The sequence below is a fragment of the Mobula birostris genome, chromosome 17 (assembly GCF_030028105.1).
Source record: "Mobula birostris isolate sMobBir1 chromosome 17, sMobBir1.hap1, whole genome shotgun sequence".
Lineage (NCBI taxonomy): Eukaryota > Metazoa > Chordata > Chondrichthyes > Myliobatiformes > Myliobatidae > Mobula > Mobula birostris.
The window spans coordinates 46263778-46385673 of record NC_092386.1 but is presented as its reverse complement, the minus strand read 5'-3'; the positions used below and the strand labels follow the sequence as shown (position 1 = coordinate 46385673).

The 121896-nt window shown below is 41.7% G+C and overlaps 2 protein-coding genes across 3 annotated transcripts; one reads left to right on the top strand and one right to left on the bottom strand.

Moving 5' to 3' along the window:
* Positions 1 to 669: 669 nt before the first annotated feature.
* LOC140211656 (intracellular hyaluronan-binding protein 4.S-like) lies at positions 670 to 57194 on the bottom strand. Of its 2 annotated transcripts, XM_072281655.1 has the most exons (8): positions 56626 to 57194; positions 45226 to 45376; positions 39234 to 39380; positions 20500 to 20571; positions 9038 to 9118; positions 7379 to 7553; positions 6847 to 7035; positions 670 to 1478 (listed from the first exon to the last, which is right to left on the bottom strand). In XM_072281655.1, exons 1-8 carry the CDS (start codon positions 57056 to 57058, stop codon positions 1422 to 1424), a joined length of 1305 nt encoding a protein of 434 aa, XP_072137756.1. In that variant the 5' UTR covers positions 57059 to 57194; the 3' UTR covers positions 670 to 1421. The 2 variants fall into 2 exon arrangements, with proteins under 2 accessions (XP_072137756.1, XP_072137757.1); XM_072281656.1 differs by lacking the exon at positions 20500 to 20571.
* Positions 57195 to 78887: 21693 nt separating this feature from the next.
* On the top strand, positions 78888 to 94395 carry znf367 (zinc finger protein 367). The gene is made up of 5 exons (XM_072281089.1): positions 78888 to 79237; positions 83954 to 84104; positions 88212 to 88331; positions 89056 to 89194; positions 90645 to 94395. Exons 1-5 carry the CDS (start codon positions 78974 to 78976, stop codon positions 90865 to 90867), a joined length of 897 nt encoding a protein of 298 aa, XP_072137190.1. The 5' UTR covers positions 78888 to 78973; the 3' UTR covers positions 90868 to 94395.
* The last annotated feature ends 27501 nt before the right edge of the window (positions 94396 to 121896 follow it).

The following is a 121896-nucleotide window of genomic DNA, read 5'->3' as shown; positions in this document are numbered from 1 at the left end:
TAAAAAAGTGTAGGCCAAAGACTGCCTTACACACAACTTAGATTGAAAGTATTTCCAGAACTATAAAGTTCACCAGCTTCAAATTATTGAAGCACATTACTAAAGCTGTCATCCCACCAGAGGCCCCAGCATAAAGTTGGTGCACAGAAAGTTCCATGAAAAGTATTTGTACAAGCACTGCTCACACAGAACTCAATAGTCACAGCTCATGCAAACACATGCTACTTATCGTCATTGCTGCCCCCCAATAGCCAGCATTCAATTAACAATGAAACTTGGAACAGCTTATAACCCGTCAATGTTTTTTTAAAAAAAGCAAGCTGAAGGGTCAGCATTACCATTTTGTTGCCTTGTACGTTTTAAGCAAACTTTTGCATGCCTGGTTTAAATATCTCACATTGCCCAGTTACCCAACACAAATGTACAAGTTCCATAAAACTGGAATAACCATCTGCAAAAATTAAAACCAGGTATTTTTATATAAAGTGACCAGCGCACCAAGTATAAACTTAGTATTTTTACATTCTTGTATAGTTAAACGAAGATTTGCAGTTTAGAGTGTACAATGTAGATCAACAATAACCTTATGAAACTATAATTAAGCACTACAACATAAAATGTACAATCTTTACTTTTTTTGCTACAGGATGAAATATTCAAGGAAAAAAATAGCTTTTCAACAAATCTGCATTTAATCCATCAAATTTCCACAATCATTTCCCAAAAAGGCAAGTTATGCCATCTTTCCCTTTACATAAGTTAGTTCAAACTCAACAAATGTAACATCCAGCTTCCAAAAACTGACACTAGGGATAAATAAAAATCAAAGCTTTTTTTTGGTTTTGTTTTTGTTTTAAATGTGATCTAATAAGCAACTTTTCAAGTTCAAGGACATGTGCACAGTGTTCAAAATGACTTCAAGGATGCAAATGCAGCTACTTCTACTGGGTAGGCACCAAAGTAGGCCATTTCTGTAACATGCCTGCAATAGTTCAAAATTTACAGTTAACCAAATGGTAGCATCATCTTGTCAGAATAAAGGCTGCATTCTCTTACCCGTGTGCTTTTTCAGGAAACCATTACAATTCAAGCAAACCATTCAATATTTTTTAATATATAGCATTTTAAACATCAAATATACCTCTTCAGCAGTTTAAGATATTTGCCAATATTACACAATTGAAGCACAAAGGAAGGTGCTGAAAACTCAGTAGTAATGTCACTCCATCCATCTTTCATCACAAACACTGAACAAGATCTATTCACACCCAGTAGTGAACAGAAAAGTCTAACTCACAAATCGTGAGCTAAAGTACCACTTCTTGTAGTCAGTGTTGCGACTGAAGCAAAGCGCCTCTCATCTTGATGTGCCGAAACTATTTTCTTCAAACCGATGCCAGCTACTACACTTCAATACTGCTTCAAGCAAGAGCTGGGAAATCCTCTGGGTCATCAGGATTGGGAGCACTGATCTGAATCTGGAGAGTGTTAAATTTTGAAAAGTTGACAATGATTAACAAGATTGGAGTTACTGCCTCAAGACTAGATAACAGATTAAAGAGATGACAAAATAAAACCTATGCCAATTTAAAACAATAAGTAGGTACAAGAGTAAGACTTTGTTTTTGCAATACTTGTCCTCATTTCCTTTTTTTAAGGTCACAACTGCAGAATTTGTTAGTTCTCCCATATATGTTTAAGAAAATGCTTGCTTTCAGAGCAATTCCACACATTTCAAATTGCTTCGTACAGCTTGTGCTATGGAGCAATTTTTACCCTAATGCATCCTCTACCATTTGAAACTGGCAAGACTTTATCTGACCAAATAGGAACAATTTTTAGCTGTATGATTCTACATTAACATTTCAAAATTGATGGGTCATAGTTTTAACATTTCCATTCACTCCAAGCATAAAAACTGCTTACTTTACATGTAGTCTTCCCCCCCACACACACACACATGAAGGCAAGCAAAGATTGCCTGTTGTGCAATTATCTTCAAATGATACTTAGATGTAAACAACATTTTTGAAGCATGGGATATATTTCCTAACATTTTTTAACCTTTTGTATACAAGTCAACCAATAGAGAACATTTAATACTGAAAAGTAGGAATTTTATCCAAAATGCGAAACTGATACAATCACAAAACTGATCGTAGATCAAAAGTACTTAATTGGCAATATAGCACTGTGGTGTCAAATGTGTAAATTCTTTTCAGAAACAGCTTGTTAATAATCAATTATCACATGTACTCAAAAGCCCTAATGCCACTTCATACAGGATTACTAATTATACTGAGCACCATCTACATGCAACTTATATTGCATCATTTAAGCTGGTGCAGTTTACTGGCGAATTGCAACACTCTTGCAGTCAAGGAGCCACGTTTACACAACACAGAAACACTCTTCCGCCCAACTCATTCATGTGCCTACCTGAGCTAGCCCTATTTGCATGCATTTGGCCCATATCCCTTGATACCCTTCTTATTCATGTGTCCATCCAAATGTCTTTTAAATATTGTGATAGAAGCATCTCTACCACTTCCTCAGCAGTTTGTCCATATACCCACTACTGAGAAAACTTGCTACTCAGTTCCCTTTCAATTTTTTCCTTCACAACTTAATCTGTACCTTCTACCCTTGAGGGGAAAAACAAAAACCTTATCTATGCCCCTCATGATTTTAAAATTCTCTACATCATTTCTTAGTCACTTTTGCTCTAGTGAGAAAGATCAGTCTACCAAGTGTCTCCTTATAACTGAGGCCCTCCAGCCCCACAACATCCTCGCTAATCTTTTGTCCATCTTAATTACATCCTTCCTATAGCATGGTAACTAGAACTGCACACAATACTCCAAGTGTTGTCTCAGCAACATCTTGTACAGCTGTAACATGACTTCAGCTCTTACATTCAGATCACTGATCAATGAACACAAGCATGCTATACATCTTCACCACTCTGTCATCACTTTCAGAGAACTAGGTCTGTTCTGCAACAGTCCTCAGGACCTTGCCATTGACTATGTACTCATTAACTTCCCAAAATAAACCACTTTATACTTACCTAAGCTAAATTCCATGTGTCATTTTTCCCACCTTCCCATTTGATCTAGATCCTGTTATAACCTCAAACAACTTTCATCACTGTCCACACCACCAATTTTGCCGTCATCCACAAATATACTAATCATGCCACTTAACTTCTCACTCAAATCATATGATAACCAGTATATTAATATTGCAAGAGTGCTGACAAGCATTCATATGTCTCTTTAAAAACAAACAGTTGAACCTTTCACTTCAGTTCAACTTGTCGATAAGACATAGGAACAGAATTAGGCTACTTGGCCATTGAGTTTGCTCCGCCATTCAATCATGGCTGATCCTTTTCTCCCCCTCCTCAGCCCACTCTTCGGCCTTCTCCCTATAACCTTTGATGCTGTGTCGGATCAAGAACTGTTCACGTTTTGCCTTAAATACACTCAACAACCTGGCCTCTACAGCTGCCTGTGGTAATAAATTCCACAAGTTCATCACCTTCTGGCTAAAAAAATTCTCTGCATCTGTTTTATATGGAATCCCCCTCTATCCTGAGGGTCTTAACCTAGACTCCTCCACCATGAGAAACATCCTTTCTACATCTACTCTTTCTAGGCCTTTCAACATTTGAAAGGTTTCACTGAGATCGCCCTCGTCCTTCTAAGTTCCAGCAAGTACAAACCCATAGCTATCAAACCCTTTCATTCCCGGAATCATCCTTGTGAATCTCCTCTGAACTGTCATCAGTGCAGCACATCTTTTCTTAGATGAGGAGCCCAAAACTGTTCACAATACTGAAGGTGAGGCCTCACCAGTGCCTTATAAAGCCTTAGCATCACATTCCTTGTCTTGTATTCTAGACAATGAAATGAATGCTAACATTGCATTTTCCTTAACCTTTAGGATGTTCTACACAAGAACTCCCAAGTCCCTCTGCACCTCTGATGTTTGAACCTTCTCCCCATTTAGACAATAGTCCATACTATTGTTCCTTCCACCAAACTGCATTATTGTATCTTTCCAAACACTGTATTCCATCTGCCACTTTTTTGTCCATTTTTCCAAGTCCTGCTGCAATTACATTGCTTCGTCAGTACTACCTACCCCACCACCTATCTTTGTATCATCTGCAAACTTGGAAACAAAACCATCTATTCTAACATCTAAATCATTGATATACAGCATAAAAAGCTGTCCCAATACTAATCTCTGTGGAAGACCACTAATCACAGGCAGCCAACCAGAAAAGGATCCTCTTATTCCCATCGCTGCCTCCTATCAGCCACTGCTATAACCATGCCAGTAACTTTCCTGTAATACCATGAGCTCTTTCTTCACTTGGTAAGCAGCCTCATGTGTGACACCTTGTCAAAGGCCTTTTGAAAGTCCAAATATACAACATCCACTGCATCCCTTTTATTTATCCTACTTGTAATCTCCTCAGAGAATTCCAACAGGATTATCAGGCAAGATTTTCCCTTAAGAAAACCATGCTGCCTTTGTCCAATCTTGTCCTATGTCACCAAGTACTCCATAAACTCAACCTTCAATTGACCCCAATATCTTACCAACCACTTAGGCAGGCTAACAGGTCTATATTTTTTTCTGCTGCCTTTCTCCTTTCTTAAAGAGTAGAGTAACATTTGCAATTTTCCAGTCCTCTGGCACCATGCCAGTCTAATGATTTTTGAAAGATCATTACTAATGCCTCCATAATCTCCAACGCTACCTCTTTCAGAACCTTAGGGTGTAGTTTATCTGGTCCGGGTGACTTGCGTACCCTTGCGTCTTTCAGCTTTTTTTGAGCACCTTCTCCCTTGTAATAGTCTCTTCCCTCACACCCTTCACATCTGGCACACTGCTAGTGTCTTCCACAATGAAGACTGATGCAAAATACTCAACTAGCTCATCTGCCACCATAGTCATAAATTGTCAGTTGTGAAATAGTTCAGCTTGCCTATTTTGATGCCTCTGGGCCTGTACTCAATGGACTTCAGAAGGCCAAGGAAGGGGATTTCAAGGCCTGAATATATTGGACATGGAGGGGATATTTCCATTAATAGGAGAGGAGGATTTTCTTCAACCAGAGGGTGATGGATCTGTAAAATTTGCTGTTACTATGGGCTGTGGAGGCAAACTTTGGATGCATTTAACAGAAGTTGATAGATTCTTGATTGGCAAGAAGTTATGGATTATAGGGAGAAGAAAGGCTTTGAGAGAAAAAAAAAATCAGCATGATTAGATGGCAGAGAAGACTCAATGGGCCAGTGGCCCAAACCTGCTCTTATATCTTATGGTCTGAGTTAATACTCTACAATTATTGTAGAATAAAGCAAATTGCATTCAGTATTTTTCCTTGAAATTCAATATTTACAGCATCCGCAAAACTTGTTTAGTCAAAGTGTGCTGTCCATATACATTTGATTTCCCAAAGTACAATACTTCATATTTGATCAAGTTAAACGCCACCTGCCATTTCTCCACCCATAGTTCTGTGACTCAAGATTAACATGATCACAATCCAGCTAAACAGCAACTAACTTTAGCTTTCTCTACTACCTCCCTCAAAAAAAAAATTACTCTCACTTTGAAATGACTCTCCAGCTACAGAAAGTTCATTTTAACCACATCACATTGGATGACAATAACTAAACCACTTGCTGAGTCAAAGTGGAATGGTTCTTTCCTTGCACCAGGAGGGCCATACTACCACGATGGTGTAAACATGTCGAAAGTATGTCACATTTGTGTGAAATTATTCAAAATGATCAATATTTAGAAAGTTGAAGAGTGAACTGGTCACAGCAAGTATCAGAAAAATGATTCATTGGAAAGTAGCTGAAAAGTGGGATGCTTTTCATTAATATTATGCAAGTTGCAAAGTATAGTTTTGGAGAAGACAAAGAACTTTGTCCATAGTTGAAATCAATTCATAAGAAGGGTTGTCACCAAATGTCCTTGTTTTCATTGCAGAACAGGCCAAACAGCTTAGTATTTCAAAAATGTTGTTTAAGTGGTGTGTAATGCCCTGGTTTACATGGTTAATATTTTTTCTCTGTTACGCATTTCTGTTCTCTGTGCAAGTTGCTTGTTTGAGTTACTGTTGAAGATAAGAGATAGGAGAAATGTGTGCCATCCAAATGGGATGAACGGATTCAGGGGAGGTTTCTCTGGTGAGGGACACTAAGGTTGGGCTTGGGGCTTTTTGAGGGGGGAAGCAGAGAGAAGATGCTGGAGAGAAAAGGTCGGAAGAGTCGACCCGGAGTGGAGCTGTGATTTGATAAAGCCTGGGGAGATCGAAGGAGGATCAGCGAAGGGGAAACTGTGAGCTCCAACTTCTGCACATTAGACTGTTACATTTAAAATGGGCTCTTTTCTTTTTTTTTGCTTCTCCTTTACTAACACTTTAGACAAATTAAGAATTATAAAGCTAAGTATTTTAATTGTATGTGGTGTACTATCTGTTATTTTATGGTACTTATTTGTAACAGGGTAACAAATCGCACAGCATCCACACAATCAGGGGGATTGGGGGGCAGGGGCTTGCACTTCAATCTCCCCTGCTTGGTGGGGCCAGAAGGTATCTTCCCTAGACTAAGCAGCTGACGGAACCAGAGGATTACAGGTGGAATCACTATTTCCCCAACTGAAATATCTAAAAAGTCAATAAAATAAAAGGTAATATAAAAGGCTGCATTTTGTTACCAACACAGGAATTCATTGCTGCACAATTGTTATTTGTACTCTTCACCCATTTGTGTGTTCTCACCTCCCTCCCTCACCAACATTAAGACCGCTTACTATTTCTGCAGCTGGTACTTCCGGCCTGGTTTCAGTTACTCGTTTGCCTCTTCCGCGACCTCTAGCACCACCCCGTCCTCGTCCAGGGCGTGTAAGACTGCCAAAGTTAATGTCCAGCTTAGAGGTGATGTCATTTACTGATCTTCTAAAGTAATGGTGATCCTCATCATCAGATTCTTCCTTCTGTTCCTAAGTAAGGAAGTAAAAATGTTTACCTTCAAGTCTTGATATGGAGAGGCTTATTGGTAACAAGACATAACATGCAATCCTACTTTTAGGTTATCCCCAACCTTTGGGCTCTGCAGCAGTCTGCTGAACAAGCCAGGCTGTCTATTTTGATTCTCTCCTTCCTTCCCCACTTGACATATATTGGACACCACTACCACATCAAAAATGTTTAAGATAGACTAGTTATGGAATTAATGAAGACATTCGGTGTTTAGCACCAGAGAGACCACCACACCTGCATCTAGGTTTTCTGAAATTTACCGAAAGCAATCCAAAGGAACAGTTGAACATTTAATACACTTACATCGCATTCATATCTAGACTTATGGATCACAACTGCCTTTGACAAAACACTGGAATCAGGTTTACGTATGTTGAATTCCTTCTTCGAGCGAGTCTGTTCTTGAAGTGCTTTCCATTCATCCAGAGTCATTTCATGGGGACCGTCATCCACTATTGTATCATGTTCTTCATTCACTCTATAACAGAAATTATAACAAAAATAGTGATTAGCCCCTAAGATCATCTTATGACAGTGACTGGCTGGTTGTGGCAGCTCTAGGAAATGCTTTATCATTCAATTGCATCCACTCAAACCTCTCACTTTAGTGGTATATTTATTAACAATTTTCTCTGGTCACCAACCAGAAATTTCATATAATTGGCCTTTCCAGTTGTGTTCTCTTAACATCTCAGTGTGGCCGTTATTTTGCTTCCCCTCTTTTCCAACATATATATTAAAAAAAATGATTGTTACAATTTCAATTGGAAGATGTCCAAGTTAAGCAGCTGTACATTTGTTAAAGAAAAACTCTCAGTATCATTACAAAGCAAATGAAACAGCTAATGCACAGCAAAAGTGAACATGAAAACAAAAGCTTTCCACTTAGTACCATTTTCTTTAATCATCCTTAACCACAATATGTCAACACATGGGTGTGAACATGAACTCAGCTTTAGGCAAATCACATACAAGCAGATATTCAAGACGTAAAAGAGCCAAATCTAGTATAAAGCTGTAGATAAATGGAAGTTTAGCAGCATTAGAAATGAGGCTAGAACTAAAGGCTACTGCAGCAGCAAAACTACAGTACTAGATACTCAACATACTATACCAAAAATATGTAGTATAAATGTAATAATTAAGCAGTATTCAGTAAAAATGTACAGAAAAAGAGAGCAGTCTATACCTGTGACAACTAGGAAGCGCAAATTGATCCCATGAGATACAGAATGCTAAATAATCAACTGTTCCACCTTTACCCGAAAAGAAAAACTAACAACTGGGCCATGCTTGCGACTCCACATCAGCCAAGGAAGACAGTTTGATCCACAAGAGAGAAAGGTGTACAAGAAATGATGTGTAGCAGGAAAATTATATTTAATGGGCAATCAACCATATATAAATTGGTTATAACCAATTAATTTATGGCTCAAGATCACAAAAGTGATTGATAATGACCCAGTATCAGTGTTACATGTATTCTGAGTGGTGTCAAAGTAACCTAGGATGAAGTTGAAAAAGACCTACCAGTCTTAGCAGACTTGACACTATGTCCAACCAATGCAGAGCCACAATCAACAAAGTAAATAGAGTGCTGACCTATTAACCAAAATAGCAGAGCACAAGTCAGATGAAGTCATGTGCAAACTATATAGTGCCGAACCAGTCCATACCTTGAGCACTGTCGATTCTGGCCCCTGACACATTCAATTAAAGAAATAGCAAGTCCAAATCAGATCAAGTCTTAAACTTCACAGCTACAAGGAAAGACTGGAAACTTGGGCTTTTTCACTTTTATGAAAGGCATTTTGTGGGGTGAAATTTGAAATATTAATCACAAGCTATTTCTGGATAGTATTGAGTAATTAAAACAAAAGGCTGCTTTCTAGATGGATGAACCATTGCTAGAATGGGGAAAGCATGTGTACAGTATTGTGGCAGGAAGAATAGTGAACTCACTTGTTTTCCACATCTCCTTCGTGCACTTCTTGAGGTTCCTCCATTTCAGTCATTTCTTCCACTGGAGTAGCCTCAGACTCCCTGCAATCGTGGGAAAAATAGCTGTGGTCAGTCTGACCCAGATGTAGTAACAATTTATTAAAGCATTCTACTTACTTTCGATAACATAGCCACTCTAAGTAATAACTTAAAATAATGCAATTTATGCTTTCAATAGCCAAAGGAAGTTTTCCTTATGTTAAATGTTTAAAATTTATGGTTGCTTACCGAAAGGTCAAAGAATCTGAGAGTCTCAGCAAAGAGATCTATTCAGTCAGCATATCTGTTCTTGTCTTTAAAAGGGATAGTTCTTTTTTAAGAAAGCCTCAATTTTCCACTTATAAGCCACACTTTTTAAATAGTGGAAAACTTCAGAATTTTTGTATATCGAATGTGCATATTAAAGTCACCTCATGCCTAAAATGTAATACAGAGTATGAGGGAATGATATACAGTGCCTATAAAAAAAGTATTCATCCCCTTGGAAGTTTTCATGTCTTAATGTTTTACAACTTTGAATCACAGTGGATTTAATTTGGCTTTTTCAACACTGATCAAAAGAAAAACTCTTTTGTATCAGAGTGAAAACAGATCTCTGAAAGTTAATTATAAATCTAAAACAAAAAAAAACTACATAAGTATTCACCCCCTTTAATATGACACACCAAATCATCACTGGTGCAGCTAAATGGTTTTAGAAGGAGATCACCTGTGCACAGTCAAGGTGTTTCAATTGATTGGATCTGGAAAGTCCAACTGCTGGTGAGTCAGTATCCTGGCAAAAACTACACCATGAAGACAAAAGAACACTCCAAGCAATTCTGTGAAAAGGTTGTTAAAAAGGACAAGTCAGGAGATAGGTACAAAAGAATTTCAACGTCACTGACGATCCCTTGGAGTACAATTAAGTCAATCATCAAGAAATGGAAAGAACATGGCACAGCTGTAAATCAACACACATCAAAGTTGCTGATGAACGCAGCAGGCCAGGCAGCATCTCTAGGAAGAGGTGCAGTCGACGTTTCAGGCCGAGACCCTTCGTCAGGACTGTAAATCTGCCTGGAGCAGGTCCTCCTCAAAAACTGAGTGACCGTGTAAGAAGGGGACTAGTGAGGGAGGCCACCAGGAGACTTATGACAACTCTGGAGGAGTTACAAGCTTCAGTGGCTGAGATGGGAGAGACTGCACATACAACAACTATTGCCCGGGTGTTTCACCTCAATAGGAGAGTGGGAAAGCAAAAGCCACTATTGGAAAAAACCTCACAAGAAATTTCAGCTAGAGTTTGCCAGAAAGCATGTGGGAGACTCTGAAGGCAGCTGGAAGGTTCAATGGTATAATGAAGCCAAAATGGAGCTTTTTGGCCATTAGACTAAACACTATATTTGGAATAAGCCAAACATTGCACATCAAAAACACACCATCCCTATTGTGAAGCATGGTGGTGGCTGCATCATGCTGTGGGGATGCTTCACTGCAGCAGGCCCTAGAAGGCTTGTGAAGGTTGAGGCCAAAATGAATACAACAAAATACAGGGAAATCCTGGAGGAGAACCTGAAGCAGTCTGCAAGAGAACTGCAACTTGAGAGAAGATTTGTTTTCCAGCAAGCATAAAGCCAAGGCCACACAGGAATGGCTTAAAAACAACACAGCTGATGTCCTGGAGTGGCCAATTCAGGAGTCAGATCTCAATCTAATTGAGAATTTGTGACTGGACTTGAAAAAGGTTGTCCACTCACAATCTCCATGCAATCTGACAGAGCTTGAGCAGTTTTGTAAAGAAGAATGGGGAAAAATTACGGTGTCCAGATGTGCAAAGCTATAAGAAACCTAACCACATAGACTCAAGGCTGCAATTGCTGTCAAAGGTGCATTTACTAAATACTGACATTGAAGGGGGTGAGTAATTATGCAATTATTTTGTATTCAATAATTGTAATAAATTTGTAGAAATCTATTTTCACTTTGACACAAAATTCTTTTCTGTTGATCAGTGACAAAAAAGCAAAAATAAATTCACTGTGATTAAATTTTTTTTATAGGCACTATATCCTCTAATATAAAACATAACCAGATCTCTAATGGCAGCATTCTAGATATTTTCATAATTTTGTTCTTGCCTTACGATATATAAGGCACCATTTTTTTTTTTGTAGAAATAAAAGGTTTAGAGAAATTCACATGCAATTCACCACCACTGGCCCAAATGCAAGACCTGAGGGTTAAAAACAGATCCTTTCTTCCGCTTCAACCACTGATATGATGGGAAAAAAAATGTGACAAGTTCAAGAGAACAACCATTTCTCCTTTACAAAACCCTTTAATGCAACATTGCCCTGGGGCACAAGGCAATATTTTCTTTTAGACATTACACAAGTGTTCATTGAGATACATGGGAGAAAAAAGTAAAGCAGAAGCAGATAATTTCCATTTAAAAAAAAATAAATCGATGGCTGGTGCAAATATTGCATCACATTAAATATAGCAGATCAGAAGGAGCAAGCAGTTCGGGAATGATGAGGTAATCGTGAACAGAACTGATCACTCACATAGGACAGCAAATAGAGCTGATGATGGCTGTTGAAAGAATGGCTTATTCGAGTAATCACTGGCATGAATGGTTTTCTCTCCTTGTAGAATTTAGTAGCAATTGGTTCAATAGGCCTTGCTCAGTCAGTCATAGAACACCACAACACGGAAATAGAACCTTTGGCCATTTAGTCCATGCTGGACAGGTTTTCTGTATAGCTCCATCTACCTGCACCTGGACCACAAGCCTTTCTTATCTTTCTCATCTATGTATCTATCCAAACCCGACTTTAATATTACAATTGAACCTGCTTCTACCTTTTCATTGGCCCCTCAATTCATATTCACGTCACCCTCTGACTGAAGTAGATCTCCCCCCCGCCAAGATTCTCAATTACTTCACCTTTAACCCCAAACATATGATCTCTAAATCTTGTCTCACAACCTGAAGAGAAAAAGCCCATCTATACCCCTCAGTTTTGTATAACTCCTTAAGAACTTCCCTAGTTTTCCTAAGGCTCCAGTGGATAAAGTCCATTGTATTATTGGAAAGATACTAACATAGATAGAAGATTGAGTGACTGACAGGAGGCAAAGAGTGGGAATAAAGGGCCCATATTCTGCTTGGCTGCCAGTGACTAGTGGTGTTCCGCAGGGGTTGGTATTGGAACTATTTTTCTTTACGTTATACGTCAACGATTTGGATGAAGGAAATGAAGGCTTTGTAGCCAAGTCTGAAGATGATACAAAGGTAGGTAGAGGAGTAGGTAGTGTTGAGGAAGCAGGGAGGCTGTAGAGGGACTTGGCAGATTAGGAGAATGGGCAAATAAGTTGCAGATGGAATACAGTGCAGGGAAGTGTACAGTCATGAAAATTGGTAGAAGGAATAAACAGATAGGCTATTTTCTAAATGGGTAGAAAATTTGCAGCAAAAAGTCTTGGAAGTCCTGCAGGATTTCCTAAAGGTTAACTTGCAGGGTAGGTCGGTAGTAAGGAAGGCAAATGCAATGTTAGCATTCATTTCAAGAAGGCTAGAATAGAAGAGCAAGGATGTGACACTGAGACTTTAAGGAATTGGTCAGACCGCATTTGAAATTCTGTGAGCACTTTTGGGCCCCTTATCTAAGAAAAGGTGTGCTGGCATTGGAGAGGGTCCAGAGGAGGTTCATGAGACTGATCCCAGGAATGAAAGGGTTAAGAGGAGTGTTTGATGGCTCTGAGCCTGTACTCGCTGGAGTTTAGGAGAATTTGAGGGAAATCGCATTGAGACCTATTGAATATTGAAAGGCTTACAGTGAATGTATAGACGGTGTTTCCTATAGTGGGTCAGTCTAGGATCAGAGGACACAGCCTCAGAATAGAGGAACATCCATTTAGAACAGAGATGAGGAGGGTTTTTTTTTAAAGAAACTAGAGTGTGGTGAATCTGTGGAATTCATTGCCACAGACTGCTGCACAGGTCAAGCTATTGAGTATATTTAAAATGGAGGTTGATAGGTTCTTGGTTAGTCAGGGTGTCAAAAGTTACAGGGAGAAAGCAGGAGAATAGGGTTCAGAGGGTTATATCAGTCGTGATAGAATGGCAAAGCAGACTCAATGGACTGAGTGGCCTAATTCTGCTCCTACATCTTATGGTCTTGTACTCTAAACTTGTTCTCACCAACATCTTATACAACATCAACATAACATCCCAACTCCTGTACTCAATGCCCTACCAAGTATAGTAACAATTGTGGTTAGCAATTAGTATTATTAAAAAATGTTATTTTTCTTTGGCACAAGTGACACCTCTCTAGATGGATGAACTAAATGGATTCAAGTATTTTCCGAACTATTGCAAAAAATACTCAAGATGCTGTTTTTTTTTAATAACCAGAAATGGTACATCAACCCAAGTTTAAATAATCTTGAAGGAACAAAGGTGGTGTTGATCAACTACTCCTTTCAAAGACAATCAGAATGTCTTCCTGGGCAGTAGCAGCTGGCTTAAGCCAACAAAAGCAGAAAACACCATCTCCCAGTAGGCTGTTAGGGATTATTCAGGGGTTATGGAATTATGTGACTATAATAAATATTAATTCAAACAAGAACCAGATAATTTTCAAGTTATAGAGATCAAATCAGCAAAGGATACAATGTTTACTGCATGAGCCAGCAAGGAAGGAGGCAACAAGCAAAATGTCATGAATGACAAAGCTGCATTTTAGAGACCAGCTGAATGCATCAAGAGGATAAAAGTCGTCAAGAAGAGGGGGTGGCTGTAGACTAGGAATATTTTATTTCCATTTCTGCTGGAGTCTTGCAGATGGCCAGTTAGGGATAATAGACAGTGCAGGTGTCGATCCACTTAGGGACATTGGTAGCTGAGTGATATGGGAGGGGATCCTAAATAGTGTATTTAATTAATTAGATCCTCAAAGTTTGGCCTTCCTGTAAAATATTTCTGTCCAGGATCCAAGAGGAGATACATTTGGGATTATTCACTAGCTATGCAATTACGTGAATACAACTGATATTAACTCAAACAAGAACCAGTCTTCAGCTCTTCATGCAAATTGCAAGTAGTATCAGTTTGAAGTTAAAAGGACAGATTTGCAAAGAAACAGCACTGTCTGCCAGATCAGGGTGTTAGTCTAGAGCAGGGGGCTGGCTACTAAGAGATATGGTTTGAAAAGTATTGACCATGAGACATTCTCATATGCATCAGCCAAACATTAGACAATGGAGTTATGTTAATTGTCCCGCATCAAACCAGGCTTAAATTACTTGCACCATTGTAACCAAGTTAAGGAAATTTTCACACCAGACTGATACTGTCACTTAGCACATTAAACATGATCATGGACATAGGTGATCCATCTATAGTCGGGATTTTGTGTCAGCATTAGAACACTAATCTTGGGTGCCTGGGTTCTCTCTCCTCAGAACCTTTTAGACCATCTGTGTAAATTAGTTGTCCCAGCAAAGGCGTCTGAACCTTCAGAGATGTCCTAGCAGTTAAAGTGTGCTTCTATTGTAAATGTATTTCAAAGGAACCGTTTGTCAGACACAAAATATTGAAGCAAGCAATGTCATTACAGCTTTTGCAATTGTATTGAATCACCTACTGTTACCATTGTCCTCAAGAGTATGAAATACTGATGTACTTTTGAGTTTTTAGAGATTCTACTAAGAGCCTCCAAAAGAATGTTTGCTTGTCGTAGTAAATGAAGACTTTCATATCAACCAACTTCTCCAGTTTCTCTAGTCACTTAGTCACAACACAGGCACATTGTTAAAAGATTGTTTTACATCCAAACTGCAATTTCTACTCTAGCCACTTGTTGCTTTGCCATCAGGGTACAATTCGAAGTCAATCTATCTTCAATCAGCATGACGGAATCCCTTGTTGACAGTGCGATTCAGAAGCACTTACTCACTAATAATCGGTTAACTGTGTCCAGTTCAGGTTTTGCCAGGATCATACAATTCCAGATTCCATTTGAGCTTTGGTCAAAACATAGATCAAAGTGCTGGATTCCAGGTAAGATGTTAATGACAGTTCTTGACATCATTGAGCTCCGGTGAAATTGAAGTCAAACACATCAAGAGGAAAGCACACCGATGAATGGCATCATATAACCATATAACAATTACAGCACGGAAACAGGCCATCTCCGCCCTTCCAGTCCGCGCCAAACTCTTACACTCACCTAATCTCATCCACCTGCACTCAGCCCATAACCCTCCATTCCTTTCCTGTCCATATATCTGTCCAATTTAACTTTAAATGACAACATCGAACCTGCCTCAACCACTTCTGCTGGAAGCTCGTTCCACACAGCTACCACTCTCTGAGTAAAGAAGTTCCCCCTCATGTTACCCCTAAACTTTTGTCCTTTAACTCTCAACTCACATCCTCTTGTTTGAATCTCCCCCACTCTCAATGGAAAAAGCCTATCCACGTCAACTCTATCAATCCCCCTCATAATTTTAAACACCTCTATCAAGTCCCCCCTCAACCTTCTACACTCCAAAGAATAAAGACCTAACTTGTTCAACCTTTCTCTGCAACTTAGGAGATGAAACCCAGGCAACATTTTAGTAAACCTCCTCTGTACACTCTCAATTTTATTGACATCTTTCCTATAATTCGGTGACCAGAACTGTACACAATACTCCAAACTTGGCCTTACCAATGCCCTATACAATTTCAACATTACATCCCAACTCCTAAACTCAATGCTCTGATTAATAAAGGCCAGCATACCAAAAGCTTTCTTCACCACCCTATCCATGAGATTTCACCTTCAGGGAACTACGCACCATTATTCCTAGATCCCTCTGTTCTACAGCATTCTTCAATGCCCTACCATTTACCATGTATGTCCTATTTTGATTAGTCCTACCAAAATGTAGCACCTCACATTTTTCAGTATTAAACTCCATCTGCCATCTTTCAGCCCACTCTTCTAACTGTCCTAAATCTCTCTGCAAGCTTTGAAAACCTACCTCATCATCCATAATGCCACCTATCTTAGTATCATCTGCGTACTTACTAATCCAATTTACCACTCCATCATCCAGATCATTAATATATAAACAACATTGGACCCAGTACAGATCCCTGAAGCACACTGCTACACACCGTCCTCCAATCTGACACACAGTTATCCACCACTACTCTCTGGCGTCTCCCATCTAGCCACTGCTGAATCCATTTCACTACTTCCATATTAATGCTTAACGATTGATCCTTCCTAACTAACCTTCCGCATGGAACTTTGTCAAAGGCCTTACTGAAGTCCATATAGACAACATCCACCACTTTACCCTCGTCAACTTTCTTAGTAACCTCATCAAAAAATTCAATAAGATTTGTCAAACATGACCTTCCACACACAAATCCATGTTGACTGTTCCTAATCAGACCTGGTCTATCCAGATAATTATATATACCATCTCTAAGAATACTTTCCATCAAATTACCCATCACTGATGTCAAACTCACAGACTGATAATTGCCAGGTTTACTCTTAGAACCCTTTTTAAACAATGGAACAACATGAGCAATACACCAATCCTCCGGCACCATCCCCGTTTCTAATGACATTTGAAATATTTCTATCACAGCCCCTGCTATTTCTACACTAACTTCTCTCTAGGTCTTGGGGAATATCTTGCCCGGACCCGGAGACTTATCCACTTTTATATTCCTTAAAAGCACCAGTACTTTCTCTTCTTTAATTGTCATACTTTCCATAACTACCCTTCTTGTTTCCTTTACCTTACACAATTCAATATCCTTCTCCGTAGTGAATACTGAAGAAAAGAAATTGTTCAAAATCTCCCCCACCTCTTTTGGCTCCGCATATAGCCGTACGCTCTGGTTCTCCAAGGGACCAATTTTATCCCTCACTATCCTTTTGCCACTAACATAACTGTAGAAACCCTTTGGATTTATTTTCATCTTACTTGCCAAAGCAGCCTCGTATCTTCTTTTAGCTTTTCTAATTTCTTTCTTAAGATTCTCTTTACATTCTTTATATACCTCGAGTACCTCATTTTCATTGACTACAGCTCTGTCTTTGATACCATCATTCCAAATAAACTGATTCCTAAGCTCCGGAACCTGGGCCTTAGCACTCAGATCTGCAGCTGGATCTTCAACTTCCTCACAGACAGGACCCAGGCTGTAAAAATAGGGGACAAGCTCTCCTCTACAATCACTCTGAGCACCAGCGCCCCACAAGGCTGTGCACTCAGCCCCCTGCTGTACTCACTGTACACCCATGATTGTGTAGCCAAGTTTCCATCAAACTCAATATATACGTTTGCTGATGACACAACAATTGTAGTCCATATCTCGGGTAATGATTAACAATTACTTATTAAACCTACTCTTACAATTCCTACCAAACACATGACTTCTATCATCGAGGATAAAGGACTTCAAAACGTGGAAACACCAGCACCTATGAATCACATCACATCTTCATTTAAAAATAGCTTGCTACTCTAACTCCAGGAACAACCTCCCTTACAGTATTAATGCAATACCCTTACCAGCAGGATGACAATAGATCAAGATGGCAAATAACCAACACCTTTTCAAGGCGGATTAGGAACTGGTAGTAAGACACTGGTCCAGGACAGTCCAAATACCAAAAGGTTTTAATAAACAAAATCTCATTTGTGAGAGCAGACACAAGCAATTACAAGAAAGGAGCTTTTGCTTTGAGTGCTTTAAATAACAAACTCCATGTAATGATTTTCTTTTAAATATGACTGACAACAAAGCATTAATTCCAAAGTGGTAGGAAGAGAGCACGCTTCAGATCCAGTTAGGATATGAGCTGCAAACCAAAGAGGTAGAATTCTTATCCTCCGTGATTAATACCCTTAAAATTTTGTGAACTGTATTGAACAGGTAAAGGTACTTCATAGGCTGCAGCGCCAGGAATTCTGCCCATTTTATTCTGGATATACTCAGTAAGACCTGCAGCTGCCAAGAACAAAAGTGGATTCTTTTGTAGGCTTAATGAGAAGGGCAAATGGAAAATAAATACCTTAAGAAGTAAAAAAGATTTTTTTTTAAATTATGCGATCTAGGTATGTAAACCTGTGGATTCATTAACACAAAGCACTTTAAAAGTTACAGAATTTACATTTAAAATTTATATATTTTGTAAAGCAAAAGCCATGAAGGGGTATAAAGTGAGAGCAGGAATTATGGTGTTAAGATCAATAATCAATGGCTGTATTGAATGTGGAGAAGACCATTTTTACTCCTTTATGCAATTCATACTTTCATGTTCTCTTATGCATATGGCCACTGTTCTTTGACAAACTCTTCCTCACATATTTTCTTTAAAATGTCTAACAATCAGTCCCTTATCACTCAATAACTCATGTGGCTTGGCTTAACTCCACATAGGCTTTTGTCTGACACCTCACTTTCACCCACAACCACCTCCCCCCCAAAAAGTGCTTTGAAAACTGTAAATCCTCCACTACCACCTCAGTCTGAGAAAAAAGGTTTCAGACTCAACACATATTGACTGATTTCCCTTTCCACAGATGCTGCTTGACTGAACAAGTACTTCCAAAATTTCTGTTTCAGACTCCAGCATCAATATCTGTCCATTACATGTCAACACATTAGAAGTGTTGACACTACACGCAAATGTTCTACTTTAGTACACTGCATTTTTGTAGCATGCAAAAAAGTAGATCGAAATCCTACCTACAAGTTGAAAATTTTTTTACCCCATCTATTCATGAGCTATCCAAATTCAGTACAAGTTGAGCACCTCTTATCCGAAATGCTTGGGGCCAGAAGCATTTCAGATTTTGGAATATTTGCATCTATATAATGAGATACCTTGGAAAGAGACTCAAGTCTAAACACGAAATCCATTTACATTATGTAATCAGAATCCTTTATTATCGCGAAGTATGTAGACACATACAGGGAATTTGATGCTGGTTTCCCTGAGCTGTCGCTGTACAGAATCAAAAAGCAAACAAAACAATAGTGCAAATAATCGTGAACTATATACAATGAGGTATACCTGTGTATGTACAGGTGGACTTGGTTTATAATAGACTAAAATTCAAGCGTTCATAAGACTGATGGCATATGGAAAGAAACTGTTCTTGTACCTATTTGTCCTGGCATACAGTGATCTAAAGCGCCCACCAGAAGGAAGGAGTTGGAACAGGTGATGTCCAGGGTGTGATGGGTCTACAATGATGCTGCTTGCTCGCTTCCTGACTCTAGATGCATATAAGTCCTGGATCGAGGGCAGCTTCACATCAATAATAAGTAAACGGCTTATACATATACCTGAAGGTAGTTCTATATAATATTTTAATAGTTTTGCGCACGAAACAATGTGTACATTAAACCATCAAAAAAGTAAGCTATCACTACCTCGTGGACAGTCATTGGCTGTTTAGCATTGTCATCATTCCTGGTTCTGAATTTATGTCCACCGGTAAGTGGTCTTTGTCTTACATCTGTTCACCACACACATGTACTGATGCAGCCACTTAATGTGTTAGATTTTCATCAGGAACGATTTTGACAAACTCAAATGAATTTCTCTGCTGCTTCGTGATCACAAGTCTTTAAAAACAAAATGCCATGCATCTTCTTAAATTCCTGCAACCAGCCTGCTGAATATTTGACTACCTTCAATTTTGTTTGTTGTGATAGATCTTTGCTTGTTTAATGATCAGCATACTGTACGACGATATATGTTCACCCTGACACTGATGAACCCATCCTTTCTTTCATTACACGATCAAAATCATTTTTCACTTTAAGCAGTGGTTTTCTACTTTTCCTTACTTCTGTTCATTATATGTTTGAGGTCACTTCTCAGAACTGTCTGCTGCACAGAGACCTACACGTGCTAGGAACCTTCCCAACATCTTGTGGAATTTTCCACTTATGACGTCGTGTCAGCACTCAAACAAATTTCGGATTTTGGAATTTCGGACAAGGGGTGCTGAACCAGTAATTACGAAGGGTTTTGATACCAGTCTGCTCTATCAGAACTCCTCAAAGCAACAGCACCTTTAGCATTTAGCGTTAACAACGTTTAAAAAATGAGTGAACCTGGGGAGCCTTTTGGAACAAACACTTTAAATTGCATTTCTTCCATATCCACCAATAAGTAACTAGGCATGAAATATTATAAGATCAGGCAGGAAGCTATGAACAAGGAAGACCATCCCTGCAAATAAATAAAAACAGAAAAACCCATTCCATCCACCCTTCAGCTGCTAATGGCTTTCTATGGCAAATATGGAGCTTAAATCTAACTAAAGAATTGTTAGCAGAATATGATTTTGGCAGCTATACATTTCCACAGCATTTTCCTAAACACATCTATACAAGTCCATACCTTGGATCATCTCTGATTGTTCCCCAGTTTCGAGATCCACTTCCACCCCTTTTGTCCTCTGGTTTCATTCCCCTAAAAGAGAAAGTATCTTTGTATAGTTCAGGTCTTGTTTTCAACATATACTTTGAATTACAAGCCAAAATAAAAGGGGAGAAATCCTTATTAAATTTGGCATAAAGTTGTCTGAAAGGAGGACAAAAGGGTATCTAGACCAAAAACACTATCTTTCAAGGCCAGTTACCTGCACCGCCCGGGTCAACATAAATGAAACATGATCTCAACTTGATTCTGTTTATGTCATAGGTCATATATCACATGTTACTTTTGGTTCAGGATGTATGCTGATTCCAGAATACAATCAATGCCAGTAATCACAACACCAATGTGCCTAACCTCTGCACAGAATGGTTCCCTTGCTTCTGCAGAGAAATAGAACTTCAGTACGAAGATACAGGATCCAAAATTAACATAGTATAACTTGTAACACATTGACCAGTGTGCCGGAATGTTGAAAATCAGAACGTGACACTTTGCCAATTCCACATCATAAAATTGAGCTTGTATTCACCCTTTACAAGGCCAAAAGCATGGAAGGAACTCAACCCCATTTCTAAAATATCTGCAAACCTAGTCGCCCATCAGATGAGATGCAGCAAGACTAGTACTAGTTCATCAGGGACCATTGTGCACTCTGCTTCAGAAATATGGCCCCACCCCCCCTCCCCAGCACTCCAGCCCAAAGGGCTTCACCATCCACTACATCAACCAGATGACAGCATTGGGTAAAGGCAGAGTCAGCAGAGATTAATACTATAGTCTATAGATGTGGCAATTCTGTCTCAGTTCTGCTCCCCTGATCAGAAACATCTAGCGGTCAAGGGTCATTAGTTCTAACAGCTGAGGAAGTACAGCAATTTTTGTTATCAGTCTGCATTGTCCCTGGTAAATGTCAGTCTGACACTGGTGGAGCCAAGCACCAAGATCAAAACTCAGTGCAAGACAGTGCACCTCGATGACTTGCTGTTCACTGCAGGTGTCTTCAACCAGGCCAGCTTAAAGTTTCTGACAAACTATCACCTGCGTATTATTTACAGAACCAGAGGAGCCACTGTAAGTGATTACTGTTACACCACCATCATGAACTCTTACCAAGCCATCCTGTGTCCACACTTTGGTAAGTCTGATTACCTGGCTGTACTTCTTCTCTCAGCACATTGGCAGAGACTGACAACCACAGCACCAAAGGTGAGGAACACAAAGGAATGGTCAAGAGAATGAGTGGTTACAGGACTGTTTTGAATCTGTGGACTGGACCATGTTCAGGGATTCATCTTCGGATCTGAATATGCCAGAGCCACCACTAACATCATCAACACCTGTGTGGATGAGTGTGTGCCTTCAAAACATACTGCGGTTTCCCAAACCAGAAGCCCTGGACAAGCCAGGAGATTTCACAGTATGACGACAGCTACATCCACTGTGTTCAACACCAGCGATGCAAGTCTACGCATGGCCTACAGAAGGCCATTGTGAGAGTGAAAGACAATTGTGTGAAATTATAGACACAATTACATATACAACTGTACCATCACTTCCAACAACGTGAAATCTAACTGCAAAAACACTTCACTCCCCAGTGTGGCCAACATCTTCTATGCACACATTGAAATAGAGTACAACACTACACCTGTGTGAATCCTCACAGTATCCAACAACTGCTTCAGAGGTTGATGTCAGAATATTGTTCAAGAGGGTGAACCCCTCACAAGGCGTCAGGCCCCAATGGTGTACCTGGAGGGATACTGAAAACCTGTGCTAACCAACTGCTTGGAGTATTTCAAGGACATCTTCAACCTCTTACTGTTGCAGTCTGAGATCCCCACTTGTTTCAGAAGGACAGCAAATATATCAATCCCAAGAACAGGGTGAGCTACCTCATTGACAGGCAGCATTAACATCTAATGTAATTAAGTACTTCAAGATGTTGGTTATGGTTAGAATTAACTCCTCCCTGATCAAGGACCTGGACCCTCTTTAATCTGCCTGCTGCCACAACAGGTCTTCAATGGCCACAATTTCACAGGCTCTCCGGTCTGCTGTGGAGCACCTAGACAACAGCAAAACCTATGTCAAGCAGCAGATTATCAATTATAGCTCCGTGATCAATACTACATACCCTCAGTACTAACCACCAAGCTTCTTAACCTGAGCCTCTACATCTCCCTCTGCAGCTGGATCTTCCTTGTCGTGAGAACATCTCCTCCTGGATATCAAGGAGGATCTGTCCTGGCTTCAACACTGATACATTCATGAAAGCAGAACACCAGTAGCTCTACTTCATTAGGAGTTTGAGTTAAAAGAGATGAGAGAGTAAAAGAGGACAAGAAATAATACTAAAAAACATTACTAATAACACCTTTTCTGAATTAAATTGTGGTCACCTATCACTGCTAACAAAGAAGAAAGCAGAGGGTGGGTGCATTGCAAAGCTGAGGGGCAACATGTTCAAGATGGGGTTCCAGAGAGAGTTCATTTAACTGTTGGAGTGAAGAATTTGGAGAGGAGTCAATGCGGAAGAATTTTGATGCCTGTCCACCTAACCTGGGTGTGAGGTTGGATAGCTCCAAGTGCTGAACCGATTCGGTGAGATCGAAAACGGCTATGGGCTGTGCCGTCTTGATGAGTCGCTGCACCAGGGCCTGGGTCCTAGAGCGAGGCACTACTCAGTGTATGGACAATTTAAACGTTGGCCCTGTTAAACTGGAAAGCCAGAGGATTGAGCTAATTTTGCTTGCACTCCTGCGATGTTCATTTCTCTCTCCAGTGGCTGTTGTCTCTGAGTTTTGAGGCATTTTTGCCCTGCTAACATGATGAACTTGAGATTGAGGCTTGGGCCTACTACTCCAAGGAGTGGATCCAAGGACTCAATCTGGTTCGGAATGCAGTCATTTGCATCCATTGCTTGCATGATGTGTGTTATGGCTTTTTTTAAATGCGTTCTCTGGATTTCTTGCTTTGTGGCTGCCTGTAAGCAAACAAATCTCAGGGTGTGTAATTTATAAATTCTTTGATAATAAATATACTTTGATTGACTGATTTGACAGTGGAAATCAAACCACTGGAAAATGATGCTGGAGAGGTATCAATGGGGGACAAAGAAATGGTAGATGAACCTAATAAGTATTTTGCATCAGTCTTCATCAGCAGTATGCCAGGAATTTGAGTGTCCGGGTCAGAAGTGAATATAGTTGCTATTAATAAGGAGTAGGTGCTTGGGAAGTTGAAAGGTTGGAAGGTAAAAAAGTCACCTAGACCAGATGGACTAGGGTCCAAGGTTCTGAAAGAGGTAGCTGAAGAGATTGTGGAGACATTAGTAGGGATCTTTCAAGAATCACTAGATTCTGGAGTGATTCAAAGGACTGGAAAATTGCAAAGGTAAAGGTGTTAATATAATTCATGTTTAAACAAATAAAGCCTTGAGGCAGAGCTTGATCATTATAAGTTTTGCAGGATGCAAAGCTTGGGAATAAATGGGGCCTTTTCTGTTTGTCTGATGGAGACAAGTGGTGGATGCATGGATCACCCTGCCAGGCGTGGTGCTACAAGCAGATACGTTAAGAGACTTAGATAGGCATGTGGTGAAACTTTTTAAATACCACGCTGCCTACCTTCCCGATTTCACACCCTACTGACATCACCGGTATATCTGATAAAATTAAAAATGAATGGGAAAGGGAACTTCAACTTCGCCTACCTATAGAGAAATGGGTAACATTTTTCAATTAGTTAGCTCTTCCTCTATATGTGCCAAACATACGCTAATACAAATTAGAAGTGTATAGGGCCCATATACCTAAAGATAAACTAGCTCGTTTTTATTCCCATATGAACCCTATTTGTGACAGATGTCACTCTAAGGTGGCTTCCTTGACTCACATGTTCTGGTCCTGCCCTATTTTGGAAAAATTTTGGAAAGGTATTTTTGATATTATTTCAACAGTTTTGCGTTTTGACTTACAACCCCATCCTATTATGGCAATTTTTGGTTTGACAATGATGGAACATAGAACTTTATCCTCTTCAGCCTGTCGGATGATCGCATTTGTTACTTTAATGGCCAAAAGATCCACTTTATTGAATTGGAAGGAGACCAACCCTCCTACTACATTTCAATGGCTTTCTCAAACTATATCATGTTTAAATTTAGAAAAAATTAGAAGTGTCATTTTTGATCCTTCGGTTAAATTTGAAGAGACTTGGAAGCCATTAATTCAACATTCCCATATGATGTAACTTAACCTTTTCCAAATCCTTCTTATTAATTTAAAATATACGAATAGAGGAGCGGAGTTGACGACATTATTGAATGGATTCGATTTAAGATATTGGTCCAGTCTTGTTTTGTTCCGTTTGCTTTAGTTTTGGGTTTAGTATTTAGTTTTTTGGGGGGGTTTTTTGGGTGTTTTCTTTGCATTATTTTTTTTCTTTTTATTTCTTTTTTCTCTATGATTAACTATATTAAGAGTTTGGAAGTCTATTACACCTATATTATTTGAAGTCTTTTTTGTACATGTTATCAACAATAAGATAATTCCAATCTCTCTGTATCAATATTGTTATTGTTTATAATTTTGGAAAATTAATAAAAAGTTTTAAAAAGAAAGAAAGAAAAGCATGTGGAAGAAAAAATGGAGGGCTATGTGGGCGGAAAAGGTTAGATCAATCCAAGAATAGGTTAAAAGGTCAGCACATCATGGGCTGACGGGCCTGTAATGTGTTATAATGTTCTATTAATAAGGATGAGGATCTGAGGTACTTGGAGGCACATGATAAAATAGGTTGTCTGACAGACACAAGTGGTGTTCTGCAGGGTTCGGTTCTGCACCACTTCTTTTCACATCAATGATTCCAATGGCGGAATTGATGGCTTTATGGCCAAGTTTGCAGATGATATTGAGATAGGTGGAGGGACAGGTAGTGTTGAGGAAGCAGGGAGTGTGCAGAAGGATTTAGATAGATTGGGAGAATGGAAAAAGTTGCCAATGGAATATAGTGCAGGGAAGTGTACGATCATGTTCTTTGGTAGAAGGAATTGACTATTTTCAAAGCGGTAAGAAAATTCAGAATTTCAGAATGTGCAAATGAACTTGGATATGCTTGTGCAGGTATCACTAAAGGTTAACTTGCAGTGCTAAGGAAGGCAAAAGCAATGTTAGGGCTAGAAGTTAAATGCAAGAATTAATGCCAACGCTTTATTAGGCATTGGTTAGACTGCACTTGGAGTACTGTGTCCAGTTTTAGACCTCTCATCTTAGAAAGGATGTGATGGCAGCATTGGAGAGGGACCAGAGGTTCATGAGAATTCTCCCAGGAATGAAAGGGTTTACATATGAGGAGAATTGGATGGCTCAGAGCCTGTACTCACTAGAAGAATGGGGGGGGGGGGGGGGGGGGAGAACTCTCTGAAACCTATCGAATACTGAAACACCTAGATAGAGTGGACATGTAAAGGATGATTTCTGTAGTAGACAGTCTAGGACCAGAGGGCACAGCCTCAGAATAGAAAGAACTCCCTTTAGAACAGAGATAAGGAGGAATTTCTTTAGCCAGTGGATGGTGAATCTGTGGAATTCTTTGCCACAGATGGCTGCGGAGGCCATACCACTGAATACATTTAAAACCAAAGTTCTTGATTAGCAAGGGTGTCAAATGGTACAGAGAGAAGGCAGGAGAAGACTCAATGTGCTTATTGGCCTAATTCCACTCCTTTGTCTAATGATCTTATGAAGATTTAATGTGTGAAAGATTCTCACAAACTTCTATTGATGTACATCTATAGGAAAACATTCTGACTGGCTACATCACAGCCTGGTATACAGCCTCCAATGCACAAGATCACAAGAGATTGCAAAGGATTGTAGATTCACCCAGCTCCATCATGGACATAACCTCCTTACCGTTGAAGACATGGTACCATCTTAAGGACCTTCAGCATTGGGACATGCCCCTTGTCATTACTACCATCACGGAAGTGGTACACGAGTCTAAAGATTCACACTCAGTGATTTAGAAACAGTTTCTTCCCTCTGCAATCACATTTCTGAACTGTCCATGAACAGTACCTCTATTCCTTTCTTTTGCAATGAAAATTAATAGTAATTTTTACACCTTTGCACTGTACTGCTGCTAAAACCAAATTTCAAGTCATACAATACAGTGATAGTAAACAGAGTCTGACAAACACAGGCCATAGAATAGGACATTTAGTGTCCAGACCTGCAAAAAGAATACAAGCATTATAAATTCTGCCTTCTTCAACCTTAAACTAAGCAAACAATATTTCAAGCAAGGGAACTCAGAAATCTTAACAGGATCTACAGGAGATATCCCAAGCATGTAGATATAAAATTTAGCAGTCCATGACTTCATGAAGCAAGACCCAGACAACATTCAATGACAAAAAGCAGGAAAAGGCTATTCAACCTTCAAACCCACTGCCATTCAATACAATCATACCTGATCAACTTTCTTATTATATTCCCACTTTTCTCCCATTTACTTTGATGTATTTGCACCAAGAAATTTATTTTCTGAAATGCATTCAGTAAAAGCCCCTCTTATAGGCCTCCATGGTGGTGAATTTTACAGGTTCATGACACTAAGTGAATCAAAGCAATACAACACAGATACAGGCTCTTCTACCCAACAAGTCTATGCAAACTAGAGCGACCCGCCCCCCCCCCCCGGCCAATTTCCTGCATTCAGGCCCCTCCCCTCCATGTATCTGTCAAAATGCTCCTTAAATTAGTTAACCCAAGTGATAATTTCTACTTCTACCACTCTTCAAGCAGAGTCCCAGAGGATTCCTTAACCTCCATCAAATGCTTCTACAAGCCATTTTGGCATTTTTTGACCCCCCCCCCCCCATTAAAGAAAATTGGTCATTTCTATTTAATTTGCTAAGGCCTCTCAATTTTATACACCTCAACTAAATCTCCCTTCAACCTTATCGGTTTCAAGGAAAACAATACCAGCTTCTCTAATTCTTCCTAATACCCAAAATTCTTCTGTCCTGCCAATATCCTTGTACGTGTCCTTAGCATCATCTCCAGGGCTCCAATCCTTGGCCCCGGACTCTCAGACATCAGGCCTCCAACCTCCAGACATGCCGAGCCAGGGATCATGACCTTTGGGCCTTTACTACTTTGGCATTTGACCTTCAAGCTTATATCTCTGGACTCACCGAATTGTGGACTTTAATTTTCAGCCTTATCCAATGGACTTTACGAGCCTCAGGTTGTTGACATCATGTCTCTCCATTTACTGGTTTGACCCCAGGACTTGCACAGACATCCAATCCCGGTGACCCAGGGTGGGGAAGTCACCAGCCCTCGTGACTCCCACCCATATGGACCTACGATCCAAGACCTAGGGAGTTGGGGTTGCCTCACCTGGAGATCGCTAGTCTCCTTAGTGCCTGCAAACTCAACTGCAGACAGTAGGATTGCAACTTGCAATAGATTAAATATGTCCCAAAACACTTACAACTTATCAAATACTTTGAGGAATCAGTCTTTAGAATCTCAGTTGCACACCCTCCATGGCAAGGAGACCAAAAACTGCAAACAATACCGCAAGTGTGTTCTCAAAGTCCTGAACAATTGTATTAAGATATTCTTGCTCTTGTATTCAAACCACCTTGCTATGAAGGTCTTGACTGATTTTTGATCTCAACTGCTTGCTGCACCTATATGCCACACATTTAGTACCTAACGTGCAATGACACTCTGGTATCTTTGAATATCACTTCCTAATTTACTATGTTTATGATCAATTCTTCATTTAACTTGGCATTTTCTTCACAATTCAGAATCCCACCTTAGTTAGTGTCATCAGCAAACAAAAAAAAATGCATTCTGCACCCTCTTTTTAAATCATTGGTATTTAAGAAGAATAGCCAAGGCCTTATCAACCAATTTACAATCCACACCAACATAAGCAGGCCCAATACCACCCATTGAATAAACTGATGTCAGAAAAATGGCAGGAAATATGAGCATCTCCAAATTGCAAGTGAAACCTCAATAGTATTGTCATCGCCAAGTTCTCCACCATTAACTTTCTGGGAGGGTCATTGTTCAGAAAAAACAAGTGGTGATCAGCCATACAAAAGCAAACCAGAGTGGGTATCCTGCAGCAGCGACTTATCTCTTGAAACTCCAAAGCTTCTCCACAATTCAGGAACATCCTTTTGCCCAGACATGTGCAGTTCCAACAATATTCAGGTTCAAGATCATTCTGTATAGAACTACCTCTTCCACCCCCCCCACCCCGATCAATACTCCATTTCACCCACACATTCATCCCTTCAACCATCAGCACTCCATAGGTGCTGCAATTAGTTCCTGGTCAATTTCATTGGCATCTGACTGTACATATACGCAACCAAACAAAACAACGTTCCTCCGCACCACGGTGCACCCACAAAACATCACACAGCACATAAAACAAAATATTACAAAAATTTAATAAAATATAATCCAAATGCATAGGTGAACAGCTCACTGTCTTAGTGACGAGACCTCAGTTGTGGCAGGGTATTCATTAGTCTCACAGCCCAAGGGAAGAAGCTGTTCTGCAGTCTGGCAGTCCTAGTTACTAGCTTACAATAGCACCTTCAAGGGCAGCAAAACCAAGAAAGCAAGATGAGTGCACGACTTCTAAACAGGACCAGGACCTTCGCAGCATGAGAGGCAGGATCTGCCACTGTAAAATGTTTACACCTTAGTCAATCTGATAAGAACCTGTGAGGAGAGGCAGAAATGAAAGAAAAACAAAATTGGAAGTGGAAATTAGAAATGGCACAAGTAAAATAATCAGAGCCAAAACCCCAAACAAAATTAAAGTAAAACAAAATGTTAAAAAGGTAATTCATAAAATAGCACTACATAGTTTTGGGAAACAACTCTGAAAAACATTAGAAAACCAAGGGTCCATTGAAAACATACCATTAATTTAACAACCGTGAAGTTAATAACCCTGAGGTCTCAAGGACCTGACAATCTACATTCCCAATTTTGAAAGAAGTAGCTGCAGGAGGTAGTGGGTGCCCTGGTTATAATTATCTGAATTCTTTACATCCTGGAATGGTTTTTTGTAATTAAAGGTTAACAAATGTGATTCAAATAATTAAACAGATGAGAAAACTGAGAACTAGCAACCACCAGATTACTGGTTGAGCCCAGCAGGTTGATAAGCACCTGGAGGGTGGGGAAAAGGGGTGAATGATGTTTCAGATCAAGAACCTGCATTCTGAGTGCAGAGGGGAGACTGACAGTATAAAGAAGAGTCAAGTGTGAGGCAGGATCTAGCAGGTGATAAATACTATCAGATGAGGATGAAGATGGGCAGGTGGAGTCTTGGGGGAGGGGTGGGGAGAGGTTGAGTTGGGACACGGTGGATAGAGACAGATAAGCAGAAAACAGGAGGCAGATTAAGCTACTGCAGGAGGAGAGGGTGGATCTAGAGACAAGAGGCTGGAAAGTAGTAAGGTTGCAGGTGATGGAGTCTGATAAGAATGGTATTAACAAGCAATCTGCCGGAGAAACTCAGTGGGCCAGGCAGCATTGCTGGGGGGTGGGGGAAGAGTGGTAGGGAGAAAGGAATTGTTGATGTTTCAGGTCAAAATCTTGCATCAGGAAAGGTGATAAGTGGAACCAGATAGGGTGTGGAATGGAACTGGGAAACTAGATGGTGAGGGCAAGAGGCCAGAAGGAGAAAGAAAGGAACAGAGAAAGTGGGGGGGGGGGGGGGGAATTAACTAAAATTGGAAGGTTTCATGTTCATATCATTGGGTAGTCTACAGTCCAGATGGAATAGAGGTGCTGTTCTCCAGATCAGCATTTTGCCTCACCCTGGCAGTTCAGTAGTCTATGGACAGAGATGATTTGGTGTGGGAATGGGATTTAAAATGGCAGAGACCCAAGTGCAATGTGAGATTAGAAGAGATGAATGTGAAACTTTGTCTGACCCTGGATGGTCATGAGGGAGGTGCAAGAACAAGTGTTGCACCTCCTACAGATCCAGGGGACAGTGCCTGATGTGACTGGTGGTGGGATCCCACTAAGGCTGGTGGAAATGAAGTACAATCTGAAGGCTGGTAGAACAAAAGGGAAATAACATTTCACTAATTTATTTGGGTTCTTTGAAAATTGCAATAGAATACCAAAGGAAACCAGGGATGTAATACATTAAATCTTCAGCAGGCTTTCCAAGAAGATCCTACATAAGAAATTGGCAAATAAGATTAGAACCTGGGTAATTGTGGGAAATATACTAGCGTCAACTGAAAGCTGGCTAACGTAGATAAATAGAAATAAACGGGACCTTCTCAGGTTGGTAGGCTGTGACTAGAAAAGTACCAAAGGGATTTATGACTGGGGACAAGCTATTCACAATCTGTAATTAATGATTTAGTTGAGAAAATAAAATTAACTTTTCTAAGTTTGCAGATAAACTGAGCAGTGATTCTAGTAGAAACAGAACAAATGAGCATAGACAAACCAAGCAAGTGGGTAACTGGTTGACAGAGTACAATGTGGAAAAAATTAAAGTTCACTAAAACCCACAAACGCAGAGTATGTTTTTTTAAACTGGCGAGTATATAGGAAATATTGATGCATGCATCACCTAGGTCCTGCTTAGCATACCACTGAAAGTTAACATGGGTGCAACAGGGAATTAGAAACATAAAGGAAGCCTGTAGCATCAGGCTATGTGATCATGGCTAATCTGCCCCAGACCTCACCTTCTGTGCCTATGTCCCATAGCCCTCAATTCTTCATTCAAAGACATATCCATTTAAACAATTGTAATTTCTTGTCTTTATGAACCTCCAAGGCAGAGATTTCCAAGAGATTCTCCATGCTCTACATTTCTACTCACTTCAGTAGAGTGAAATAGAATATTCAATTCTTTCTCCACCCTCCTCCCCAATCTTATAAGTAGTAGCCAATAGTAGGTTAGGCATTACTGCTAGAAGATTTCAGCGCAAGCGTATAATCGCCTTATTGATTGCTATAGCTAAAGATTTTTGAGACCACACCTGGAGCAGTGCTTAAAAGTTTAATCTCCTTATCCAAAATGGAATATACTTAGCAAATTATATGTGTTCTGCTGCACTGAAATCACCTTCCCTTAGTGACCCTCCTCATTTCTCCCATAGTCCACTCTCCTCTATCAGACGCCTCCTTCGCCAGCCCTTAAGCTTTTCCACTTGTTACCTCCCAGCCTCTTACTTCATTCTGGCATCTCCCCCCGCCCCCCTTGCAGTCATGAAGGATCTCAATCTGAAATATCGATCTTATTCATTTCCACAGACGTTGCCTGACCTGCTGAGTTCCGCCAGTATTGTGTGTGTTGCCACTCAGAGCTGGTATTTCTTCACTCAAAAGATAGTGATTATTTGGGTTGTGGGCCTTAAGTTCTCCCCATCTTCATGTTTGATACATTCGTGAAGTTTCCCTTAACAACTGCACAAACACAATACAAAATACAATGACGGCTCAATTTGGAATCTTTAATTCAGGTCATTCTACACCTACAATTGATAAGGCCACATTTCCTACAAGAAATAACGTAGACAGATTATTAGTTTTAACCTCAATTTCTCATCCACCTGGATCTCTTAACGTCTTACAGCCTATCATCCCCTGGCACTTTTTTTTTACTGCTAACTGCCAGGGTGACATCAGCTGTCTCAATTCCCCACTCTACCCTACCTTTCAAAGTTCTGTTCATCAAGGTAAAAGATCCATTTTAAAGACTTGGACGAGCGTTCTAAAAGACTGAATTCAGCTTGTACACCACCTTCCTGTTGATAAGACATTGGCTACATCAGTGATGATGATGGAGCATGGCAATTTGCTGCAAGCTCCTTCTTGAAGATCCATTTATTATAATCAATCTACTCTTAAATTTAAATTCTGCCTTTAAGAATTACTAGTACTGTTCTTTCTTTCACTGCACTTTCTCTGTAGATATAACACTTTATTCACCAGTGTATTGTTTTATCTATTTCCTATCTCATTGCATTGTGTGATGACTTGATCTATATGAACAGCAAGCTTTTCACTCTATCTCAGTACACGTGACAATAATAAACCAATTCCAATAGGTTATCATTTCCCAAACAGTGATCCCACTGAGGAAATTTTGCTTCCCTAACAATTATCCAATCTCACAATTCATTTCTACCTAATATCTATAAATGATATTGTACCAGTTAGTTCACCATTTCAGCCTGTTCCTTTCAGAGGGAAAACAACTGATTAAAACTTTGATTCATTTTCTCTATTTATCCTCACATTTACCCACCTGCATCAAAAACATTTCAGATCCTTTTTACTATTTAACAGTTTTCAGTGTCCTATCCAACTATCTCATTTTCTATTATTGATGCCCAATCTCTATACCTTCAAATTTCACAGAATTATGTGGTTCTGTAGCGGTGTGCTACACACAGCGCTAGAATAACCACACGGAGTCGGTGAGTTAGAGTTGCGATGAAAGAGATTTATTCAAACTTCACGGCCTGCTTTTAAAGCCTTCCCATTCCCGCCCTCCCTGGGGCAGGATTGCTGTGGGGAATGCATATTCCCAGACCCTTTCCGCGCGCGGGATTTTCCCCCTGCTGGTGAAGATGGCCTGGCGCCCTTTCTGGTGCCGGCCCTCTGCCTACACGCGCTGTTGTGAGCCGGTTCCTGTGCGCTAGAAAGTGGGTCGCCGCATAACCCCCCCAGAACCGGCGATACCTCCCCCAATGTCCACAGTCTGGATCGGCCCCTGTTTGGGAGGTCTGCCCCTGCGCCGCGGTGCCTGAGCCTGGACCAGCTGTGCCAAGTCCACATGGGCCGGTTTGAGTCGGTCCACCGTGAAAACCTCCTCTCTCCCCCCAGTGTCTAGCATGAACGTGGACCCGTTGTTCCTGATCACCTTAAACGGCCCCTCGTAGGGCCGCTGTAGCAGTGCCCGGTGTCCGCCCCGTCGTACAAAAAGAAACTTACAGTTCTGCAGGTCTTTGGGTACGCAGGTCGGGCTCTGTCCGTGCTGTGAAGTGGGTATGGGGGCCAAGTTACTGAGCCTTTCCTGTAGTCTGTCCAGGACTGCTGCGGGTTCTTCCTCTTGCCCCCTCGGGGCTGGTATGAACTCTCCTGGGACTACCAGGGGTGCGCCATACACCAACTCGGCCGACGAGGTGTGCAGATCCTCTTTGGACACCGTGCGGATTCCGAGCAGGACCCAGGGAAGTTCATCCACCCAGTTAGGCCCCTCCAGGCGGGCCATGAGAGCCGACTTTAGGTGACGGTGGAAACGCTCCACTAGTCCGTTCGACTGTGGGTGGTAGGCAGTTGTGTGGTGTAGCTGCGATCCTAAAAGGTTGGCCATAGCCGACCACAGGCTGGAGGTGAAATGGGCGCCCCTGTCGGAGGTAATGTGGGCCGGTACCCCGAAGCGGGCTACCCAGGTTGCAATCAGTGCTTGGGCGCAGGATTCAGAGGCGGTGTCGGTGAGCGGGACCGCCTCTGGCCATCTGGTGAACCGGTCTATCATAGTTAGGAGATACCACACTCCTCACGACAGTGGCAGGGGCCCCACGATATCCACATGGATGTGGTCGAACCTCCGGTGGGTGGGTTCGAACTGCTGCGGCGGAGCCTTGGTGTGCCGCTGCACCTTGGCCGTTTGGCACTGCATGCACGTTTTGGCCCATTCCCCGACCTGTTTACGAAGCCCATGCCACACGAACCTGTCGGCGACCAGCCTGACGGTTGTCCTGATGGAGGGGTGCGCTAAGTTGTGAATGGATTCAAAAACCCGCCGGCGCCAGGCTGCTGGGACGACGGGGCGGGGTTGGCCGGTAGCTACGTCACATAGTAGGGTCCTCTCACCTGGGCCTACGGGGAGGTCTTGGAGCTGTAAACCGGAGACTGCAGTCCTGTAATTGGGGATCTCAGCGTCTCCCTGCTGTGCCTCTGCCAGCGCTGCATAGTCCACCCTCTGGGATAGGGCCTGTATGGTAGGTCTGGGTAGTGCGTCTGCCACAACGTTGTCCTTTCCAGAGACATGCCGGATGTCCGTCGTGTACTCGGAGATGTAGGACAGATGTCGCTGCTGGCGGGACGACCAGGGGTCGGACACCTTCCTGAATGCAAAGGCAAGCGGTTTGTGGTCTGTGAATGCGGTGAAGGGCCTACCTTCTAAGAAGTACCTGAAATGCCGGATTGCCAGGTATAGTGCCAATAGCTCCCGGTTGAAAGCACTGTATTTGAGTTCAGGTGGTCGTAGGTGTTTGCTGAAGAACGCCAGGGGTTGCCAGCGACCCTCGATGAGTTGTTTCAGCACTCCACCGACCGCTGTGTTGGATGCGTCCACCGTGAGGGCAGTAGGAACGTCCGTTCTGGGGTGCACTAGCATCGCGGCGTTTGCCAAGGCTTCTTTGGTTTTAATGAAAGCGGTTGCGGCCCCTTCGTTCCAGGTAATGTCCTTGCCCTTACCCGACATTAGAGTGAACAGGGGGCGCATGGTTCGGGCTGCTGAGGGGAGGAAACGGTGGTAGAAATTCACCATACCCACGAATTCCTGCAAGCCTTTGATTGTGTTGGGTCAGGGGAAGTTGCGGACTGCGTCTACCTTGGCGGGCAGTGGGGTTGCCCCGTCTTTAGTAATCCTGTGGCCCAGGAAGTCGATGGTATCGAGTCCGAACTGGCATTTGGCTGGGTTGATTGTAAGGCCGAATTCGCTCAGGCAGAGTAGAGCTGGAGGAGGTGGGACAGATGCTCCTGCTGACTACTGCTAGCTATGAGGATGTCGTCCAAATAGATGAATGCAAAGTCCAGGTCACATCCCACCGCGTCCATTAACTGCTGGAAAGTCTGTGCGGCATTCTTTAGACCAAACGGCATTCGGAGGAATTTGAAAAGTCCTAACGGGGTGATAAGTGCTGTTTTGGGGATGTTGTCCGGATGTACAGGGATTTGATGGTATCCCCGGACGAGGTCTACCTTGGAAAAGATCCTTGCGCCGTGTAGGTTTGCTGCGAAGTCTTGAATGTGTGGCACAGGGTAGCGGTCTGGCGTTGTAGCCTCGTTCAGTCTGCGGTAGTCACCGCATGGTCTCCAGCCCCCTGTTGCCTTGGGCACCATGTGCAGGGGGGAGGCCCATAGGCTGTCGGACCGTCATATGATCCCCAATTCCTACATCTTCTTGAACTCCTCCTTCGCCAGTCGGAGCTTGTCCGGGGGAAGCCTTCGAGCACGGGCGTGGAGGGGTGGTCCCTGGGTCGGGATGTGGTGCTGTACTCCGTGTCTGGGCATGGCTGCCATGAACTGCGGTGCCAGTACTGATGGGAAATCCGCCAGGACCCTGGTGAATTCATCGTTGGACAGTGTGATGGAGTCCAGGTGTGGGGCTGGCAACTTTGCTTCACCCAGGGAGAACGTTTGAAAAGTCTTGGCGTGGACGAGTCGCTTCCCTTGCAGGTCGACCAGCAGGCTGTGGGCTTGCAGAAAATCCGCCCCCAGGAGTGGTTGGGCCACGGCGGCCAGTGTGAAGTCCCACGTGAACCGGCTGGAGCTGAACTGTAGCCGCACCATGCGGGTGCCGTAGGTTCGTATTGTGCTGCCATTTGCGGCCCTCAGGGTGGGTCCCGGTTCTCTGTTGCGGGTGTCGTAACTCGGAGGTAAAACGCTGATCTCCGCTCCAGTGTCGACCAAAAATCGGCGTCCCGACTGCTTGTCCCAGACATACAGGAGGCTGTCCTGATGGCCAGCCGCCGTAGCGATCGGTGGCAGCTGGGCCTTGGCGTTTCTCGGGAATTTGCAGGGTGGTCTACAGCGGCGGGCCTCTGTGCCCCACCGCCGGTGGTAGAAACACCATTGTTCATTGGGCTCTGCTGCCAGGCCTGGTCTGGTCTGCCGCTGGGCACGCGGCTTGGTGATCTGTGCGACGGATGCTCCTCTCTCCTTCTTGGCATTCCACAACACATCTGCTCGGGCCGCCACCTCCCGGGGGTCGCTGAAATCTGCGTCGGACAGCAGCAGGCGTATGTACTTGGGCAGTTGCTCTAGGAACGCCTGCTCAAACATGAGGCAGGGTTTGTGTCCTTCAGCCAGGGCCAGCATTTCGTTCATTAATGCCGATGGCGGCCTGTCTCCCAAACCTTCCAGGTGCATTAAGCGGGCAGCTCGCTCGCGCCGTGAGAGTCCAAAAGTCCTTATGAGCAGGGCTTTGAATGCTGTGTATTTGCCGTTCTCCGGAGGCAACTGTATAAACTCCTCAACTTGTGCAGCAGTCTCTTGGTCGAGAGAGCTCAGCACATAGTAGTAACGAGTGTACTCCGAGGTTATCTGCCGAATGCGGAATTGTGCTTCTGCTTGTTCCAACCACAGACGGGGTTTCCGCGGCCAAAAGCCTGGCAGTTGTAACGAAACTGCATGAACAGATGCGGCGTCGGTCATCTCTGGCCCAAATATCGTTTGGGCCGTCGGGGTCACCAAATGTAGCGGTGTGCTACACACAGCGCTAGAATAACCACACGGAGTCGGTGAGTTAGAGTTGCGATGAAAGAGATTTATTCAAACTTCGTGGCCTGCTTTTAAAGCCTCCCCATTCCCGCCCTCCCTGGGGCGGGATTGCTGTGGGGAATGCATATTCCCAGACCCTTTCCGCGCGCGGGATTTTCCCCCTGCTGGTGAAGATGGCCTGGCGCCCTTTCTGGTGCCGGCCCTCTGCCTACACGCGCTGTTGTGAGCCGGTTCCTGTGTGCTAGAAAGTGGGTCGCCACAGTTCCTCCTTTTTCTCCTTCAGCAGACTCCGAACCAACCACCTTCCATGAACTGGTGGAATTCTTCAATTTGAAAGATCTGCTCTAATAGGCCCACACACCAAGTAACACTTGTTGATTTAGGAATTCCTTTTGTTCCAAACAATGCCATTTGTTGTGGGACGTACAGACGCTCCCCAGCTTATGAATGCTGCACTTGCATACAGATCATACATATAATGAAGAGTATACATGGCAAATGGATTTGCTGGCTGTTGTGAGAGCATGGTATGCAAATGTATTTCCACCTTGTGAACTGTTCATAACCCAAACAATTTGCAGGAATGGAGCCCTGCTGTGGCTTAGAAAAAGTACGGAACAAGTTAAGTCCTCTCATCTCCTCTTAATTTCTGGTAAATTGTTGACTGCATTGGGAATACTTTCTGTTCTAGAGTAGTTTTACCATACATTCATCTTCACTTGGTCCACCTGCCACATCTTTATCCGCATTTCTGAGGAGCAGCAATTTACTAGTACAGTATTTCTTTCAATCAAGATTCAAAATGTGGTCTCTTCAAGGTGAGAATAAAAGCAATTTGATAATCATTTTGCCAAAAGCAAGAGCCAAATTATACTGTCAGATTAAAACCCCTTTACAACTCAACTTCAGATAATCATAAGTATTTGTTAAAGATTTCCAATGTCATATGCTTAAGTTTATTCTTCTGCATTCACACTACTGCCACACTCCCTTACATTCCTTATCACCTTGCACTGTTAATTTTGCACCAAACTGACTTTCCTTTTTGTTCTCTTAATCCATTCCACTCAGCGCCTGAAAACTTGGTTTTTAACAATTCTATTTATGATAAGATGCAAATCAACTCCAAACTTTGTATTCTCTTTCCATGGCTACTGCACTTCAAGCACGTTCTGTTTTTGTTTCATATTTCTGGTATCTACTCTATTTTGTTTTGAGCCTTACCCTATGATTCGATGTGCTTTTACCCAAATTTATGACTTTTAATAGACGGTATTAAATTTCAACATTGACCCCCCCCCCCAGGATATCTGTTCATCTTTTGTAAAAAAAAGTCTTACAATACTTTTTAAAAACACACCATCACCACACATGGTAATGCAAATTACTCAAAACTAGAACATACTCCCATTAACACCATACAGCTAGATTACAACCACTCTTCACTTTTCAATGAACCCACTTTTGTTTTCTTTCAATTAACAAATGTTTGTCTAAGTTGGAGAAAGATTCTATCAAGAGCAGAATGAAATTAGCTGAGTTTAAGAGAAAACAAAAGAGAAACCACATACTCCAAGGTCCAAACTAGCAGAAGATTTTCTTCTAAAAATATTTCTGGCCTACTGCAAGTAACTGCCATTTTAACACATACCAGGCAGACAGTTCATTTTACACAGTTCAGAGAGACAAAGCATGATAGCATGTTTAAAACCAAACAGACAACATCATAACAAAATATTTCAAAACAACACACCACCTTAAAATCACTCCAACATATGACAAACCCTTAAAAACAAACTCTGAAGATGTTTTAATCTCCAAGCCAACCATGGTACGAGACAAGAACAATTATGCACTTGTACTTCAATCAATTTGCTTGGTGTCTGAAGCCAAGTGCACATAAAACTTAGATAAGTTACCAAAACCTTTACAGACCAACTTTTCATATGTTAATCCTGCTCACAAATTAAAATACTAAAGTGCCAATACAGAAATTTTTGCTAAGAAAGCCTACTTTTCCACAAACTTCAACTTTTGCAACCAAGATCATAATCCAATTGTAAACGTTTTTTGTTAAAGACATACCTCTGTATGTTTCATTTTAAAGCATTACAATCCTGATTTACTCACTGTATCATCCAAGCAACTCACACTTTGTCATTTCCACTGTGTCTTTCAAACTCTCGTCTTCCTCTTGGATCAAATCCATTAATGCTCCTGGGATAGCCACCTCTTCCACGGCCACGCCCTCTTCCACCTCGACCTCTCATTGAAGACCTGTCCATCCTGTCAATTGGTCTACAAAATTAAAAATATTAATTGCAATATATTGTTTGATTTCATTAAATGATATCTTGCCTATTTTAAGGTCCACCATGAAGCAAATATCAAGCCTACTTACTGTTCATGTTGCCTTTACAGCAATAATTTTTTTTTTTGTTTCTGGCATTCCTATTAGAAGACCATACTGGCAGATGATATTCTAATGCATCACTCTACGGAATACCACACCTTTGTTTGCTTCAATACACATTTGTGTACTAGAAATGGTAATGGAGCATGCTGTCCAGCAAAAATTACATGAGAGGAATGCATTGGACAATTTGCAAGATCATTCCTGTAAAAGAATCCCTGACCAGCAAGATAGATTTCATCCCAGGCAAAACTAATATTTCTCACATGGAGCTGTTTACAGCAAATGTTAAGACTGCATTTCTATTTTCAGAAGATTTGGATAGAAGGAATCATAAAACTAACCATACTCCTTGCTCTTCTAGCTGGTATCCCCCTCAGACTCAAATTAATTGTCTACATACAATATGGAACACAGACATTATAAACTTGTTTATTAAATTGTTCAAGAAGTGCAAAATTAAATTTTGTTGACATTGTTAATTTCTTAAGCATGCTTGGACTGAAAACAATTTAAATATCAGGGCAGAAAAAGCTCTCCTCTAATAGTACTTTATGCACTCTTAAACATCCTAAAGAACTGTCTAACCCATTTATGAATTTTGTTCTTCAAAGTTTCCAGTAACTTAATATCATTCACCTTCAGAAGCACCCTGCTACAAACTGCTGCAGTGGGCATCTTATTTCTGTAGTTTATGTATCACACAAAAAAAAAGTCAGTGCAGCACCCTGACAATTAAAAGAGAAACTCTAAATTGCTCAACGCTAAATTTTGTTCTGTAACTACTTTAAAGAAGTGGTTCAAAAGCAGATACGACCAAATGATAAGGCCCTCCTTCACCCTCAAGGTACAATAGATGGACCAGGGGACTGGAGCTTACCAATTCTCAAAATACAAGTAAAAAGCTCATTATAGTTCAGAAATTATCAAATTAATAATTAAAGTCCATCTGTCACTTTCCCCTTTAAAATGGACATCTTTAAGAAAGGACCCAAGCTTTTCCTTCAGTGAAGCCAAAAACTTTTGATCATGCTCCAATTCTTTTATGAAGATTTTTTGTCATGTATGTCTGATAGGCAAAAAGATAATTACACACCATCTGCCAGAGAACATTAAGATTGAGCATAATTAAACCAATGTCACTTCCAACATGTCAAACATACAATCTGCCAAAAGCTTGTTATGCACAACTTATAATGAAATATCAATCAGAACTCTAACTTGTGTTTTTTTTGTTTTGTACACTTGATACATTAATCAGGTTCTCAACTAATTTTTAAATCAAAGTAAGAGAACATTTACGAGGTCAGTATGAATAATGTAATTCATACAGAGTTTCAAAAGGATTGTGACAAAATGTAAAACCCAAATACAAATCTGAAGCTCGTGGAATAAGAGCAAGAGTGAGAGTGCTGTAATGAAACTGGTTTATGGACACGAAACACAATTATGGAAAATAGAATTATTAAAAGTATAAGACAGTGATGTTTCTCAATGTTCAATTTTCAAAACATTACTTATGTTGACACAATATTTTGACACAACATAACACAGTATAGCACAATGCAGGCCCACAGTGTTATGTTGACCTTTTAACCTACTCCAATCTAACCCTTCTCTGCCACATAGCCCTGTTTCCCTTTCATCTATGTGCTCCTTTCAAGGAGTCTCGTAAATATCCCGAATGCATTTGCCACCACCATAGTATTTTTCAAATACTACGTTCAGAATTTTTTATACATAAAGGAAAAATCAAATTTGACCCCAATTTATAAATAATTGGCCTTCATAAATTAATGGCTAGCTGTCAGAATTCATAAAGCTGAAATAGTCATGTAACAAGGAATGTAGTTTATTTATTGATTTAAATGGGTGTTCTCTAATCAGTTATTTCACATGTGAGAAATAAAAGTTTAAAAACAAATTTATTAACAACCCACCATCGACAACCTACAAATTGATCAAAGGTGGAATGTTACATGATTAATAGAAACATAGAAACATAGAAAATAGGTGCAGGAGTAGGCCATTCGGCCCTTCGAGCCTGCACCGCCATTTATTATGATCATGGCTGATCATCCAACTCAGAACACCGCCCCAGCCTTCCCTCCATACCCCCTGACCCCCGTAGCCACAAGGGCCATATCTAATTCCCTCTTAAATATAGCCAATGAACTGGCCTCAACTGTTTCCTGTGGCAGAGAATTCCACAGATTCACCACTCTCTGTGTGAAGAAGTTTTTCCTAATCTCGGTCCTAAAAGGCTTCCCCTCTATCCTCAAACTGTGACCCCTCGTTCTGGACTTCCCCAACATCGGGAACAATCTTCCTACATCTAGCCTGTCCAATCCCTTAAGGATCTTATACGTTTCAATCAGATCCCCCCTCAATCTTCTAAATTCCAACGAGTACAAGCCCAGTTCATCCATTCTTTCTTCATATGAAAGTCCTGCCATCCCAGGAATCAATCTGGTGAACCTTCTCTGTACTCCCTCTATGGCAAGGATGTCTTTTCTCAGATTAGGGGACCAAAACTGCACACAATACTCCAGGTGCGGTCTCACCAAGGCCTTGTACAACTGCAGTAGTACCTCCTTGCTCCTGTACTCAAATCCTCTCGCTATAAATGCCAGCATACCATTCGCCTTTTTCACTGCCTGCTGTACCTGCATGCCCACTTTCAATGACTGGTGTATAATGACACCCAGGTCACGTTGCACCTCCCCTTTTCCTAATCGGCCACCATTCAGATAATAATCTGTTTTCCTATTTTTGCCACCAAAGTGGATAACTTCACATTTATCCACATTAAATTGCATCTGCCATGAATTTGCCCACTCACCCAACCTATCCAAGTCACCCTGCATCCTCTTAGCATCCTCCTCACAGCTAACACTGCCACCCAACTTCGTGTCATCCGCAAACTTGGAGATGCTGCATTTAATTCCCTCATCCAGGTCATTAATATATATTGTAAACAACTGGGGTCCCAGCACTGAGCCTTGCGGTACCCCACTAGTCACCGCCTGCCATTCTGAAAAGGTCCCGTTTATTCCCACTCTTTGCTTCCTGTCTGCTAACCAACTCTCCACCCACACCAATACCTTACCCCCAATACCGTGTGCTTTAAGTTTGCACACTAATCTCCCGTGTGGGACCTTGTCAAAAGCCTTCTGAAAATCCAAATATACCACATCCACTGGTTCTCCCCTATCCACTCTACTAGTTACATCCTCAAAAAATTCTATGAGATTCGTCAGACATGATTTTCCTTTCACAAATCCATGCTGACTTTGTCCGATCATTTTACCACTTTCCAAATGTGCTGTTATCACATCCTTGATAACTGACTCCAGCAGTTTCCCCACCACCGACGTTAGGCTAACCGGTCTATAATTCCCTGATTTCTCTCTCCCTCCTTTTTTAAAAAGGGGAGTTACATTAGCCACCCTCCAATCCTCAGGAACTAGTCCAGAATCAAACGAGTTTTGAAAAATTATCACTAATGCATCCACTATTTCTTGGGCTACTTCCTTAAGCACTCTAGGATGCAGACCATCTGGCCCTGGGGATTTATCTGCCTTCAATCCCTTCAATTTACCTAACACCACTTCCCTACTAACATGTATTTCGCTCAGTTCCTCCATCTCACCGGACCCTCTGTCCCCTACTATTTCTGGAAGATTATTTATGTCCTCCTTAGTGAAGACAGAACCAAAGTAATTATTCAATTGGTCTGCCATGTCCTTGCTCCCCATAATCAACTCACCTGTTTCTGCCTGCAGGGGACCTACATTTGTCTTTACCAGTCTTTTCCTTTTTACATACCTATAAAAGCTTTTACAGTCCGTTTTTATGTTGCCTGCCAGTTTTCTCTCATAATCTTTTTTCCCCTTCCTAATTAAGCCCTTTGTCCTCCTCTGCTGAACTCTGAATTTCTCCCAGTCCTCAGGTGAGCCACTTTCTCTGGCTAATTTGTATACTGCTTCTTTGGAATTGATACTATCCCTAACTTCTCTTGTCAGCCACGGGTGCACTACCTTCCTTGATTTATTCTTTTGCCAAACTGGGATGAACATTTGTTGCAGTTCATCCATGCAACCTTTAAATGCTTGCCATTGCATATCCACCGTCAATCCTTTAAGTGTCATTTGCCAGTCTATCTTAGCTAATTCACGTCTCATACCTTCAAAGTTACCCCTCTTTAAGTTCAGAACCTTTGTTTCTCAATTAACTCTGTCACTCTCCATCTTAATGAAGAATTCCACCATATTATGGTCACTCTTACCCAAGGGGCCTCTCACGACAAGATCGCTAATTAACCCTTCCTCATTGCTCAAAACCCAGTCCAGAATAGCCTGCTCTCTAGTCGGTTCCTCGACATGTTGGTTCAAAAAACCATCCCGCATACATTCCAAGAAATCCTCTTCCTCAGCACCTTTACCAATTTGGTTCACCCAATCTACATGTAGATTGAAGTCACCCATTATAACTGCTGTTCCATTATTGCACACATTTCTAATTTCCTGTTTAATACCATCTCCGACCTCACTACTACTGTTAGGTGGCCTGTACACAACCCCCACCAGCGTCTTCTGCCCCTTAGTGTTACGCAGCTCTACCCATATCGATTCCACATCTTCCCGGCTTATGTCCTTCCTTTCTATTGCGTTAATCTCTTCTTTAACCAGCAACGCCACCCACCTCCCCTTCCTTCATGTCTATCCCTCCTGAATATTGAATATCCCTGAACGTTGAGCTCCCATCCCTGGTCACCCTGGAGCCATGTCTCTGTGATCCCAACTATATCATAATCATTAATAACAATCTGCACTTTCAATTCATCCACCTTATTACGAATGCTCCTTGCATTGACACACAAAGCCTTCAGGCGCTCTTTTACAACTCTCTTAGCCCTTATACAATTATGTTGAAAAGTGGCCCTTTTTAATGCTTGCCCTGGATTTGTCGGCCTGCCACTTTTACTTTTCTCCATAGTACTTTTTGTTTCTACCCTCACTTTACACCCCTCTGCCTCTCTGCACTGGTTCCCATCCCCCTGTAGTGAACTAACCTCCTCACGCCTAGCCTCTTTAATTTGATTCCCACCCCCCAACCATTCTAGTTTAAAGTCACCTCAGTAGCCCCCGCTAATCTCCCTGCCAGGATATTGGTCCCCCTAGGATTCAAGTGCAACCCGTCCTTTTTGTACAGGTCACGCCTGCGCCAAAAGAGGTCCCAATGATCCAAAAACTTGAATCCCTGCCCCCTGCTCCAATCCCTCAGCCACGCATTTATCCTCCACCTCATCGCAATCTAAGCAAGGAAACAAATTTAAAACTAAGCTTCACCCCATCCATCCCCCCACCAACTGAAACACACTCATCCTCCATGGTCACGTTTCATTTTTTACTGCTGTTTCACATATTGATACGACTGCTTGTTTAATTATAATAGTGCCAGTAACATTGTATTGTCTTATATAAACATGCACCTTGCACCTAACGTCAACCTATCAATCTCCAGGTCATGCTAATATTATTTTGTAACTGGATCATAAATGTACTATGTACTGTTTTTGTACCTTGGCCCCAGAGGAACAATGTTTTGTTTAGCTTAATTGCATAAACGGGTATGGTTGAATGACAATAAACTTGAACATACATGCCCATCTACCCCCAATCCTTCATCAGTTTTCTTAAAACGTTCAAAAGAGTGGTTTAGCCTTACACTTCAAATGAAAATTCAGTTGTTCCTTCTGTGTCATTAGGACGACGTTCTCGGAATACAACCCGCCGTTCCGATCTTTCCGTTTTCCTCTCAATATCCTGGTTTTCATTCTGTCCTCTGATTTCAGCCCTTTTTGGGCCTCTCTTCGGCCCTGATCAAACACAAGATTACACAGTTGAAAGTAGTCCTCTTGAAGTTTGTCACTTTCCAGTGATAAAAGCTATGCACCTGAAACTAGAAACTATGCATCTAGATAAAAATAGGAATTGCTGAAAACATTTAACAGATGCAGGTACCAGGGGTTTCTCTTTCCAGTTATTTTCACTTTTCTTATCCCAGATCTCTAACTTGAATTTTCATGCATCCAAAATTCTTCTAAAAACATTTGTAATCCTGCTCCATAAAACTCTGTGCAAAGTTTTATGACAACCACTCAGATCAAGATGGAAAACCACCTTTAATATAATTCAATTATTAATTGTAGCTTTTATAAATTAAAGAGTTTTCCCTCCAAATACTTAAGGAAAATCCCAATAATATGTAACCTCCTATCAAAGTTAATTTCTTTTATTACTCAAGAAAGATAATGGGAGGCAGCTCATCAGAATAAATGTGCATTCCATTTTCTTTCATTTGCTGTCTGTTCCCTTAAGTAATCTATATCTTTCACCCTACTACTGAGTACAAATGCTTCTCAATTCTGTAGTGATAAACTTTTGAGTTTTTTTTCTTGCCACAAGTATCTGCCAACAAATCTTTCAGAAGTGATGTATACAGACTTCCAGAAAGCTTTTGATAATGTGCCACAGCAAAGCTGAAACACATGGCACAAAGAGGACACCCATAGCACTAATAAAAAGATAGCTAAGTACCAGACAACTGTGCTATGGTGGTTGTGTATTCAACTTGGGTCACATTATGGGAAAATTGTGAAGGTGTTAGGAAAGATAGAGTCAGAGTTATGAGCATATTTCCATGTTGCAATGCAACCATGCTGACCAAGTTGCCAAATTGAGTTAGGTCCACATCCCTCTAAACCAAGGGTTCCCAACCTGGGGTCTACAGACCCCTCATTTAATGGTAAGGCTCCATGGCATTAAAAAAAAGATTGGGAAGCCCTGCTCTAAACCTTTCCTATCTATGTACTTGTCTAAATGTTTTTTTTTAAAATATAAACATTGTAATTGTACTTGTCTCTACCACTTTCCCCAGCAGCTCATTCCATAAACCCCTGCCCTTTATGTGGAAAAAGTTGCCTCTCAGGTGCACTTTAAATCTTTCCCATGTCACCTTAAACCTGCAGCCCCTGGTTTTAGACTTCCCATCCTAGGAAAACCCTTACCACTCACCTTTATCGACAGGTCTCAAGAATTTGTAAACCTCGATATAGTCCCTTTTTAGCCATCTACATGCCAGAGAAGAAAGCCCCAGCCCGTCCAATCCTTCCTTTAACTCAAACTCTCAGTAACATCCTTATGTATCTTTTTTTGTACCTTTTCCAGCTGAAGAGAATCCTTCCTACAGAGAGGGAACCAGATGTGCATACACTCCAAATATGGTTTAACCGAAGTTTTCTGCCCTGACCAATGAAGTCGAGCACATCAAATACCTTTTTCACCATCCAATCCATCTGCATTATCATTTTCAGGAAATGATATACTGAGTCTCTCTGTTCTATAATACTCTGCAGGGTCCTGTTATTTACTATACACATCCTGCCCTGGTTTAACTTGTCAAGATGCAACACTGAGACAGAGTTAAATTCCATCTGCCATTCCTTGGCCCACTTTCCAAACTGATCTAGATCCTGTTGTAATCTTGGATAATCTTCACTGCCCACTATCTGTCATATTTAATGTCATTCACAACATATTAATCACACCACCTATACTCTCATCCAAACTGTTAACATAGGCGACAAACAATTTCCACCCACAACATTCTTGGATACAGAGTCCAGCCCTGAGGATTTATCCACCTTCTGCATTTTAGGACCACCTGAACTTCCTCTTCGGTAATGTGGATCTGTTTCATGACAGCACTATTCCCTTCTTCAGATTCTCTACCTTCCCCAGCCACCTTTAAAATACAGATAAGAAAGTACCATTTATGACCTTGCCAAATGAACGTAGCTTCACACATAAATGACATTGATTCTTAAAGGACCCATTTTCTCCCTAGTAACTCTTCTGCTCTTAGCATATTTATAGAATCTATTGGGATTCTCCTTTTACTTATCTGCCAAAACTATCTCATGTCCCTTTTTTTGCTCTCCCAATTTCTCCATTAATTTCTCAAGAGTCTGCAGAGATTCAGCAGGTCATCAAAAACCTTGGCAATCTTCTATACATGTGTGGTGGTAAGTGTGCTGACCAGCTGCTTTGTGGCCTGTTATGCTTTTCAGTGGAAAATCCTACAAAAGGTAGTGGATTCAGCCCAGTACATCACGGGAAAACCCCTCCCAACCATTGAGCACATCTACATGAAATGTTGCTGTAGAAAAGCAGCATCCATCATCAAAGATCCTCACCACCCAGGCCATGTTCTTTTCTGGCTGCTGCCATCAGGTAGAAGGCACAATGCTTCAGGACTCACGCCAAGAGGTTTAAAAACAGTTACTACCCCTCAACTATCAGGCTTTTGAACAAAAGGGGATAACTGCACTCATTCTATTTCTGGTGTTCCCACAACCAAAGGTCTCACTTTAAGGTCTATCTTGTTATTTATTGCTATTTATTCATATTTACATTTGCATAGTCTGTTGTTCATCGATCCTGTTTACAGTTACTATTCTATAGATCAGCCAAGTATGCCCACAGAAAAAAGAACCTTGGGGTCGTATGTAGTGATGCTCCTGCACTTTGATAACAAAATTTTGAAGTGTACTCCTAACTCACTTTCACACAAGGGATTCATTTGATCCCAGCTGTCTACAAACCACATTTCCTTCTTTTTCCTGATTAGTGCCTCAATATCCCTTGTCAACCAGGGTTCTCTAATCCTGCTAGCCTTGCCCTTCACCCTGACAGGAGCACACTAACCATGAACTCTATGCAACTCTCACTTACCAAAACACTCTTTACCTACAGTCTTTCCCATTGGCCTATGCAAGTTCTGTCTAAAGCCTTCAAAATTAGTTTTGCTCCAATGTAGCCCAGTCATATTCTTTTTCATAGGTTAAAAAACTATAATAATGGTCATAAATCTCAAAGTGCTTTCCCACTAATATTTCAGTCACTTGCCTTGCCTCATTTCCAAATAGGAGTGTTGTCCCTCCGCCTCCCACTCTAGAAGAGTCATCTACATATTGTATGAGAAAACTTTCCTAGGCACAGTTCTGCTACATTCAAGCTCTTAGCACTACTACAGTTTCAGTCAATATTATAAAGTTAAGTCACCTACTACTACAAACCTATTTTTATAACCATCTCCCTACATATTTGCTCCTCTAATTCCCACTACCTTGGCAAGTAGGTGCTATAATATAAATCCCAAAGCAATTATCCACCTATTTTCATGCTCCACCCAGGAATTCTCCTAGGAAGATCCTCTCTAAAATAAATAAACAAACAAAACTCCCCTTCCTCTTTCACACCAGCATCTGTACCCTAGAACATTAAATTGCTCAGCTATAATATTCCAGTCCCTGTACCTATACATACACAATTCATCTCTTATCTGCCAAACTGCTTACAGTAAAATAAATTCAGTTTAGTCCCTCAGACTTCCCTCATTTCATGGTCTGCCTATAGAATTTGTTTTAGTTTATACGCATACAGTACTTCAACTATTTGATCCAGGAAAGGTTTACAAGAATGGTAACTGGATAAAGGATTACACTTTCAAGAGTCAAATGAGAAGTCAAATGTTACCTCACTACTTTTGCACTATTTAACATACATATTCATACTGTAATTCATTGTTGCCATAAAGTCAAATTTCATGACAAATGCCAGTGCTATTAAACCAGATTCTGTTTCTGTACACTTTCCCTGTGACTGCATGGATTTCCTTTGGGTGCTCTGATTTTCTCCCACATTCCAAAGACCTACAATAGGGTTAAGGTTAGTAAATTGTCAGCATGCTATATTGATACTGGAAGTGTGGTAACCCTAGTGGGCTGCCCCCAGGATAATCCATGCTCATTTAATTTGACACAAAATGACACCTCTCACTGTATGTTTTGATGTCCATGTGGCAAATACAGCCAATTTTTAGCCTTTGCTAATCTTTATGATTCAATTAGTATTTTCTGATGCTTACCAGTATGGATTAGAACAGATGCATACACAACTTGAATTGGTATTATTAAAAGGAAACTAAAATTATAATAACTTTTTGGGGGAAGACAGGCCACTAGCCCATCCATTATTGATAAATCTGAGAACTGCTGCCTGCAGATTAAACTGGCTAACATCTGATCTGAGCAACTCATTTTAACCATTAAATCATTCAAAACTTACACTAGAATTACCTAGATTTACAGTGTATGCACACAATTGAAAATGTTGATCAAACTTATCAAATTGAAATAAATGCATTATAAATCTTAAAGAATTACTTGGGAGCAAAGAAAAGTGAACAATTTGTCAAAAATATTTTCAAGTCCGAAAATCATATAGAAGAGTGCTTTAAAAGGAGTAAAGGAATTCCAGAGAATACAAGGGCAGTGAAATTTAGAGGCGAGGGCAAGATGAAAACAAACCTCAGCTTTAAGAACTCAGTGCACAAGCTGAAAGAAAAGTACTTCTGAGGAACAGAAAATACAGAAAAGACGAAGCACAAGTAAAGATGCTCAACGGGAAACATACAAGAGTCAGATAAAAGCCACATTTTCCAGTGTGCTGGTTTGAGCAAGAATGGTTATAGAAAGCATTGCTAACCATGTTGGCTTCTGAAAGGGGCAAGGAGACACCACTTAAGAGTCAAGCTTCCCCATGGTTCCTTTTCACCACACATGAAGTTCAGTTCCCAGCCTGATGTAAATCCATTTGGCAAACAGGACTTGTCCTCATTTTCTTTTAACTTTCTCAAATTTATTTCTGCATTACAACAATTCAGATTCACCTCAAATTCAAACTACTCCACACAATTAAATAACTGGAAGGCAAGAGGATCAACCTGCATAAGCTATTAAAATTGAAAATCTGAAATAAAAGCAAAATGCTGGAACTTCCCACCAGTTCAGATTGTACCTACAGACAGTAACAAAATGAACATTTGTATTTATGTATTAAAATCAAAATTGCTGAAAATACTGTGAGAAGAGAAATGGTTAATGTTTCAGGTCAAACACCCTTTGTCAGAACCATAAAAGGAGAAAAATAGATTGTTAAGTTGCACCACAAACACGAGGAAATCTGCAGATGCTGGAATTTCAAGCAACATATATAAAAGTTGCTGGTGAACACAGCAGACCAGGCAACATCTCTAGGAAGAGGTACAGTTGACATTTCCGGCCGAGACCCTTTGCCCTGACTGCTGCGTTCACCAACAACTTTTATGTGCGTTGTTAAGTTGCAGGACAGGTCTAATTTCTCCAATAGGGTGAGCATGGGGACAAACAAACAGGGCTACCTGGTCAAAGAATGAATGGAGGCAGTTCAGTAGAAATGCAGAAAAGGAAGACATACCCAGCAAGTCAGGCAGGGCATGTCCTCCACTTTCACAGACAAAAAACAAGACAAATCAAGCTGAGCCATTATCACTGATGGATGACTAATACAGGCAAAGAAATGTTATTTCTAGCTGTAGAATCCAAAATTGAATCTAGAAGGCTGCAGCATAAATCAAAGAGGATGAAGTGCTGTTCCTCAATTTTACACGAAGCCTCTTCTCATGCAAAAGACCAAGACTGACAGGGCAGAGTGGGATGGGGAACTAAAATGGCAGGCAATAGAAACCTCATGGTCACCCTTGCACTACACTATTTTGGAAGCAAATTGCTCTTCATCTGGATGGAACGGCTGGGTACCTGTACAAGAGAAAAAAAGGTGGTAACAGAGCATCTGAACAGAAAAGAAGCCTTTAAAGAGGATTGAGTGTTGATAAAGATCACAGCACCAGAACATTCCCTTTAGAATGCTGAAATTAGAAATTATAAAATGATGATCCATTGAATGAAAGGTAAAGGCACAGGATACCTACTCTTGTTGAGATGCAGAAAGTGAGATAGGAGAAACACACAAAAATCAAACCAATGTGGTTACAAGCCCTATCAACTGTGGTGGAGTGGAAACCACAGTTGAAAAAAATCTGACATGGAAAGTGGCCCTGTCAGAATAGATACAATGAAAAGATTGGTAAATACTAAATTTAAATGAAAAGTTCTTCATGAGAGCAGTAGCAGCTGAGAATCAGAAGCAGCTGAGAATCAGACTTACTGCTACAACTTCATACTAATTTTCCTTTAACTTGTCCAGTCATGATGAAAGCTCATTAACTCTTTCTTTGTCAGTGGATGCTGGATACTTTCAGCAGATTGGTCAGCAATTTCTATGTCCATGCATTTAGTTCACATTAGATCAAAAGAATCTCACCACAGATCCTTCATTTTATATTATTGTCCACACCAGTATGTACTTAAAAGCACAAGGTTTGATGAATTTATAAGTCTGTGTCTCATGAAATTTAGAATATGAACTCAGGTAGGAGTTTTCTTGATCTTTTACATCCCAATATAGGCAAGAAAGTGAATTTGCTCTTCCCAAGTACAGTTTTAAGCTCCATGTCCAACTCCTCAGTAAAATATTGAGCATGAAGAATAAAGATACACCCAGTTTCAATTGCTCTTCTCTGCTGACTTGACAGTTTTGACTATTTAGTAAAATCATGCTGCTGCAAACATTCAAAACAAAAGAGCAGTTTGAAAGAAAGGTGTCGTCAAATACCTATCAATTTTAAAAGGCTGTTTCTCATCAAATGTTTCAAAAGCCATAAGTATGGAACACACAGCAGCAAATCTTCAATGGAACTGTTGAACCATTGATGTTACTTACAAATTTGTGAAAAGCAAACTTAACCCAAATTAAATACAAGTCTATGAGACATGTCATCTCTACCAAGTTTCTTGATGGGAACCAAACACCATTGCACCTCTTCATACCAGCTCTTTCTAAATAATTTTCTCATTCAAGTCTGACTTTCAGTGACCCAGATAATGAGAACAAACTGTCAGATTTTGAATAACAACCTTGAAGAGAAAGTTAAAACTTTGTTTTAAAATCCCAAGCTGCTACATGCCCATTGCCCTCATGACTTGATTACATTTTAGCGATGATTTTCATGAGAAAAGAATGCATTTCATTCAGTTAAAAGAAAAGTAATAACCAACTTTCAACATTAAAACAACTGCACCAATGTCTATTTTCCCAAATTCATAAAGGATTTAAACTATATTCCTTAACTGGAGAACACCATAGTAAACTAAATTTATTATCAGACTAAATACATGTCACCATTTACAAACCTAAGATTAGTTTTCTTGCAGGCATACTCAGCAAATCCAAAAACTATAATAAATCAATGAAGAACTGCACTCATCAGCGCAAACAACCAATGTGAAAAAGCCAACAAATTGTGCAAACACAAAAAAGAAAAAAATAATAAATAAATAAATAACCAATAAAGAACATGAGACGAAGAGTCCTTGAAAATGAGTCGACAGGTTGTGGGAACCACTCAGTGATGGGGCAAGTGAAGTTGAATGAAGTTATCCCCACTGGTTCAAGAGCCTGATGGTTGAGTGGCAATAACTGTCCCTGAACCTGGTAGTGAGGGCTCTGAGGCTCTTGTGCCTTCTTCTTGATGGCAGCAGCAAGAAGAGAGCATGATCTTAATGGTGGAGGTTCCTGACGATGGATGCTGCTTTCCTGCAACAGTATTCTATGTAGATGTGCTCAATGTGGGGAGGACTTTACCCATGATGGACTGGGCCTGATCCATTACTGTTTATAGTTTTTTCCATTCAAAGGCATTGGTACCTCCATACCAGGCTGCGATGCTACCTGTAAATATATTCTCCACCACACATCTGTGGAAGTTTGTCGAAGTATTAGATGTCATGCCAAATCTTTACAAACTTCTAAGGAAGTAGGGACAATGTCATGCTTTCTTTGTAATTGCACTTACGTACTGAACCCCAGACTGGTCCTCCGAAATTAAAACACTGAGGGATTTAAAGTTGTGACCCTCTCCACCTTTGATCCCCCAATGAGGACTGGCTTATGTATCTCTGGTTTCCTCCTCCTGAAGTTAATAATCAGCTCCTTGGTCTTGCTGGCATTGAGTGAGAGGTTGTTGTTGTGGCACCACTTAACCAGATTTTCAATGTCCCTCCTATATGGTGATTCATAACCATCTTTGATTCGGCCAACAACAGTGGTGTCGTTCGCAAACTTCAATTATAGCACTGAAGCTGTGCTGAGTGTCATAAGTATAAAGTGAGTAGAGCAGGGGGCTAAGCACACAGTCTTGTGGTGCACCTGGGCTGACAGAGATTGTGGAAGAGAGGTTATTACCAATCCAAACTGACTGGGGTCGCATGTGAGGAAATTGAGAATCCAACTGCACTACGCGGTATTGAGGACAAGGTTTTGAAGCTTATTGATTAGTTTTGAGGGGATGATAGTATTGAATGCAAAGATGCAGTTGATAAAGAGCATCCCGATGCATGCATCTTTGCTGTCCAGATGTTCCAGGACCAAAATTTAAATATCCTTTTATTTTCATTCCACCAATTGACAACCGAAGATAGAATACAAAGGATTCTTTGGACGTGAAATATTAATTCCATTTCACTTTCCACACATACTGCCTGATCTGCTAAGTTTCCATTCTTATTCCTCATTTTCAGCATCTACAGTTTTGTGTGTTTTCCTACCACAAGGAGAGAGAGTGTAATAATTCTGTGGCATCCCACAGGAATCTCCCTTAGTCACTTCAAGTGCATCAAGCTCTCACCAGTCCAACTGCCATGCTCTGAAGCTCCACATCTTCACATAGGTCCAACACTGTAGCCTTAGCAAGAGTCCATTTGCAGAACGTGACTGAAGACTGGCTCAACAACCTCCAATGTAAAATGCCACATATCAGTCTGCTGACTGTGGCAATCTCACCAGTTCAAAATGGCAATAATCATACAGTGCCTAAGAGCAGAGTGAGCTGCCTCAATGACCATCACCCAGTTTCACTCACATCTATTACAATGAAGTGTTTTGACGACTATGGCCAGAATCAACTCCTGCTGAAGCAAGGATCTGGATCCGCTGCAATGTGCCATTGCCATAGTAGGTCTACAGCAAATGAAATCTCATCGGCTCTCCACTCAGCTTTGGATCAGCTGGACAATGGCAATACCTACGTCAGGCTGCTGTTTATTGATTGCAGCTCGCCACTGAATACAATCATACCCTCAATTCTGTTCAACAAGCTCCAAAACCTAGGCCTCTGTACTTCCCTCTGCAACTGGATCCTTGACTTGCTCACCAGGACACCACAGTTGGTGTAGATTGGCAGTAACATCACATCCTCAGTGACACAATCGATACTGGCACAACTCAAGGATGCGTGCTTAGTCCACTGCTCTACTTTCTATACCCACGACTGTGTGGCTTGGCACAGATCAAACACCATCTTTAAATTTGCAGATGACAACTATTTTTGGCAGAATTTCAGATAGTAACAAGGCATACAGGCATAAGATAGATCAGCTGGTTGAGTCATATTACAACAGCAACCTTGAACTGAACGCTAAGACCAAGGAATTGATTGTGGACTTGAGGAAGGGGGAAAAAAAGAATAAATCAAGGGAACACATACCAGTCGTCATTGAGTGATCAGCAGTGGAAAGGGTGAGCAGTTTCTAGTTCCTGGGTATCATCTCTGAAGATCTATCCTGGGTCTAACATAATGATACAACTTCAAAGCAGGCACTACAGTGATGACATTTCATTAGGAGTTTGAGGAGATTCTGTATGTCACCAAAGACTAACATTTTTTGTTAATAACAGATGTACTGTGGAGATAATTTTAACTGGTTGCATCACTGTCTGGTATGGAGGAAAAGCTGCAGAAGGCCTTTATTAATCAAAGTATTGAGTATAAGAGCTGGAATGTTATGATGAGGTTGTATAAGGCATTGGTGAGGCCGAATCTGGAGTATTGTGTTCAGTTTTGGTCACCAAATTACAGGAAGGATATAAATAAGGTTGAAAGAGTGCAGAGAAGGTTTACAAGGATGTTGCCGGGACTTGAGAAACTCAGTTACAGAGAAAGGTTGAATAGGTTAGGACTTTATTCCCTGGAGCGTAGAAGAATGAGGGGAGATTTGATAGAGGTATATAAAATTATGATGGGTATAGATAGAGTGAATGCAAGCAGGCTTTTTCCACTGAGGCAAGGGGAGAAAAAACCAGAGTACGTGGGTTAAGGGTGAGGGGGGACAAGTTTAAAGGGAACATTGGGGGGGCTTCTTCACACAGAGAGTGGTGGGAGTATGGAATGAGCTGCCAGACGAGGTGGTAAATGCAGGTTCTTTTTTAACATTTAAAAAATTGGACAGATACATGGATGGGAGGTGTATGGAGGGATATGGTCCGTGTGCAAGTCAGTGGGACTAGGCAGAAAATGGTTCGGCACAGCCAAGAAGGGCCAAAAGGCCAGTTTCTGTGCTGTAGTTTCTATGGTTCAAGGTTGTAAACTCATCCAGCTCTATCAAGGGCACTAACCTCCCCAGCATCAAGGACATCTTCAAAAGGCTATGCCTCAAGAAGGTAGCATCCATTATTAAGGGACCCCCTCCACCCCCCACCCCCCCACCATCCAGAACATGCCCTCTTCTCATTGCAACGATCAAGGAAGAGGTACAGGAGCCTGAAGACATACACAATAGCTTCTTCCATTCTGCCATCAGATTTCTGAATAGACAATGTATACCATCTCACTAGTTCTACTCTCTTTTTGCACTACTTAATTACATTTATATTTCTTATTGTAATTTATAGTTTTTAAATTATTTTCTACGGCAATGTACTGCTGCCGCAAAACAACAAATTTCACGATATATGCCAGTGATATTAAACCCGATTCATCTGGCGCGATATTGTTTAAATAAGGCAACACCAGCCAGTGCCATCCCAAGTTCTCCACAACACAAAACAGTGACTAAATTAAATGACCCCGGCCCTTTCTCATTCCAAACTCACCTGACACCTAAAAGAAAAGCCAAGCCATCCATGCTCACCTTCCACCCCCCAGCACAGCAAGCTCACGGGCCACCCCAGGCACAATTTCACTCTCCCTTCACCACCCAAACAGCTAGCCTAGATCGGCCAAGCAGGCCACATGGACCACACCCCCACACACACCCAGAGAGCATATAGACCACACAACCCAACAGACCTTCTCGTCGCTGTCCGCCGCCCACCGACACGTTCTCACCGCCGCCAAGCCTGATGCCACCGCCACCGCCACCCCCGGCGGTCGAAGCCGCGGAGCCGAAGCCGGCCTCGCTGCCCGCAGGGATTTTCCGAGCCTTCTGCGACTCCCTTCTGCCGGATTTAGCCGCACCGGCGGAGGCCCCCGGCCCCGCAGCCGAAGCCGGGCCGCCGGAGGAAGGTGAAGAGCCAGCGGCTCTTCCTCCAGCTCCAGCCCTACTCCTTCGGCCGCCGCCTCCCTCCTCCTTCTTCTTCCGCTGCTTCTTCTCCTCGGCCTCCCGCAGGATATCGAACGGGTCCGACTCATCGTCCAGCAGGTGGTTGAAGCGGTTGGTGACGGCGCAGCCGAAAGTCTCCTGCATGGCGGCAGCGGCGCAGGCTTGGGGCATTCCTTTCATAACCAAACGGCCAGATCCCACACCAAACGCGACTCCAAACCACGGCCCTTTAAGTCAACAGCTATGCTGAATGATTAAGCGGCGTTCGGGCAGCCCCCAAGCGGGTGTCTGCTTCTGGAGCTCCTCCCTCCGCCTGGCGCTGCACGTCCCACTCGCTAATATGGCGCCTTCATTCACTCTCTCCCCTCCCGGCTCGGCGGTTCACACAGCAGCCCAGCACCCACTGGCCGCTATCAATCTGGAAGCAAACTCTTCATGTGGTGTTTCCAGTTCGAATTCTTAAGCAAAGACAGTCTCTAATTTTATTTCCACTCTATCCCATTAATATATATTGAATCTGGAAGTGCTATCATATTGAACCAGATTCCATCCCAGTATCATTAATATGCACTTGTGAAAACTCAGATATATATCAGCGGGTGAGGATTTATTAAATGTTATTTTTTTTGGTCAGGTCTTTCAAACGGTTCCTGATGTGCTGAGCAAGAAGTGAATTATTGTTACTTGGCAAAATAAATGATCAGTTTATACACAGAAGAATGCCACCAAGGCAAATCGGTCGAATGATCAAGTGAGAGAGTATTACCAATTAAATAAAGATCACTCAACAGTGTATTATAATATGCAAAGACTACTTTACATTGATGAATAACTCCTGACAATTACCACCTGGATATGGAAATTTACTTCATTTTATTGCTTTTTATAAAGAATGATAAGATCCTGGGGTGATTACAAGATGGCATCAATATTAAGGGACTCAGATTAATTTATAAACTGAGTGAATATCCCCAGTGGTTTATAATTACTTTTATCTCAATTCTCTGAAAAGTATATTTCAGGAAATCATTTTAATTTGAGTATCACTATCAGTAATCATGTGTAGTAATAGTCAACATACAATGGTGTCACACATGGGAAGTCATGTTGGTGACAGGCATAATCATTTAACCAGAAATTTTCAATTATTACAGTTGTATTTTTCTCAATTGTACTTGACTTGGATTCGTCAGTGTTTAAAAACATACAGTGATCTGGTTTGAATAAAATACTAAAGCACAGGTGTGGAGAAAGTTTGTTTTGGTGAAGGATCAAGTCTGAAGTTGCATGAGTTGTCGGAGTTATCTAATAGTTGGGGTGGAGGTGAACAAAAAGTTCTTTTTCACACATCTACAGAGTCTCTGTATTTTCACTGCGTGAGGATCCTCCCACTATTGTGGTTTCTTCCCACATCCCAAAGATGAGCAGGTTGGTAAGTCAATCGACTACTATAAATTGCCCCTAGCATGTCAGTGAGTGCTACAATCTGAGGGGAGTTGCTGAAATTGTGGGGAAAATTAAATGGAATTAGTGTAAGTGGGTGCTTCATATTCAGTGCAGATTCACTGTGTGGAAGAACATGTTTCCACGCTGAATGATTCTAAGTCCAACATGACAAGGGTAGTACGGTAGTGTAGTGATTAGCACAGCACTTTACAGTACCAGTGACCACGGTTCAATTCTCATCACTGTCTGTAAGGAGTTTGTATGCTCTCCCCATGGGTTTCCTCCAGCTGCTCTGGTTTTGTTTCACAGTCCAAAGACATAATGGTTGAAAGGTTAAGTGTTCATTGTAAATTGCCCCATGAGTAGGATAGGATTAAAGCGGGGGTTGCTGAGTGATGGGACTCAAAGGGCTGGAAGGACCCATACCATACCGAATCTCAATAAATAAATAAATGAGGATCAAATGAAGCGGAAGTAACAATGCTTTGCTTGTGAAATATGTAGAACAGGACATTTCCAGATATAATTATTGAAAGTGTATGAACTTAAGATATAAAACCAGTATCAAAATAGAAGGTGAATGAAAAATGAATAAAGGCAAGCCAAGTTTGTGTTTTAGAATATAGGTTTACAAAAGCTTCTAATTTTGATGAGAATCTGTGAATCGTTCTCAGGATCCTGGAAAGATAATGTTACACGTTCCTCTCTCACTATAGTTAAAATGCATAACAAAGATAAAAGGATAATAATTCATAAGAAACTAACTAATAAAAAATTGATATTGACCAGGGAATTAAGTAAATATGCTGTATATTATCTGAGCACCAACACCAAACCACAACACTTAAGAAATCATGAACTAATAACTGTGGAAACCTTAGAACTATGGAAATCCTTAAGAGACCTGATAAAATAGTTCAAATCTTATCAGGTCCTTTAACATAGGGACCTATTAACCTGATAACATATGTGATTTTATAATGCCATTGGAATATGTGGGCACCATTGACTAGAGCAAACTTACTGAGGAGCAAAAAAAAGCCCATTTTCTTCTGGAAATATTTAATTTAGGTCATATAAGACTGTGTTAAGTTGAAAAGAAGGTATCAAAATCGGGTTTAATATTTCCATATGTTGTGAAATTTGTTGTTTTGCTGCAAATATAAAAAATACAATAAGAAATATACAATATATAAAAATTAAATTAAGTAGGTAATGCAAAAAGAGACCAAAGAAGTGGTGAGTAATGTTCATTCAGAAATCTGATGTTGGAGGGGAAGAAACTGTTCCTGAAATGTTGAGTGTGTGTCTTCAGGCTCCTGTACCTCCTCCTTGCTGGTAGCAATGAGAAAGGGCAAGTCCTGGGTAATGGGAGTCCTTAATGATGGATGCTACCTTCTTGAGGCATTGCCTTTAGAAGGTGTCCTTGGTGCTGGGAGGCTTGTGCCCATGATGGAGCTAGCAGAGTTTACAACGTTCTGCAGCTTTTCCAATCCTGCACGGTGATGCAACCAGCTAGAGTGCTCTCCACAGCACACCTGTAGAAATTTGCGAGAGTCTTTGGTGACGTACTAAGTTTCCTCAAACTCCCAATGAAATATAAGCACTATATGCCTTCTTTGTAACTGCACCATTGTTAGACCTAGGATAGAACCTCAGAGATGTTGACACGCAGGTACTTGAAATTGCTGACCCTTTCCACTGCTGATCCCTCAAATGAGAACGGGTGTGTTTTCCTTCAACATCCCTTTCCTGAAGTCCACAATCAATTCCTTGGTCTTATTGGATTTGAGTGCAAGGTTGTTATTGTGACATCACTCAACCAGCTGATCTATCTCACTCCTACATGCCTGCTCGTCCAATAATTCTACCAACAATAGTTGTGTCATTGGCAGATTTATAGATGATGTTTGAGCTGTGCCTAGCCACAGTCATGGGTGTAGAGAGCAGAGCAGTAGGCTAAGAATGCATTCCTCAATTGTGTCAGTATTGATTGTCAGTGAGGAGGAGATATTATTTCTGATCCACACCAACAGTGGTTTTCCATTAGGTAGAAAAGGATTCAGGTGCAGAGGAAGATACAGAGGCCCAGGCTTTGAAGCTTGTTGATTGACACTCCTTCATCTCCCTTGACCATACCTTCTTGTCCTTCACCACTGGAGCTGCAGTATTTAGTCTCTGTGTATAGGCCAGGAGTAGAAGTACAGCCAGGTGATCAGACTTTTCCCAAGTGTGGGTGTGGGTTGACGAGGTAAGCATTCTTGGTGGTGGTATAACAGCGGTCGAGTGTGTTGTCCCATCTCTTTCCACAGGTGATATGTTGGTGGTAGTTGTTCAGAGACTTCTTCAGGCTGACCTAGTTGAAATCCCCCACAATGATAGGGAAGGCATTGGGTTGCACAGTTTTGTTGCAGCTGATTACGGTGCTCAGCTCCTCCAGAATCTGTCTGATGTTGGCCTGGGATGGAATTACACTACTACCAGGGTGTTGGCAGAAAATTCCCTCCACAGATAAAAAAAAATGACACTTGATCACTAGATGTTCCAAGTCGGATGAGCAGGACTGAGACAGAACCGCTATATCTGTGCAGCATGATAAGTTAATCATAAAACATATACCACCTCCTCTTGCTGCAATAGAGATGTTTTTAATTTCATAAAAAGGGGGAATTCAGGAGCGAGATAGCAGCCCACAATTCCTATTGTGTCTGTGCACAACTACACCTCAAATTAAATAGAGGCACGCACGCGGGAGATGGCTTTAACTGGTGTATTCACATTGTAACGAGAGAGAGAGAACTATGCACATGTGCAGACAACAGATTAATACATAGTGCTAAGGTGGGGGGGGTCATTGCTCTAAAAGAAATAGAACCATTCATTACACTTCTTTCCCCCTTAGATTAATGCAAAACATTCAACTTCCCTTTCATAAACCCATATTCCAAATAAACATGCTTTCACAATAGCAGTCCATAACTAACTTCACAGTTCTAAACGTTCAGTCCTTTGGGTGAAGCTCTGTTTCTTTCAGGATAGCGCCTCTGGACCTGTGGAGAAGCGCCAGGTTTGGTAGGTGTCTTGTCAGTGATAATGTTTTTGTCATGCCTCTGGATCTGTGGAATGGCATCAGGTTTGGTAGGTTTCTTGTCTAAGACAATGTTCTCGGCTTCCAGTGTCATGTTGTTGTCAGTAACATCATCACTGAAAGGCAAGTCTGATGACTGTAATGTGTCTATCTAGTTGGATGCAATTGACTCAGGTGTGTTCTTTGGTTGAGCATCTACAGCAATCAGAAACATGGAGTCCATGAATGGCCCAGCAAAGTCATATGTGTAACGGTGCCTGTGGGGGTGCATTTTCAACCTTTTGGCATCCTGAACAGCTTTTGGTCAAGTCTTCAATCTGTTTATCTATTCCCGGCAACCACGGATAGCTACAGGCAAGACTCTTCATCTTTATTGTTTCCAGATGTCCTTCATGCAGATTTCTAACACTTTGGTTTGCTGTTTTGAGAGAACCAAACCACAAGATCCACACATCAGCGTTCTTTGACATACAAACAGTTGTTCTCGTCTCACTGAGAACTCTGGAAACATTGGGTTACCCTGAGCTGGCCATCCTTGCGTGGTGATATCATAGACTTTTAACAATGTTGGGTCATTCCACGTTTCCCTTTGTACTTCGGAATTTGTTACCTACAACTGGTCCAGCAAAGCAGTGTGAAACACTTCTGCAGGGTCACAGCATGAACACTTCTTCTCCAGTTGCTAATAGAGGAAGACGTGACAAGATATCAGCATTGCTGTGTTGTTTGGCACCCTTAAACTCTATGTCATAAGACTGGGCTCCTAGGAACAGTGCCCATCGTTGTAACTGGGTAGCAGTCTTCACTGGAATTCCCTTCCTGGGATTGAAAATGAACACAAGAGGCTGATGGTGGGTCACGAGCGTAAACTTTTGCTGTAGAGGTAGTGGTGGAACTTCTTTATTCCCCATACTAGACTAAGGGCCTCTCGATTGATCTGTGTGTAGTTGCATTCTGCACTTGTCAGTGATCTTGAAGTAAACGCAATTGGGCATTCAGATCCATCTTTCGTGATGTATGACAAAATGGCTCCAAAGCCATAAGGGGACACATCGCACATCAGTCTGATGGGCAGGGATGGGTCATAATGGGTGAACAGTTCGTTGGATGTTATTAGTCACTTTGTTTCCTTGAATGCTTTTTCACATCTTTCTGACCATTCCTACTTTACTCCTGTCTGCAACAGTGCATTCAATGGATGCAGCACTGCAGGAATGTTTGGAAAAAATCCATTGCAGTAGTTCACAAGGCCGAAGTATGACCTGAATTGTCTCACATTTTCCGGTTTGAGTGCCTGTAGCACTGCTTCAGTCTTCTCTTGTGACCTATGTAAGCTATGCTTGACAATGAAATGACCACAATATGAAATTTAATTCTTGAAAAACTCACATTTCTCTCTCTTTGGGTGCAGATTATACTCACTTAACACACACAAAAAATGCTGGTGAGCGCAGCAGGCCAGGCAGCATCTATAGGAAGAGGTACAGTCGACGTTTCGGGCTGAGACCCTTCGTCAGGACTAACTGAAAGAAGAGATAGTAAGAGATTTGAAAGTGGGAGGGGGAGGGGGAGAACCTGGCGAAGGGACTTGGCCTGAAACATCGACTGTACCTCTTCCTATAGATGCTACCTGGTCTACTGCGTTCACCAGCATTTTGTGTGTTGCTTGAATTTCCAGCATCTGCAGATTTCCTCATGTTTGCATTTTTAAATTCATACTCATTTAGCCTGGTAAGCAATACCAAGGTCTGGAGATGTTCTTCATCATTCTTGCCAGTCACAATTATGTCATCAAGGTAACATTCTGTTCCTGAGATACCTTGGAGCACTTGATCCATTGCTCTTTGCCAAATTGCTGGAGCTGATGTGATGCCATAGATGGGACGATTATACTGGAATAGCCCCTTGTGAGTGCTGATTGTGAGGAACTTCTTGCTTGAATCCTCAATCTCCATTTGTAGATAGGTTTGTGACAAATCAATCTTTGAAAACCTCTCCCTGCCTACCAAAGATGCAAAAATGTCTTCTACTCGTGGCAGGGGATACTGCACTGTAACTGTATGCAGCACTGGTTGATGCTCACCTTGAAATCCCCACATATGCGAACGGCTCCGGCCTTCCCTTGCTTGATTACCAGGACAATGTACCCAATTGCTCCACTCAACCTTGGAGAGAATTCCAAATGCCTCCAAGCTCTGCAGTTCGGTATCCACTTTAGTACGTAGTGGGTAAAGCACTGGATGCTCTTTTTGAAATCTTGCTGTTGCTGTTTCATCCAGTTCAATTCTGTCCTTCATGCCTTTGAGTTTACCAGTCCCTTCTTAAATGCCTTCTCATTAGCATTAAGCAGCTATGCCAGTCTCTGGTTAGCACTACCATTTGGGCTGCCATTGCCTGTTGATGTCACACTGAAAGCTTTGATTATGTGCCAGTTTAGTTGGATTTTTCACAACCATTCACATCTGAAAGGTGCTGGCCCTCCACTTATCAATACATAAAGCTCTAGCTACTGTGATTGAACTCTATATGTCACATTTACTTTCAGTTTGCCTTTGGGAAACACTTTTTCGCCTGTATAAGTCTTCAGCATCGCTGAGGTCTTCTCTGACGGTATCTTAGAAAATAATCTGTTGTAGTCAACCTCTGGAATTATAGTCAAAGTTGACCCTGTATCCAGCTCCATTTTCAGTTTTACACCAGTGATTACCTATTTTACCTATTGTGATCCAAATGAATTTGTGATCTGCTTCAGTTATATTACGCAGTTCTAGGCATGACAGTTCACCTTTGTCAGACTCTATGTTGCCTGATTCTGTTTTACATTCGCATGACCATTCACCTTTGTCAACTCTACATTGTTTGATTCTGTTTTACATTCAGTAACTTTATGCATTTGCTTAGTTTTGTGTTTGAGGTTTTTCACTCGGTTGTGCTTTTTGTCTCCCTTGCACATTCTCTTTATGTAACCTTGCCTGTGACACTGTCTGCAGACTTTTTCTTTGAACCAGTGGTCATTTGCATCATGGGAGGATTTGCCACATTGATAATGTGTTTGGCTTTTTGCACTATTCAGGGACACTTTGCATTTCACATTCTAACCTTCTTTTCTGTAGCTCTGCTGCATTATTTGCTACAGTCTCTAACGATATTGCAATGGTCAATACCTGTTCTAAGATTAGGTCTCTTTCAGATAGTAGCCTCTTTTGAGTGCTTTGACTATGCATGCCACATACAAGTCTGTCCCTTAATGCATCAGAAAGTCCATCTCTAAAGTCACAGTATTAGGAAAGTGTGCATAGTTCTGCAATGTATTTAGAAATGCTTTCATATTTTGACTAGTTCCTTTTGTAAAATCTAAATCTCCCAGCTATTACCAGTGGTTTAGGGCTCAAGTGATTTTGTAAGGTTGTAACAATTTTGTTGAACATTTTGCTTTTCAGGGGTTACTAGTTTGCATAAGAGACTATACATTCTTGGGACCATTAAGCTAAGAAGTATAGGGGTTTTCTTTTGTTCCTCCACATTGTTCATGTTACAATACAGTTCTACATTCTCGGTATAAAACTCTCAGTCTTCAATAGCACTATTAAATTCATCAACTTTCCCAAATGAGGCCATCACCATGTTATTTTCACTTTAGATTCAGCGCGTCTTTTACTTTTACTCATGCATTCCTTTGTTAGCGTCTGTGACGACTTCCTCATGCTGTTTAACTCCGCTGTTTTGTCCCGTAACTGTCAGTGCAGTTCGTGATATTTCCTGACATTCAAGTTCGTATCCGCTGCCAATTTTTTGTGTCTGTGCACAACTACATATCAAATTAAATAAAAGCACGCACATGAGAGATGGCTTTAACTGGTGTATTCACATTGCAGTGAGACAGAGGGAAAACAATGTGCATGTGTAGACAACAGTGCATGTGCAGACAACAGAACAACATGTAGTGCTAATGGGCAGAGGGTCATTGCTCTAAAAAAATAGATCTATGCATTACAATTCCTATAAAAACGCACAGCAGAATATGTTATTTCTAGTAGTTAGAAGGAAACAAAAATATCCAAAATAAGGCATACAGGAATCTGTCTGATCTGGTAGTGCAATGTATACTTGTTTTAGTACATACTACCTCCTTAAAATAAGTGTTTTGTAATGTCTTTGATTGCTAAATAAGGTATTCCAAGGAAATTCTCTCAGAAATATAGTTTGCAGATGATTATTTCAGAAGTTTCATTTTGCAAACCATTTTTGTTTCCCTAAAATACTGAACATACAATGCCATTAGATGTTTGGTAGCTAAATTTATAGTAGCCTTGAAGTTCTTTGACAATTTTGAGGCTACATTGGTATTGTATAGAATCCAGTGTCATTGTGTGCATCATTGTTTCCCAACCGTTTTCAGCCCAAAGCTAAAGCACTTTAATACATGCCAAAGCACCTTCATTCATGCCAACACCCCTCTTACAATATACTTTCCAGCACCCCTATTGTGTAAAAACATGTCTGTTATATGCTAACATGAGGAAAATGATACTGTTTTAAATTTTATTTGTCTTTAAACCTAGTTTACACAGTACCTGTGTGCTGTACAGCAGCTTCAATATCAGTGTGATCCTTGAGCTTGATGGTTTTTATCAAGAGTTGAAATATCTGGTTCAAGCTGTGACAGCAGAAGCCCGAAGACCCTATGCATAACAATGTCTCTGTGGTTTCTGTTTTTTGTGAGTATGTGGCTCACTACACAGAAGCCTCTTTCAACAAGGTAGCAGAATGGAAATGCATTGAAGAACAGTATGGCTCTTCTCCAAAGACCAGGAATCTTTGTATGACAGTGTAGCCACATACCACAAAAACCAACAGTTTAGAAAAGCACTTTTGCTTCTTCATCATTCTGAATTTTGATAGTTTCTTCTTGCAGGCTCTCTTCCTGTTCGTTTATCTTACAAAGAAATGGGTAATTACCATGTCTGGAATTTCCAGATCACTCAAACCTTGAATTAATTCTGAAAATCTTATTCCAGTGACTGCAGGTGTAAGCAGAACTCTTGCAAATCACCATCTCTGAAAGAAAAGGACATGCTTTCCATGCAGGGAAACTGTGAGAACATTCTTCTCCCAATGTTTTGCTTATATATTTCCAGTTTTCTGATAAAAGTGGACACTGCACTTTTTGCCTGGATTAAATTGAAATTCTCACTCCGCAGTTTCATGTTTAGTATGTTCATTTTGTCATATAGATCGGCTAGGTGTACCACATCTCCACGAAGAAGTTTAATCTTGTTTCTCAATCTCTTGGCGACTGAGCAAAAATTCAACCAAGGTGTCAAAAAGATCAAAGAAATGTTTTAAGCAGCAGCCTTTTGACAGCCAACGCACTTTAGTGTGATGAAACAAACATTCAAACTCTTCATCATTATCTTGGCAAAATTGGTAAGATATTCTGTGGTTTAATGGTTGAGCTCTAATTATGTTGGTAGCAGATATTACAAGAGTCATGCTTGAAAAAAATCACTGGTTGAGGTTTTTGGCTGCAAGATGTTGATGATGAATTATACAATGGATTACAAACAGACGGAATTTCTTTTTTAATAAATGCCACTAAACCAGCATAGTGACCTGTCATATATGGCAATCCATCTGTTGCATAAGAAATCATGTTCCTAATTCAAATACTTTAATCCTCAATATACATTTTGTGCTAATTGTAGATTGATTCTCCATTGATATTTGTTTTTAATTTTTTACAAAAGAGAACCTCTTCATAAACTTTTCCATTTTTGATAAACTGTACATATGCCAATAGCAATGCCTCGTTGTCTCACATGGCTGCCTCATCCATTTGTATCCCAAATTCTCTTTTCTGCAGCTGTGCATAGTTGATACTCAATGTCCTCACTCTTTCTGTCAATGCAACAGGCTACAGAGTTATTACTTAGTGGAATTGATTTTAAAATGCTGGTATCCAGTTTGAGAACAATGATGAGCACTTCTGATACAACAGCCATTATCAGTCTTTTACCAATTATATGAGATTTTCCACACTTTCCACACATGGGGAGTTGCTGATCTGACAGGACCGGAACAAAACCATACTCTAGGGATTGAGTGATAACATTGTATTGATACACTTTCTGTAGTTTCTATTTTTTAGCAAGATTAAGTCCAATTTATACTTCTGCGTCAAATGTACGTCGTAGGTACTGCGTACCCTACGCCGTAGGGTGACGTGCACCTCCCCAAAAAAGTAACTCATGCGTCATGGGGACGCAGACCACAACAACTGTGATTGGTTTGCTTGGTAGCATTGCATTTCCGGTTGCTTTTCTCCGCCATGTCTGTACACTGATGCGAAACAAATAGTTGGAGACGATGAACCAAATCTTCAAATCTACGTGCCAGCATCAGAAAATATTTGAAATGCATTTCCTCGTCCATGTCTCTCTCGAAGAAACTCAACACAGTGGCATAGAAACCCCACCGTCAACTTCGTTTAGGTGGTGAATTGCAGAGCGACACAGACACAACTACGCATACTCACTACGGTGTAGGGCTACACAAAACTATAAATCAGGCCTATGGCATAGCCCATACGCACAAGTATATATCAGGCTTGAGAATTCAAGGCTTCACCACCTTCAGACAGAGATCGCGCCGCACGTATTTATCCATCATTAACAGGACTAAATTAAAATAAAGAATTAACACAAATTGGGAATGCCTATCAGATGTTGACAGAGGCAGTGAGTTGACATGGACGGAACGATGCTAAGAAATGGCGAGGTGAAAATGAAGATGATCACAACAGCGAAAATTACATTGACAAAGATGCAGAATGGAATCTTAGTGTTAGTCGAGATAGAGCTGGTGTTTGGCAAGCCACCTTTATACTATTCCAGTTAACATGATTGACCAATCACTAAAGTGTCATAATCCCCAAAGATGGTTTTTGACCGCACATATAGAGCCAAGGTCACTTTGAACACCTCAAGAGGAATCCTTGAGGTTGGTATGTTCACTAATTGGCTCTATTTCACTGTTTGGTTCTGGCCAGCGCTGTGTCGTTGCACAACCTGTTGTCTATAGATCTGTACAGTAAGTTGAGAGGGTGTACTTGACTTACCAATTGTTAAATTGCATGAACTCATTCCGTGCCGTGAGTCTTATGGTCAGGGGAAATTTTGGGCACCCTGGTTGCTAACTTATGCATTCCCAATAATGTCTCTTTGGTTGTCAAGATCATATGAGATTGCCAAGTTTCAGACGCGTTGTGACCAACAAGTGTTTAACACCTGCAGAGCTATGGTTTTTCCTGCGTTCTAGTGCCTCATCTTTTTTTTTGGAAGTGCCTGCTCTACTAGTGGTCGGTCAGGTCTCGTGCCTCAGGTTAGGGTGCCTCTCACCATCTCCCTCAAGAATCTTGAATGTCCCCTGATGACTTCTGTTTCCCATTATGCCCCCTTAGAATACATAACCATACCCTTGGGGAGGATAGTACCACTCCCATTGGGAATCACTGGTATACACGAAGCATTTGAACATCTTCAATCTTAATTTACATTTTGAAGGAACAGAGATAATTTTTATTCATCTGTGGAATTCATTGTACATAAATTCAAGGGAACTTCCAAACAATAATTAAGTGAGCTACACTAATAATAAAGTACCTTAATATCTGCTGAGGAAATACCCTGTAACAATAATCTTGAATAAAACTGAACACCTGGAAGAGTATAAACTCATGAATGAAAGTCATGGTGACTTTGTTAAAGCCAAGTCTGATTTTTCTAATGAATTTCTTTGTGAAACGAAGGTAAACGAGCTTGATGTGATTGATGCCATGTAAATGGACTTTGAAAACACTTTTAATAAACAATGCTATTGTAGAATACCTGTAGTTAGCAAAATAAAAGACAAAAAAAAAATCAAATTGGTGTTGGTGTGCTGTGAATTTGGCTAACGAAAAAGGAAGGAGTTTTGGTAAGGTAAACAGCTGTATTTCAGACAAGGTGGAAGCTTAAATTGGTGTTTGTAGAGGATAGTATTAAGGCCACAGCATTTTTATATATATGTTAACAACCTAAGCTTGTTCATTAAGAAGTAATTTGATTGTTTGCAAATGATCACAAACAAACCAAAGTTCTTATAGATAGGAAGATTGCTATGTACTTTTGAAGTCACAAACATATTGGTGAAATGGAGAAACACATAGCAAATGAAATGAACAGAGAAAAATGACTAATTTTGGTTTGTATAAGAAGCAATTTAAAGCAATTGACACAACTTTAAAAGGCTACAAGAGGAGGGAGATCTAAGTAAGCAAGCCATAAGAACATAGAGCTGCTGCCTCACTGCTCAGTAACCTGGCCTCTGATACTTTCTGTGTGGAACATGCATCCTTACAATGTGATCACACGTGTTTCCTCTGGGTGTTTTGGCTTCTCTTCACATCCAAAAATTGTGTAGGTTGATAGGTTAATTAGCCACTGTAAATTATCTCTTGTGTACAAATGAAGGGTAGAATCTGGAGGGTCTTGATGGAAATGTGGGTAGAATAAAATGAGTCAGGATGAGATTAATGTACAAATGTGTACTTGATTGGTGGTCTGAATATTGTATTTCTGGGCTGTATCACTTTTACTATGACTGTATAAACATAGGAAGACAATTGATCCCTCCCCACTCTACCATTTAATAAGGCTGATCCCATCTTGGGCCTCAACACTATTTTCCCGTGCTCTCCCTTACTCTTGATTTTCTTGTTGTTCAACAATTTGGTAATTTATTCAATGATTTTATCTTCACAGTTTTCTATAATAGAAAATTCTAAAAATTCGTAACTCTCTGAAAGAAAGAAAATCTCCACGTCATAGAAACGTAGAAATTTACGGCACATTACTGGCCCTTCCGCTTGCAATGTTGTGCCTACCATGTAACCGGCTCTAGAAACCATCTGGGATTTCCCTACCACATAGCCGCCTACTTTTCTAAGCTCCATGCGCCTATCTAAGAGTCCCTTGAAAGACCCTTTTGCGTCTGCTTCTACCACCGTCGCTGGCAGTGCACTCCACACACCCACCACTCTCTGTGTGGAAAACTTACCTCTGACTTCCCCTTCTACCTACTTCCAAGCACCTTAAAACTGTGCCCTCTCGTGCTAGCCATTTCAGCCCTGGGAAAAAGCCTCTGGCTGTCTACATGATCAATGCGTCTCATCATCTCATCATCCTCTGTCAGGTCACCTCTCATCCTCTGTCGCTCCAAGGAGAAAAGGCCAAGTTCACTCTACCTATTTTCATGAGACACACTCTCCAATCCAGGCAACATCCTTGGAAATCTCCACTGCACTCTCTCCATAGTAGCCACGTCCTTCCTGTAGTGAGGTGTCCAGAACTGAACACAGTACTCCAAGCAGGGTTTAACTAAGGTCTTATATAGCTGTAAATTACCTCATGGCTCTTGAATTCAGTCCCACGACTGATGAATGCCAACACACCATATGTCTTCTTAACAACACTGTCAATCTGCGCAGCAGCTTTGAGTGTCCTATAGACACGGACCCCAAGAGCTTGATGATCCTCCACACCTCCAGGAGTCTTACCATTAATTTCTTTCCTGTCTTCAAATTTGACCTACTGAAATGAACCACTTCACACTTATCTGGGTTAAACTCCATCTGTCATTGCTCAGCCCAGTTCTGCATCTTCTCGATGTTCTGATGTAACCTCTGACAACCCTCCAGACTATCTAAAACACCCCTGACTTTTGTGTCATCAGCAAATTTACTAACCCACCCTTTTACTTCCTCATCCAGGTCATTTATAAAAAATCACTAAGCGGAGGGGTCCCAGAATAGATCCCTGCGGAACACCACTAGTCATCATCTACAACCACCCTTTGCCTTCATTTTAAATGGGTGACACCTTTTTCTCAAATTGTTCCTTCCGGTTCTAGATACCTCCACTATCAAAATTTCCTCTCAGCAACCATCTATTGCTCTTAGCCAACAAGATAATTTCTCATTCTTCTAAACTCCAACTTGCTTAACCCTCTGTGTATGTCAACCCATTCATCTCCAGAAATCAACCCAGTGAATCTTCATGACATATTTCCATGCAATACCCCCTAGTATGGCAAACCAGCGCCCAGCAAAAATGATCAGAACTTTGTGTCTTATACTGAAAACTCTTCCAACAAAGACCAACACTCTGCTAACTTTCCCCATTATCAGCATGCCAGCTTTTAGTGCTTCATGAACTAGAACAATCAGATCCCTTTGCACCATAACATTCTACGGTCTTTTTTGATTTAGAGAATCATTTGCTTTTTCATTCTATCAAATTTTCACACATTACACTCCATCTGTCAATTTCTTGTGTAATCACATCCTATCTACAGTACATCTCTTTAAAGGGTCTGTGTGTCCTCTCAACTTGATGACCTACCTATCTTTGTATGAGGGGCAACCTGCTAGACGTTTATAAAATTAAGAGAGGTATAGTTGGGGTAGATAGACTATTTCTCCCTGGGTAAATATGTCAAATATAAGACAGCATAGATTTAAGGTGAGGGTGTGAAACTGAATGAAGATTGTTTACACAGTTTTACAAGTTTTTGTTTACACAGGGAGTGGTAGGAGTTGTGTTCTTTATACATACCGTGGGTTACTAAGAACAAACCATATTCTGGAAGAATTAAAACTAGAACTTTTATTTACCACAGCAAACAGCAACCACGTTTTCACCATACAGTTTCTAGATCATTCTGTCATTTCTGCGCATGCTCAGAACCCTGTCTAATCACGTTCTTACACGTGACACGTGATATCACCACACCTTCCTTTTCTTAAAAAGAAAAACAATTAGCAACATTAAACAAACAAATGCATAATTTAACATGTCTCTATCAGTCTCTCTGGGGGTTTACGAACACGAGTAGACCTTCGAAGTGGTTCACACAGTTCTTGTGTTTCGTTGTTATTTTCATGTTTCCTCTGGTCTGCATCAGTTAACTGAAACTCTGAAGCTGGCTCTTTCTTAAGGTCTTTGTGATTTCTTCTTAACACTGCTCCTGCTTCTGTTCGGACCATGTATGATCTGGGTTGTACTTCTTCAAGTACTGTAGCTTTCTTAATCCCTTCCACTTCCACTTGTAATGAAATACGAACCTTCTTTTCTTCATCTAATTCATTCATTAACTGTGTAATCTCTTTTTTATGCTGAGACTTCATCATTTCAATACAACTTCTCAATTCCTTCACTTGTGCTTTCACTTCTTCAATTGGATCACTATCCAGGACTAATACTCTTTTCACCAAATTCTGTCTCTCACAGGCAGATAAACCCGGTAGTGACTGTACATTCTTTGGCACCACCACAAATAAAAGCATGTGCATCATATTTTTGTATGATACTTTTGCCACACATGTTCCTTTAACTGGAATGTCTGCACCTGAATACTCAGTCACTTTTATATTTGTCTGATCTAACTTTGGTCTAGGCTTTAATGCATTAAACTCAGATTCTGCAAGAACATTTACTTGGGCTCTGGTATCCAATTTAAACAGAATAATGTTTTGGTTCACTTGCTATGGCATAGTCCAGTCATTCTTACTTCGTTTGTTTTCACAAAGCACATCTATATAAAACTCCTCGCGTTCATTTTCAAGCACTGCATTTATGTGTTTTATTTCCTTTCTACTTCTGCAACAGCGTGAAAAATGATTACTCTTACTGCAGGTGTTGCACATTTGCCGATAGGCTGGACACTTTTTTAGGTGATGTTGCCGCCCACAGCGATCACAAAGTTTTTTTCCTTCAGATGATGTCTTGCTCTCTGTCGGTTTCATTGTCACTGCATTATTTTTCCTAATATGCTCGTGCTTTACAGCGTCTACGCAGCCGTTCTCGATAAAAAGCTCTTTAGCCTGCAACATCACGGTCTCAGAAACTTTGCAGAGTGCCACAGCTTTTTCCAAATTCAAATCTTGTTCTAACAGTCTTTCTCTCAGACCATTATCCAGAATGCTGCAAACAATTCTGTCTTTAATGAGAGAGTCTGTAAGCTCTGCAAACTCCCATCTTTTACTGTGGTTTCTCAACTCCGTAACAAATTGATCAATCGTTTGACCAGACACTTGAAAAATTTATAGCGCTCATACATCACATTACACTTCGGGATAAAAAATGCGTCAAATTTGTCGATTATCGCTTTTAGATTCAAATTATGTCCATTTTCAAAAGTAAAATGGTTATATACTTCAATTGCATCATCCCTTATTATGTGGAGTAGAATTGCAGCTTTCGTTTTTTCCATTTTATTATCTGCTCCAATTGCTGATAAATAAATTTCAAAACGCTGTTTAAATCTCTTCCAGTTTTCAGCTATGTTCCCAGTCAGCTGAAGCATCGATGGGGGTTGCAAAACTTCCATTTTTAAAGCTGTTAGCAAACAAAAAAAAGTTTGTGCTTTCTTTTTCCTTCGATTCTCCTGTTTCCATATTATTCTTTCAGACCGACTTCTGACACCATGTTGTGTTCTTTATACATAATGTGGGGTTACTAAGAACAAACCATATTCTGGAAGAAGTAAAACTAGAACTTTTATTTACCACAGCAAACAGCAACCACGTTTTCACCATACAGTTTCTAGATCATTCTGTCATTTCTGCGCATGCTCAGAACTCTGTCTAATCATGTTATCACCACAGTAGGTGCTTAGAACATGCTGCCGGGGCGGTGATGATAAGCGAGAGTATAGCAAAATATAAAATTCATTTTGATAGAGACTGCCTTTTGAACAGGGTTCTCTAGTCAATATTGCTTCCTACCAAAATACATATAACACTTCACTTTTCTCAGCATTAAAATTTATCTGATTACTATCCACCCATTCCATCTGCCTGTCTGAGGTAGAAATATATTACTATCCTTATACCTCATTGTGCTTCCAAACTTGGCTCCCAACACTGTCCTAGTCAGGCCTGGCATGGCTATAGGCCCTTGCATGATGCAATGGCAAAATATAAATGGGCCTATGAATGGGTGAATAGGCCTCACTCAGAGCACAGCTGAAAAAAAAAGAATGGACTGCAAAGCTATACTTTCAAGCTCAGCCAGATGTCAGACACTGGGATATTTCCAAAATGTTCTTGACTTCCAGAAACATTCATATACTTTGAAAAGCTACTAGAGTGAACAATTTTAAAGGAATTATTTAAAAATTCTATAGGTTAAACATCTTAACAGATGTTAACAGATCAATAGCCAGTGATATATGCTAATTGGCAAAAGAACCAGAGGCCATCTGAGAAAATAACTTTTTAATCACAGTGAGTGGTGATCCTGAAAGCACCAGATGAAAGACTGTAGAAACAAATTCAATGGTAATATTCAGAGAGGAATTAGATAATTACTTGAATGGGAAAATGCAGTAACATAGAGCAAAACTAGAATGTATAACTGATTTGATAGGTCTGCAAAAGACATAGCACCAACCAATGTTTCCCAGTACTAAATCTCATAGAATCTATATCATGGGTGAGAATTGGTATATGGCTGGGTAAATAAAATGAATTTAAAATCAGGTTTGCATCCTTGTCCCAACATATCTATTTTGTGCCATCTATTGTGAAAAAAACAAACCTGCGGTCTAAGAAGTAGATCTTTAAAAAGTTAAGAAGTTTTATATCTTACTGTGTAAGTAAAATATTACTTTATGACTAATGTATTCAAAACTGAATAAATGTTCTATTTTCACACAACACAATAATCAAATGATTTACAGAAAAAGAAGTTTCATCACAGCACCTATTATTCCATTTTCTCACAAATGTCAGACAGGCTCTAGAAATACTGATCTGTTCTTTAGTGTTAAGGTATGGCAGCATAGGCCTAAGCACAGGTCTGTGATGCTGAAGGATCAGTGAAATTAGTAATTGGTTTAGGTCAGAAGGAACATGGTGAAAACTCTCATGAATGCATATTCATGAAGATTTCTTCCGCATATCTTCTGACCTTGGCGATTAGTTTACTGAAAATGGATGCTTTGAAACAAACAGCAGTCACTAAAGTAGATATGCTCTCCAAGTAATTTGTTCTGTATATGCATAGCTTCTGAAACTCACTACCTCCTGGGAAATGAAAATTCCAATTCAACTGTAATAAAACTAGAAATCCTTACTGTCCTTTGTAAACTTAATTTGAGGTTTAAATAAGAGACAAATTATTTATTTTGTCCAAATATACATTTCTGAGTTAAGTTTTTTTTCTAAATTGGTCTTAATAATAACTTTATTGGAAAGAGAGAGTGCTTGCTTTGAGCACACATATTGTGGCAACAAGACAGATGAAAAAGCATTAATACTTCATTTACTAGTTACATTCCCTTTGTAGTTAAACTTTAATAAGCACATTAGATATAGGTTGAATTTGTGCCTGGCCATAGGAAACACAAACATTTCCCAGTTATAATCTGAATTTAGCCTGCTGGATGTGTGAGTTGAGAACAGTGCCATAACTGTAGTTTATGCACAAGGGTACCAGTAAAGCATCTCGGTAAGCAATAAGTTTAGGATGGGGAAGGGAACAGTGGTGAAATAAGGCAGAGTCAAAATAGCTATAAAGAAAAATAAGAAAAGGAAAGAAATTTTGAATAAAGTGATACAAATAAAAGCTAATAATGAAAATGTCACAGCAACAACCTTGTACTCAAAGCCAGTAAGACCAATGGACTTCAGAAAGGGTAACACGAGCAAACACATACCAGTCTTCAGTGAGGGATCAGAAGTGGAAAGGGTGAGCAGTTTCAGTCTCCTCAGTGTCAACATCTCTGAGGATTTATCCTGAGCCTAACATATCAATGCAATTAGAAAGGCAGTGGCTATATTTCATTAGGAGTTCAAGGAGATTTGGTGTCACCAAAGACACCAAAATTCTACAAATGGAGCATGACTGCATCACCATCTGGTATTGGGGGGAGGGGGCTCTGCACAGGATCAAAATAAGCTGCAGGAAGTTGTAAACTCAGTCAGCTCCATCATGGGCACCAGCCTCCCCAGCATCCACCATATCTTCAAGGAGCAATGCCTCAGAATGGTAGCATCTGTTATTAAAGACCTGCATCATCCAGGACATGGCTCTTCTCATTGCTACCATCACAGAGGAGGTACAGGAGCTTGATGACACACACTTAACAATTCAGGAACAGTTAAACCCTCTGCTGTCAGATTTCTGATAGGATTTTAAACCCTTGTACACCACCTCACTACATATTTTTTTCTTTTTTTGCTACTCATTTAATTTAACCTTTTTAATACATATACTTCTTACTGTACATCACATCCGGAGTTTCTCCGGTTAGTGGAAGATTACCCTCCACGCCTCTCTGACGTAGTGGGGAACTGCGTACCAGGCAAGTTACAGCAGTTTCCAAAGAGATCACCAGCTTGTAACCCAGCACGGATGGAAAGCCAGCTGGATTTGAACTCGGGACCCCTCATCCCAAAGTCTGGCACAGATGCCACTACGCCACCAGCCGGGTCCATTTTTTATTAGTATGTATTGCAAATTACTGCTGCTGTACAGCAACAAATTTCACGACACTTCAGGCTACTTGTATCGTGTAGGAATTTGGAGAAACAAATGAACATTTTTTTGAATATGTGTTTAATTGCATTAAGCTGCTGACACTAAACTAAAAATGTTTTGTTGATGGTTTTCATTTGTACTCAGTGTCTGAGGCTTCTCACTTAAGTGTCCAACAATAATTAGAATCAGAATCAGGTTTATTATCACCGGCAAGTGACGTGAAATTTGTTAACTTAGCAGCAGCAGTTCAATGCAATACATAATCTAGCAGAGAGAGAGAAAAAAATAAATAAAACATAATAATAAATAAACAATTAAATCAATTAATGTATATTGAATAGATTTTTTAAAAAGTGCAAAAACAGAAATACTGTATATTATTAAAAGTGAAGTCAGCCAGCATTGATGGATTTCAAAGCAGCATGCAGGCTAGAAGAACTCAGCAGGCCAGACAGCATCTATGGAAAAGAGCAAGCTGTTCTTGTTTCGGGCTGAGACCCTTCATCAGGACTGAATGTAGCAGTCTGCTCTTGCCATATCATTGGGACAACAAACAGCATCACCTTCCAAGTACCTCTGAGCCAAGCTTTAAGATTGACAGCACATGTTGTGCATCAAATGTGAGGAGCCCAGGCCTTACCCTGGTAGCCAATTTTACATCCAAATTAGAGCTCACAGGCTTTCTTAATGAGAGGAGTCATGTTCCGTCTTTGAGATTTAAGTGTATACTTGCCACAAATATAACAGAAAGTATTGTGGCTGTTGCAACATTGGCAAGACATTCTGCTATCACAAATACTGAAAATATAGTGACTTTATTATGAGTACACACAATATGCCTTGTGCGTAGACCATGTGCATCAACGTGATCGCAAACTGATCACGTAGCCTTTCTAAAACCTGTCCCGCCATACAGCATTCTGCTTGCCTAAGCATGCAGACATGCCTGGACAAGATAGAAAACTTTTCAGCTAGCGTTGTGTGCAACATTTTAATTGAAATAACAAATATAGGCAATTTCAAAAAAACAGTGCCTGATAGGGAAATTTCATGGTGATTTTCATCATCAACAGCCCAAAATCTACATGATACACCCAAAAGTATTCAGGAAGCAAAATCTTTGTTGTCAAGTGTAATTAATTAGTGTTGAAATGGATCCACACACTATTACATTGGTCTAAGACCAAGTTTAATAGACAAAATGCAAATTCTAAAAAAAATCTTGTAACTACCATATCAAGGATGCGGAAAGGAAGTACTATTTTGTAGAGTATAAATGGCAACGTAGTGTAAACCAAACCAGCTACTGTATCATGTTTTTCTTCAGGTTGTCACTATCTGCACTACAGTACATTGCTTTGATCCCGCGCATTGCAGCTGAATTGTGTATTAATACGAAAATGATTTGTGAACTTGGCTTTATTTTATCCCCACTTAGATTTGGTACAACACGTAAAATCAAAACAAGCACAGTAACAGGAAATATTAATTGATCTACGGGTGCAATTGTTACTTCATGTACATGGTTATACAAAAAGTCGTTGTCCATCACGAATTTGCTTGAGATACATTGGCGAAACTGAGGTTCAGATACTAATTTCACAAACTAGTATAGCTATCTCTTTAACAAAAACAAATGACAACAGAAAATGCTGGGACTCCTCAGGCAGCCGAACAGCAGATGATGAACTCATTCGCAAGAAGACGTTATAACTGCTGGCGGGTAAAGACCCGAGCTCGGCCAATGAACGGAGCGCGCTCGCCGCTGATTGGCTGAGCCCGGCGGACCGGCGCGTGAATGGAGCTGCCAATCATTCATTATGACGTGGAGGGAGCCGGAGCGGCTTTCGGTTGGTCTCTGCAGAAAGGGCGGGAAATGCTTAAACGCGGGAATCTCTGCTCGAGCCGCCACTCGGTCGCCGCGAGTTTATTTATTTATTTTCAATATTTTTCCGTCTGTCTTTGCGCACCGTCGTCGCAATGGCAGAAAACCAGATCGCCTGCGGTTCTCCCAAGCGCGTCTCTGTCATTAAAACCACGCCGATTAAGCCCAAACGCATGGATGTGACGCCCACCAGCCCCGGATTCAGCGATTTCATGGTGTACCCGTGGAAGTGGGGTGAGAACGCGCACAATGTCACCCTCAGCCCCGGCGCCTCCTTCACCGGGAACGGCGGCAGGGACTCCCAGCGTGGTCCAGCCGGAGCCGCGGCTCTCGATCGGGAACTTGAGCATCTCTCGCAGGTCAGTAAGAGGCAGAGCCTGTACGCGTCAGCCCACTTGTTGGAAAGACTTTTGTTTTTGGTTGCGCAGTCGCTCGCTTTTAGTTTCTCGCTCGCCTATTGCTAGTTTAGGCTTCTGTGGTTTTATTTTTGCATGCTTCGCTATTTTTAAATATGTGAAACATCTTGCTTTGCGGCGAGGGGCAGCCGCTAATGTTTGTTGTGGAGTTGCCTGGTTCAGATTGGCGCGCATTTGCCTATCGCTAACTGTCTGTGGCTCCGGCGGGGACGTAAACAGAGCGGGGGAGGCGTCTGCGGGAGATCGGCGGCCGGGCGCTCGCTGCTTTCTCCTCGCCAAGTGACTTTGTCGTCTGTAATGGACCGACTGATTTTTTTTTTGTGTGTGTGTTGTGATCTACGTTTGATTTTCTCTCTCTCCGCCGGGGTGCAGAAATTAAATGAATGAAATCACTTCCTGGAGAGCTTGTCAGTGCTCCAGCGCGCCAAAAAGACGTAACTTCCTCCCGCCGGGTGCTTTAAGGCCACCCACGCGCGCTCGGGGAAGTGGTGTGGATTGTTTACAATCCTCTCGACACGCTGTTGAGGTTGTGTGACAACGAGAATTGGTAAACCGCACAAGATTTGTTTCACTTCATTTTCAAAGGAGCACCTGATCTTATTTCATAGTGACGTTTAATTCTATACTTTAGGTACAGTAATACATAGTTGGATTGATGTTGAATTCCACACAGTTTTAAAGGAGTGTGCTGCAGTTAGCAGCATCATGCACTCAGGCTTAAACTGACTGCTATTACTGCTCACATTTCCCAACTAGCACGTTTGTCGTATCTGCTGCCTTGCCCTGTAAAAGTTCAGCAATTGACATCAGCCATGGGGTAAAAAGTAAATTTATTATCAAAGTAAACCTATTCTCTTATGAGTTGATTAAGTTCCAAATTAATGCACGTGTTGAAAAGTTAATTCAGAGAGTTCTTGTTAGGGGGGTTTGTAATTTGCTATCCTGGCCAAAAGGGGAGAGCAGCCCTCACCCCTCACCTTCCTGAAGTTGAGGGAAAGACTGATATCATGACACCATGCTGCTTGGGTCTATCCCCCTTTCTGCATGCTAACTCATTGTTACCTGACAGTTATAGCGAACTAATGATGGGAGAGGCTTGTTAATATAAAATGTGAAAGGGGGGAAGAGAACAATGAATTAGAAAGTAAATGAGGATCATGAAGAACCTCTGGCAGACAGAATTAAGGTAAAATTGAAGGTGATCTGTAGGTAAATTGAGGGCGTGAGAACAAGCAGGGAAAAGGTTGTGTCCATTAGTGACAACATCATCCATCTAAGCATGGAACCAGAAGGGAATACTTCTCATCAGAATTCACAAAGGAAGCAGACTTTGTAGTTGGAGAATTTGGTGCAGGGGTGAGGAAAGTTTATTGCTGGCCTCAGGATTTAGGATTTATCTTAGGTGTCTGCCAAAGGCAAAGGAAAATATGGCTCTGGTTGAGATGTTTACTGGTTATGAGTTATGACTGGTGAGCAACAAATGTCCCCACCCCCCCACCCCCGTCTTTTTCAAGGAAGACAGTAAGTAAAAGCCTGGTAACCATGGAACAGTAAGTTTAACATCATTGGTAGAGAAGGTACTGGAGAAAATTCTGAGGGAAACGATCAATCATTTGGAAAGGCAAGTGCTGATCAGAAATGGCTATTTCAGCTTTGTCAAAGGCAGATCTTCTCTGACCATTATGGTTGAATTCTTTGACAAGGTAACAAGTTGTATTGACTGGGCACTAGATGTGATTTACATGGACTTCAGTAAAGACTTTGACATAGACCCACGTGGGATAATGGTTCAAACGGTTAAGCCCAGAGGGATTCAATATTGGCTTAGTACCAGGGTTGAGGTAAGACGTTTTGTGATTGAATGCCTGTGTCTTCTGGAGCCCCACACTGAACGTTATTGCGATCCTTCCTGTTATAATGTGTGAGTGACTCGAAGCTTGGAGTTTTTGGTTGTGTGAAAGGTAGAGTTAGGCTGCAGAGAGATAGAGATGTGTATAAAATGGAAGCTAAGAGTTCAATCCAAACAAATACAAGGTAATGCATTTGGGAACACTAATGAGGCTTGGACATATAAATGGTTGAATTGCGGGGAGTGTTGAGTAACGGGGAGTCCTTTCGAGTTCCAGCGTAGTTCCTTGAAGGTGGCAACAGTAACAGGCGATGTCGTTAGGAAGGCTTGTAGACTACTGACCTTCATCAGCCGGGCATTGAACACAGTAGTGTGATTGGGTTCCAACTTCATTAAGATGTAGCCCGACCTCAGCTGATGTACTGTGTACACCTTATATTTCTACCTAGGGTGTCTAATACTATTGTACAGTACTCCAGTAATTTTATATATGTTGCACTGTACTGCTGCTGCATATAGTAAAGAAAAACAAATTTTATGATGTATATGAGTGATGATAAACCTGATTCTGATCTGGGCCTCTATTGTGAACTGAGTTTGAGTGGGAAGGGGACAGAAAAAGGAGAATCGTGGTTAGGAAGGGGGGAAAGAGCAGGAAGCACCAGAGACATTCTGTAATGATCAATAAACCAATTCTTTAGAATCAAAATGACCTTGACTGGTGTCTCAGGGCTGGGTTTCTCTGCACCCGTGCCACTCCCTGTCCCTGGCACTCCTCTGACACCTGGCCCACATCCCTCCCGCGATGCTCCACTCTGCTCTCACCAGATTTACAAACTCGCTGTCAGCTTCACGTTGACGAATACAGTACTCTGCACCCTAGCTATATACTGTAATGTGCCTAAGTACTGTATAACTAGAGGACTTGGATTTTGGGCAAGGGAAAGAGATTCAAAAGGGATGTGAAGAAAACCACCTTCACCTCCTAGATAGTAGTAAGTAACTCAATTCCACTGCAGACAGTAGTTAAAGCTGGGATTCTGATTGCAATGGTGGTGTTTCTAAATGAATGCTTGATAGGTAGGTGCTTTGTAGATTGCAACCAAAATTACTGTCGCAATAGCATTACAAATACACAGATAAACAAATATTAGAAGAGAAGTAAGAAAGAATTAAAAGTTACCTCAGTCTATCAGGATCACTACTTCCCCAGCTATAGGTTGACTCATAGAGCCTAATGGCCGAGGGTAAGAATTACCTCGTACAGCACACTTTGGAGCAGTACAGTTGTCCTGAGGGCCAGACGAATGGTGACCATGTACTTAAACAGATTAATGTCCATTGTTATTTTGCAGTATTGCTGGCCAGTACAAAATCAAATGAAAGAAACACGCTAAGTAGCATTAAGACAGGGTTATAGACTCTAAGTCCTTTAAGTATGTGAGTCTACACCTGGATGATAGACTTGAGTGGAATGGAGCACCAACACAGACGCTGTGTACAAGAGGGGCCAGAGTCGCCTCTACTTCCTGAGGAGACTGAGGTCCTTTGGAGTATGCAGGCCTCTCCTTCACATTCTACCAGTCTGTTGTCGCCAGTACAATCTTCTATGTGGTGGTGTGCTCAGGCAATGGCATCAACACAGGTGATGCCAACAGGCTCAATAAACTGATTAGGAAAGCTGGTTCTGTTACAGGAATCAAACTGGACACACTGGAGACTGTGGTAGAAGAAAGGACCCTACGGAATATCTTGGCAATTCTGGACAGTGTTTCTCACCCTTTGCATGCCACCATGGCTGCACAGAGGAGCACTTTTAGTAATAGACTAAGACAACTGCGCTACTCCAAAGAGTGCTATATGTGGTCATTTTTACTCTCGGCCATTAGGCTTCATAAGGAGTCAACCTATAGCCCCCCCCCCCCACCATTAAGCTGTGTGAGGTAACTTTTTAAAAATTCTTTCTACTTCTCATCTGAGAGATAGATATTTCTACACTTGTAATGCTACTGTGACACTGTGATTTCCTTTAGGATCAATAAATCATCTATCTAAACACATGAAGCTACCGTAATGTGCTGACGCCACGCACGGCACACGCCAGTGAAATGTTTGGGCATAGAGGGTTATGGACCGAGTGCTGGGAGAAGGGGTTAGTATGGAAGAATGGCCACTGGCTTGTGTGATTGTGTTGGGCTGAATGGCCTATTTCTATTTTGCACAGTTCTATGATTCCTCAATAATGAGGCTGGACTGAAGCACGTTCACAATAGGAATATTCGACATTGAGTCAAAGGAAAAATTTAAAGTCCAAAATCTTAATCAAAGGAACAACTAAGGAGCATCTTAAAGGAGACTGGTCAGAATTTGGGTGCACAGGAGCGTAGCTGCTCTAAATGGACCTGCCTTTGAGACTTCTGTTTCCCTTGTTTAACTCCTTATGCAGAAATTTGTATTTGTAGGTTGAGCAAGCAGTAAGAAGTGAGTCCTTTTCAATAACACTGAGCTACAGTTCAAGATTAAGTCTGTTTAATACCCTTGCACAAACTTAAATGTTCACCCTCTATCCTCTGCTGAACTGTGTAAGATTGGTTACTGGCTTGGACCCTATTAGAGGACAAAGTCTGTTGTGTACACTTCCCAGAACTCCAGAATGGTTTCTTTAATGGGCTTTCGAAAATAAATCATGGTGTTGAAGGGATTGTACAGACCAGTATCGTTACCATCTTGGGACACTGGTTTCTTGCAACATACTTTCAGAATTAATTAAAGATTAAATTTTTAATCTGGATCTGGGTGCCTTGTTGTAGGATGGAACAAGACGCGGCCGCCCAAGAGCAGAGCTAATCCGTGATCTCATAAATGAGGGTGAGCACTCTTCGAGCAGAATCCGCTGCAATACTTGTAACCGAGTGTTTCCCCGTGAGAAGTCCTTGCAAGCGCACAAGAGAACGCACACGGGTAAGATGTAATACATTGGATGAGTCCATGACATCAGTGAGGTTATATTTATTAAGATCTTGTAACAATAAAATTGAGGTTACTCAGTGGAATGCAGGGAGGATGAGGAAGTTGGAAAGCCAAGTTTGAAGTGCTTATAAGGCTGTTTGAAATGTCTTAACGAGCTGAAAGCAGTTCCAGATAACGAGAATCTGCTGTGGGAACACCAGCTGCACAACCTAACTGAGTAAGAGATTTCGTACAGTATTAATGAAATGTCTCAGCGAGGGAGGATCTTGCTATTTTTCATTTGGCCATTTCAAGGTTAAACATTAGAACATACAGTAATAAGAAAGAAGTTTGTGAACCTTTTACAATTACCTGGTTTTCTGCACTAATTGCTCATAAAATGTGGTATGATCTTCATCTAAGTAAAACACAGTCTGCCTGCATTAATTACACACAAACAATTGTACTTTTCATGTCTTTATTGAACATATTATTTAATCATTCTCAATCATTGCTGGAAAAAGTCTGTAAACCCTTGTATTTAATAACTGGTAGAACCTCCTTTTGCAGCAATCACCTCCACCAAACATTTCGTGTAGCAGCTGAGCAGATTTGCATGACAGTGAGGAGGAATTTTGGACCATTCCTCCATACAAAACTGTTTTAGTTCATCAATATTTCTGGGATACCATGCATGAACAGCCCTGTTCGGGTCATGCCACAACGTATCATTCGGCTTAATGTCTGGACTCTGACTTGGGCATTCCAAAACATGATATATTTTTTTAAACCATTCTGTTGTTGATTTACTCTTGTTTCGGATCATTGTCTTGTTGCATCATTCAACTTCTATTAAGCTTCAGGTGAAGGATTGCTACCCTGACATTCTGTAAAATGTCTTGATACAATTTCAAATTTATTGTTCCCTCAATGATTGCAAGCTGTCCAGGCCCTGAGGCAGCAATGCAGCCCCAAACCACGATGCTCCTTCCACCATACTTTTCTGCCTCGAAGTTCAATTTTTGTTGCATCTTTCTAAGAATGTTATTCTAGAGGTGTTGTGGAACATTCAGGTGGCCTTTTGGAAACTTGAGATGTGCAGCAATGTTTGTTTGTTTTGAAGAGCAATGCTGTCCTCCTGTGAACACCACTCTTGTTCAGTGTTTTTCTTATAATGAACGCACAGAGACTTTTGGTAAATTCTAGAGGTTTCTGCAAGTCTTTTGCTGTTGCCCTTGTGTTCTTTTTCACCTCCTTCAGGTTTGCACATTGTGCTCTTGGTGTGATCTTTGCAGGACGCCCACACCTAGGGAGAGTAGCAAAATGCTGAATTTCTTTCATTTGTAGACAATTTCTCTGACTGTGGCCTGATGAACATTCAGGTCTCAGGTCTTTAGCAATGCTTTTGTTTTCCAGATTCATGCATCTCTACAGTTCTTGTTCTAAGGTCCTCTGAAAGTTGTTTTGATAGAGGCATGGTGCACATAAACCGATCTTTCTTGAGAAGAGCAGAGTCTGCTGGTAACCTGACTTTGTCTTTTTTTATATATGGCAGAGCACCTCTACAACCCGCACTTCCAACCTCATCTCATTGATTGGAACACCTGATTCAAAATAGCTTTTGTAAAAGGTGTTACCCCAGAGGTTCACCTTTTTTTGAACCTAGACTGTGATGGTAGTGGTATACTCAGTGTTAATGAGAAGTACAATTTTGTGTGTGTGCGTGTTATTAGTTTAGGCAGATTGTGTTTGTCCATTATTGTGACTTAAAAGAAGATCAGACCACATTTTATGAAAAATTAGTGCCAAAAATCAGGTAATTGCAAAGGGTTCACAAACTTTTTCTTGCAACTGTATTTACTAAATTTCTGAACAACTGAGCAACTAGAACCAAATGGCCAAACCTTGGTGGGACCTACAAAGGTCCAATGACTCAATTAAACATCAGAGAATATATAAAGTATGCAACCCAAGATCCTTACTCTTCGCAGACATCCACCAAAGCAGAAGAAAAACCGCAAAGAATGAATGACAGAAAACATTAGAACACCAAAGGTTCCTCTCCCTCACCCCCCCAATGCTCAAACAGCAGGAAAAGCATCAACTCTGCTCCCCCGCTGTCCCCAATTGCTCCAGTGAAAGCATCAACCCTCACAACCCACAATGCGAGCAAAGACCATCAAAAACTACTGGAGTCCATCAAAAACTACTGTCCATCCCAACACTTTGACATCTCAGATAGACTGTGTGTGTGTGTGTGTGTGTGTGTGTGTGTCCCCCTCTCCCCCTCTCCCCCTCTCCCCCTCTCCCCCTCTCCCCCTCTCCCCCTCTCCCCCTCTCCCCCTCTCCCCCTCTCCCCCTCTCCCCTTCTCCCCCTCTCCCCCCTTAACAAGGGAGGCAGAGGTATTGTTCCTGCCATGGTGAGAGGGCGATCAACAGCTCGCTGTTTCGATTCAGGTTGCTCAACGAGAACTCACTGCCGTGAAGAACTGAAGTTTGAGTGCTGCTGTAGATTGTGGACCCTGACAGAATCCCAGCCACCTTGAAAAGGAAAGAAAAGACATTAAAAGAGAAGAAATTAAACTTTCATGGATGGACTGTAAGAATTTGCCCAGATCTGAAAAAACCTCTGGCACCATCTTTAGGTCCTCCCACTCCCACTAGGTTGAAGGCTAACTTGATTATAGATTAAATTGTGATCAATGTCAGCTAGAATCTAACCTCGGTCTCGTGTGAAAGAGACAGTACCTGGCTAGAATACATTCATGTACTTGGTACTGATAAAGATCACTAGCATATGTGTGTTCTGCAAAAATTTAGAATGAGCAGGATGACCTAGCATCTGTTTGTATTCATACATCCAAGCAGTAAAGCTGTAGTTTTAAATTTTGGACAAGTAAAGTTTATTGCTCTTAACTATGTTGTTATCAAGTTAATTGACACAAGAATGTCTTTGACTCCATTGAAGATGAAATCTTGCACAACAAATTAATGGCAAACTGATGTAACACTCACTTTTGTACTTCTATCCTCAAATGTTATCGTCAAAATCTGACCATCGGGAAATTGCAAGTTATGCCATCTGTTCACTACTTGGTAGCAAATTACAGAAATTAATGCATTTATCAGTAAACATTATATGGCTGTTTCCCACCTGACTTTAATGCAATCTTTATTATGATTCAGTTTTACTTTAAACTGTATTGTTAGTTATTGAATTATTATTCTGACACCAGAGCTGTTATCAAAATAAATAATTTTAAATCTGGATTTCAAAAATGCCAGTCAATAATATTCAGTAATCTTGACTAATTTATAGGAAAACCTGTTTTCTGCTGCTACTTTCATTGCAACTGTTTGTACGTGTACTTGTGCATATAATAGTAAGTGTAACTTTGATATATTGTGGCTGATCAAATAATGTGCTGTTTTATTAATCTTAGAGTATTGTAACAGTAAATCTTTTGTTAAAGAGTATTTGGATACTTGGTGGGAACTCTTTCAGGTAGATTGGAATTGGTTTATTATTGTCAAATGTACTGAGGTACAGTGAAAAGCTCGTCTTTCATACTGTTCATACAGATCAGATCAGGGCTTTGAGGTAGTGCAAGTAAACCAATAAAATGAAGAATAAAGTGCTCTTCTTGTCATGGTCTGTTCCATTTTGCCTTTGGCCGTATTTAATGTGGAACAGATCAAAATGTCACTGATCAGAGCTAAGTGACCATTATGACACTGGAGGATGTGTAACGAAAGGCAAGTCCGAAAGTCTCTGTTTTTACTTTGGACAAACCACATGATGTTTCAGCATAATCAGAAATGCATACCCTTCAAGTTTAAAAATAAAAACAAAATGTTGGAATCAACAGTGAGCTCCCAACTACATCTTAGTGTCAAATATCTGTCAACTGTTATGAGACTATGTCAAATTTAATTAGCATCATTATGATTTGTTTTGTAGCATATCTATAAACCTTGTAAATGCAAGTTATTTGCTTGTAGATGAGCTAATTAGTATCATTTTTACCAGAGGTCCTGGAAATTCTTTGTGTTTCTTTTTCCTTTGAGCAATAGAGAAAAGTTTAAATTTTAATGTTCTGTACTGTGGGTTTCTTATAGGTGAAAGACCTTATTTATGTGACTATCCGAACTGTGGGAAAGCATTTGTTCAGAGTGGCCAATTAAAAACTCACCAGCGCCTTCACACTGGGGAAAAGCCATTTGTTTGCTCTGAAACTGGTAAGCTGGTAAACTCCTCTTGTGCCCTGAGTCCTGCATGATGAGCAGCTTGTGCCTCTTAGGTTAGACAGATCAATCATTTGATAAGTTGATTATTTGGGAAGTTCCTATAAGCATGACACCACTAGCTACATAACTACGTATGCTGGTTACCATGGCCAGTAATGATGTACCAAGTGTGTTGTTTCTGGTTTGTAATGTTATTACATTGTTCTCTGCATTGAAGCCCAGTATGTTGTATTGAGACACGCTTGATGTTGTGACCAGTTTCTGCCCTGTGGAGCTTTCCCTGCATTTGTTATTTTGCACTGGAAGAGCAAAGGCCAAATTTTGTTGGGCATTAATGCGGGGTCTTGATGAGCCTTTTGGATAATATGACTGCACACTGATAGAGATGAATTTGAAGATCAAAAGAATTTTTCACAAGTCTGATCTCCTAATTTGAAATGAATTGACTTATTTCTTACATCAGAGACATGAGGTGTAAAAATCTTTGTTACATCTCCATCTAAATGAGCTATTTATAGTAATTTATAATAAATAGTATAATTTAGTGCTTCCAGCGAATCCAGTGAAGTGGAGAGCTGCTGCAAATGAAGTGCAGACGCAACATCTATAACAAATTGTTTGAAATGGGGGGGGGGGTGAAATTCTTCAGCCTTATTCTGTATGAGGGTGTGTGATTTCTCACTAAGACAAGCTCCATCTCTTGGTTTCTGTACAGGCTGTGGGAGCAGGTTCACACATGCCAACCGTCATTGTACCAAGCATCCTTACGCACGCTTGCGGAGGGACGAAGTGTCCAATGGTGCCACCAAGACGCAGGCCGCGGACAATGACGCTGTTGCAGAGTGGCTGACAAAGTGAGTACATTCAGAAGTTGTGTTCTGGAGTTTCTACTAATAATCTAATAGTACACTTAGTTAAGGTCTGCTTTGATGCATTCCTTGCAAAAATATTTTATTTGTTTTAGATTTGTTAAAGAATCCATGGGCTTTTGTCCTGTTGTTTTGGAAGAAGCTCAGTGGTTGGAAGGGAAAGAACAACATGTTAGACAACTGTTTCTTTCAGAATTAGATGCCATGCGCATCTGTTGCGGAATGTACCCCATCCCATGTTTTTCCAATAATATCAGGATTAGTCTTTGTATCATTGGAGGATTGAGATTAATTTTGCAGCTTTACGGATTTTATGGACACCCAGCAGAACAGATACAGTTTGTCAGGCAAGTTGTGGTTTATTTCTGTTGCATTTGGCAGTACATTAATGTTGAATATAATGAAGAGAGATAGAAATCATCACATTTATTTGAAAGGGGCACCTGCATATGTTTTGCATTTTTGACTTCCAGAAACATTTGGAAGGATGGCATGAAAGGTTACTGCACATTACAAAGCCTAAACATTGCTGGAAGATTGGTTAATAGAAAAAAGTAGATTTTCAAATAGTCTTGTCTGAACAAGATTGTTGATTAGGGCTGGGGGAGGTGCAGAATTGTTGCTGGGGCCTTCTTAGTTGGTGATATATTAATAACTTGGATAAAGGGACTGAGTGTAGTGCATTTTCAAGGATAGGCTATAAGGAGGCGATCTTGCAATGTTACATAGAATAAGTTTGACAAAAGATAATAAATTGATTACCATGAGGGGAAATGAGCAGTCTGAATCTTTTTGGGAAGCAGGCAGAAAGGCAGAGTCTTACTTAGGTGGTGCTTGAGAAATTTAGGCATCCTTGGATTAGAAGCATAAAATTAGCAACCAAGTAATTCAGTAATTTGAATATTGGCCTTTTATTGTAGGAGGAAAGGAGCACAAGAGCAGTTAAAGCTTATGCAGTGTTTTGATGGGAGCAGACCAGAAGGATTGCGTACAGTTTTGGGTTACATTGCAGGAAGGAACTGATTGGAAGCAGTGCATTGCATTGTCAGTTTGACTGGAGATTTGTCTTGTGGAGGAACTTTAAACTGCCTGGAATCTTGAAGGCAGCTGATCACACTAAATTCCTAATGAAGCTTGACAAAGTGACTGGTTCCCCTATTGGCGAAGTCTCATACAATCCCAGGAGAAAAGATTGATGTTTAAGGGTGTGATTAGGAAGGATTTATTCTGAGTTTTAATTAATTGATATATTTATTTACTGGAATTCCCTACTCCCTGAAGCTATCAGTGGAAACCAGTGTAATAGGGAAAGGGTTTTGAAGATTGGTTTACAAGAGAGCTTTTCTTTGGTCATTGGCATTCTGCAAGAGGCAGTACGGCCTTCTGATCCTCTTGCAATAGAAATGCTGAATTTCATAATGTTATTCTCCTGCAGATACTGGGAGATGCGAGAACAGCGCATGCCCTCCGTTAAGAACACAGGCCGGAAGGCTGACCAGGAGCAGCAGGATCCCATGGAGTTCATCCAGTCTGACGAAGATGAGGACGAAGAAAAAAATGGGCCACATGCTGCCGCACGCCGCCGTATGCAAGAGCAACGAGAGCGGCTACATGGTGCCCTTGCTCTCATTGAGCTGGCAAACTTAACTGAAGCATAGTTGCTCCAGTAGATATGATGCAATGCATGTATCTCATGAAGGGAACTGTCTGTGGACTAGTGCACGGGCAGAAGGAATGCACTAATCCACCAGGCGGAAGGAATGCACCTTATATTTTGCTTTTTAATAGGCTGCTATTATGTAGAATTTAAGATGATGATGAATGTTGTTGCCCTTGGTTAAAGGAGCACAAGTGTTATGCACTTTTTGTCCAGAAGAAGTTTATATAAAGTTTTAGTTCGGTGGAATGTTGCAGAGTTTTGAAAGATAAGATAATGTAGAGCAGGGAAGAGTAGAGAACCTGCTAGTGCCACATTCTAGCTATTGCAAGAATATACAACTTGCATTTGTAGTACAAAATTCGCACTGTTTGATGACATGTTAGATACGCAGTGCCTTTGTGAGATCCATCTTGCAAATCTAGCTTCTAGTAAACTTCAGTATCTACTTAGCAACAGCAAACTGTAGTTTTAAAAGAAAAAGAGAATGCTAACTAGTATTTGAAACAAAAAATATTTTCAGAAGGAACACTTAAAAGTGCAGCATGACCCTTTTCAGAAGGTAACTGAAGCTGTGGAGTCCTTTCCCTGCCAATGGTTGAAGTTTGGATTTTCAGCATTCAGGTTATTTTGTTTCTTGTGTCAAACAAAATCCTGTTCTGTTCCAACAGGAACTTATGTTTTTTTTTCTCCCCAGCAATCCTTTAAAATGCACTGTTCATGATCTACTTGAGAACCACTTGGAAGGGTACTGGAGTGATTTTATTTTTCCCGTCAATAGATGTCTTGATTTATTGGGGAACAAGTCATTCACTAGATATGGGAATTGAGTAAGTTTGACTAAATGGGAACCACTTTAACATGTATTCTCATAAACCACCAGTACAGTAGCAAGCTCTGAATACTTATATAAAAGTACCATATCCTTGTAGATTCATACTGTAGGGTGAAGCATTAGTACCACTGAGCCCTTGTTTTATAATAGCCCAGCTGATTATGCTGATTACTTTGAATTTTGGAAAGAATAATCACTCAGTTTTGTTGCAGCAAATATTTGAAATGAGTTTTTGCCCCCTCAGTGGTGTTGGGAGAATTTGTAACATCTAATCAGGGATGGTTATAATTGAACATTGGCACTTGTATAGTTGCTGAAGGCAAGTGCTGCTGAAGTAGAAGTGAGAGCATAGCACTGGATTTGTTCTTTTTAGAGCACTATAAGTACAGAGGCACAATACTTCTGTGCAAAACATAAGACAAATTGCACCTTTTGCGTGTTTATAAATACAACCTGTATTCCATCAAATGGACTTGAGCAATCCTGTGAGATCTGGATCTTGATTTAAGGCAATGGCATGACAAAAAAATTGCAGGATTTGTTGTATTTGACTATGTGCATTGTGACTTTTATTAAATTGTAGATAACAATTTAGCAAGTACTTGAAACAGTGAAGATATTACTTTCTAAACAAAACAAGTTGTCTACCTTAATTTGATTAGTGAAAATGCAAGCTGAGGGCTCTGCAAGAGAAATGTGGCACTCATTAATTTAAGTTGTTAGTCAAGTTTGTACCAGGTGATTTTTGGTGATGGAAGAAGTTTTGTTGACTTTCATGTTGGCAACACTACATTGTATTGCTGTGTGTCTGTAGTTTAATATAGTCTTTGCAGTTTTGTAGCTTGCAGTTATTAAAATTTAACAAGAAAACATTATGTCCTCTTTGTTGGACAGCTTCAGTTTGTTTTACCATAATTCAATATTCTCTACCTTGTGCTTTCTGGTAAAATATTTAGTTGCTGCATGAAATTTAAAATTTGCTAAGTTGAAAAGCTTGACATGCAGTCATACCCTATCAGCTGTCATTGTTGCATAGATTTTGCACCAACAGTTTTTGCAGCATCGACTGAAGCAACTGAGACTGAATGAATCTGCCATTTTTCAACAATAAAGAGCAGCAGTATAGCCTTGGTGTCCATACATTGGGGTTTTCTGTTTTTCTAAAACTATTATGCCAATCAGATTCTGTTTAAATGCCCTTTATCAGTTAATTAGATTTTGTTGTGTGTAATTGAAAGTTATTTATTTTAGATTAGCATTGGATGTAGCTGATGCCATTTCAATGTGTATTTTATGTAGAAGCTGTTCTATACGTGGAGATATATAAACTCAGTTTGTTGGAAGCTAAATATCACGGTACAGTGGCAGATGCTGTAGTTAGGTGAATGCTAACTCTTAAAGGCAAGCATTGCCACAATGGCCAGAAGCTTGAATTGCTCCTTGTTCTTACCATGTCATGCATACAAGCTGGGAGCAAAGTGCTTAGGATTTAACAGGGAAACCATGTAATAACTTTTCAAGTTTTCTATAGTTCTGGAAGGTATTGTGGGTTCATTCAACTTTTAATTGGTGAAAGAAGTTGGAGGTAGAATGGATTTCCAAATGAGAGTGCCTTCCCTGAGAGGAAGCTGCGTGTTTTCCCCCTTAATTTTGTTGTTAAAACAAATTGTAACATTCAATTGACTTGTGACCAATTCAAATTTAAACAGATTTGTGTAACTGAGGAAAACCTGTAAAGTTATGTTAACATCACTGACTTGTAAGGTTGTTTGTCACCTGCCCTTGCTAAGCTAAAGACTGGTGTGCTTTGTTTGTACATTAATATGGTATTACTACTAAAGTTGATTGACATCTCTAGCACCCCCGCCTTCCATTGCTCCTCACGCTGCTAAGTAATCGGTTTTGTCATTAGCAATGTGTACAATCCTCTACCTAAACCCACCTCCATGCTTCTCCTCTCTAGGCTGGAACCATTCCCTTTCCCCTTTCTGTCCTTTGGCCCATGTTTGCTTTTTGGGGTGCCTCAGAATCTCAGTGCATCACATGAATTCCCCAAATGATTTTGAAGGTCTACATTTCCTCATTTCTACTGATTACAGAGCCTTATATTTTGCATTGCATAGCACCACCCAGTGGTTCTGCCTTCAAAAATACGAAATAACTAACTTTGGAAAGCCACTGAATTTCAAAGATTGAAAGGATTTGGGGAATAGTTAATGTTCATTGTTGGGCCAGTCCTTCCTTGACGGTGAGCTTTCTTCACTACACTTCCACAAATCTAAATCCAAGTTGATGTTTGAAATGTCACTGTAAAAAGGAATGCTGGAAGATAGTATGAGTTGGGGGGGGGGTGAAGAAGAAGAAGAAGAATGAGAAGACGTTCATTCTATGTTTTGAAATAACGTGGGATTTAATTTTAGACTTAAAAGTATGTATGTTTTGCACTTTGTTTTAACGATATTTCTGGTTGGATTGTTTTTTTTATCTTTGTTCTTGAATGATATAAGTGAAATCCATAATTCTCTTATTCTTCCAATCTTTTGTATTTTAATAATCCCTTGTGGTGTGACCGATTAACAATGCTTTAAGCTATTTCAGAGTGAGGTTTGTCACCAGCTTGAATTCATTCTGGCTTCCTTTATTGAGCATCCTGGTAAATCTGCTGAATTTTTGATCAGTACTCTAAATAAATATTGGTAGTGCTATAAAGTTGTTGTATTTTTCCTTTGAGTTGTATTTAATCTAACCATGCTAAATTTTGCATTGCATGGCTGTAACCCTGGAGAAAGTGAATGCAATGATAGTCAGCTTCCAGAATTCTATAGATTATGACACAGTTCCAATAGATCGGAGTATGGTAACTGTTATCTCAATTCTTTTTGGAAATGATCAGAAAATAAGGAGAGGGAAACGGGAAAACAGTATATTGGTTAGGTTAACATCAAGGGTGGGAAAATGTTGGAGGATGTTTGTGAAGGAGGTGATAATAGTACACTTGGAAAATAATGGGATTAGACAAAGTCAACCTAGTGTTAGACAAACCTGGAGATTTATTTTTAAGGATATAACTGGTAAAATAGATCAGGAAGAACCAGAAGATGTGGTGTATGCTGAAAAGTCCTAATTTGGGTTATTACACAACATTAAAGCAAATGGCACTTCTGGTAATTTAATGACATGGACTGAAAGCTGGCTGACAGGAAACAGAATGGGGAAATCACAGGTCTTTTCAGAGTGATGGGCAGCAACTAGTGTGGTATCACAGGAATCAGTGCTTAAGCCTCAATGATTTGGATAAGGAAGTCAAATGTGACATTTCTAAATTCGTCCATCGCTAAACTGGGTGAAATTACAAATTGTGAGGAAGATGCAAAGAAGCCCTAAGGCAGCTTGGATTGTGAGGGTTGACAACAAGAACACAATTGGTCTAGTTTACCAGGAATACACGTGAAGGCATTAACTTTTAGGAATAAAAATGTGATGTAATGATTAAAGCATGCATAAACGGCATTGAGCTGACAGCGATGCAGGTGGATGCTTCCCTGGTATGGATTCTTGATTACCTGACTGGCAGACCACAGTACGTGTGCTTGCAACACTGTGTGTCTGACAGAGTGGTCAGCAGCACTGGGGCTCCACAGGGGACTGTCTAGTCTCCCTTTCTCTTCACCATTTACACCTCGGACTTCAACTACTGCACAGAGTCTTGTCATCTTCGGAAGTTTTCGTATGACTCTGCCATAGTTGGATGCCTCAGCAAGGGGGATGAGGTTGAGTACAGGGCTACGGTAGGAAACTTTGTCACATGGTGTGAGCAGAATTATCTGCAGCTTAATGTGAAAAAGATTATGGAGCTGGTGGTAGATCTGAGGAGAGCTAAGGTACTGGTGACCCCTGTTTCCATCCAGGGAGTCAGTGTGGACATGATGGAAGATTACAAATACCTGGGGATACGAATTGACAATAAACTGGACTGGTCTAAGAACACTGAGGCTGTCTACAAGAAGGGTCAGAGCCATCTCTATTTCCTGAGGAGACTGAGGTCCTTTAACATCTGCCAGACGATGCTGAGGATGTTCTACAAGTCTGTGGTAGCCAGTGCTATCACGTTTGCTGTTGTGTGTTGGGGCAGCAGGCTGAGGGTAGCAGACATCAACAGAATTAACAAACTCATTCGTAAGGCCAGTGATGTTGTGGGGATGGAACTGGACTCTCTCACGGTGGTGTCTGAAAAGAGGATGCCGTCTAAGTTGCATGCCATCTTGGTCAATATCTCCCATCCACTACATAATGTACTGGGTGGGCACAGAAGTACATTCAGCCAGAGACTCATTCCTCCGAGGTGCAGCACAGAGCGTCATAGGAAGTCATTCCTGCCTGTGGCCATCAAACTTTACAACTCATCCCTTGGAGGGTCAGACACCCTGAGCCGATAGGCTGATCCTGGACTTATTTCATAATTTACTGGCATAATTTACATATTACTATTTATGGTTCTATTACTATTTATTATTTATGGTGCAACTGTAACGAAAACCAATTTCCCCTGGGATCAATAAAGTATGACTATGATCTGGGAGTGAAGCATCATAGTCTTTTGTACATTTGGTTGTCTGTCCTGTTGAGTGAGGTCTTTCATTGATTCTATTGTTTTTCTTGCATTTACTGTGTATGCCCATAGGAAAGCTAACATCAGGGTTATATATGGTGTCATATATATACATTGATAATAAATTTACTTTGAATTTTGAGCTCTAGCAAGAACGACTTAGTCAGGCTTTCTCATCCTACACAACAGGACCACAAATAAAGCTTTAATTTAAAGATTATCCAAACTAATTATTGGGAATGGGGAAGGGAAATCTAAAACTCCAGGAGCAATTAAATGATGTCTTATAGGTTACAAGTATGTCTTAAATAATCTCCAACAACTAAATGAATATGATTTAGTGCTGGAGACGGTCTCTATGCAGACATTTTCCTTGCAGGTGGCTCCCACTGAATACTTAGGACAAAAGAGACATTGAATGAGACTGACAGTATCCTGAGTGTTTCAGACATGCTTGTACAAGTCCTTGACATCTTGCATTAATATGTTGTATGACTCATGATTTAATGCAATAATTATATATCGTGATTGAATAAAGGAGCCAAAGTGTATCAAGACAATGAATAAACTTGCTATGTAATCAGATCTTTATCCCAATATTTGGTAGGTCATTCACAGTAGCTGTGTTGGAATATAGCAAACTAGCACTTCACTGCACAAACCTTAATTAATCCAAAGCTTGCACTTTATTGTCTGCACACTATTTGTGCGGGTTGGTAATAATGTTTCTACCTTGCTGACGATAAACACTGGCGCACCTCAGGAATGTGCTCTACTCTTTCTACCCCATGACTGTGGCTAGGCACAGCTCCAATGCCATCTATAAATTTCCTGACGATGCACCCATTGGTGACAGAGTTTCAGATGGTGATGAGAGGGCGTGCAGGAGCGAGATATACCACATGGGTGAGTGGCGTCACAGCAACAACCTTGCACTCAATGTCAGTAAGACGAGGGAACACAACCAATCATAGAGGGATCAGAAGTGGAGAGAGTGAGCAATTTCATGTTCCTGGGTGCTACTATCTGAGGATTTAACCTCATCCCAACATATTGAGGTAACTATAAAGAAGGCAAGACAGCAGCTATACTTCATTAGAAGTTTGTGGAGAAATGGTTTATCACCAGAAACACTCAGACTTCTACAGATGTGGTGACCATTCTGATCGGCTGTGTCACCATCCGGTGTGGTGGTGGTGGGGGGGTATCGCTTGTGCATAGCTCTGTAGTATCCAAGATATCTTTAAGGAACTGTGTCTCAGAAAGGCAGCGCCCATTATTAAGCAACCCCCATCACCTTGAAAATGTCCACTTATTGTTACCATCAGGAGGGAGATACAGAAGCCTGAAGGTGCACACGCTTAGCTGCTCCTGAACCACTTCTTCCCCTCTGCCATCCAATTTCTAAATGGTCATTGAACCCATGACTTTTTAAAATTCTGTTTTTGCACTAGTTATTTTAATTTAACTATTTAATATACTTATCATAAATCAGAATTTATAATTCATTTTTTTCCGTATTTATCACGTTTTGCATTCTACTGCTGCTGCAAATTTAATAAATTTTACGACAGATGCTGGTGAAGTTAAATGTCACTGTGATATGAATGTAAACAGTATACAGCCAGCAATGCAAGTTCTCTTTGTACCAATACTCACTTAGATCGCCACTCCAACATATAACAGTAAAATAGGGAGCCTCCTATTGGCCAAGCGATTGGTGCTTCTTGCTGCCCCTAGTACGGGGTCTACATTGTGACAGTCATAAAGAAGACCCCCATGCTGGCCTGTGGGACCTATGGCTTCTGTATCTCCTGACCGATGGTAGTAGCGAGAAGAGAGCATGACCTGGATGATGGGTGTTCCTGCTAAACTGCTGCTCCCATGCATGTAGCTTTTGTAGCTGCACAGCTGGAAATTTTATTTATATCAGGTTTTATTAAAATATCACGCTGCTCAGACAGTGGTTGGTCTGCAGAGCTGTGGGGGCGGGGGGAGAGGTGAAGCAGAGGGATTATTGCCTCTTCTAATGTATTTTGCATCTGCATTCCTATTTGCTTTCCTTATCAATTCAAACTATTGTGTAATGATTTTGTTGGCTCTGGCTGATATGGCTAACCTGCGTTAGCTTTATAGTGACTCTGATTAAATAGATAGATAGATAGATATACTTTATTGATCCTGAGGGAAATTGGGTTTTGTTACAGCTGCACCAACCAAGAATAGAGCATAAATATAGCAATACAAAAACCACAAACAATCAAACAACAAAATGCAAACTATGCCAGATGGAAAATAAGTCCAGGACCAGCCCATTGGTTCAGGGTGTCTGACCCTCCACGGGAGGAGCTGCAAAGTTCGATGGCCACAGGCAGGAACAACCTCCCGTGCCGCCCAGTGTTGTATCTCAGTGGAATATGGCCGAAGTTAACCAGCCTCATGTTTACTTTATTGCCCTTCTCCCAAGCAACAACTTGTGCCTTCCCCTTTCCTTGTCCTCTAGATTAGATCCATTCAAACCAGTTTAGCCAGATCAGCCACTCACTAGTTCAGGTTACAATCAGGGAATGTACAGCTTTATGAATAGGACAGTCCATATCTAACCAAAGAACAACCACTTATTTGGAAATGATCTCTAGTTCAACAGCTTATCGGTAGGGGCTCATTGTATACACTTCTAATTGCTTTAACCCAGCTATTCCATAGCAAAATGAGATCACAGTGTACTTCACAATGCAGAACAGTCTTACAAATTGGCAGCCTCCTTTCCATCCACCACATGGCAAGAAGAAAGATATTTGTCTATTTCCGCTGTCCTTGACTTGTCCCAGTTAGCTGTTTTCTTTCGTATTTTAATACCTTCACGGCCAACACTTGTGAAAGAAGCGTTTGAAGTTTCATTTTGAAAACCTTTATCAGAACTGGGAAAGAGAAAAAGCAAGAGTTTTTAGAATGCTAAGAAGGTGAGGGAGGGATGGACAGGATAAAGGGAATATCTGATGGGGTGAGGCCACAGTTGCTTCAGAAAAGATGATTTGTATCTATTAGCTGCCAGCCATCCACTTGGAAGACCATGAAAGAAGATGGCATTGACAATGGGCTAAGAACAAATCCCAAGGATCTAGATAAGTTACCCAATAAGTTCAATTACATTGTGCAATAGCTAAGATCAGTGACCAAATTTTCAAATTTTGCATCCCATTGACTGTGCTACTACCACCAAATAACCTTTGAGTCAGCGCATCCTTTCATTTGCCTAGCACCAATATGAATCCTGCCTGCTACCCGATACTTGCATTATGGTCACATACTTAGCATTGCTGCAACCGTTATATCCACGTGTGGTAACGTGTACACATGACTCAGAGTCAGGTTGATTAGGTGTTGTGAAATTTGATGTTTTGTCTTAGCAGTATAGTGCAAGACATAAAAATCACTATAAAAACAATAAACAAATAGTGCCAAAGACCAATAGCAAGGTAGTGTTTATGGGTTCATGGGCTGTTCAGAAATCTGATAGTAGGTGGGAAGAAGCTGTTCCTTAAGTGGGTCTTCAGGCTTCTGTAACTCCTCTCCACATGACCGGGATGATGAAGATCCTTAATGATGGATGCCACCTTCTCAAGGCATCACCATTTGAAGATGTCCTCAGTGGTGGCTTGTGCATATGATGGAGTAGGCTGTGCCTACAACTTCTGGCCGGTTCTTTTTGCCCTGCATATAGGAGCCTCCACACCGGGCGGTCCAAATGCTCTTCACTGTACATCTGCAGAAATTTGCAAGAGACTTTGCCGACGTGCCAAATGTCCCCAAACTACTAATGACATATAGCCATTTACTGTTGAGTACACTTAGATGGGGAGCTGCCACATGAAAGCAGCATTCATCATTAAACACCGCCCACATCCAGGCCATATTGTCTTCTCACTACTACCATTGGGCAGGAGGTACAGAGGACCAAGTTCAGGAACAGTTATTATCCTACAACCATCATCAGGCTTCTGAATGGGCATAGATAAGTCCACTCATTACAACTCTGAACTGATTTTATGACCTACAGACTCACTTTCAAGGACTCTGCAGCACATGTTCTTAATGTTATGTTTTTTATCTGCATAGTTTGTATTTTGCACGTTGTTTATATGTCAGTGCAAGGTTGTTGTTGTGGCATCACAGAACCAGCCTCTTCACCACTGAACCTATCTCACTCCTGTATGCCTCCTTGACGCCATCTGAGATTCTGCCAACGACAGTGGTGTCACTGGTGAATTTATAGATGGCGTTGGGCTGACCTTAGTCACACCACCATGAGTGCGGAGAGAGTAGAGCAGTGGGCTAAGCGTGCATCCTTGGGGTGCGCCAGTGGAGATCGTCTGTGAAGAGGAGACGTTATTTCCAATCTTCTCTGACAGCAGTCTCCCGATGAGAAAATCAAGGATCCGGTTGCAGAGGGAGGTACAGAAGCCCTAATTTTGAAGCCTCTTGATTTTTACTGAGGAGACGATGGTGTTGAATGCCAAGCTGTAATCGATAAACAGCGGCCTGATGTATGTATTGTTTCCCAGGTGGTCCAAGGTTAAGTGGACAGCAATGACGTTACATCTGTTGTCATGGTAGGCAAATTGCAGTGGCTCCAGGTCCTTACTTGGGCAGAAGTAAATTCTGGTCATGACCAACCACCCTCTCAAAGCACTTACTCACAAAAGATGTGAGTGATACTGGGCAATAGTTATTGAAGAAGTTCATCCTGCTCTTCTTGGGCACTGGTATTATTGCTGATCCTTTGAGGCAGATGGGAAACTCTGACTGCAGCAGTGAGAGATTGAAGGTGTCTTTGACCTTCAAGACAGATCACAGGGTCATCATTCTGTGGGGGTTTCTTGATGAACAGTGTCCAAGGCTCACCTGTGCTATGCATCCAGTGCATTGATACTGAAATATACCAACTGATCCAAGCATAATCAAATGCCATGCAGGCATTTAGGAATAACACAGGCATAGTCTCATTCTCGCTTTCAAAGCAAGCACAAAAGAGTGTTGAGCTCTTTGGGGTCTGAAGAATTACTGCCATTTGTTCTGTTAGCTTTTACTTTATAGGAAGTAATGGAATGTAATCTGTCCCATAGTTGTCGTGCATCTGATTGTGTCTCTAATTTCATGCAGGATTCCTTTATGCTCGTCAACATCCTGCCATAGGCCATACCTGAACCTCTTGTAGGGTTCTGTCTTAGCTCCCAGCACACTGTGAATCATTTAATCACGAAACAAACCCCATTGCCTTTATCTGATGCCATGCAGTAGAAGGTGATGCCCTCGGTTTGGAGAGCAAACCAAACCTAGGATTGAGCCATGTTTCTGTCAAGCAGAGTACACAACAGTCCCTGATATCCCAGTAGTACAACAATATTACTTTCTAGAGAATACATTAACCAGAAGGATGGTAGGAAAGTGGGTCCTTGGGGCTTGGTGCTTTAGTTTTACCTGCAACCCTTCCCACCAGCCTCATTTTCTGAGATGGTGGAGATGCCAAATAAAAGACGTATCCTTCAGATAAGGATGCATAGAGTTGGGGTTGATGTATTAGTGTGGATAGAGGATTAGTTAACTAATAGATAAAAAGCAAGAGTTGAGGGGCCGGCTGGTGGTGCAATGACATCAGTGCCGGACTCCGGAACGAAGGTTCCTGGGTTTGAATCCAGTCAGGGCTGCTCCCGAGTACGCTTTCCATCCATGCCAGGTTGAGTGTTGAGCTCGCAACTCGACTTCATAAAATAAAGGGAAAAATACTGTGAAATGTCTGTGTGAGGAGTGGAGTGCCACACAGTCTCTCTCTTGCTCTGCACTTGTAAAGGCATGAAAAAGACATCATGCCGCCAAAATCTCACACGCACGGACACACGCCAAAAAAAAAAAGCAAGAGTTGGGATACATGGGTGTTACTCTGGTTGGCAATCAGTCGTGAGCGGTGTACCGCAGGGGTTGGTGCTGGGTCCCCAGCTGTTCACAATATACATTAACGATCTGGAAGAGAGTACTGAGCTTAGTGTATCTAAGTTTGCTGATGATACTAAATTGAATGGAAAAGCAAATTGTGCAGAAGGTACAGAGTCTGTAGAGAGATATAGATAGGTTAAATGAGTGGGCAAGGGTCTGGCAGATGGAGTACAATGTTGGTAAATGCGAGGTCATTCATTTTCGAAGGAAAAATGAAAGAGCATATTATTATTTAAATGGTAAAAATTTGCAGCGTGCTGCTGTGCAGAGGGACCTGGGAGTGCTTGTGCATGAATCACGAAAAGTTGGTTTGCAGGTGCAGCAGGCTATCAAGAAAGGCAATGGAATATTGGCCTTCATTGCTAGAGGGATTGAATTTAAGAGAAGGGAGGTTATGTTGCAACTGTATAAAGTACTGGTGAGGCTGTACCTGGAGTGCTGTGTGCGGTTCTGGTCTCCTTACTTGAGGAAGGATATACTGACTTCGGAAGCGGTGCAGAGGAGGTTCACCAAGTTGATTCCGGAGATGAGGGGGTTAGACTATGAGGAGAGATTGAGTCACCTGGGACCGTACCCACTGGAATTCAGAAGAATAAGAGGAGATCTTATAGAAACATATAAAATTATGAAAGGGATAGATAAGATACAGACAGAAAAATTGTTTCCATTGGTAGGTGAGACTAGAACTGGGGGACATAGCCTCACGATTCGGGTGTGTAGGTTTAGGATGGAGATGAGGATGAACTGCTTTTCCCAGAGGGTGGTGAATCTGTGGAATTCTCTGCCCAATGAAGCAGTGGACGCTACCTCAGTACATACATCTAAGACAAGGTTGGATAGATTTTTGCGTAGTAGGGGAATTAAGGATTATGGGGAAGAGGCAGGTAGGTGGAGATGAGTCCATGGCCAGATCAGCCATGATCTCATTGAATGGCAGAGCAGGCTTGATGGTCTAGATGGCCGACTCCTGCTCCTATTTCTTGTGTTCTTATGTTCCCTCTCCTCCAGATGTTGCACTCACTTGAGTCTGCCAGGTCTAAAGATTGTGAGTTGTTTTAAATGAATCAAAATAATGTTGCTTACTGCAGTGTCTGTAGACTTTAAATATAGTAATTCTAAATAAGAATACATGATGATTTCCTTGGGAGCTGCACTCAAAATATCTCCATGCTCTGGCTCTGTTTGAGCATTTATTCAACTTTGACAAAGCTCAAACTTTGAGGCCAAAGTAACACACCCAGGATGTAACCTCCTTTATCACATTGCCATCCAATTCCCCACATAATACCCAATAGGAACCATCACCCATGCCTTTCCCTGAGAAGGGACCATTATTACTTCCTCTTCCTTAGTGATGGTTATGATCTGTATCCATCACAAGTTTATGGGTCAATATCCTACAGGTCTTCATAATTCTGATCCTTGCTTGGTCCCAATTTGCTCAAAGTGCATCTGCACTGTGTCTTTGAGAAGCCATCTTTTATGTAAATTTGTTGATAATGCCTCTTTCTGCAGAAACCCTCAAGCAAATAACTTGACCATCTTGGAATGGTCCCACATCATATGAGTAAAAGAATTAGGAACAGGAACGGGTTCTTCAAGCTGCTGTTGCCTTTGGCATTCATCGTGATCATAGCTACTCTTTCATTATCCCACATCCCAGATGTATAAGATGATAAGGGGCATTGATCGTGTGGATGGCCAGAGGCTTTTTCCCAGGGCTGAAATGGCTAACAAGAGGGGGCATAGTCTTAAGGTGCTTGGAAATAGGTACCGAGGGGATGTCAGGGGTAAGTTTTTCACACAGAGAGTGGTGGGTGTGTGGAATGCTCTGCTGGAGGTGGCGGTGGAAGTGGATACAATAAGGTCTTTTAAGAACCTCTTAGATAGGTACATGGAACTTAGAAAAATAGAGCGCTATGCGCTAGGGAAATTCTAGACAGTTTCTAGAGTAGGTTACATGGTCGGCACAACACTGCGGGTCAAAGGCCCTATAATGTTCTGTAAATTTCTATGTTCTATGTTTATATATCTCTTGAAATTATATCCAGAAATCTCTGTGAAAGTCTCCACAGCTTTCCTGAGGAAAGAATTCTGAAGTTTCACCATCCATTGTGGGTGAAGAAATTTCTTCTTATTTTAGTCTTACATGGTCTACCTGTTTTCTTGATGCACCCATGGAAACACCCTCTCTGCATCCCCCTGTTGAACCCTGTGAAACGACTTGTATACTTTGGTGAAATAGAGTTCTATGGCATCGAAACAGGCCCACTGTCCAGCTGACCATCAAGCCCCCATTTACACTATTCCCATGATCTCTCGTCAGCTTCCCCCACACCTCCATCCAGATTCTACGCACAAGGGGAAACGTACAGTGGACAACTAACCTTCTAAGCCATGCATGGGATGTAGAAGGAAGCTCATTCAGTTACAGGTGTGACAAGAATACGCATAGATTACGATGTAGCTGTCCTGTGCTGGCACCAGTGGGATCAGCAGTTGGTCTGCCACCTGTCTTCAGGAGAGAGAGAGATAAGGAAAACAATGGAGCAGCATTTGGAGATGTTAATGAAGGAAGGAGAGCTGTCAAGAGCAGCTCCCCCTTTGAACCCTGAACTGTTTGAAGTGATGGACAGGTGATACCCCAGCAGGGGGATAAAAAGGGACAGGTTTGCTAAGGCAGGACACACACGACACCCGAGGTAACGAGACCCTGGAAGCGGTGCATCTCTCACAAGTCGGTGGGAAGTTTTGAAAGGCATGATCGGCGGGAACCTGGTGTGTGTCCACCCTTGCCTGGGTGCCAAGTTCACCGCAGGGAAACGATTCGTATCTGGAAACGGAGGGGTCACGGTCGGTGACCTCAGATGACATCACAAAGGGCTCGCCCGAAAGCTGACTATGAAGGTCTGTGTGGAAGTCGTTTTGAATATTCATTCGTTTTGCTCTTTCTCTCTCCCCCCTCCCCCCCCCCCACTGTCCATCGCCATGGCAGCGATTACTGCGAACTGAACTGAACTAAATTGAACTGAACTTTGCGTCACTTTGAAACTGGTCATTTACCCCTAGACGATGATAGAGCTTGATTGATCCTGTTATCTTAATTCTGTGTACATGTATGTTTATCATTGCTGAACTGTTGCATTCATTATCCTTTTGATTAGAGTACTGTGTTGCTTGTTTCTTTAATAAAACTTCCTTAGTTCTAGTAATCCAGACTCCAACTGAGTGATCCATTTCTGCTGGTTTGGCAACCCATTTACAGGGTACGTAACACAGGAAGCATGTGAAAATTCCACATGAATGATTCCGGGGTTCAGTCACCGGAGCAGAGATGCAGCTGTTCTATTATCTGCACCAATGATAGTATAGTTCTCTAATTCTTATAAACTTCAGAGAATGTAGGTTTAGTTTAATTAGCCTCTCCTTGAGTAGTGACCTGCCATGCCATGAACCAGTCTGGAGATTCCACTTTCTCAGCGGCAAGTTGATAATTTTTTTAGATAATGAGAGCACCACTGGACACAGTTCTCCAGGCAGGGTGTCAGAAATATCCCAGGTAATTACAGCATTGCAAAAAGGACTTGGTCAACTGCAAAACCCTGTTACTTCTGCTGGAGCCTATTGGTCTCCAACGTACAAGACACAAATGATGCAAGCATGTAGCTCTTACTTATTCTGACTCCCTGAATCACAACCTTAAATTGCAATCTTTCCATTTTAGAGTCTGGTGAACTATGGCCTGGCCAGGTAGCACAGGAAAAGTAAGAGACAAAAATGATGAATCTACCGTTATTTAATTTCACACTGGCTGCTTAGATACCAGCTCTGAAATTTCATTGATGGCATTGAAGAGGGAGGGATCAGTAGCTATGCACATTAGTAAGAGCCTACAGTGGAACAGAAAAGGTTGCAAAGGTGCCACTTCCTGGATAATAAACTCAGTCCATCACAGGAGCCAGCCTCCCGTCTACGAATTCTCTCTATATTTCTCATTGCCAGCATGATCAATGACCCGACCCACCCCAGACATTATCTCTTCTCCCCTCCCCCATCGGGCAGAACACACAGAAGCATGTACCACCAGACTGAAGGACAGCACCATTATCAGATATGCACTTACGTTTCTCTGGTGTAAAGAGAGAATCTTGGCTCGTTTATTCTCTCCAGGTGGCTTACTTATTAAGAATGTGCATCTGTGTAAATATCCTTGGTCGATACAGCCAGTGTGAGATAAGCCCAACTTAATGCTGCTGAGGTGATTTGCATTTAGTCAAGTTAAAGAATAAAGATAAAAAAAAAGCAGAAGCGAGATTAAACCGAGTTGTTAATAAGCAATTCACATTTGATACAGCATTGTGAACAGTCCACTAGTAGTAATATTTTCTCTGTATTTTGTAGAAAGTTTATTATATAACACTGAGGGGAAGATCACTTGTTATGGAAAGCTGCAAGTTGTTCTTAGAAAAAGGACACACATGTGCGCAGTCCCTTCCTGATTCTTTGAAAACAAACACATCAGCATGATAACAACAAGTAGAAACAGATAAGCGATTTCTGTTGACGTTGGCAGTACAGCAGATACTGTAGGCACCCATTTCTCTCACGTCATTCTACCTGGCTTTACAAGCTAACCATCATATTATACTTTATGTTAAACGACTAAGTTTATTACTGAAACAATTGCAGACTGTTCTAAAAAGTAAACTGCTGGAGGAATTCAGCACGTCAGCAGCATCTGTGGAGGGATCTGCTGTCGACTGTCCATTTCTCTGCTTGACCTGCTGAGTTCCTCCAGCAGTTTGTCTCTTGCTCCAGGTTCCAGCATCTGTTCCAAAACGTTGACACCATTAAGTAATCTTGAGGTGAGAAAAATAATTATTTATAATTGCTTTTCAATTGTATTGTTTACAAGTTAATGAATTTAAAGAAAGTTTCCCCTTTCAGACTTCAGATCTTCCCTTTTCAGGCATGCACAACAGGTCTACAGCAGATGCCATTTCATTGGCTCTTCACTCAACCCTGGAACATCAGGTCAGCAAAGATGCATACATAAATACCATAATACCTGCAAAACAAATCAATAAGCTTCAAGACCTTGGCCTCAATATCTCTTTGTACAATTAGATCCTCAATTTCTTCACTTGTAGACCCAGTCCATTTGGAATTGCAATATCTCCTCCACAATCTCTATCATCACAGGTGCGTATCAAGGCTGTGTGCTTAGTCCTCTGCTCTACTCACTTTACACTTACAACTGTGAGGCTAAGCACAGCTCCAATGCCATATTTAAGTGTGCTGACAACACCACTGTTGTAGGCTGAATCAAAGGTGGTGACAAATCAGCATATAGGAAGGAGATTGAAAATCTGGCTGAGTGGTGCCACAACAACAACCTCTTACTCAATGTTAACAAGACTTCAGGAGAGGAAGCCGGAGGACCATGAGCCAGTCCTCATCAGGGGATCAGAGGTGGAGGGGGTCAGCAACTTTAAATTCCTCAGTGTTATCTTTTCAGAGTATGTGTGCAATTGCACACATGTGCAATTATGAAGAAAGGACAATGGCGCTTCTACTTCCTTAGAAGTTGGTGAATATTTGGCATAACATCTATAATTTTGACAAACTTCTAAAGATGTGTGGTGGACAGTATATTGATTGGCTGCATCACAGCCTGGTATGGAAACAGCAATACCCTGGAATGGGAAATCCTACAAGAAGTACTGGATAAGGCCCAGTACACCATGGGTAAAGCTTTCCCCGCCATTGAGCACATCTTCATGGAGCATTGCCACAGGAAATAGGCATCCATCATCAGATACCCCCACCACCCACGTCATACTCTCTTCTTGCTGCTACCATTAGGGAGCAGGCAGTGGAGTCTCAGGACTCACAGCACCAGGTTCAGGAACAGTTATTACCCCTCAACCACCAGGCTCTTGAACCAGTGGGGATAACTTCACTTACCCCATCGCTGAACGGTTCCCACAACCTTTGGACTCACTTTGAAGACTCTTCACGTCATGTTCTCGGTATTTATTGATTGCTTGCATGCTAGTTGGTTCTTGTTCATTTATTTATTGATTATTATTTTTTTCTTTCTGTTGCAATTGCACATCTTGTTGTCTTTTGCATGTTGGTTGCTCGCTGTATTGGTGCGTTTTTTTCATTGATTCTGCTGTGGTTATTGGATGTATTGAGTATGCCCACAAGAAAATGAATCTTAGGGTTGTATATGGTGATGTATATGTACTTTGATAATAAAATTACTTTAAACTTGAAAGTAACCAGTTATCAATTTCAACTCCTAGTTTAAAACCAAACTTTAGGTGTTGGCTTGGCAATAGAAAAGCCGTTGGAAGTGGTCTCCTCCTTAATAAGACAACTGTCCACCTATTTTTCTTCACAACCTTACCACTCATCTGAAGCCCAACCCTACTCCAAAACCTTAGCATCCCACCCCAGCTCATAACAACTGTCTAGTGTTAGAAATTATTAAGTGTGTCAGGCTGCTGTATATTGTAAGTGGCTGCACATTTTCAATGTCATTTTGTTTAGCCTCATGGTATATCAGCTTTGCATAAAAATCTTGTATATTTTCTATTTGGTAAATTTGTTTTATTATAAGAACATTATTGTCACATGTACCAAGGTACAGTAAAAATCTTGTCTTGCTTACCATTTATACAGGTCAATTTATTACAACAGTGCATTGTGGTAGTACAAGGTGAAACAATAATGGTGCGGAATGAAGTATTATAGTTATAGAGAAAGTGCAGTGCAGATATACAATAAGGTGTCAGGTCGTAATGATGTACATTGTGAGGTCAAGAGTTCATTTTTAGGAAGAGTTCAATAGTCTTATAACAATGGGATAGAAAGTCTTCTTCAGCCTGGTGGTACATCCTTTCAGGCTTTTGTATCTTCTGCCTGATGGAAGAGAGAACGTGCGGGTGTGTGGGGACTTTGATTATGTTGACTGCATTACAGAGGCAGTCAGAAGTATAGACAGAGGCCACAAATGGGAGGTTGGTCTCTGTGCTGTGCTGCGCTGCGTCCACAACTCTCTGCAGTTTCTTGCGGTCACACGCAGAGCAGTTGCCATACTGAGGGGCGATGCATCCGCATAGGATGGTTTCTATGGTGCATCAATGAACAGTGGGGAGGGCCAGAGGGGACACGCCAGATTTCTTTAGCCTCCTGGAGTAGCAGAGGCGCTGGTGAGCTTTCTTCTCCATGGCATCAGCGCTGTTGGTGTAGGATAGGCCATTAGTGATATTCACTCCTACCAATTTGAAGCTCTAAACCCTCTAGACGTCAGCATTGTTTCTGTAGATAGGAGCATGTGCACTGCCCGCCACCTCCACCCCCACCCCCCAAAGTCAACAACTAGCTCTTTTGTTTTGCTGACGTTGGGAGAAAGGTTGTCATAACACATTGTCACCAAGCTCTCTATCTCCTTCTTGCACTCTTGACATCATTATTTAAGATATAATCCACACAAACATGCAAATAATATTCCCACTTCTATTCTATTACCATATGTTTAGTGTTTCAAGTCACTTCTCATATATTTGTTCCTCTACGGTTGTTTTTTTATTTCGGTGTGTTCTATTCGTTCACTGTTATCTTTCCTTTGCTCTCTTCTATCTCGGTCTGTTTTCTTGCTCCTGTACATCGTCTTTTCTTTTCTTTTCCATCCAGCCCCTTCCCTGCCTAGCTCGTCTCATTTCTTGCACTTGCATCTTCTCCAATTCGTTTCCCTTTCCCCTCACAGTCCAAACCCACTCTCGGCTTCATTCACACTTCGTGCCTATTGGATACCGATTAGTATGGAGCGTGAAAACTGCTTGTGCTGCCATCTTGCATCTGTATCATCCTCATGTTCCAAGTTCTGTGTAACCATAAGGCTGCACTGTTTTGAAGGGCAATGAGGCAGCAATGATTGAAAACCAGCTGAAACACAGAATGACAAGGAAAAGGAATTAAGTTTATGTTTAATTGTCATTTAACCACACATGAATACCCAAATGAAACAGTGTTGCTCTGGAACCAAGGTGCAAAACGCTGTACCAACAATTATACACAGCACAAGGCACACATAGCACGTGTAAAATAGTTGTAAAATACAGTGAAGCAAAAATATATACAGTCCTAGTCCACGATGCAGCAGTTTGCAGTTGAACACAACTGCAAAGTGAATACTGGAGGGCAGCACGGATGCCCCTGGCACCGACTCTGATGCCTCTCCTTGGGATGCTGCAGCATGATGTCTAGTCCTCGCACCAGTGTCGCCACCCACCATTCGCCCATGAACCATTGAACTGGACTTGCTCTATTCCATGTTGTCAATGTCCGATAGAGTTTGCAATCACAAGAGAATGTGACTAAGACAATGATTTGCTGTCTGACTGCGCACCAATTCCGATGCCTCGCTGTAGCAGACAGCATCAAGTCCCGCTCCTTCAGTTTCTCCACCAACGAGCAACTTGCTGATGGGGTAGACCTGAAGTTCTTTAAGTCCTAATGTCCAACAGGGTCTTGAAATTGTAAAAAAAGTATATATGTAAAAAAGACATTAATACCTTTACTTGGCACTGTAGAAGCCTCCATCTTACCGGAAGGTGCTGATGTTAATGCAGTTCTAATCTTTTTCTTCTGCATAATAGGTGGTGAAAGTCTTAATGCAATTGACCTCAAAACTTTTGTGGAACTGTATTAGAAAAAATTGCACCCCCAGGGAGAATATGAACTGGTTCTTGATAAATTTTGGAACACTGGGCAAACGTGGACACACGCTGAATGGAAAGAAAGAAACGGGGGGTTAGAGAAGCTGGTGATCCCTTGGAGTCCCGATGAAGGGTCACGGCCTGAAATGTCTACTGTTTACTCTTATCCATAGATGCTGCCTGTCCTGCTGAGTTCCTCCAGCATTTTGTATGTGTTACTTTGGATTTCCTGCATCTACAGAATTTCTCATAGAACCATAGAACCATAGAAACTACAGCACAGAAACAGGCCTTTTGGCCCTTCTTGGCTGTGCCGAACCACTTTCTACCTAGTCCCACTGACCTGCACACAGACCATATCCCTCCATACACCTCCCATCCATGTATCTGTCCAATTTATTCTTAAGTGTTAAAAAAGAACCCGCATTTACCATCTCGTCTGGCAGCTCATTCCATTCTCCCACCACTCTCTGTGTGAAGAAGCCCCCCCAATGTTCCCTTTAAACTTTTCCCCCCTCACCTTTAACCCATGTCCTCTGGTTTTTTTCTCCCCTTGCCTCAGTGGAAAAAGCCTGCTTGCATTCACTGTATCTATACCCATCATAATTTTGTATATCTCTATCAAATCTCTCCTCATTCTTCTACGCTCCAGGGAATAAAATCCTAACCTATTCAACCTTTCTCTGTAACCGAGTTTCTCAAGTCCCGGCAATATCCTTGTAAACCTTCTTTGCACTCTTTCAACCTTATTTATATCCTTCCTGTAATTTGGTGACCAAAACTGAACACAATACTCCAGATTCGGCCTCACCAATGCCTTATACAACCTCATCATAACATTCCAGCTCTTATACTCAATACTTTGATTAATAAAGGCCAATGTACCAAAAGCTCTCTTTACGACCCTATCTACCTGTGACTCCACTTTTAGGGAATTTTGTATCTGTAATCCCAGCTCCCTCTGTTCCACTGCACTCCTCAGTGCCTTACAATTAACCCTGTATGTTCTACCTTGGTTTGTCCTTCCAACGTGCAATACCTCACACTTGTCTGTATTAATCTCCATCTGCCATTTTTCAGCCCATTTTTCCAGCTGGTCCAAGTCCCTCTGCAGGCTCTGAAAACTTTCCTCACTGTCTACTACACCTCCAATCTTTGTATCATCAGCAAATTTGCTGATCCAATTTACCACGTTGTCATCCAGACCATTGATATAGATGACAAATAACAATGGACCCAGCACTGATCCCTATGGCACACCACTAGTCACAGGCCTCCACTCGGAGAAGCAATTCTCTACTACCACTCTTTGGCTTCTTCCATTGAGCCAATGTCTAATCCAATTTACCACCTCTCCATGTATACCTAGCGACTGAATTTTCCTAACTAACCTCCCATGCGGGACCTTGTCAAAGGCCTTACTGAAGTCCATGTAGACAATATCCACTGCCTTCCCTTCATCCACTTTCCTGGTAACCTCCTCGAAAAACTCCAATAGCTTGGTCAAACATGACCTACCACGTACAAAGCCATGTTGACTCTCCCCAATAAGTCCCTGTCTATCCAAATGCTTGTAGATTCTGTCTCTTAGTACTCCCTCCAATAACTTACCTACTACCGACGTTAAACTTACTGGCCTATAATTTCCCGGATTACTTTTCGGTCCTTTTTTAAACAACGGAACAACATGAACCACTCTCCAATCCTCCGGCACCTCACCTGTAGACAGCGACATTTTAAATATTCCTGCCAGGGCCCCTGCAATTTCAACACTAGTCTCCTTCAAGGTCCGATGGAACACTCTGTCAGGTCCCGGGGATTTATCCACTTTAATTTTCCTCAAGACTGCAAGGACCTCCTCCTTTTTGATCTGTACAGTTTCCATGATCTCACTACTTGTTTCCCTTAATTCCATAGACTTCATGCCAGTTTCCTTAGTAAATTCAGACGCAAAAAACCTATTTAAGATCTCCCCCGTTTCCTTTGTTTCCGCACATAGCCGACCACTCTGATCTTCAAGAGGACCAATTTTATCCCTTACAATCCTTTTGCTCTTAATATACTTGTAAAAGCTCTTTGGATTATCCTTCACTTTGACTGCCAAGGCAACCTCATGTCTTCTTTTAGCCCTCCTGATTTCTTTCTTAAGTATTTTCTTGCACTTCTTATACTCCTCAAGGACCTTATTTACTCCCTGCTTCCTATACATGTCATACAACTCCCTCTTCTTCTTTATCAGAGTTGCAATATCCCTTGAGAACCAAGGTTCCTTATTCCTATTCACCTTGCCTTTAATCCTGACAGGAACATACAAATTCTGCACTCTCAAAATTTCTCCTTTGAAGAATTCCCACCTACCGATCACATCCTTGCCAGAGAACAACCTATCCCAATCCATGCTTTTTAGATCCTTTCTCATTTCTTCAAATTTGGCCTTCTTCTAGTTTAGAACCTCAACCCTCGGACCAGATCTATCCTTGTCCATGATCAAGTTGAAACTAACAACACACATCAAAGTTGCTGGTGAACGCAGCAGGCCAGGCAGCATCTCTAGGAAGAGGTGCAGTCGACGTTTCAGGCCGAGACCCTTCGTCAGGACTAACTGAAGGAAGAGTGAGTAAGGGATTTGAAAGTTGGAGGGGGAGGGGGAGATCCAAAATGATAGGAGAAGACAGGAGGGGGAGGGATGGAGCCAAGAGCTGGACAGGTGATTGGCAAAAGGGGATACGAGAGGATCATGGGACAGGAGGTCCGAGAAGAAAGACGGGGGGGGGGGACCCAGAGGATGGGCAAGAGATATATTCAGAGGGACAGAGGGAGAAAAAGGAGGGTGAGAGAAAGAATGTGTGCATAAAAATAAGTAACAGATGGGGTACGAGGGGGAGGTGGGGCCTAGCGGAAGTTAGAGAAGTCGATGTTCATGCCATCAGGTTAGAGGCTACCCAGACGGAATATAAGGTGTTGTTCCTCCAACCTGAGTGTGGCTTCACTTTTACAGTAGAGGAGACCGTGGATAGACATGTCAGAATGGGAATGGGATGTGGAATTAAAATGTGTGGCCACTGGGAGATCCTGCTTTCTCTGGCGGACAGAGCGTAGATGTTCAGCATAGCGGTCTCCCAGTCCGCGTCGGGTCTCGCCAATATATAAAAGGCCACATCGGGAGCACCAGACGCAGTATATCACCCCAGTCGACTCACAGGTGAAGTGTTGCCTCACCTGGAAGGACTGTTTGGGGCCCTGAATGGTGTTAAGGGAGGAAGTGTAAGGGCATGTGTAGCACTTGTTCCGCTTACACGGATAAGTGCCAGGAGGGAGATCAGTGGGGAGGGATGGGGGGGAGGAATGGACAAGGGAGTTGTGTAGGGAGCGATCCCTGCGGAATGCAGAGAGAGGCGGGGGAAGGAAAGATGTGCTTAGTGGTGGGATCCCGTTGGAGGTGGCGGAAGTTACGGAGAATAATATGTTGGACCCAGAGGCTGGTGGGGTGGTAGCTGAGGACCAGGGGAACCCTATTCCTAGTCGGGTGGCGGGAGGATGGAGTGAGAGCAGATGTACGTGAAATGGGGGAGATGCGTTTAAGAGCAGAGTTGATAGTGGAGGAAGGGAAGCCCCTTTCTTTAAAAAATGAAGACATCTCCCTCGTCCTAGAATGAAAAGCCTCATCCTGAGAGCAGATGCGACGGAGACGGAGGAATTGCGAGAAGGGGATGGCGTTTTTGCAAGAGACAGGGTGAGAAGAGGAGTAGTCCAGATAGCTGTGAGAGTCAGTAGGCTTATAGTAGACATCAGTGGATAAACTGTCTCCAGAGACAGAGACAGAAAGATCTAGAAAGGGGAGGGAGGTGTCGGAAATGGACCAGGTAAACTTGAGGGCAGAGTGAAAGTTGGAGGCAAAGTTAATAAAGTCAACGAGTTCTGCATGCGTGCAGGAAGCAGCGCCAATGCAGTCGTCGATGTAGCGAAGGAAAAGTGGGGGACAGATACCAGAATAGGCACGGAACATAGATTGTTCCACAAAGCCAACAAAAAGGCAGGCATAGCTAGGACCCATATGGGTGCCCATAGCTACACCTTTAGTTTGGAGGAAGTGGGAGGAGCCAAAGGAGAAATTATTAAGAGTAAGGACTAATTCCACTAGACGGAGCAGAGTGGTGGTAGAGGGGAACTGATTAGGTCTGGAATCCAAAAAGAAGCGTAGAGCTTTGAGACCTTCCTGATGGGGGATGGAAGTATATAAGGACTGGACATCCATGGTGAAAATAAAGCGGTGAGGGCCAGGGAACTTAAAATCATCGAAAAGTTTAAGAGCGTGAGCAGTGTCACGAACATAGGTCGGAAGGGATTGAACAAGGGGTGATAAAACAGTGTCGAGGTATGCAGAAATGAGTTTGGTGGGGCAGGAGCAAGCTGAGACAATAGGTCGGCCAGGACAGGCAGGTTTGTGGATCTTGGGATCCCTCTACCACCACTCTGCTCCGTCTAGCGGAATTAGTCCTTACTCTTAATAATTTCTCCTTTGGCTCCTCCCACTTCCTCCAAACTAAAGGTGTAGCTATGGGCACCCGTATGGGTCCAAGCTATGCCTGCCTTTTTGTTGGGTTTGTGGAACAATCTATGTTCCGTGCCTATTCTGGTATCTGTCCCCCACTTTTCCTTTGCTACATCGACAACTGCATTGGCGCTGCTTCCTGCACGCATGCAGAACTCGTTGACTTTATTAACTTTGCCTCCAACTTTCACTCTGCCCTCAAGTTTACCTGGTCCATTTCCGACACCTCCCTCCCCTTTCTAGTTCTTTCTGTCTCTGTCTCTGGAGACAGCTTATCCACTGATGTCTACTATAAGCCTACTGACTCTCACAGTTATCTGGACTATTCCTCTTCTCACCCTGTCTCTTGCAAAAACGCCATCCCCTTCTCGCAATTCCTCCGTCTCCGCCGCATCTGCTCTCAGGATGAGGCTTTTCATTCTAGGACGAGGGAGATGTCTTCATTTTTTAAAGAAAGGGGCTTCCCTTCCTCCACTATCAACTCTGCTCTTAAATGCATCTCCCCCATTTCACGTACATCTGCTCTCACTCCATCCTCCCGCCACCCGACTAGGAATAGGGTTCCCCTGGTCCTCACCTACCACCCCACCAGCCTCCGGGTTCAACATATTATTCTCCGTAACTTCTGCCACCTCCAACGGGATCCCACCACTAAGCACATCTTTCCCTCCCCCCCTCTCTCTGCATTCCGCAGGGATTGCTCCCTACACAACTCCCTTGTCCATTCATCCCCCCCATCCCTCCCCACTGATTTCCCTCCTGGCACTTATCCGTGTAAGCGGAACAAGTGCTACACATGCCCTTACACTTACTCCCTTACCACCATTCAGGGCCCCAAACAGTCCGTCCAGGTGAGGCAACACTTCACCTGTGAGTCAACTGGGGTGATATACTGCGTCTGGTGCTCCCGATGTGGCCTTTTATATATTGGCGAGACCCGACGCAGACTGGGAGACCGCTTTGCCGAACATCTACACTCTGTCCGCCAGAGAAAGCAGGATCTCCCAGTGGCCACACATTTTAATTCCACATCCCATTACCATTCTGACATGTCTATCCACGGCCTCCTCTACTGTAAAAGTGAAGTCACACTCAGGTTGGAGGAACAACACCTTATATTCCGTCTGGGTAGCCTCCAACCTGATGGCATGAACATCGACTTCTCTAACTTCCGCTAGGCCCCACCTCCCCCTTGTACCCCATCTGTTACTTATTTTTATGCACACATTCTTTCTCTCACCCTCCTTTTTCTCCCTCTGTCCCTCTGAATATACCTCTTGCCCATCCTCAGGGTCCCCCCCCCCTTGTCTTTCTTCCCGGACCTCCTGTCCCATGATCCTCTCGTATCCCCTTTTGCCAATCACCTGTCCAGCTCTTGGCTCCATCCCTCCCCCTCCTGTCTTCTCCTATCATTTTGGATCTCCCCCTCCCTCTCCAACTTTCAAATCCCTTACTCACTCTTCCTTCAGTTAGTCCTGACGAAGGGTCTCGGCCTGAAACGTCGACTGCACCTCTTCCTAGAGATGCTGCCTGGCCTGCTGCGTTCACCAGCAACTTTGATGTGTGTTGCTTGAATTTCCAGCATCTGCAGAATTCCTGTTGTTTGCGTATCAAGTTGAAACTAATGGTGTTATGATCACTGGAACCAAAGTGCTCCCCTACACAGACTTCTGTCACTTGTCCTAACTCGTTGCCTAACGGGAGATCCAATATTGCATCCCCTCTATATATTGATTTAGAAAACTTTCCTGAACACATTTTACAAACTCTAAACCATCTAGACCCCTAACAGTATGGGAGTCCCAATCAATATATGGAAAATTAAAATCCCTTACCACAACTTTATGTTTCCTGCAGTTGCCTGCTATCTCTCTGCAGATTTGCTCTTCCAATTCTTGTTGACTATTGGGTCGTCTGTAATACAATCCCACTAATGTGGCCATACCTTTCCTGTTTCTCAGCTCCACCCATAAGGACTCAGTAGACAAGCCCTCTAATCTGTCCTGCCTGAGCACTGCTGTAATATTTTCCCTAACAAGCAATGTTACTCCCCCACCTTTCATTCCTCTGCCTCGATCACATCTGAAACATCGGAACCCTGGAATATTAAGCTGCCAGTCCTGCCTCTCCTGTAGCCAGGTTTCACTAATTGCTATAACATCATAATTCCACATGTCAATCCATGCCCTCAACTCATCCGCCTTCCCCGCAATACTCCTAGCATTGAAATATATACACCTCAGAAGATTTTTACCACCACTCACAACCTTTCTATTAGCGGATTTGCTTGAACTTTTAACATCATTTATTTTCACCGCAGCCACACTGCCAGCTCTGGCACTCTGGTTCCCATCCCCTTGCAAATCTAGTTTAAAGCCTCCCCAATTTTTCTTCGAAAGCCTCCCCATGTTTGTGATCCCTTGGTATATCTACAATGAGTGAAGAAGTTTACATCCTAAATACTTTGACACAGCAGATTCAAAGCACAGTAGAATATGTGATAAAATTATGGACGGTTCTCAGACAAGGTTTAAAATAACCTCACTGATACTGTGTACAACAGACACAACAGCATGATGAACGCTGGGACTGGTTGCTAAAACCCAAAGCATTTTTGTTTTTTATTATTCTAGCTTTTCATTATTTACACTTTCATATCATGTTCAGAGCCAAAACACTGATCAAAACTTGTCTATTCTGAAACCTGTTAGTCCACAGGCGTTACTAATTATTCAACCACTTTCAACAAAAAATATCACCCTTCTAGCAGAGTTAAATACTCCAAGCCACTTCACTGTGCCATACTGAAGATATTAGAGTGGTGAACGAATTCTGAATGAATCCCGAATGTCCAAAGACACATATTATAGCAGAGGGAGTTGTGTGGCTCTACTGGTAAAGAATGGTATCAAATCAGCAGAAGGATGTGACATAGGATCAGGAGATGTTGAATCCTTGTGGGTTGAGTTAAGAAACTGCAAGGGTAAAAGGACATTGATGGCAGTTATATACAGGCCTCCCAATAGTGGCTGGGAGGTGAACCACAGGTTACAACAGAAAATAGAAAAGGCGAGTCAAAAGGGCAATGTTGTGGTAGTCATGGGAGATTTTAACATGCAGGTCGATTGGGAAAATCAGGTTGGTAATGGACCTCAAGAGAGTGGGTTTGTTGAATGCCTAAGAGATAGCTTTTTAGAGCAGTTTGTCATTGAGCCTACTGGATCAGCTATACTGGATTGGGCGTTATGTAATGAACTGGAGGCAATTAGGCAGCTCAAGGTAAAAGATCCCTTAGCAACCAATGATCACAACACGATTGTGTACAACTTGAAATTTAATAGGGAGAAAGTAAGGTCTGATGTAGCTGTAATGGTCCGGTCCGTGAAGTCCCCATTCTGGTTCACGGTCCGGTCTGTGGACTCAGGACTCTGGGTCTTCCAGCTGACCCTTGTTTAAGTTAATCATAGGCACCTGATTCCCATCTTTGGGCTTGCAATATACGTAGCCTTGGGGTTGAGCGTGAGCTGCTGGTTTGTCTCGTCAGTCCCCCCTGGAGCAACCTGCTGATGGAAGGCTAGTGAAACCATTTGTGATCTCTAGGCCTGGTTGGAGGACCACCGCTTCATGGAGCCTTGTTGCCACTCGTTGGAGTGGTCTTTGTGGTATGGATTCGGCTGTTTCCCGGGCCAGCTGTGTGGCTGCCAGCCACTCCAAGCTAGGTAGGGATCTGGCTGTTTCCTTAGCCAGCTGAGGTTGCTGGCCGAACTGAGACTCGGAGCTTCCCTGGAGCAGAGATGGAACTGTCTGTTGTTTTTTGGTGTTTGTCTCTTCTTGTCCTTGCCTCTGTTGGGTAAGTCCGGCCTTTCTGCCGTTACCTGACGGAGAGACCTGTCCCACCTTGGTGTGGAGATGAAGTTGAGTCCCGGCTTGTCATAGGATAAGTCCCAGCTCCTTGTCTATGTTCTGTCCTGTCTCATGTTTGTGTTATGTTAAAGATGAGTCCTGGCTTGTTGAAGGATAAGTCCCGGCTCTATGTTGATGTTCAGTTCCCAGTCTGTCTCTCAGCTCCAGTCTCTGAGTTATCAGCCTTCGCATTTCAAGACGAAGATTCCAAGCCTCGAGGATTCCAAGCCAAGCTCAAGACCCAAGACCCCAAGCCTCGAGGATTCCAAGCCAAGCTCAAGACCCAAGACCCCAAGCCTCGAGGATCCCAAGCCAAGCTCAAGACCCAAGACCCCAAGCGAGGATCCCAAGCCAAGCTCAAGACCCAAGATCCCAAGCCTCGAGGATCCCAAGCCAAGCTCAAGACCCAAGACCCCAAGCCTCGAGGATCCCAAGCCAAGCTCAAGACCCAAGACCCCAAGCCTCGAGGATCCCAAGCCAAGTTCAAGACCCAAGACCCCAGCCTCGAGCCATGTCATGTCCCTGCCTGGTTCTGGGGTCTCTTATTCAGGAGACGTTGGCTTTGTGCATGACCTCACATTACCGGAATCTGCAGCAGAAAACTCAGCACCTGTGTGGCTTTGGTGGACAGGTTGGACTCAGAGTCAACCAGAGAAAGATTGAAACCACGACCCTCTGTGTAGAGTCTCCTCCCATTCAGGCATACGGCATCAACTGACCCAGCACCAGCAGGTTCACCTACCTGGGCAGCATCGGTCACCAGGGTGGTGGGACCAAGGATGACATCCAGAGCAGACTCAGCAAAGTTAGAAACATCTTCAGACCAGTGAGTAACATTTGGGATCAACCAGGTACGGCGTCCACACCAAGGTGTAGCTGTACCAGAGCTGTGTTCTGTCCACACTCTTGTGCAGGTCAGAACGCTGGTGCATGACAGAAAATGACCTTGCCGAGCTGTCGTCATTCCACACCACAAGCCTCCGGAAGATCCTCTGTATTTTCTGGCCAAGAAAGATTTCCAACCATGCCCTACTCCTTCAGTGTCCTCAAGAGGACATGGCCACAGTCATCATGAGCAAACACTGGAGATGGATTGGGCATTTGATGAGAAGAGATGTCAAATCCATCATCAAGACAGCACTTCACTGGACCCCTGAAGGGTGGAGGAAATGAGAGAGACCTAAGACAACTTGGCACTGTACCATAGAGGCAGAAATGAGGACCCTGAACCACACCAGTGGCACAATAGAGGAGATGGCCAGGACAGACAGAGATGGAGGACGTTCCCTGCTGCCCAAAACGCCAGCTGCGTAACAGGCAGTAACTAACCAACTATACCTGTGCAGCATTCTTTCATTAAACTTAGACTGTGAGTGGCACCATGCCGTTGGTGGCATTATACGCTACTCCTATGTGGGCAGATTATAAGGCTAGAAATCTTATTATTAGTGCAATTCTCTATATTCTTTTTTTGAGGTAATTCAAATACTGATGTACTGTGACGAGTAAAAAGTGACCAGCACCCAATGTGCAAAAGAAGACAAATTGCGCAAAAAAAATTACACAAGTTGTGGAGTGCTTAGAAGTGAGTCTGTGGGTTGCTGAATCAGTTCATGGTTGAGGCAATTGAACGCTGGTTCAGCAGCTTGACAGTTGTAGGTGTCTGTACCTCCTGCCCGATGGTGGTAGTGAGAAACGAGCATGGCCTGGATGGTGGGGGTTCTTGATGACGGACGCTCCGTTCTTGTGGTAGTGCTGCTTGTCAGTGTTCTCAATCCTGGGGTGGGATTTGCCTGTGATAGACTGGGCGGTTTCCATTACTTTCTGTAGACTTTTCTGCACCCAAACCTCCAATACGTACTCATTCAGTTTCTCTCGTCTCCTCACCCACTCACTTCTCTCACTTTTCCCGGGCCCCAGCTGCCCATGTCACCTCCCTTATTTGATTCCATTTTCTACCTTCCTTTCCCGTCAGAGTCCATCATTCGCAGCCCTTTGTCACCTCCACCTTTGCCTTCTGCCCACTGTCCCTGCTTAACTCCTCCTCCACCTGCCGTCACTCACCCTCACCTGGATTTACCTGTTGCTTGCCAGCACTTGATCCAACCCTTTCCTTCACCTCTTTATGCTCCACCCGAAACATTTCCTTCCATGCATGCTACCTGACGCACTGAATTGTCCCAGATGTTCGTGCGAGGCCACAGATGATTTACGTAATCCGAGAAGTTTGAACTCGCCTTGAATTTATCTAACAACCAGTAGTGTGTGCCGTTGATTTACTGCAGCGATGGAACAGCTCTTGGTTCTCATCGGGATTTTAATTATTTTAATACCCATTCAGAAATGCCTTAGGTATTTTCTACTTACCAAATGGTATGGCGTACCAAACTCTTTCTTCACTTCCATGG

What these genes read in the sequence shown, in the direction of transcription:
- znf367 (XM_072281089.1), top strand. Translation starts at nt 78,974, where the DNA reads ATGGCAGAAAACCAGATCGCCTGCGGTTCTCCCAAGCGCGTCTCTGTC. An exon ending in AACTTGAGCATCTCTCGCAG is followed by an intron (nt 79,238 to 83,953) that starts GTCAGTAAGAGG and finishes GCCTTGTTGTAG; the next exon opens with GATGGAACAAGACGCGGCCG. An exon ending in GTTGCAGAGTGGCTGACAAA is followed by an intron (nt 89,195 to 90,644) that starts GTGAGTACATTC and finishes ATTCTCCTGCAG; the next exon opens with ATACTGGGAGATGCGAGAAC.
- LOC140211656 (XM_072281655.1), bottom strand. Translation starts at nt 57,058, where the DNA reads ATGAAAGGAATGCCCCAAGCCTGCGCCGCTGCCGCCATGCAGGAGACT. An exon ending in GAAGGAGATGTGGAAAACAA is followed by an intron (nt 7,554 to 9,037) that starts GTGAGTTCACTA and finishes TTTCTGTTATAG; the next exon opens with AGTGAATGAAGAACATGATA. An exon ending in AAGTACCAGCTGCAGAAATA is followed by an intron (nt 1,479 to 6,846) that starts GTAAGCGGTCTT and finishes AACACTCTCCAG; the next exon opens with ATTCAGATCAGTGCTCCCAA.